Below are 144,179 nucleotides of genomic sequence, written 5' to 3' on the forward strand. Positions count from 1 at the left end.
TGGTGCCACTCTGCACACACAAGCTTGTTAGCTGGTCCAACATTTTGCCAATTATGCCAACATTATGCCAAAGACATTCAATGTCCCTTCATAGAAGCCCACTCCTGTGGGCCTAATTCAGATAATGCATGTCATAACAACAAGATGCCCAGTGCTTCAAGCCAAGCCTCCTGCTACACCCTCTCTCACTCTCTCCCCACCAGCAAAATTTCAGTCGCATCTCGCGCTCTACACTGTCCATTTCATTTAAATAACTTGCCCGCTCCATAGCTAGCTGCTGTATCTGCCCTGATTGGTGATGTTGGGCTAATTGTACAAAAGGTAAAGGTTTCAAAAGGAACAGAAAGGAACAATATATTCCGTTACTTTTTGGGGACTTTATTTTGTTGGTTGGAACGGAAAAAATAATGGTTCTGTTCAGAACAAAACGATTGGAAAATGATGTTGGTTCCAACCCCTGGTTGTTAGGGTATATAGAGGAAAGGAGACAACATTGTTCTGAGGGAGAAGGGGGTTACAAGACCGAGAGAAACCAAAAAAGAAAATAAAAACTCACACAATTGTGATTAATTAGCTGCCCATCACTAGAGCTGGAGATAGTGGGGATGGATGGATTGCCTATTAGGCCTGAATAGAGGAGATGGGGTTGCAGCCAGGTAGCTCGTCTGGAGTTGACACCTGAAGACAATTCACAGAGAGTGCATCCTTCCCCAGTCAGCCACGGCAGTGCAGAGGAGAGGCCCCGCTCCTATGTGTATCCTCCATCCGTCTTATCTTCACGACTCTCACCTGGCAGCCCATTATGTGAAGGAGAGTGAATGGAATGGGCCATGCCGCTCTGACTCCCTATCTCACATTCAGACTCACTGGAAGACTTAAATGGGAATTCTTCGATTTCCATTTTTTGACTTTTAAAATTAATGGCATACATTATACCCACTGATTCTTGAAAAAAATCTTTCAAATGTCTTATGAGCTTAGTTCAACTGTCGTACGCCTCCAGAACCCAAAATATACGCTTGTTTAACTCCACTGTTTTTAAACAATGTAAATGTTAACAAATACTAAATAGCCCCAAAACATGGTTCAAACTGACATTTTGATACCATGGATGGTCGGTCCTTGCTTCCAGAGCTCTGTCTTTGAATTTGAGAGTGGTTACATTTCTTCAGCCCCATCCCTCAGCTGGTTTAAGAGCATGGGCTTTCTCTATACTGGTCATGGCGCTGGTAGTGATGATGATTGTCATTGGTTCATTACTGCCTAATGTGCAATGCACATTGCTGAACTATTAATGGCAAAGTCATATTTTGTTTTGACTAATATGACTATTTTGTAGGGAGACAATAACACAGTCAAAACCGAAGGGATCCATCAATGTCAAGCTGTCAGAATCTAGGTGCCAAATAAAATAACACATCATATCTCTCTCTCTCTCTCTCTCTCTCTCTCTCTCTCTCTCTCTCTCTCTCTCTCTCTCTCTCTTAGGGTGTTGCTGTGAGGCCTTAATCAGGGACCCACTGGTGTTGCTCTTGTTTCTGTGCCAACACAGAAACAGGCTGTAAGTTCCTCTAAGTAAGTTCCTCCTGTAAGTCTCCAGATCAATCTGATTATTCCCCAGGTTCCTCTCCCTGGCAAGACAGCCCATCCACACCCACATACACACTTACTGATTTCCCCCCCAACGTGAACAGAACAATTACACAGCCAAAGTCATTCAGTTAAAGCAGAGGTCCTTTGGGGAAGTTAGGCAGAGATTTAAGCAAATCGGGGGAAATAAGTAAATCAAATGTAGTGTTTCTTTTCCAGCCACAGGCATTGACTGGGTTTTTCTTAGTCAGTAAATACAAATCATAAAGCACTCACACTTGGCCCAATCAAAGGCATGTTCCCATTTCAATCAATTTTATATTGATAAATGTTATTGTTTCTCTCCAGAATGTCAAGAGATTCCTTTGATGCTACTTAATATGGCTGGATCAATCAATCATCTAATTTAGACACAACAGTAACTGTATCCTTATGGTTTGGGTGATATTTTTAGCTCAGTGGTGATGACCGCTTCAACAGAATGAAACCATCTTCCCTCTCTTGGCCTTTCAGTATAGTCACAGCTATTTTCTCAAAGCCAGACTGAATGTGACTTTGGCTGGGTCATCAAACTGCTTCTGTGTGTAGCTAGATCCAGCCAGATCTATTATTATCCTCAGCTGACCCATCACTAACCACAAAGCCTTAATGGTCTTTGTGTCTCCCACCATCCATATCTCGTCCTCACAATCTCCCACCATCTCTCTTTCTCTCTGGAAAGAACAATCATCCATGATCCACATATCCTAAAATGTTTCTGTATGCTGCATGGAAATTATGAAGGATCTCCTTAACAAACTGTCATTTTTTATAACACCCTTACTCTTCTTCTCTTGAAGTTCAGTTATCAGAAAGAGGCTAATTTGCCTCTAACTTCCCAACGCCTTCCCTTTCTCAGAGAATTCCCTTGAAAGACAACTGTCATCTGTCTCTTAATTGCTGGCTGTTTATTCACTGCTTCTCTCTCTCTCTCTCTCTTGCACTCTCTTTCTTTCTCTCTCTCTCTGTCTCTCTCTCACTCAGTCACTCTGTCTTTCTCTCTCCCTCTCCAGAGCAATTCTCTCACTGTCTCTGTGTGCCGTTAGGTCACAGTACTAATGAAAAAGAATGCTTGAAGAGTTAAGAGACTATGTTAAGATCAATAGTCTGGTATCCTCTGGGCTAAAGAGCGGGCTGATTATTGCTGATTGGGAGCCTTAGTGGATCAATGCTCCTGATTGGTCCTGTTGTTGTCTGATGGATGCTTTGTCCCCCCGCGATTGGTCGATCAAGCCAATAAAGAAGGGAAACCGATGTTGTCCAACATTGAGTGTTCATGTAATCTAACATTCATATTACATGCTAGAGCTTCAGGTTCCTCTGTGTCCACACACACTGATGCAGCCGTGAAGAGGGCACAACAACGCCTATTCCCCCTCAGGAGGCTGAAAAGATTTGGTGCCTCAGATCCTCAGAAAGTCCTCAGATGCACCACTGAGAGCATCTTGACTGGCTGCATCACCACTTGGTATGGCAACTGCTTGGCAAGGCGCGACAGAGGGTAGTACGTACAGCCTAACACTGTACATCACGATCTCTATGCCAGGCAGTGTCAGAGGAAGGCCCTACAAATTGTCAAAGACTTCAGCCACTCAAGTCATAGACCGTTCTGTCTGCTGCCGCACGGCAAGCGGAACCAATGGACCAAGTCTGGAACCAACAGGCATCTGAACAGCTTCTACCCCTAAGCCATAAGACTGCTAAATAGTTAGTTGAATAGTGAACCAAATACTGTAGCTACCCGGATTATCTGCATCAACCCTTTTTGCTCTAACGTTTTTGGACTCATCACATAAACTGCTGCTACTGTTATCATCTGTCACTTTATTCCTGTATCTACCTCAATTATCTTGTACTCCTGCACATGGAATCAGTACTGGTACCCTATGTACATAGGCAAGTTATCTTTACTCATTGTGTATTTATTATTACTTGTATTATTACGTGTTTTACTTTTCTATTATTTCTCTATTTTCTTTCTCTCTGCGTTGTTGGCAAGGGCCCACAAGGAAGAGTTTCACTGTTAGTCTGCTCCTGTTGTTTACGAAGCATGCGACGAATGAGTAAAATGACATTTGATTTTAGTAGGGTATGCCAGTGTGACGGCTGTGACCACATCACATTGTCACTCAGACAGACAAATGACTCAGACAAACCCCAGACTTTATTGAGTCACTAGCTACATATCGAGAAGCTCCACCAGGGATAGAGCCAGGATCTAACCGACAAATGCTTGAAAGAGGAAATAAACAATGGAATTAAATGGCTCCGTGGATGAACACACATGAAAGAAGCACTCAAGGGTCTCTCTGTGTCTCTGAGCAGGTTGAGTGTCATTGCGCTCTCTCAACGCAGCATGTTTGGAGCACGCTTGACATTCTGTGAACTGGCAAGCTGAGCTAGGGAGCTACAGAGAGACAGAGGAGCTCAGTGCACCCGCCTGCCTCTGTGTCTCTGTTGGGCCAATGTCTGGCTCTGATGTTTACACCAACTAATTTGGTTCTACCTCATCCTCCTCCAATGGAGAGTGAGAGAGAGAGAGAGAGAGAGAGAGAGAGAGAGAGAGAGAGAGAGAGAGAGAGAGAGAGAGAGAGAGAGATATAGAGAGAGCTATATTATGGTCAAATCATGGGAGAACATCATTATTTTTCATTGTCTCCCTTTGTTGTATAAAACCCACCTTAATGAATCAGGTACTCAAGTGTCCTCTCCAAGTATCTCAATCGCCACGGATGGCAATCATGGCAGGCAGCTCTGCAAACGTTTTAACACCCACACTACAATGTTCACAGGCTGCCTCAAATGAGCTTGTTTCTGTTGGAGTGGGATCATACACATCCCTTTTTGCTCAAGTTCTTGAGTGGAGAGATTTTTTTTTCTTTCTAGAAATATGCACCTGGTGCACCTGGCATTTTTTTTTGTTTAATGGGGGCGAGCAGTCTTCAATGAAGCTGAGCAGCTGTGTCAATATTGATGATGGATTTCTCAAGTTTTTTAAGGGGTCGTTGGCGAGAAGGAGAAGGCAGGAACTTTGACCTTCAGCCTCTGTGGATGCCAGGTCATCAGCAATCAAAAAACAATAGATGGTGTTAGTGGTTGTGGTAGAGAATGATTCAATGTCCCTGTCTTCAGATATACTCTGGTACATTTCTCTTACCATCTCAATCACGTCTACAATTTCACACAACTGATACTTGTGCAATTACTATAAGTTATAAACAAGAATAGACACACTGTGGCAACTATAGAGAGCAGTGTCTTAAAACAAATGTTCATTTCCCTCGATAAATGATAATTAGGCAAGTGAATTAGTTATTAAACTGTATTCGAAAAGTGATATTATTTCCCCTTACTGACGGGTAACCAAGAACGCATTGACGGAATGATCACCACTCGCCAGTCCCAGTTACATGAAAATCACCTTTATATCAAATGATAGCAGTTTGCATAGCCCATGAAGGTTACTGTGCTCTATTAAATTAGATTTGACAGATTTATTACTGAATGGGCCTAGAACTTCAACATGCCTTAAAGGTTTGCCATTTGAATGTGCACAGGCTCGTACTGTATATATCTTCTGTGCTCATATTCCAAAGTATGACATTTAAATATCATTGAAACGTTTGTTAGAATAATTATGCCATTAACCTCTCCTTCTGGTGATTCAAAAAAAGAACGTCTTGAGAGTTGAGGACCATTTATACTTCAGTGTGAAGCAAAGTTTAAAGGAGAAGTTTATCCAAAATCAAGAAACTCCCAAGTGGTTCCATAAATTGAAACTCGTTCAGTGGAGTTTGCCCTCTCCCCTTCTCGCTCCCTGGATTGCAGAACCGAGACAGCTACAAAAACGGGTCATATGATACTTGACATTGTCGGATCCAGGCCTCGCTCTTCTCCGTTGTTAGTGAATGCATGATTCACAAATCTGCAAACTTGACAAATTCATTATTTTATTGAAAGCGGACAAAATAGCTATTTTTTGTCAAAAGTAAAACGCGCACTTTCCCACCTAAAACATTTGTGATAATTTGATATACTTATTTTATGTAACAGATTGCCACAGCAGTGGAGATGGGTGACACCCTACACACGATATGCCCTTACATGAAGCTTGATGTCACAATTTTACTTGGTAGGAGAAGGAGCTGTTGCGAAAGTTTGTAGAGTTAGCCTTACGACAAGTAATGTTAGTTATGCAAAGTGGAAAATTGATGGTAGCAAGAGCAGGCTGTTGTTTGCTCCCTGGCTGCACTTTATACAGGAAATAAAGGGCAGAAGACACAAAATGTCACAGATTTCCAGTAGAAGATACATGGAGATGCAGCAGATGGTTAGCAGCAATTAGTAGTAGTAAATACGACGTACAAACTCCCGCAGCCAACTGTACATCGCTGTGTGTGTGTGTGTAGCAAGCACTTCAGCGACGATGAAAATGAACGAGATGTGCAATCTGAAATGATGGGGTCAGAAAACTGAAGGATACTAAAAGATACAGCTGTTTCTACTGTATTTCCATGGACTGGATCTGGCACTGTGCCAAAATACAAAGGTTGTGTTTGAGAAGAGAAAGCAAGCGTTTGGGTGTATGTAGCCTGATCCTTGACGTTTGAGGTGTTCTTATTGTGCTATTACCATTACACCATATCATGTAGATGTACCATACCCTGTTCAACGGCACTTAAACCTCTTGTCTTTGTGCATTCACTTAAACCTCTTGTCTTTGTGCATTCACTTAAACCTCTTGTCTTTGTGCATTCACTTAAACCTCTTGTCTTGTGCATTCACTTAAACCTCTTGTCTTTGTGCATTCACTTAAACCTCTTGTCTTTGTGCATTCACTTAAACCTCTTGTCTTGTGCATTCACTTAAACCTCTTGTCTTTGTGCATTCACTTAAACCTCTTGTCTTGTGCATTCAACCACCAGACTGTGTTGATCCTGGGGAAGGGTTTCTAAAACGGTGGCTGCCATCTGAAGTTCAGTTTGCCTACATTTTTAGTCAGAATAGGCTACTCTGGCTCAACTAAATAAGGTTTGACAACGTCAACGTCCCTCTAGTAGGCTACTCTTCCTCCTGACGTAGAAATAGTGCACAATATGCCGCTTCTTAGACTTGTTTTCAATGAGAACGACAGATCATAGAACCTTCATTTATTACATTTTTCCGGTCACCTTTAACAGTTACATACTGCGTCTTTCAATATCCTCACTAGTTCTACCCCCCAAAAAACATGTGAGGGTTCATTGGATCAGTCTAACACTTTGCACAAACACTGCTGCCTTCTAGTGGCCAAAATCAAAATTGTGCCTGGGCTGGATGAATACATTATGGCCTTTCTCTTGCATTTCAAGGATGATGGTACAAAAAAAAAATCTTTGTATAAATCTTTTACCAGATCTAATGTGTTATATTCGTCTACATTAATTTAACATTTCCACAAACGTCAAAGTGTTTCCTTTCAAATGGTATCAAGAATATGCATATCCTTGCTTCAGGTCCTGAGCTACAGGCAGTTAGATTTGGGTATGTCATTTCAGGCAAAAATTGGTGGAAAAAGGGGCGGATCCTTAAGATTAAGGGCACCTAAGGAGAGGGTTGAGACTGACTGTGAGCAAACATTAATTATTAGATTATTAAAGTGTTTGTTAGTGTTTGGGTGACACAAAAATACTATTTTTAGGGCCCACAGCCTTCATGCTGTCCTGGGGTGATTCAAGGAGGAGAGAGATACTCAACAACAAAAAACACACCCTTTTGAGAAACAGTGACACATACTCTGTCCACCAAATACACAAACAGGTTCAAAACACATAGCCCAGCTTATCGAGTGGGGAAAATAACATGGAGACATAAAAAAAAAACTTCCATTGCATCGTGCCCTTTTAAACTGTCAACTCATGATTTAGGATGAGTCTAAGGCACATGTCGCCCTTTCTTAAAGCCAGGTCCCATCACTTCAGAGAGCGGGAGTGAGGAAAGTGGAGCAGTGTGGGAACGCAGGGAAAATAAATCCATATTTACGCCTGGACACATCCGTCCGTTCCGTTGCTCCGAATTCATCTGCAGTCAAAAGCAAAATGTCACACCTTTCATCTGCCCGCCCTCTGCCTCCGCTTAATTGCACAGGAGGAACCTGGAGTGATCGAAGGGAACGTGGCATAGGAACAGGGGTCACGGGTGCAGGAAGGGGCAGTGGGGGTTGGCCAGGGATGGTGGCAGATAGCAACAAGACAGTAAAGCAATAAAACTGATAAATGATGCCAAACTACTCAGATGCTAGATGTCCCCCCACCCACACTTATCCCGCCCCCCTCCACGACCTCCATCAGAAACGCACCAATCCACTACAGCAGTCGTTCTCTTCCTGGGGTGCTCAGCGCCTCCTATTGAGCATCAGTCTGTTTATAGAGCAACGCTTCTCAGCGGCTTTTGGGTCAATTGGATCATATTTTTTATAAAGCAGGATGGAGGACTGAGCGAAGTGGAGGTGGAAGGTTTGGAAGGAGGAGACGGCATGTGTTTGTAGAGAGGACGGAGTGGCAGGGCATGGGTTGGGTTGGGTTGGGGGGTTTAAGAGAAGAGAAGGAAAAGCCAATGCACAGAACAGAGATGGGATGGGCAGTTGTGTGTATTGATCTCCTGTCTGTCTTGCTCTTTCAGGATCAGTCCCAGACAGAGAGCTGGCGTTCATCATTTAGCCAATGTGAGGATGAGAGAGCACAGTCTGAGGATATGGAAATGCACGGCAACTATTCAATAGAACTATTTCACTTACATGCAGATCGTGTGTCAATGTTTGAAGGTAATTCAGTAAATGGCCTTCGCAAGCCACTAATTACTAAGTTTATAATGTTGTGTATTGGTCTTGCAACAAGGAAGAGGAGCGGAGAGACAGAGAGAGAAAGAGACAGAGAGAGAGATGTTGAGTCCTTTTACATGGACTATGGAAAAACAAAGACACTCCCAGCAGAGCCGGAGTGTACAGTATATTTGAGAGAGAGAGAGAGAGAGAGAGAGAGAGAGAGAGAAAGAGAGTGTTTGTGTGTGTGTGCATTTTTGTTTTTGTTTTGGAATAGTTGACATAATAATTAAGCAGAAATGATCTGTGCCCAATTGAAAAAGATTAGCCATTACTCAAATGAGGGTGAAAAACACATATGGGAGGGGGTGATGAAAAAGGGGATGTTTGCCAAACATTAGTTGGAATATGCTTACTTGAAAAAATGCTTGTTGAATATATTTGCATATTTAGACAAATGCAGGAGCTTCAAAAGTTACTGATTCCTAAACTTTGAATTTTCTCTTACTGAGTTGTAACAGATTGAAATCACATTGGGAGGGATGTGTACGTGAAATAGAGCTGTTAGTATTCCATTTGGATTACGTTATGTCTTGTCATGCCTGTCACTAAATGGACTGAAGATGGTTGGGCCTATGATTTTAAATTCCATATTGAACTGGTTTTGCTCCCAATGCCTTCTTAGTTGCTCAGGCTTTCCTCCCTGGATCAGCACTGATCGTTTGGCATTTGTGGGTTTTCGTCATTTTGATGTGTGTTGTCTAAACCCATTTCCTGAGCAAGGTTTCCTCTCCTTGTCCCCTCGGCAGGCAGTGACACAAATGTATTCATACAGCACAGCGCTATTGATTTCTCTTTGGAGGGGGAATTATTCCATGCTGAGCACAAATAATCTTTAAACCAGGCGTTTATTCACACTCTCACTCCAAGTGCACCACCGCGGATGCTTTTAATCGCTCCGTAATTTGAGAAGGGGGATGCACTGGCATGCTCTGTCAAGTTAAAGCCTCCCTATCTTTAGTCCTCCTCTTTTCGCCCTCTTGAAAACACACACAGGTTTGCAAACACACACACACACACACACACAGAATAAATGAGATTAATGTCAAGGACTTTTCGCCGCTGCTGAGAATTCTAACATTTGTTAGAGGAGAATTACAAACACACAGGCAGCCATGCACCTGCACTGTTCAGGGTTATTTTCTCCCTCTACCCCCCCCCCCCCCCCTCCCGCCCTGTCCTTTCATTATCCCTTTTCAAAGTGGCACCAAGTGTAATCCCCCTTAATGGACGTTTAATATTTATACTTATAGCATAACCGCTTAAACATTCATTTACGGGGCCATATTTGGTTGTTCGCGGGCCCTGACAGCCTATTCATCAAAAAGGTAACGTGCAGAACCTTGCTTCCCCCTGCGGCAATCAATCAGCACGCTCCTCTCTCCTCTCTCTTCTCTCCCCGCTTTACCGCCTTCACCAGAGATAGGTCTCAGGCCAAAATGAATCAAACGCTGAAGTTTACATAATCCCCCTCTCCTCCAGCCTCCCCCTCCACCCATTACCCCATGTTTGAGAACCTTTACCTTTTACAGACTATTCCGATGGCTCGAAGGATTCATCAAAATAGTTCATTCACCGAGACCTATGCATTTATACCACTTCTGCACAGCCATAATGTGATATGTAAATGGTGAATTTGCATACAATCATTGGATCACAATCCTTGTTGATTGGACAATTTAGCATTTCTTCTATACTAGAATGCAAGTCAAGCATTCAATGTGTAACTGGCGAACCATTAAACATGTAGGCCCACTAATTGACTGGAAAGTTACATTAAAGGGTAGTATGGATAGATAGGGTCTAGACACAGGAAAGACTGAATGTTTCCTCAAAATAGTCCTTGGTAAGGGCCAGGTAATGCCAGGCTGACTGAAACTGTTCGCGCTAAGTTGAAGTTCACAGGCAAAACAAAATGCATGTTGTTTTTAAACTCTTGTTTCACATGAACTACATGTTCACTCATTACATGGTTCTCCAATAGAACATGTTCCCGCAAATGAATACTTAGGCTTTTTGGATTGATACGGATTTGACGTTTAAAAACATATAGATGAGCCGGTTTAGAAGCTAAGATTTAAAGTGGTCTTTTTCTACAGAAACAGATTGTGCCTTTCTGTAAGCAGTAGGAAGCAGATTATTCAGTCGACCTTCTTATCTGTTCTTGATTATGTGATGTTGTTCATCAAAGTGCAGCTGCTAATCGTCTTAAACCTTTGGATTCTCACCACCAAAGTGCCCTTCGTTTTGTTACAGGTGACAGGTTTGATACTCATCACTGCATCCTGTGTCAAAAGGTTGTCTGGACTTCGTTAAAGACTCATAGATCTCTGTATTACTCCCTTTTGTGGGCCCTACATCATGAACTTCCATCTTATCTAACTTTGCTGTTGAAGTGTAGACACTTGAGTTGCCTAACCCATTCACTGGATTGATTGACTCTTGAGGTTCCGAGGGTATTTTAGTTTTAATGCGGCACCATATTGCTTGAACAAAATTCCAAAAACATTCAATCTTGATGTTCTGGTGCTTTTCTGGCAATTTAAATTATTGACTGGAGACTTATTTGTCGAGGAATGTAAATGTTCTTCTGGGTGATGTTTTATTTGTGCGTCCCATGAATGTGTTTTTGTATTTTAATATACTGTATGTGTGTACAGTGGGGAGAACAAGTATTTGATACACTGCCGATTTTGCAGGTTTTCCTACTTACAAAGCATGTAGAGGTCTGTAATTTGTATCATAGGTACACTTCAACTGTGAGAAACAGAATCTTAAAAAAAATCCAGAAAATCACATTGTATGATTTTTAAGTAATTAATTTGCATTTTATTGCATGACATACTGTAAGTATTTGATCAACCAGAAGTTGGTAGGAAGAAGAATTCCAGCTCTCACAGACCTGTTAGTTTTTCTTTAAGAAGCCCTCCTGTTCTCCACTCATTACCTGTATTAACTGCACCTGTTTGAACTCGTTACCTGTATAAAAAACACCTGTCCACACACTCAATCAAACAGACCTCTCCACAATGGCCAAGACCAGAGAGCTGTGTAAGGACATCAGGGATAAAATTGTAGACCTGCACAAGGCTGGGATGGGCTACAGGACAATAGGCAAGCAGCTTGGTGAGAAGACAGCAACTGTTGGCGCAATTATTAGAAAATAGAAGAAGTTCAACATGACGGTCAATCACCCTCAGTCTGGGGCTCCATGCAGGATCTCACCTCGTGGTGCATCAATGATCCTGAGGAAGATGAGGGATCAGCCCAGAACTACACGGCAGGACCTGGTCAATGGCCTGAAGAGAGCTGGGACCACAGTCTCAAAGAAAACCATTAGTAACACACTATGCCGTCATGGATTCAAATTCTGCAGCGCATGCAAGGTCCCCCTGCTCAAGCCAGCGCATGTCCAGGCCCGTCTGAAGTGTGCCAATCACCATCTGGATAATCCAGAGGAGGAATGGGAGAAGGTCATGTGGTCTGATGAGAAAAAAATATAGCTTTTTGGTCTAAACTCCACTCGTCGTGTTTAGAGGAAGAAGGATGAGTACAACCCTAAGGACACCATCCCAACCGTGAAGCATGGAGGTGGAAACATCATTCTTTGGGGATGCTTTTCTGCAAAGGGAGGATCTGAAGGATCTGGAGAAGGTCTGTATGGAGGAGTGGGCCAAAATCCATGCTGCAGTGTGTGCAAACCTGGTCAAGAACTACAGGAAACGTATGATCTCTGTAATTGCAAACAAAGGTTTCTGTACCAAATATAAAGTTCTGCTTTTCTGATGTATCAAATACTTATGTCATGCAATAAAATGCAAATGAATTACTTAAAAATCATACAATGTGATTTTCTGGATTTTTGTTTTAGATTCCGTATCTCACAGTTGAAGTGTACCTATGATAAACATTACAGACCTCTACATGCTTTGTAAGTAGGAAAACCTGCAAAATCGGCAGTGATTCAAATACTTGTTCTCCCACTATATACATACAGTACCAGTCAAAAGTTTGGACACACCTACTCATTCAAGGGGTTTTCTTTATTTTTACTATTTTCTACATTTTAGACTTCAAAACTGTGAAATAACAGATATGGAATCCTGTAGTAACCAAACAAGTGTTAAACAAATGAAAATATATTTGAGATACTTCAAAGTAGCCATCCTTTGCCTTGGTGACAGCTTTGCACACTCTCAACCAGCTTCCCCTGTAATGTTTTTCCAACAGTCTTGAAGGAGTTCCCACATATGCTGGGCACGTGTCGGCTGCTTTCCTTTATTCTGCGGTCCAACTCATCCCAAACCATTTCAACTGGGTTGAGGTCGGGTGATTGTGGAGGCCAGGTCATCTGATGCAGCACTCCATCACACTCCTTCTTGGTCAGATAGCCCTTACACATCCTGGAGGTGTGTTGGGTCATTGTCCTGTTGAAAAATAAATTATAGTCCCACTAAGTGCAATCCAGATGGGATGGCATATCACTACAGAATGTTGTGGTAGCCATGCTGGTTAAGTGTGCCTCGAATTCTAAATAAATCACTGACTGTGTCACCATCAAAGCACCCTCACACCATCACACCTCCTCCTCCATGCTTCACGGTGGGAACCACATATGCGGGGATCATCTCACAAAGACATCTGCGTCTCACAAAGACAGTGGTTGGAACCAACATTTTCAAATTTGGACTCAGACCAGGACAGATTATAGAAAAAGGAAACGCCTGACGCCTAACTAGTCTGACATTCCAGATATACTATAGATGGATGTGACTACTAGTATCAGTCTTGGATATGGTGCATCAGGGATGGGGCAAGATACAAGTTTGGCATAGACAGCAAACGACGTCTGGAAGCCAGCAGACAGTGAGTCAGGAGTTTGAGTGCCTCAGTCACCCTCTCTGTCTCCCTCTCTCTCTGTCTGCCTTGTTCTCTCTCTTTGTTCTTTATTTCACTATTATTATTTTTATTTATCCTGATGCCTAGTTACTTTACCATGCCTTCTAGTATATATCTACCTCAAATACCTCGTACCACTGCACATTGATCTGGTACTGGTACTCCCTGCATATAGCTCTGTTCTTGTGTACTTTATTTTATTCCTTTTCTGTTACTATTTTATTTTTCAACTCTGCATTGTTGGGAAAGGCTCATTAGCAGACATTTCACAGTAAAGTCTACACCAGTTGTATTCAGTGCATGTGATAAATCAAATGTGATTTGATCTTTTTCTCTCTCGCTCTCTCTCAAACTCAATCTATATTTTATTCCCAACATGTGTAATGTGCAATATGTAGAACATTCGATAGCAATTTGCCATCAACCAAGCAGAGCACATCAACGATTGATATACAGTAGGTGTGTTAGGTCAATAAGAAATGGTTCTATATACGGAACAATGATATTTCAGAAACGTTGAGCTCTATGCATGAGTAATAATAGTTTAATATGCAGTTCTTCAGTCACGGATAAACCCCAGCGACAAAGCTAAAAGACAATCAAGACATGTCTTCTGCTCTTATCCGGTTGTGGTTTTTAGTTTTGGGTGTGTAAGTTTAAAGAGGACTTTGAATGTAAACAGTGTGACTAATATGATCAGGTTGAGATTTTTTTTATAAACATATCCCACTTACACAAACACAATTACCAAGATGCATTTAATATTCTGACTCATTCATACAGAAAGAATGCCTTATTCTAGTCCTTATGGCTGAAGGTTCCTGTGTGTCTTATGTTCACAGCAGTGGAGGCTGCTGAGGGGAGGACGGATAGTAATAATGGCTGAAATGGAGCAAATGGAATGACATTAAACACATGGAAACCATGTGTTTGATGTATTTGATACCATTCCACCAACTCCACTTCAGCCTTTACCACGAGCCCATCCTCCCCAATTAAGATGCCACCAACCTCCTGTGATTCACGGTTATTTCACAGTACTCTATCAAATCTGTGCAGGACTAAATGTTAATTTCTGATATTGAAAGGTCAAACTACAACACAGAAGCATCAGTGCATTTCTGAAAGCATCGCGACCTTCGTAAAGCAAGTTCTATTTGTCCATAAGGCTGCCCATTCAAACTGTAAGTGCATGTTTGGCGCCATCTGGTGAAGTCTAAAACTGGCAACTCTATTACAGCAGTCAGCAATGGTCCAATTACACCAGCACATCTCACAGCATTTAGTGTATCCCAAATGGTACTTTATTCCATTTATAGTGCCCTACTTTTGACCAGGGCCCATAGGGATCACTATATCCGCTATAATTGAGAATTTCAATAAGATTTTTTCTACGGCTGGCCATGCTTTCCACCTGGCTAGCCCTACCCCGGTCAACAGCCCTGCACCCCTCACAGCAACTTTCCCAAGCCTCCCCCATTTCTCTTTCACCCAAATCCAGATAGTTGATGTTCTGAATGAGCTGCAAAATCTGGACCCCTACAAATCAGCCGGGCCAGACAATCTGGACTCTCTCTTTTTTTTAATTATCTACCGCAAATGTTGCAACCGTTATTACTAAGTTCAACCTCTTCTTCATATCTTCTGAGATCCCCAAAGATTGGAAATGTGGCGCGGTCAACCCCCTCTTCAAAGGGAGAGACAATCTAAACCCAAACTGCTACAGACCTACTGTATATCTATCCTACCTTGCCTTTCTAAGGTCTTCAAAGCCAAGTTAACAAACAGATCACCGACCATTTTGAATCCCACCGTACCTTCTCCACTATGCAATCCGGTTTCCCAGCTGGTCATGTGTGCACCTCAGGCATGCACAATGTCCTAAACAATATCATAACCGCCATCGATAAGAGACAATACTGTGCAGCTGTATTCATCGACCTGGCCAAGGCTTTCGACTCTGTCAATCACCACATTCTTATCGGCAGACTCAACAGCCTTGGTTTCTCAAATGACTGCCTCGCCTGGTTTACCAACTACTTCTCAGACAGAGTTCAGTGTGTCAAATTGGAAGGCCTGTTGTCCAGACCTCTGGCAGTCTATATGGGAGTGCCACAGGGTTCAATCCTCGGGACGACACTTTTCTCTGCACATATCAATGATGTTGCTCTTGATGCTGGTGATTCTCTGATCTACCCCTACGCAGACGACATCATTCTGTATACTTCTGGCCCTTCTTTGGACACTGTATTAACAAACCTCCACACGAGCTTCAATGCCATACAACTTTCCTTCCGTGGCCTCCAACTGCTCTTAAATGCAAGTAAAACTAATCGGCTCTTCAACCGATCGATGCCTATACCTGCCCGCCCGTCCAGCATCACTACTTTGGACAGTTCTGACGTAGAATATGTGGACAACTACAAATACCTAGGTGTCTGGTTAGACTGTAATCTCTCCTTCCAGACTCACATTAAGCATCTCCAATCCAAAATTAAATCTAGAATTGGCTTCCTATTTTGCAACAAAGCATCCTTCACTCATGCTGCCAAACATACCCTCGTAAAACTGACTATAATATCAATCCTTGACTTCGGCTATGTCATTTACAAAATATCCTCCAACACTCTACTCAGCAAATTGGATGCAGTCTATCACAGTGCCATCCGTTTTGTCACCAAAGCCCCATATACTAACTACCACTGCAACCTGTATGTTCTCGTTGGCTGGCCCTCGCTTCATATTTGCCAAACCCATTGGCTCCAGGCCATCTATAAGTCTTTGCTAGGTAAAGCCCCATCTTGTCTCAGCTCACTGGTCACCATAGCAGAACCCACCCATAGCACGCTCTCCAGCAGGTATATTTCACTGGTCACCCCCAAAGCCAATTCCTCCTTCGGCCGTCTTTCCTTCCAGTTCTCTGCTGCCAATGATTGGAACAAACTGCAAAAATCACTGAAGCTGGAGACTCATATCTCCCTCACTAACTTTAAGCACCAGCTGTCAGAGCAGCTCACAGATCACTGCACCTGTACATAACCCATCTATAAATAGCCCATCCAACTACCTCATCCCCATAGTTTTATTTATTTATTTATTTTGCTCCTTTGCACCCCAGTATCTCTATTGCTCACTCATCTTCTGCACATCTATCACTCCAGTGTTTAATTTCTATATTGAAATTATCTCGCCACTATGGCCTATTTATTGCCTTACCTCCCTTATCCTACCTCATTTGCAGACACTGTAAATATACTTTTTCTATTGTATTATTAACTGTATGTTTGTTTATTCCATGTGTAACTCTGTGTTGTTGTTTGTGTTGCACTGCTATGCTTTATCTTGGCCAGGTCGCAGTTGTAAATGAGAACTTGTTCTCTACTAACCTACCTGGTTAAATAAAGGTGAAATATATACATTTTTAACTATATAGGGAATAGGTTGCCATTTGGGATGCAACCTATGATAATTACATGGGTTTCCAAAGCACACATTTGTAGCTCTTGTTCATTCAGTTGTCATTCCCAGCCACCAATAACCAGCAGACGTTTTGGACATCCAGTATCCACTGGGTTTCTCAGTCGATGCTGAGTAATTATTGCCCCGCTCGGTTTTTACATTAAACGAAGGGTGTGTTTATTTTTCTATTGACAAGTGTGAGTGAGGGAGAGGTTTGTGAAGCTGGGGTGTGTCAAAGGCTGTGTCGCAATGCATTGTTGTGATAGGGTGGTACCTGGCTGTGAGGAATCTGTTACAGGTCGGTACGTGCACATGTACAGATGCAGAACCCACATCTTTCCCAGGCCTGCAGTGATACCAGCAACAATGTTTCATTTGATCTCCCTCATCATGTCAGAGCACAAAACACAGTACTATGGAATGTTCTGAGTATTGTAGAGCTGGCTGTATGGATAGCATTTGTTACAACAGTCTCATTGGCACAAATCTCTTACTTTTCAATCTAAAATATCTTCTCCCATAGTATTTGATGTAATAGAACTGGCAGCAGCCAGCATAACACCAATAAATACAGGAAAAGTCCAAACTATTACATTGGTATGCAGTATTTCCTGTTTTTCGTTCTTTTTTTGGCTGCTCTCGTTCAAAAGTATGCCTTGTTTTCTGTGTTCCGTGCCACACCTGTGTTTGTGCACGAACACGCAAAAGTGTAATCGGAGTAGGCGTGACTTCAGCCAATTCCTCCTCTCCTCCACCAGTCTGGGGAAACACAAATCTACTCTACTCTGCCTGACACAACTGGAGTTTTCTGAACTTAGAAGGTGAATATCTTTACATTGTCTTCATCATAATTCACGTCTTCTGCATGCTACAATATTTAGCAAGTGATGCATTGGGATCAGAACGGTTTGTTTGCTACCTTGCCTAGACTTTTAGAAACATGCATCTGCCTGCAAACCGTTCTGAGGTTCGAGTTTGAAGGGAAGATTAAAGAGATTTTTTATGAATGTTATTTTGATTGTGTTGGCAAAGCTACTCTCATGAGAGAAATATTATGTATTCAGCTGTCATTATCTTTACACTCCAGACGTACTCTGTTTCCACACATCTAAATACCACTATACAGCTTTTTCCCCCCTCTAACTCGCTCAGACCAGCCAAGATGCCAGAGAACGCAGAGGCCGTTTCAGCCACTCTAACCACCAACAGGAACTGTACTATAGAGCTCACCAATGTCACCACCGGTTACTGTCTCATCAACCCCAAGTATGTTGGCATTCAATACTCTAATACTCCTTACATTACATACAGTATACCACTATGGAAATTAAATTACTTAACCAAATAACAAACCAGCTGTCCATCCCCAGATTGTTATTTGTCTGTTACTTTTCAGTGGAATTTCTGAGAGTAAATATATTTTATGGCAGGCTTCTCTTGGATGGGTGGTTTTCATGTGTAACGTGGCTTTGCGTACATCCACCTATCCATCATGAAGTGACACAATGTGGCTCATTGCACACTGCACGCTGGCTCACTCTGTGTTGCTTACGAATCCATAGCAGCACTAACACTCCATCCATCAGCACAGAGTGGCTGGACAGGAAGAAAGGAAGAGTGAAATGACTAAAAGTAGAGAGACAGTGATCCTAAAAGTTAAAAAGTGTATTTTCACACAACTTTAAGTCCAGTTGTAAGGTTTTGCATTTTATCAGCAACATGAATGTTCAGATAATTAATTAGAAATTTAATGACACCCCATTCCCATTACTACCCCCCAGGGTGTACATGTCCAGTGGTTTCTGCTACCACCCACCCCAGCCCACCGTCCGCACCACCAAGACAGAGGTGTGTTCCTTCACCAAGGATGACGACACAGCCACGGGCGCCGTGGGGGTCCTGACCTACGACCTTTTCCACATGCAGAGCCGCGTGTGCTCAGAACGCATGGCCATCATGTTCTCCGTGCCCTACGACTACAACTTCTACAAGAACTGGCTAGGGGTGGGCGTCTTCGAGGTGGCACGCGCCTGCGACAAGCAACTGTACAACCACATGTACAAGGAAAAGGACTTCAGCAAGTTTGCCCGATCAGAGGCCAGTGGGTCAGGGGTGGAGTACAAGGCCCAACACGTAGACCTGAGGGCCACCATGTCCAATGTTGGGAAGTCAATCATTAAGGTGGAGCTCTATGATAAAATGGGGCACTAATAAGACAAGCTGGTAGCTGAGCCATTTTTCCAACTCACGGCAGGGAACAAGTTTATATTGATACATAATCACGTACTAAATATAAGAATGAATGAATCAACCAACGTAGGTGGTTAATGTTATCCAATTAATAAATCTTTATCAAATGGAAGATATTACTGTCTAATTGTTCACAATATTTGATTCTGTGTCTTTTTCTACACCTGTACATGTTTGTTTTAATAAAACGCTTAAAAATGAATTGGTGTAAGATGTTTTAGTGATAAGCTTTATTAACATGTACTTACACACCTGATCTATTGAACCGTTTCATGTATCATTAATATTTACCATTAAGAATAAAAGGTTATACATTGAACTCAGATTCCTAGAACTGTCAGTTTTCAATGAATCACAAAGAGACGTTATACTAGCCATAATCCAATAATCCAATGGGATTCAATGACTATTGGCTCAGAATTGATCATAATCCTGTCAGGGTTCATATGGTTCTTGGTCTCTTGCCTTGTCCAACGTCCTGTAGAACTGCAGCATATAAGAGATGACCGTAGCTTCAGGGGTGCATGTATTTACTTGTTCAGCTTTTTCAGTGCCTCTTGTTGCACAATGCCATTGCAATGAATCACCCAATTCCTCCAAGTCAGTCAAGCATGCAGTCACACATAATCTATCATGAGAAACGGAGTATACTGCAGAGTGACTGCTCCCTGCTTACATAATGGGCCTTTATCCACCAGGAACCATCTATTGTTCTGGTCTGCCAGCTCCAAACCCAGATGAGGGTGTGGTACGGACTCGTTCCCACAGAGCTAGGCAACATAATGTTGTTGGGGTGGGGTGGGGGGTGTTCTGAGAGTGTTTGACGGAGTAGTGAAACTGTTTCCTGGATTGAAAAAAGCTCCCTCCTTTCAGGTGCATTTTTACTAAACTAAACTCTAGAGCTGAGAGAACACGCTGAGAGAAGTCTTTAACAGGTAAGATGTTACTCCTATTACTTTTACAGGTAAGATGTTACTCCTATTACTTTTACAGGTAAGATATTACTCCTATTACTTTAACAGGTAAGATATTACTCCTATTACTTTAACAGGTAAGATGTTACTCCTATTACTTTAACAGGTAAGATGTTACTCCTATTACTTTAACAGGTAAGATGTTACTCCTATTACTTTTACAGGTAAGATGTTACTCCTATTACTTTAACAGGTAAGATGTTACTCCTATTACTTTAACAGGTAAGATGTTACTCCTATTACTTTAACAGGTAAGATGTTACTCCTATTACTTTAACAGGTAAGATGTTACTCCTATTACTTTAACAGGTAAGATGTTACTCCTATTACTTTAACAGGTAAGATGTTATTCCTATTACTTTAACAGGTAAGATGTTACTCCTGTTACTTTAACAGGTAAGATATTACTTCTGTTACTTTAACAGGTAAGATGTTACTCCTATTACTTTTACAGGTAAGATGTTACTCCTATTACTTTTACAGGTAAGATGTTACTCCTATTACTTTAACAGGTAAGATATTACTCCTATTACTTTAACAGGTAAGATGTTACTCCTATTACTTTTACAGGTAAGATGTTACTCCTATTACTTTTACAGGTAAGATGTTACTCCTATTACTTTTACAGGTAAGATATTACTCCTATTACTTTTACAGGTAAGATGTTACTCCTATTACTTTTACAGGTAAGATGTTACTCCTATTACTTTTACAGGTAAGATGTTACTCCTATTACTTTAACAGGTAAGATATTACTCCTATTACTTTAACAGGTAAGATGTTACTCCTATTACTTTTACAGGTAAGATGTTACTCCTATTACTTTTACAGGTAAGATGTTACTCCTATTACTTTTACAGGTAAGATGTTACTCCTATTACTTTAACAGGTAAGATATTACTCCTATTACTTTAACAGGTAAGATGTTACTCCTATTACTTTTACAGGTAAGATGTTACTCCTATTACTTTTACAGGTAAGATGTTACTCCTATTACTTTAACAGGTAAGATATTACTCCTATTACTTTAACAGGTAAGATGTTACTCCTATTACTTTTACAGGTAAGATGTTACTCCTATTACTTTTACAGGTAAGATATTACTCCTATTACTTTAACAGGTAAGATATTACTCCTATTACTTTTACAGGTAAGATGTTACTCCTATTACTTTAACAGGTAAGATGTTACTCCTATTACTTTAACAGGTAAGATATTACTCCTATTACTTTAACAGGTAAGATGTTACTCCTATTACTTTTACAGGTAAGATGTTACTCCTATTACTTTAACAGGTAAGATATTACTCCTATTACTTTAACAGGTAAGATATTACTCCTATTACTTTTACAGGTAAGATGTTACTCCTATTACTTTTACAGGTAAGATGTTACTCCTATTACTTTAACAGGTAAGATGTTACTCCTATTACTTTAACAGGTAAGATATTACTCCTATTACTTTAACAGGTAAGATATTACTCCTATTACTTTTACAGGTAAGATGTTACTCCTATTACTTTTACAGGTAAGATGTTACTCCTATTACTTTTACAGGTAAGATGTTACTCCTATTACTTTAACAGGTAAGATGTTACTCCTATTACTTTAACAGGTAAGATATTACTCCTATTACTTTAACAGGTAAGATATTACTCCTATTACTTTTACAGGTAAGATGTTACTCCTATTACTTTTACAGGTAAGATGTTACTCCTATTACTTTTACAGGTAAGATGTTACTCCTATTACTTTTACAGGTAAGATGTTACTCCTATTACTTTAACAGGTAAGATATTACTCCTATTACTTTAACAGGTAAGATATTACTCCTATTACTTTAACAGGTAAGATGTTACTCCTATTACTTTAACAGGTAAGATGTTACTCCTATTACTTTAACAGGTAAGATATTACTCCTATTACTTTTACAGGTAAGATGTTACTCCTATTACTTTTACAGGTAAGATGTTACTCCTATTACTTTTACAGGTAAGATGTTACTCCTATTACTTTAACAGGTAAGATGTTACTCCTATTACTTTAACAGGTAAGATATTACTCCTATTACTTTTACAGGTAAGATGTTACTCCTATTACTTTAACAGGTAAGATGTTACTCCTATTACTTTAACAGGTAAGATATTACTCCTATTACTTTAACAGGTAAGATATTACTCCTATTAATTTTACAGGTAAGATGTTACTCCTATTACTTTTACAGGTAAGATGTTACTCCTATTACTTTTACAGGTAAGATGTTACTCCTATTACTTTAACAGGTAAGATATTACTCCTATTACTTTAACAGGTAAGATGTTACTCCTATTACTTTTACAGGTAAGATGTTACTCCTATTACTTTAACAGGTAAGATATTACTCCTATTACTTTAACAGGTAAGATATTACTCCTATTACTTTTACAGGTAAGATGTTACTCCTATTACTTTAACAGGTAAGATATTACTCCTATTACTTTAACAGGTAAGATATTACTCCTATTACTTTAACAGGTAAGATGTTACTCCTATTACTTTAACAGGTAAGATATTACTCCTATTACTTTTACAGGTAAGATGTTACTCCTATTACTTTAACAGGTAAGATGTTACTCCTATTACTTTAACAGGTAAGATATTACTCCTATTACTTTTACAGGTAAGATGTTACTCCTATTACTTTAACAGGTAAGATATTACTCCTATTACTTTTACAGGTAAGATGTTACTCCTATTACTTTAACAGGTAAGATGTTACTCCTATTACTTTAACAGGTAAGATATTACTCCTATTACTTTAACAGGTAAGATATTACTCCTATTACTTTTACAGGTAAGATGTTACTCCTATTACTTTTACAGGTAAGATGTTACTCCTATTACTTTAACAGGTAAGATATTACTCCTATTACTTTAACAGGTAAGATGTTACTCCTATTACTTTTACAGGTAAGATATTACTCCTATTACTTTAACAGGTAAGATATTACTCCTATTACTTTAACAGGTAAGATATTACTCCTATTACTTTAACAGGTAAGATATTACTCCTATTACTTTAACAGGTAAGATATTACTCCTATTACTTTTACAGGTAAGATATTACTCCTATTACTTTTACAGGTAAGATATTACTCCTATTACTTTTACAGGTAAGATGTTACTCCTATTACTTTAACAGGTAAGATGTTACTCCTATTACTTTAACAGGTAAGATATTACTCCTATTACTTTAACAGGTAAGATATTACTCCTATTACTTTAACAGGTAAGATGTTACTCCTATTACTTTAACAGGTAAGATATTACTCCTATTACTTTTACAGGTAAGATGTTACTCCTATTACTTTAACAGGTAAGATGTTACTCCTATTACTTTAACAGGTAAGATATTACTCCTATTACTTTTACAGGTAAGATGTTACTCCTATTACTTTTACAGGTAAGATGTTACTCCTATTACTTTTACAGGTAAGATGTTACTCCTATTACTTTAACAGGTAAGATGTTACTCCTATTACTTTAACAGGTAAGATATTACTCCTATTACTTTAACAGGTAAGATATTACTCCTATTACTTTTACAGGTAAGATGTTACTCCTATTACTTTTACAGGTAAGATGTTACTCCTATTACTTTTACAGGTAAGATGTTACTCCTATTACTTTTACAGGTAAGATGTTACTCCTATTACTTTAACAGGTAAGATATTACTCCTATTACTTTAACAGGTAAGATATTACTCCTATTACTTTAACAGGTAAGATGTTACTCCTATTACTTTAACAGGTAAGATGTTACTCCTATTACTTTAACAGGTAAGATATTACTCCTATTACTTTTACAGGTAAGATGTTACTCCTATTACTTTTACAGGTAAGATGTTACTCCTATTACTTTTACAGGTAAGATGTTACTCCTATTACTTTAACAGGTAAGATGTTACTCCTATTACTTTAACAGGTAAGATATTACTCCTATTACTTTTACAGGTAAGATGTTACTCCTATTACTTTAACAGGTAAGATGTTACTCCTATTACTTTAACAGGTAAGATATTACTCCTATTACTTTAACAGGTAAGATATTACTCCTATTACTTTTACAGGTAAGATGTTACTCCTATTACTTTTACAGGTAAGATGTTACTCCTATTACTTTTACAGGTAAGATGTTACTCCTATTACTTTAACAGGTAAGATATTACTCCTATTACTTTAACAGGTAAGATGTTACTCCTATTACTTTTACAGGTAAGATATTACTCCTATTACTTTAACAGGTAAGATATTACTCCTATTACTTTAACAGGTAAGATATTACTCCTATTACTTTTACAGGTAAGATGTTACTCCTATTACTTTAACAGGTAAGATATTACTCCTATTACTTTAACAGGTAAGATGTTACTCCTATTACTTTAACAGGTAAGATATTACTCCTATTACTTTTACAGGTAAGATGTTACTCCTATTACTTTAACAGGTAAGATGTTACTCCTATTACTTTAACAGGTAAGATATTACTCCTATTACTTTTACATGTAAGATGTTACTCCTATTACTTTTACAGGTAAGATGTTACTCCTATTACTTTTACAGGTAAGATGTTACTCCTATTACTTTTACAGGTAAGATGTTACTCCTATTACTTTAACAGGTAAGATGTTACTCCTATTACTTTAACAGGTAAGATATTACTCCTATTACTTTTACAGGTAAGATGTTACTCCTATTACTTTAACAGGTAAGATGTTACTCCTATTACTTTAACAGGTAAGATATTACTCCTATTACTTTTACAGGTAAGATATTACTCCTATTACTTTAACAGGTAAGATGTTACTCCTATTACTTTAACAGGTAAGATATTACTCCTATTACTTTTACAGGTAAGATGTTACTCCTATTACTTTAACAGGTAAGATGTTACTCCTATTACTTTAACAGGTAAGATATTACTCCTATTACTTTTACAGGTAAGATATTACTCCTATTACTTTTACAGGTAAGATGTTACTCCTATTACTTTAACAGGTAAGATGTTACTCCTATTACTTTAACAGGTAAGATATTACTCCTATTACTTTAACAGGTAAGATATTACTCCTATTACTTTAACAGGTAAGATGTTACTCCTATTACTTTAACAGGTAAGATATTACTCCTATTACTTTTACAGGTAAGATGTTACTCCTATTACTTTAACAGGTAAGATGTTACTCCTATTACTTTAACAGGTAAGATATTACTCCTATTACTTTTACAGGTAAGATGTTACTCCTATTACTTTAACAGGTAAGATATTACTCCTATTACTTTAACAGGTAAGATATTACTCCTATTACTTTTACAGGTAAGATGTTACTCCTGTTACTTTAACAGGTAAGATGTTACTTCTTTTCATGACCACTATGAGTATTACTAGAATAAGTAGAACTAGAGGTTATATACTGTAGGAGTTGTAAGGGTGCCAGTATTCCACCTACATTTGATCCCTTCCCATGATACTTTTTAACACAAATCTTCTTTCCATTTGGTTCTCCCCCGATAACCATTGATATGATGACAATTTATAGATTCGCTATTGGGCATATGTGAATCTATTAGTACAGTTTACATGTGAGACATCTGTTTGACTTGTGTCCGTTTCCCTGCAAATGAAAGTGGAAAGGATTTTCTCCAGGTTTCCCCTCTCTAAACTGCTTATTGCACCGTTACTTAGTAATGTAATTAAAGAGCCAGGTTTCCTAATGAGCTGAGCAGAGTGAGCAGCCATCTTGTTATTGTTGAGAACAGCTTTGAAGTATTCCTTATTACACACAAGTTCTCAGGTTTTTTCTCGCACCTCCCATTCTAAACTGGCTGTTTAAAACCTGTGCGTGTCGTGAAGACGTTGCTTTTGAAATTTGAAAAGTTCTCTACTGTATTTGAGAAAAACCTCTTGACACTGAGCAAGGCATGTCGTAACAAAGAGTGAAGGGTTTCAGAGGGACACTTACAGTAACTGTATTCTACAGTACGTTTTTGGATGGAATTGGATCAGATATGAATACAGATCCCCTTGGCATTCCAGGGGGTCAACCACAAATGTATTTCTGCACAGCAGTCTAACTGAAAGGCTTAACCCTGCTAGTCTCTGTATTATAGAAATAAAGAGGCACATATCAGAACCACTCCAAAATGGCAGAGTCAGCCGAGGCCGTGGTCGCTAACCTGAGCAGCAAGAGGAATGTCACCATTGAGATCACCAATCTCACAAACAGCTACTGTCTCATAAACCCAAAGTGAGTACACACTTTACCAAACTATTGTTATTGTCACACTGTACATTCAAGGAAATGTTGAAAGCGTAACGTTGTGCGTGTGTCCTCACTAGGGTATTCCTGGAGAGTGGGGATACCTACAACCCTCCCCAGCCCACAGTGCGGCCCCTAAAGACCGAAGTCTGCACATTCAGCAAATCAAGCGCCAAGGCAACGGGCAGCTATGGCGTTCTGACCTATGACCTCTTTGAGAGGTCCCGGAACGACTACATCGAGACGGTGGCCCTCATGTTCGGTGTGCCCTGGGACTACAACATCTACAAAAACTGGTTCGCTGTGGGCATCTTCAACAAGGGCCGAGCCTGTGATGAGTCACTGTATAAAGAGATGTACTATGAAAAGAACCAGAAAGGTTTCATAAGAGAAGAAGCCAATGGCTCAGGGATCAGCTATGAAGGGAACTACCTGGACATCAAGGTCACCATGTCCCCCATGGGCAGGGCCATCATGAAGGTGGAGGTATGGGACAAGCTGTTCACTCCCAGCCAGCAGGCCCACTAAGGGGAACCTCCAGCCTCCACCCTCTCCACCAGCACTACAGTATACCTCTGCTGTGTTGTACCTCTCTAACCAATCCATCCACCAATAGATATTACTATCCTGCCGTACTGCTACTGTTTGTATGTTTTGTTGCTGACATGTCTCAATTTCCGGACATGACAGACAGACATTTAGTTTGTTTATGAATCCAGGCAGAAGTGATATCTGCTCTTTTCTGTAGAAGTCACTGTTCATCTGTTCATCTAGCATCCTCTTTCAACTGGCATCTTCTCTAGAAATGTAAATCAAACAATGACTCACCGGAGGACGAGGGTGCATAGCTTACTTAACAACACATGGCCAGGAGCTGTCTCTGTCTGTATCTACTTATGGCAATAATAGTCTTTGGAATAAATGTTGTTGGTTTGCTAAGGCTATTTGTGTATGATGAGTTTCTCTATTGATTGCGCCTGGAAATATTATGCAACACTGCCCATGAAGGAAAATTATTCTGGCCTTTAATGGATACACATAACCATGCAGGTTATGTGCAGTGGTGGAAAAAGTACTCAATTGTCATACTTGAGTAAAAGTAAAGATACCTTAATAGAAAATGACTTAAGTAAAAGTGAGTCATCCAGTAAAATACTAGAGTAAAAGTATTAAAGTGTTCGGTACATGGAATTGCTCAAATGTACTTAAGTATCGAAAGTAAAAGTATAAATCATTTCAAATTCCTTATTTTAAACAAACAATCTTCTTGTTTATTTATTGACGGACAGCCAGGGGCACACTCCAACACTCAGACATCATTTACTAACAAAGCACTTGTGTTTAGTGAGTCTGCCAGATCAGAGGCAGTAGGGATGACCAGGGATGTTCTCTTGATAAGGGTGTGAAATGGACCATTTGTGACCCGATTCAGGAAACTAGGCGTATGTCACAAGTCACGACTTCATAGGAGAGCCGTTTGAACTTAAAACATTTTTTAAAATCAAAATGCGTTTTTTTGGCAGAAATGCCTTCTGGAACATGTCAACTTTTATGTGCCTTAATAACAAACTTGTATGCCATCTGTAAATATACAATTGTTAAGTTACGAGCCTTGTTGGTTAAGCCACATAAATGTTTGCCTGTCTAAATGTAACGAGTACTTTTTGGTGTCAGGTAAAAAGTACATTATTTTCTTTAGGAATGTAGTGAAGTAAAAGTAAAAGTTGCCAAAAACATAAATAGTAAAGTACAGATACCCCAAAAAACGACATAAGCAGTACTTTAAAGCATGTTTTTACTTTGCACCACTGGTCAGGTGCAGTATGTAAGGCCATATTACATTTTCATCAAATCATTTTTTCATATATTTTTTTTATACTTCAAGGGGACTTAAAATTCTGTATCAAATAGGCAATTATCCTTGGTGTGACCTTCTTAAAACAATTCCATATATTGTAGCTTAGTAGAACCCCCCCTGCTTAAACAGGGCTTAGTCTGTAGAGGGTACCTGTGATCAGCTAAACTATAGTGTATCTGTAGCAAGAGTCAAGGGCCATGCAAGGCACACCCTATTCCACCCTTTTCCTAAAATGTTTCAAGGCACAGTTTGCATTATAGTAACCCTTGAGAAGCACAACCATGTCAATATTAAACCTCTATTGAAAGCAAATGTAGCATTTCAAAGGCTCTTCAGAGGAACAGTAGGCCTGCCGACTGCTTCGAGGGCCTGACGGAGGAGATGACAGCCAGTGAATAGGAAGTCTCTTCCCCCTAACAGCTATCATTCACTAAATACCAACACAGAGAAGAAACCCTTATCACTTCTACTTACAGTCTAATTCTAATTCCCGAGCCCTATAGGCTGAGGCATGGGTATTGCAGACTATCAACAATACTGCACCAGTCCCACAATGGGAGTGACTTACACACATGGAGTACACACTTATTATGCTAATAGTACTGCTACGATTGGAGGGATGTAATCATTAACCTTGTGAAAATGAGGGTACTGCTGGGAGAGAATGGTGCAGAAGCTCTTAAATCACATCCCAGCCAGATGTTATTGCGTTTCTAACAGCAAGTCCATTTACAATTCCAACTCTGCATTTCTAACTCTGTTTCCCCCACGCGGTAGATTCATTTCGCTTAAGCTGCGTTAACTGGTTACCGCCACAAAGAGGCCCTGATCAAAGGTTTCTCCTCCCGCTGTAGCATTTACATAATATAGAAGCATAAACTAGCTCTATTTAGGCTCAATCTCAGAAGCGTTGTTGAGTGGTGCATTGAAACAGAGACAGGCACAGCCGCCTATAACAGATGGGGCCATACCGCGCGCAAAGCAGGGCTTTTTGTCTGTTACATCTTTGAAAGGGGATAAACTCCCTCACTCCTTTCACATTCTCCCTCTTTCAATCTCCCACATGTATTCACTCATACACCTGCATATACTTAAGCATGCTTTCATGTATTGTGTTGTATGTGATTGTGTTTTGTGTGGGTGCGTGTGTGTGTGTGTGTGTGCGTGACTGCATTCGTGAGTCTGTTCGTTTGTGTGTGTGTGTGTGTGTGTGTGTGTGTGTGTGTGTGTGTGTGTGTGTGTGTGTGTGTGTGTGTGTGTGTGTGTGTGTGTGTGTGTGTGTGTGTGTGTGCGTGCGTGCGTATAGACTCATACAATAGTAAGCTTGGCATTTAGTATCTTTCCTCAAAAACAGCCAAGCACAACAACATACACATAAGCCAGTATCACAGCAGTCACTTGGTAGTCAGCTAGTTCCTGCTGATTTCCTGTACTTTTACTCTTTGATTTGAAGAGAAGCAGTTGATTAGAGCTGAACATTCTCCTGTGTCTGGTGTTAAACATAATGCTGGCAAGATAATAATGCACCTTCATCTGCTAAAACATTCCATAGTCTGAACTAAAGTTACCAATTTATTGTGTTTTCCCAGTGCTCTGTATTACTGTGAAGTGCTGAGAGCCATCTTTATCTGCTTTCAAAGACTGCCACCTAGAGGCTGTCCAAGGTAATGACTTACACTGCTCTACTGTACAACGGAACGTTAGGGAGCATTTATCTAACTAATACTGGGCACAATATATAGAGGTACATCTAACTTGATGGTTAGCTGCCATTGAACAAAAATGAGGAGAAAAGAGGAGGAGAAAGTTTTGAAAAATCCCAAATGTCAGCACAATGAACCAAAATCTCATGATAACAGATTTCAAAGGACACAATATCCTCCAGACAGCCTTCATCAGAGAGGAGGAGGACTGATGTCGTACTGAGAGTCAAGGGGTTAGAGTTGAGAGATCAGCTCACCCAATGTCTCCTCCCTTCAGCAGCCTGTGGTCTTGATGTCCAGCCGGGCCTGGTACTCCTGGGAGCTGCGCTCTGTGTCTGCCCTGATCTGGGTCAGCCGGCTCTCCAGACCTGTCACCGACGCCTGTAGGCTCATCATCATAGCTCCGTAGCAAGCTTCCATCTCCGCAAGGTTCCCCTCCATAGAGCCTTCTACAAGGGCAGGGCCACAGGCACACAGTGAGAACTGAGCTGAACTCTGATTCTTCAATCCTTTTTTGGTTAAGTCTGACTTGTACACTTTATTTCTGGAGGTCATTTAGCATTTTATTTTCCAAATAGATGTATGTCCAATCCCTACAGCAGACGAGTAAGGGGCAAGATTTGTGATGTCTTGAGCTGTTGTGATCCTTGGAACTGTAAAAAATAATTTGTGGCTTGTTTTGAAACTCTTTAGGCCTATTTGTTCTGAGCATCATGACGCATGTTGTAATAGTAAATCATAGGGTCCAAACGGAGAGTCTTATAATGTGACAGGTAAATGAGAAACTAAAGTGCTTCTATCCAAGAAGTTCTAAGTCTGCCTTGCTGGGTGTGCCACCAAATCATGGAACTCTCCATCGGTTGTGTTGGGAATGCCACCAAACCATGGAACTCTCCATCGGTTGTGTTGGGAATGCCACCAAACCATGGAACTCTACATCGGTTGTGTTGGGAATGCCACTTTACTGCAGCCCCAGTTCCAGGTCTCTGGCAGTGGACTGGCCGCTCTTCAGCTCTACACTGTTGGTCTGCAGGACCTCAGTACTGGAGCTCACCTCCCGCTGCACCACTTCAGCCTGAGGGAACCAACACACACAGGTCAAAATCATTAACTCATGAATAAACATTTCATCAGTATAAGACATATATAAAATATATGATATGAAAACATAATAATAAAAATCATCAATACTGTTATTTCTTGAACAGAAAAGAATCATCTTGAAATGTTATGTATTCAGGTCCCTGTAGTCAGTCATACACAATGGTAGCGTCCCAAATGCACACTATTCCCTACATCGTGCACTACATTTTTACCAGAGCTCTATGGTCCCTGGTCAAAAGTAGTGCACCCTACAGGAATAGGGTGCAATTTGGGATGTATCTATGTCTGTGTGTTTGTCCCCTTGCCTTGTTCTTGAACCAGGCCCCGGTCTCTCTACGGCTCTTTGGCACCAAGCCCTGGTTCTGATCTCAGTGATGACAGTGTTCAAGTCCTAGACCGGGGCTGCGTCCACCTCCACCTGCACCTGTCCACTCACCAGGCTAACCTGGTCCCAGATCAGGGTCTCCTTCAGGTCCTCCAGCTGCATCTCCAGGTTGCTCCTGGCCAAGGACATCTCCCTCAGCATTCTCTTCAGCCCCCACGATGTCAGCCTCAACAGATTGGCGTGAATGGAGAATGTGGCCATGATGACTTCAGAGAGCGCAAGAAGCATGGTCTCTGGTGGGAGATGCACTGCAAGTGGGGTGCAGTTGTGGTCTATCTGTGAAACACTGTTATTAATGGGCATGTGGACTGCTGACTGGGGTCTGCCTTGAGCCATCTCTCAATTTTCATGTTCACGATCACAGGGTCTCTCTCTCTCTGTCTCTCTGTCTCTCTGTCTCTCTCTCTCACACACACACACACGCACACACACACACACACACACACACACACACACACACACACACACACACACACACACACACACACACACACACACACACACACACACACACTCTCTCTCTCTCTCTCTCTCTCTCTCTCTCTCTATCAGACATACACTCTGACCCTGCTGGGAGTATCTTTGTTTTTCCAGAGTCCATCTATGAAATAAAAACAAATCTGTTTCCCTTTGGTTGCTATGTGTTCTGCTAACTTGTCATATTGGGGATGAATAACATCGCTCTCTCTCTCGGCTTTCCTCTGCCCTCCCTTATTGCAAGGCCAATACAATACAATTCACAATTACAAATTAGTGGCTTGTGTAGGCTATTTACTGAATTACATTTAAACATTGACACACGATCTGCATGTAACTAAGCAAAAAGGTTATATTCAATGGTTCGTATTTCCATAGCCCTCTCATCCTCACATTGGCTAAATGATGAACGCCAGCGCTCTGTCTGGGACTGATCCTCTGACAGCAAGACAGACCAATACACACCACTGCCCATCCCATCTCTGTTCTGTGCATTGGCTTTTCCTTCTCTTAACACCCCGACCTAACCCACCCACTGGGCACACACTGGTTGAATCAATGTTGTTTCCAGGTCATTTCAATGAAATTACGTTGAACCAACATGGAATAGATGTTGAATTGACGTCTGTGCCCAGTGGGCATGCTCTGCCACTCAGTCCTATCTGTCAGCTAGTCAGCCCATCTGCAGGATGTCCTCTAGCTCTTTCACTCACAAACATGCCACCCCCTCCCCTTCTCTCACCCCTTCCTCCAACTCTTGTATGTCCAGACGTGCAAACAAGAATGATAGGGTCATAGGTTTACACTACTTAGTGGAGGCTGCTGAGGGGAGGACGGCTCATAATAATGGCTGGAGTGGAGTCAATGGAATAGAATCAACCACATGGAAACCACATTGTTAATGTGTTTGGTACCATTCCATTGACACCATTCCAGCCATTATTATGAGCCGTCCTCCCATCAGCAGCCTCCAGTGACACTACTGTACAACTGCAAACTGCAGTAACTGCACATTTGGTCAAAATTGAGTTAAGACCGAAATCAGGTTCTGTAGTATCTGTTTTATCTTGTGTCCTGGTTCAATTATCTTTAGTTTCAGAGAAAATACTATGGAGTGTCAAATTTACAGTAACTACAAAATAAATAGTAAAGTAAAAACCAAGGCAAACAGCAGTAACTTAAGTTACGAAGTGAAGTTACTGCACTCTGGCTTTGTTCCACTGTGTTTTGACTGCAGTTACTGAAATTTGGCCATTCTATCGAGTTCAGGCCATCCCGAACATGACTCACACACACCATGAGACAACCAGTGATCCAGTTGTTACCAGAATAAACAGGGCACAATCACACAGACCAATTATGGCTGAATTCGCATTAAAATGCAAATACCCAGATAATGTATACATCGTTTGTGATCTTGTACCTACCTATTTAGTCACAGATTTAGTTCCCTAATGCAATTGGTAACCTTAATGTCATCACTTGCATATTGCATCAAGACACATTGTTGGATCTGTTTGGATATGTTTACAGACTAAGCTTCTTCTGCCTTTAGGTTATCCCACCAATGTGAAATTAAAGGATTTGAAAAGCATAAATGAATCCAAGTATATGTCAGAAATGACTGGTGTTACGTAAGTGAAAGGGTCCACAGAGGGGTGTGTACACCATATTGATGAGAAGACTAATGACAAGCCAGCTAGCTTGTCAAAATATTCGTAAGTAACTTCGTATTTTTTTTAGAAAGATGCGCTTCGAATGGGCATGGTCTAATTGAATCAACAATTAAAATATACCTATCTGAGTGGAGCTTTCTTACAGTAATGACACATCAAATCTATTGTTGTTTTGGGTTGTTTATCACAGTCAGCTGGCTAACTTATTGATCCTGCTTTGTAGCATAACCCTCTGGTCCTTTCCCAGGGAGGGAAGCAGGGAGAAGAGACGAGAACAGCTGCCAGCGACGTGTCAGCCTATGTCAGCAGTAGATCTAGGAAACGATGAGGCCGGGAGAGGTCTCTTCTATGTCACTTGACTTGAATCACTTCACTTTTTAATCTGCACGTTGAGACGTCTCACAACATTATTTGAACAATGTTGTCGATCTTCAAAACAATGTACACAAGGCACAGAACTTTGTGGTCTTTTGCATAACAGCAAATGTATTTTCAAAATGTAGATGCTTTCTCAAAACAGCAAATTACATTCATCAAAACTGGAATGATAATACATGATCAAAAGACCACGACTGCCTGCAAAAAGAATAACACAACCATGCCTCTTGGGTCAAGCTGAAAGAAACAGAATGACACATCATGATGATCAAAATAGGAAAAACAACTATTAAAAGGTGCATCTACTCTCCTTTATGCCTATTTCACCAAACAATTTAATGCACATCAAATCAAATATTGTTTCTGATCAAAAAGGAAATTAGCACATTGTGTGCATGGATTAATTCATTGGTATCATCAGAATCTAATTCCACTTATTCAATACGTAGGCTGGTCTGTTGACAGGTTTGTAGACTTTCCATCACCAAGCAGGAAAACAATCCCCAATTGAAATAAGGGCAATGTAATTAGTGGTGACCCACTGACTGGGCACACCAAGTAATTTCAAAGTGGACAATTGGGTAATATTTGATTCAGACGTTGATCAATGAGATTACAACCTACACTCACCGGACACCACTTCGCCTCCAGAACAGCCTGAATTCTTCGGGGCATAGATTCTACAATGTGTCGGAAACATTTGTTGCTAAATAGGTATCAAGGGACCTAATGTGTGCCAGAAAAACATTCCCCACACCAGTACACCACCGCCAGCAGGCAGGATGGGGCCATGGACTCATGTTGCTAACGCCAAATCCTGACTCTGCCATCAGCATGACGCAACAGGAACCGGGATTCATCAGACCAGGCAATGTTTTTCCACTTCCATTTGTCCAGTGTAGGTGATCGCCTGCCCACTCAAGTTGTTTCTTCTTGTTTTTAGCTGATAGGTGTGGAACTCGGTGTGGTCATCTGCTGCAGTAGCCCATCCGGGACAAGGATTGTCGAGTTGTATGTTCCGAGATGCCATTCTGCACACCACTGTTCTGTTGTACTGCCCCCTTATTTGTCTGTTTGTGGCCTGTTAGCTTGTATGATTATTGCCATTCTCCTTCAAACTCTCTCATCAGCGAGTTGTTTTGAGCCACAGGACTGCCGCTGACTAGATGTTTTGTCACGTTCTGACCTTAGTTCTTTTGTTATGTCTTTGTTTTAGTATGGTCAGGGCGTGAGTTGGGTGGGTAGTCTATGTTCTTTTTTTCTATGATTTGGTAGCTCTGTGTTTGGCCTGGTATGGTTCTCAATCAGAGGCAGCTGTCAATCGTTGTCCCTGATTGAGAACCGTACTTAGGCAGCCTGTTTTCACCCTTGAGTTGTGGGTGATTATTTTTCTGTTTAGTGCGGTTTGCACCTGACGGAGCGGTTTCGGTTGTGCTGTTTGTTTCTTTGTTTGATAGTGTTCAGTTTAAATACATAACATGAACAAGTACCACGCTGCGCTTTGGTCCTCACCTTCTTCCACCGAGGACCGTTACATGTCTTTTGTTTGTTGCACCATTCTCAGTAAATCCTTGACACTGTCATGCGTGAAAAGCCCAGGAGGGTGACCGTTTCTGACATACTGGATCCGGCGCACCTGACACCGACATCATACCACGCTCAAAGTCGCTTAGGTCACTCGTTTTTCCCATTATAACATTCAATCAAAATAAATGCCTGTCTGCCTGCTTTATATACTGTAGCTAGCCATGGCCACTTGACTCACTGTCTGTAGGAGCGATCCATTTGTGTGAACTCAAAAAGCCAGCGAAAAGCTTATTGAATTCCCAATGTGTTATCACAAAGCATAACCGAATTCCAATAGAAAAACCATGTCTGGTTTTTGGTTTAGCTGTCAGCTAAATGTGCTATTATCACTGCACTTTTAACCGTTTAAAACCAGAACAATGAATGGGAATACAATGTCAGATACTTTGTTTATTTCTACAACAGCTTAATGTGTTCTCAATGAGCTTCACCTAATAGCACAATCAAATGACCTGGATTGCAGTTAATATTATATTAAAAGTACATGGTGCAAGTGACCAATGGCGTTGGAGATTCTGGGCAGATTATTATCGCATCGTTTGATCTTGAACATACACACTTTCTATGATTACATTAGAAGACACTTTATAGTTGAAGTCGCTTAAAATGTGTCCATGGATGTGTTACTCATTTTAAGGTCGAATAAATATCGTCACATTAGTCTGTAAGCTAGCCTTAACTTTAGGCTATTTACTATATCGCAAAACTGATATTGAATTGTGGTTGGTTGTCGACACAACCAAATATCAACATAGAGATGTATCTTCTGCTTGGATAGTTCCACCTGTGCCGTTGACTTAGCCGGGCTTTCATTCCCGCTTGTCTACAAATTAAGAATTGATCGATTGGATTCACGTCTCCATCTCAACCCCCAAAAGACGCAGTTAAAGCAGACTCGAAATGCACTTGAAATAAAGTTTGATTTAATTTGGCCTTGTTAGATTTTTGGTGGAGATGGAGACGTGAATCCAACACTTACATGATTAAGTTGTAGATCAAATGTGATTGAAACCATCTATTTAAAGTGTACATTTTTAGATGAACCGCGGATTGAATTGAAATTGAATTGATGTTATGAGATGTTATGAGTGATAAAGTATGGTCACATTTTATTTGCTATGTTAAACCTACCCTTTGGAATGACTTCAATAGCAACGGTGAATATATTCAGTCTTTAAAGTGGAGATCTCTCAAGAATCATTCTAAAGATACTACAACGGTAATAGTCAGTGGCGAATATCAAAGCTTAGAAGGGTTGGGCTTGGTGAAAAACCTGGATGGGAGACTGAAGGTATAGATGTATATCATGGCAGACCAAACTGGGGACCGTGGGCCAGCCCGTGACAATGCTTTGTTTGGCCTGTCAGGACCACTAGGGGTCCCCTACCAAAAAAAGTATATATATACTGTATATATATATATATATATATATATATATATATATATATATATATATATATATATATATATATATATACAGTACCAGTCAAACATTTGGACACACCAACTCATTCAAGTGTTTTTCCTTATTTTTACTATTTTCTACATTGTAGAATAACAGTGAAGACATCAAAACTATGAAATAACACATATGAATCATGCAGTAACCAAAAAAGTGTTAAACAAATCTAAATATATTTTACAGTGCCTTGCGAAAGTATTCGGCCCCTTTGAACTTTGCGACCTTTTGCCACATTTCAGGCTTGAAACATAAAGATATAAAACTGTATTTTTTTGTGAAGAATCAACAACAAGTGGGACACAATCATGAAGTGGAACGACATTTATTGGATATATCAAACTTTTTTAACAGATCAAAAACTGAAAAATTGGGCATGCAAAATTATTCAGCCCCCTTAAGTTAATACTTTGTAGCGCCACTTTTTGCTGCGATGACAGCTGTAAGTCGCTTGGGGTATGTCTCTATCAGTTTTGCACATCGAGAGACTGACATTTTTTCCCATTCCTCCTTGCAAAACAGCTCGAGCTCAGTGAGGTTGGATGGAGAGCATTTGTGAACAGCAGTTTTCAGTTCTTTCCACAGATTCTCGATTGGATTCAGGTCTGGACTTTGACTTGGCCATTCTAACACCTGGATATGTTTATTTTTGAACCATTCCATTGTAGATTTTGCTTTATGTTTTGGATCATTGTCTTGTTGGAAGACAAATCTCCGTCCCAGTCTCAGGTCTTTTGCAGACTCCATCAGGTTTTCTTCCAGAATGGTCCTGTATTTGGCTCCATCCATCTTCCCATCAATTTTAACCATCTTCCCTGTCCCTGCTGAAGAAAAGCAGGCCCAAACCATGATGCTGCCACCACCATGTTTGACAGTGGGGATGGTGTGTTCAGGGTGATGAGCTGTGTTGCTTTTACGCCAAACATAACGTTTTGCATTATTGCCAAAAAGTTCAATTTTGGTTTCATCTGACCAGAGCACCTTCTTCCACATGTTTGGTGTGTCTCCCAGGTGGCTTGTGGCAAACTTTAAACAACACTTTTTATGGATATCTTTAAGAAATGGCTATCTTCTTGCCACTCTTCCATAAAGGCCAGATTTGTGCAATATACGACTGATTGTTGTCCTATGGACAGAGTCTCCCATCTCAGCTGTAGATCTCTGCAGTTCATCCAGAGTGATCATGGGCCTCTTGGCTGCATCTCTGATCAGTCTTCTCCTTGTATGAGCTGAAAGTTTAGAGGGACGGCCAGGTCTTGGTAGATTTGCAGTGGTCTGATACTCCTTCCATTTCAATATTATCGCTTGCACAGTGCTCCCTGGGATGTTTAAAGCTTGGGAAATCTTTTTGTATCCAAATCCGGCTTTAAACTTCTTCACAACAGTATCTCGACCTGCCTGGTGTGTTCCTTGTTCTTCATGATGCTCTCTGCGCTTTTAACGGACCTCTGAGACTATCACAGTGCAGGTGCATTTATACGGAGACTTGATTACACACAGGTGGATTGTATTTATCATCATTAGTCATTTAGGTCAACATTGGATCATTCAGAGATCCTCACTGAACTTCTGGAGAGAGTTTGCTGCACTGAAAGTAAAGGGGCTGAATAATTTTGCACACCCAATTTTTCAGTTTTTGATTTGTTAAAAACGTTTGAAATATCCAATAAATGTCGTTCCACTTCATGATTGTGTCCCACTTGTTGTTGATTCTTCACAAAAAAATACAGTTTTATATCTTTATGTTTCAAGCCTGAAATGTGGCAAAAGGTCGCAAAGTTCAAGGGGGCCGAATACTTTCGCAAGGCACTGTATATTTGAGATTCTTCAAAGTAGCCACCCTTTGCTTTGATGACAGCTTTGCACACTCTTGGCATTCTCTCAACCAGCTTCACCTGGAAGGCTTTTCCAACTGTGTTGAAGGAGTTCCAACATATGCTGAGCACTTGTTGTCTGCGTTTCCTTCACTCTGCGGTCCAACTCATCCCACACCTTCTCAATTGGGTTGAGTTTGCGTGATTGCGGAGGCCAGGTCATCTGATGCAGCACTCCATCACTGTCCTTCTTGGTCAAATAGCCCTTACGCAGCCTAGAGGTGTGTTGGGTCATTGTCCTGTTAAAAAAAACAAATGATTGTCCCACTAAGAGCAAACCAGATGTGATGGCGTATCGCTGCAGAATGCTGTGGTAGCCATGCTATTTAAGAGTGCCTTGAATTCTAAATAAATCACAGACAGTGTCACCAGCAAATCACCCCCACACCATCACACCTCCTCCTCCATGCTTCACGATGGGAACCACATATGCAGAGATCATCCGCTCACCTACTCTGTGTCTCACAAAGACGCAGCGGTTGGAAACAAAAATCTCACATTTGGAATCAATAGACTAACGTTTCATGGACCAAGCAAGTCTCTTCTTATTATTGGTGTCCTTTAGTAGTGGTTTCTTTGCAGTAATTTTACCGTGAAGGCCTGATTCACACAGTCTCCTCTGAACAGTTGATGTTGAGATGTTACTTGAACTCTGTGAAGATTTTATTTGGGCTGCAAAAATTGTCCGGATTGACTGACCTTCATGTCTTAAAGTAATGATGGACTGTTATTTCTCTATGTTTATTCGAGCTGTTCTTGCAATAATATGGACTTGGTCTTTAGCCAAATTGGGCTATCTTCTCTATTTCATCCATACCTTGTCATAACACAACTGATTGGCTCAAACACATTAAGAAGGAAAGAAATTCCACAAATTAACTTTTAACAAGGCACACCTGTTAATTGAAATGCATTCCAGGTGACTACTTCATGAAGCTTCCTGTGGCTTCCGCAAAGTGGTAGTGGGCTGGCCCACTTTTCGGGACCACCGAGTGCTGTCTGTCCTCTGTTGCAACACTCACTACCAAGTTCCAAACTGCCTCTGGAAGCAACATCAGCACATTAAATGGGTTTCCATGGCCAAGCAGCCGCACACAAGCCTAAGATCACCATGCTCAATTCCAAGCGGTGGCTGGTGGGGTGTAATACTCGCCCCCATTGGACTCTGGAGCAGTGGAAACGCGTTCTCTGGAGTGATGAATCACACTTCACCATCTGACAGTCTGACGGACGCATCTGGGTTTTGCGGATACCAGGACAACACTACCTGCCTAAATGCATAGCGCCAACTGTAACATTTGGTGGAGGAGGAACAATGGTCTGGGACTGTTTTTCATGGTTCGGGCTAGGCTCCTTAGTTCCAGTGAAGCATACAATAACATTCTAGACGATTCTGTGCTTCCAACTTTGTGGCAACAGTTTGGAGTAGGCCATTTCCTGTTTCAGCATGACAATGCCCCTGTGCACAAAGCGAGGTCCAGAAATGGTTTGTTTTGAGATTGGTGTGGAAGAACTTGACTGGTTTGCACAGAGGCCTGACCTCAAACCCATCGAACACCTTTGGGATGTCCTCGCAGCAATGTTTCAACATCTAGTGGAAAGTCTTCCCCCTTTGCTGTTCTAGCAGCAAAGGGAGGACAACTCTATATTCATGCCCATGATTTTGGAAGGAGGTGTTCGACAAGCAGGTGTCCACATACATTTGGTCATGTAGTGTATGTAGACACCGTTTCAGTGCTGGAGATGATGATAATGAGTAATGAGTAATTGCCCTTTAACACCATGCTGTTATTGTTTATGCATGTAGATTCATCTCATATCAAGTGCTTGGTTTTGCTGTTATATGATCAAAAAATACACAATAAGATATCTATATGAAGAGCACTGTGTTAAAGGTACAGTTGGTTTGATTATGTGGTTTTGAAGAATAAAGAAACAAAAGGTTTTGGAAAATGTTGTCCTGACTCCCTCTAGCAGATGAGTTGCTCCCAGAGTCTCTAGAATCCACAAATGCAAGCTCTGTTATGATATAAGACATCTTCACTGGAGTGTTGGCAACTCAGCGGTTTGGATTGGTTATTCTGGAGTGTTGACAACTCAGCGGTTTGGATTGGTTATTCTGGAGTGTTGACAACTCAGCGGTTTGGATTGGTTATTCTGGAGTGTTGACAACTCAGCGGTTTGGATTGGTTATTCTGGAGTGTTGACAACTCAGCGGTTTGGATTGGTTATTCTGGAGTGTTGGCAACTCAGCGGTTTGGATTGGTTATTCTGGAGTGTTGACAACTCATCGGTTTGGATTGGTTATTCTGGAGTGTTGACAACTCAGCGGTTTGGATTGGTTATTCTGGAGTGTTGACAACTCAGCGGTTTGGATTGGTTATTCTGGAGTGTTGGCAACTCAGCGGTTTGGATTGGTTATTCTGGAGTGTTGGCAACTCAGCGGTTTGGATTGGTTATTCTGGAGTGTTGACAACTCAGCGGTTTGGATTGGTTATTCTGGAGTGTTGACAACTCAGCGGTTTGGATTGGTTATTCTGGAGTGTTGACAACTCAGCGGTTTGGATTGGTTATTCTGGAGTGTTGACAACTCATCGGTTTGGATTGGTTATTCTGGAGTGTTGACAACTCAGCGGTTTGGATTGGTTATTCTGGAGTGTTGACAACTCAGCGGTTTGGATTGGTTATTCTGGAGTGTTGACAACTCAGCGGTTTGGATTGGTTATTCTGGCGTGTTGACAACTCAGCGGTTTGGATTGGTTATTCTGGAGTGTTGACAACTCAGCGGTTTGGATTGGTTATTCTGGAGTGTTGACAACTCAGCGGTTTGGATTGGTTATTCTGGAGTGTTGACAACTCAGCGGTTTGGATTGGTTATTCTGGAGTGTTGACAACTCAGCGGTTTGGATTGGTTATTCTGGAGTGTTGACAACTCAGCGGTTTGGATTGGTTATTCTGGAGTGTTGACAACTCAGCGGTTTGGATTGGTTATTCTGGAGTGTTGACAACTCAGCGGTTTGGATTGGTTATTCTGGAGTGTTGACAACTCAGCGGTTTAGATTGGTTATTCTGGAGTGTTGACAACTCATCGGTTTGGATTGGTTATTCTGGAGTGTTGACAACTCAGCGGTTTGGATTGGTTATTCTGGAGTGTTGACAACTCAGCGGTTTGGATTGGTTATTCTGGAGTGTTGACAACTCAGCGGTTTGGATTGGTTATTCTGGAGTGTTGACAACTCATCGGTTTGGATTGGTTATTCTGGAGTGTTGGCAACTCAGCGGTTTGGATTGGTTATTCTGGAGTGTTGACAACTCAGCGGTTTGGATTGGTTATTCTGGAGTGTTGACAACTCAGCGGTTTGGATTGGTTATTCTGGAGTGTTGACAACTCAGCGGTTTGGATTGGTTATTCTGGAGTGTTGACAACTCAGCGGTTTGGATTGGTTATTCTGGAGTGTTGACAACTCAGCGGTTTGGATTGGTTATTCTGGAGTGTTGACAACTCAGCGGTTTGGATTGGTTATTCTGGAGTGTTGACAACTCAGCGGTTTGGATTGGTTATTCTGGAGTGTTGACAACTCAGCGGTTTGGATTGGTTATTCTGGAGTGTTGACAACTCAGCGGTTTGGATTGGTTATTCTGGAGTGTTGGCAACTCAGCGGTTTGGATTGGTTATTCTGGAGTGTTGACAACTCAGCGGTTTGGATTGGTTATTCTGGAGTGTTGACAACTCAGCGGTTTGGATTGGTTATTCTGGAGTGTTGACAACTCATCGGTTTGGATTGGTTATTCTGGAGTGTTGACAACTCAGCGGTTTGGATTGGTTATTCTGGAGTGTTGACAACTCAGCGGTTTGGATTGGTTATTCTGGAGTGTTGACAACTCAGCGGTTTGGATTGGTTATTCTGGAGTGTTGACAACTCAGCGGTTTGGATTGGTTATTCTGGAGTGTTGACAACTCATCGGTTTGGATTGGTTATTCTGGAGTGTTGACAACTCAGCGGTTTGGATTGGTTATTCTGGAGTGTTGACAACTCAGCGGTTTGGATTGGTTATTCTGGAGTGTTGACAACTCAGCGGTTTGGATTGGTTATTCTGGAGTGTTGACAACTCAGCGGTTTGGATTGGTTATTCTGGAGTGTTGACAACTCAGCGGTTTGGATTGGTTATTCTGGAGTGTTGACAACTCAGCGGTTTGGATTGGTTATTCTGGAGTGTTGACAACTCAGCGGTTTGGATTGGTTATTCTGGAGTGTTGACAACTCAGTGGTTTGGATTGGTTATTCTGGAGTGTTGACAACTCAGCGGTTTGGATTGGTTATTCTGGAGTGTTGACAACTCAGCGGTTTGGATTGGTTATTCTGGAGTGTTGTTATTGATTGATCTGTGATGCCATGATGGAGCAGGTAAAATGTATTTGGGTTTCTGGGCTGCTGGAAGTGCAGCGATAGGGGCCATCCAGAAGATCTCCCCCATGCTTGTGGCAGCATCCACATTAGGGGTTAATGCATTTCAAAGGGTTTCAGTCTTTGATGTTAAATGACATTTGTAACTTATTTTTTTTACATGATTTCTTTTTTAAGAAATGTGCAAATTAAAACTAAATCAGTTGAATGTAAGTGTCAATATGTCTCAATCATGTCGAACATCTGGATGGAATTGCTTTGAAATGTTATTTGAGAGACTCACCTCTAGAGGGCAATGTTTTGCAAGAAGAAATAATTCACTTTTTCAAGTAGTCTAGCCAAGCAAGCCTCTTAAATGACTCCTTACTTACATTGCTTAAGGTAGTCCATCGCATTTGATGATGACATCTACTACTGCTTGTTGGTTTGCTGATGACTGTATAATCTGATGTGGTATGCACTGTCTGCCACAGTCAGAGCACACAATGGCCCGTTCAGTCCTTTTTTTCCACAGCCAACTGCACACCTTGTTGGCAGAGCCCACGCCATATGGAATGGTCCGTGGCAACAGTCTCGAGGAAGGCAGGGTTTACCCCACACTTCTTTAGTGAGGTCTTCAAGGGATCCTTTAGAGTGCTTTTTCTGCCCGGAAGGCGATTCTCTAGCATCCGAATGGCGAGGCCGAGTTATCATAGCTGCTGGTGGGTGATGGACGCCTCAATGCTCCTGCTCCGGTCCTGCCAGGTCAAACGCGTTGGAGGCATTTTATGTGAAAGGTTTCACATCCATAAAGGACTGTAGATACACACACTGCCTGGTAGACTGCAACATCGGTGTCTAGGTGCAGGTTGCTGTTGTTAAAAACGGCTTCCGAGGTATTTAAAGTGTGGTACGATGGCAAGTGAGGAGTCTGAGATGGAGAATGCTTGTGGTTCAGGTGGAGGATCAGATGACCTGACAATGGACCCCTGTTTTGGGGATGTTAACAGACAGCCCCATTCTGCTGTATTCTCTCACAGCTGCTGTGAGGGTGGCTTGTAGAGCTTCTAGGCTATGAGCGCAATCGTTCTCCAAAGCTGAAGCTCGTGTCTCTTTAATGACCCCTACATCCACTGACACAACCACACACCTCACAATGGCTTGGTGTTGGAGCAAAAACCTGAGCAAAGACAAAAGGAGGAGAGGTAGGAAGCCAGCCGCTGAAGTATATATCTGCATGTATTATGAGATCTCTGCATATTGGGTCCTTGCAGAAACATGGGAAGCTCTAACTGGCTGGTCCTGCATGGTAAGGTGTGCTATGACCATACGCATATAGTTCACAGAATGGACATACAGTCTGACCATGGGAGTGTCCATTCTAGGAATTCAAATTCTATGATTCGAACCCACTGGGACCTGAAGAGTAACACTGGAGGTGGGTGAGGTCACTAGGAGGGCTGGGGTGAGGATGACCTGACTTCTAGAGAGGAAGAGGGCCATCAAACACACTTTCCCACCCCACCCAGCCTGACTTGTCTATGCCAGATAAGGGTGGGGATTACACAGCTGCTGTCACTTCTTGCTTAGAGAGGAGACCTCACACCGAAACACAGCAGCTATGTTATGTGAGTAAAACAGCTCCAATGGACTCTTGTAGGACTGCAATAAAGAATGGTGAAAATCCCACCCATGCAGTCACAAGACAGGGTAAATACTTTTTATTTGTTTTATCTACAAGAGTGCCCTATATGGTGAAGGGCAAAGGGTCTATTTAGATTTCACAATAACACCCCATCTCTGCACTGGGTCTAAATGAGTAAAAACTTGATGGATCATCCATGGCGTTATCAGCTGTGCATTCCATTAAGGCAGGGGGTTTAAACCAATTAGATCCAGTTAGGAGACTTCACAAAAATACAATATCTATTTCTACAATCCATTTCCGTAGCGTTCAAAACAAAGTCAAGTGATTAGGCCTTTGGCTTTAATATATTTAATTGCAAAATAAAATTATATACAGTACATTGTGTAAGGAAAGAGGCTATGCTTTGACTAAGACCCACACCCCTCTCACAGACAGTACAAAGTCCAGGACGTCTTATGTCCAGAGTAAGAGCAGAAATACAATACATAAGCATACATATTTCTTTGTTTCTAAACCTGAATGCAACTCAATGCTTTCAGTGTCATTCGCGACAACATAATAAAAAATGAAACAAACAGTTCTTACACAGTTTAAGTAGAGGAGAGATAGACATTAGTTTTTCCTTCTGTCTTCAGTCAGTGCTCACTGCTACGCTGAGCCGAGGGGGGGAGACTAAATGTTTGTCGTCTTTTGATCTAATGCTTGATTCAACTCTCAGGCATGCATCGACTGGCTCATCATGGGCGACAGTGGGGGCCGTCATTGTCAAGAGGGAGAGAGAGAGAGAGGTTGAGGCGCGGGGCCCTTAATGCTGGGAAATAGACAATTCCTGGAAACAGATCTCATAGACTACATGTTGGGCATAGGCTACCCACCCATTGTGTCTAGTTCCTGACCCCAACACAGACTGATGCTTGGCCAACCCTCTTCATCATGGCCTTCCTACACCCACCCCATACCGCATACATTCTTAACCCTGCACTCGGGGGCAAAGAGGGCTCTCCAATATACACAAAACACATTCAAGGACAGGAAAGCTATCAGGTGAGAGGGTACATCACGTTTTGTTCTGTAGTTAAATACAGAAATAAACATGATGGAGATCCTATATGGATAACTACACTCTAAGAAAAAACATTTTGGTTCTAGGCACCATTATTTTGGGTTCCATGTAGAGCCCTCTTTGGAAAGGGTTCTACTCTGAACCCAAAGGGGTTCTATTAAAATGATTCTACCTGGAACCAGAAAGGGTTCTTCAATGGGTTCTATGAGGACAGCCGAATAACCCTTTTAGGTTCTAGTTAGCACCTTTTTATCTGAGTGTACAGTAAATGGAGAGTGGGGATTCCTCAAACAGAAAGCCTTTGTCATTGGTTATCAACTCAATTGGAATGTCCAGCAATGCGAGACTCACGTTTTCCCAGCCAGAGGGTAGGAATTCCACTATATAATATCAAAATATTGTAAAGAATGTAACTATTCTAGCATAGTCAGTGTTAGGGTTCACATCTGGGACAAGATGGAGATGGTCATGGAATGGATTGTCAAGAATGACATAAGTCCATGAACCCTACTATCTTAAATACTTTCCTAAGGTGTGTAGGAAGTCAAAACATTTACATGGCTGTCGCCACTTTTGGTTAGAGTAGCATCGAGGAATGAGATGAGTTTTCAAGAAGCAACCCTGAGGATGTTGACCTGACACTCTACACAACACCGACGGACCCTTTCTTGAACCCCTGTGTCCTTGACGATGCTCATGTGGTACTACTCATTCTGTATCAGTGCATCCAAAAAGGTCATGTGTCAGGTGTTTGGGCTGTGAGATTGTTTTGGTAGGACTCCACAGAGCTAAGCCAATCATCAGTGGGTGGAAGATGCTAAGCAGTTCTCTGTAAAATAGTTGAGTCAATGGTCCCAGTCTTGAATCCTCATGGGATGGAGAGAGTGAGTCTGAACATGGAGGTGAGGCAGGGTGGATGAGGACGGATCCAGGACGTCCTATCAGGAGCTGCCATCTCCGTTCTTGGTCTTGAGCACCACCAGGACCACCATGATGGGGATGAGGCAGATGGGGGTCATCACCAGGGCAAACACGATGCTGGGCGGGGGGTCGCTCAGCCCCTCGTTGGGACAGTCCGGGAAGAACCTGGAGTGGATGTTTACAAACTCATTCTCCACCATCCTGTTGGGCCAGGGGATCAGCAGACACTCTGCTATCTCCTCCGTGCACATGGTGAAGGTGTTATACATCCTACAGGGAGGAATACGAGGGGTACTATTAGTACAAGAGAGGGCAACATTATGTGCTCTGAAAGACATTATTAAGAGTTTCATGGTATGGATTGATCATTAATGAGTGAGTTAACTCTGATTTCACTTGACTGTGTGTTGGGTTTCTCAAAACTACTGTTTGAACTAAGCATGTGATAATGCAAGACCAATGGCATGATAAGTTGGATCAGAAACAAATTAAACAGAACAATAAGTGGATTAAAATAAGCATTTAGGCCTACCTCTTCACATTGTTCCAGTTGCACCAGTCTGTGTTGTTTAATAACTCCATGCCACCTACAAAAGGACTGTAGCAGGTTTCCTTAAATAAGGTCGCGTAGCACTCCGTCCTTGTGTGAAAATACACACAAATCTCACAGTATTCTTCACAATTAACATACTTATTCCCACAACCTGTACAATAAGAGAGAGAATACTGTAAATTAGAAAATCAGTTCTTTAAAATTATGCAATCGTCAAAAAGGAATCCTTAAAATGAGGGATTAGAAGAATGTCTAGAAGATTCATGGTTACACATTATTACTAACAAGTCCCAGTCTGACCTTATGTTGATTTAACAGCAAGCAGAAACAGCAGTGTCACCTCTGATTCAACACTATTAAATAGCCTACATGTAGAGTCAGAAAGGTAATAATGGCCCACCTAATCCACTGGAGAATCCTCTGTCTTCGAGGCTAACGCCTGAGAAGAGAAAAGGACAATACATTTGTAGACATTTGACTGGCCAATGGTTGTAATCACAAGAGAAATGTCTGTTGAAAACGGCCTCTCAAACAGACAGGCTGAACAGCTGTGTCATTCAACATCTTTTTTAAAAGAATGATCAAATCTTCTAGAAAAGTTTTTCAAATGACTAATGTAACATTTAAGATCCCAATCAAAACGAAGCATGCAATGAATGTTATCTTTACTGCCGCACATCGTGTCAGCAACTCATTCTGACTGTCCAGCAACGCGAGACGTGCGTTCGCTGCCGCCGGGCCGAGCCCACACACTCACCAGAGAGAACAGAGAGGAGCACCGCAAAGAAAACAAGCGCTCCCTTCATGTCAGAGAAAGTGAACATAGGAGAGTTTCCCCTACTGACTGACGACCATCTAGACTGAGCCTGAACTTCTAACACCGAGCCCTGCAAGGCATAACAGGAAACTAGATAGGGGTGGAAGCAGCTAGACACGGCATTACCCTCGGTTACCAGATGTCAGATCGGTGTTACCCGCGGTTAGGTTACCAGATGTTCCTCGGGGATCTGTCTGTCTGCCCTGCGCCTTGGCAGCAAGCTCTTACCCTCTCCAGTGCATTTCTTTAGGACTGTCTTGCCTTTTAAAGGGGTGGAGGCTCAAAAGACTGTCCTCTCTCTCTCTCTCTCTCAAATAAAAGGGAGCACACCCAAGTTGGGCTGGACTCACATCTGAAAACCCTTTACTCTTTAACTCTAGTTCGGCTTTTTAGTCTCCATTTCTCACAGTCAAAGGCCTGGCTGACTTGCAGCTTGTGATTTATTTGCCTTGAGGGCTGCCTCTGCCAAATCGGAAACATAAGTAAACATTTAGGACCAGGGCGTTTAGGGTGGATGTAATCATGACTACGCACCGTGTGCTGTGCAGACGGCTGTGGATTCATATCTGGGTTAATGTGATTGTATCTGGAAGACGTTATTAGAGTCAGCCAGCTGTTTGCAAAGACCTACTCTCTATCTGCCCCACAGCCACAGCAAGTAATGCAAATCTCGAACTCAATAGGACTTTCAGCGTTCACACAATAGGATAAGCCTGGGAATATGGGTGGACTCCTCCTGGATCTTTATTTAGTACCTTGAGCCATGTGGAGCTGCATGACTGTTACCTCAGCAGACTACTGTCTCTGTTTCATACTGCTCTTCAAAGACAACGCATTAGACCACTTCTTCATCATCACTAAAATGATTATTCATACCTCAAGCTCCTTATCAAAAAGGAAGTTTTTCAAAATAAGTCTTTGTCGATTACTGGGATGAACTAATAACATTTAAAGTGACTTTAAAAAGATTTAGAAGATGTATTCTCAGGACAATCTATGCTACACAATGTGGTTGGGCCCCTGAAACACCATCTGTTCGCTGAGCAACGGTTTTGATTTAGTAATGACATCAGGAAATGTGTCTTTTCAGCAGAGGAGGAGCTCAGAGTTGGGTGAGTTGGAGGGGAGCGGAGAGAGAGAAAAGGGAAATCGTAGGGTGAGGAACAGTGAAGGGGGACTAGCTGCTCCAAAGTTCCAGTTGTTTCACAACTCTAGAGTTCTTGTTTATAACACAGCCATCACATGGGGCGAATGGTTAACAAATACAGGAAGTGCAGACCAGGTGGGGGGGGCTGCCTGTAACTAGGCTTCAGTTAACCTTTGACCCCAGACAATTACGGGCCTTATGTCAGCTGCTGCTAACCCCACAACGGTGGGGACCTCCCCACAGGTTTGTCTTGGCTCCACGGTATGCTAGAAGCCTAGGACTCTTGGCAGAGAGATGCATCTCAGTTGTCTTTTTTATTTTTTTAAGAGGTTGGCCAGTTATGTTCTGAACCCATGTGTTTACAGTGCTTGTCCAACAGAGTCCCCCATGGATTCAAATATAATCTCACATCAAAGCGTTGCGCGATAGAGATGACGAAGGACAAACCTCTGCGGTAATGTTTGTTTCGAACGTTAATGGGGTGCTACACCATTACAAACATTTCCAACATAATCCATCTGTGATCATTAGGTTGTGTAATACCAATATTGTGAAATAGGTGTTAAATTGTTGCCTAAAAAGTGTTCAATTAATCTGGTAACTTACCGTGGTGTTGGTAGTTTGCATATGTTGTTGAGTCATGCCGTGAAGTGAAACCTAATTGATGAGAATAACATACTGTTTAATCAAAGTATTGCTGTAAATGTATTCATCAGTACATTTACATTATAGTCATTTAGCAGACACTCTTCTCCAGAGCGACTTACAGTAGTGAGTGCATACATTTTCATGCTTTTTTGTACAGGTCCCCTGTTGAAATAAAACCAACAACCCTGGCGTTGCAAGAGCCATGCTCTACAAACTGAGCCACACGGGACCCCAATGGGACCCCCATCAAAGTGAAGACAGTCTAACAAAAAAACATTTGTTGTTGTTCCCTTGGTCTTGAACACTAGTTGACATAGATGAGTTGTGTTAGTTGACGTAGAGACCACGAGAAGAGGACAACAGTTAGTTACCTGGTGTGGTAGCTTGTGGCGCCTCATAATGTCCTATCAGGCCAGCTGCTGTAGAGCTCAGTGCTACAGGGACAGACACAAAACAGGGACAATGTCACCGGAGAGTTCTTGACAGAAAAGTGTGCACTCACATTCTCACACGTGCACAGTCAGCGAAATAAACAAAGACAAACACAAGCAAGTAGAAATACAGAAATTAGTAGACAGATGTGTATTATTTTTTTTTACATATAGAAGACTGATGAACTTATAGGAGAGACAGAAAGAGAGGAGTGGGAAAGAGAAACAAATGAAGAGAGAGAGCTGGTCAGTGGCAGGGAGTGTATCATCCCTTTGTTCTCTGAATAAAGTCTGAAACAGTTCAGCCATTTCCTCAAACACAAACTATTTAATTTAGTCTTTGAATCATTTTTTAAAAGTTTTTTTTGTAGAGTGATCTGGTCTGGGAAATTTAGTCTAAAGCTGAGGTGTTCCTTATTAAACCGTTATTGTGACATTGTGTTCTGTGAAGACCGTGATTATCTCAATCACATATCTTGTGTATTTGTTGGTAAAAAAAACAGATCATATCAATTAGAACAACAATCTGCTTATAATCGTCAAGAAAGACACCAGATCCATAACATCATCATACCTATATTTAACCTCTGCTTCTTCAACATTGGAGCATGAAAATGTTTTTAACAAATCAAAATCACTTAGTTTAGGCAACTTAAAACAATAATCTAATATTAGATCTGCCAAGCTCTTACTACAATCCCTTACTTCACCGTGAGCTTCTAAGCATTCCACTTACTGTAAGAGGTGAAATCTAGGGCAATATTTTACATACTTTTTTTCTCAGTAGTTCAACATACTTCTCCCTACCTCTGGCCGTCTTTACATACATATAGTACTCTGTAAATCATCTACTTACCCCAGAGAAGAAGAGGCAGAAAGGAGAAAGAAGAAGAAGACATGGGAGACGGATTAGGGGCTTTCATTTCTGCCTGACACTGCTCTGTTCCTCTTCCCTGGTGGACCCAGATTACATATCTCAACCTTTCTGCAGGAAAGCTCTATAAAACAACAGGAAGCTCTCGTTTCCTAGGATGGGCGGCTTGGGCGGGTTCCCACAATGGGACAGACAGCCCCAGACAAGGGGAGAGCTACTGTAGCCCACTACCACTTACAATACAATCCATCTCTCTCCTATTCTCTTTCTCTCCTTCTCACTCAACTGCTCTCTCTCTCTTTCTTTCTTTCTCTCGCTCTCTCCCTCTCCCTCACACTCCTTTTCCTAGTTTCTCTCTCTCTGTCTCTCTACTTCAATGCTTCCTCATACTCTATTAGACGTTCAGTTTGGAAGGAACAGACATCTGTACCAGTAGTCACTGAAGGTCTTCGTTTTGAAAATAGACTGCTGACTAGCTGATGACCCTGTAGCCTTTCTCACTTGCTCAAATCCTGTGAGTAAACTGATTTTCAGACTAATATGAGTTCCAATACACTATAAAAACGTTTTTATTCTATATGTGTTGATTCAACTTAAAATCACAGCAACCAGCTGCAATACAATTTCCAGTTTGCTCAACATTTGGGCATATTATCGACGACGTTGAAATGTCGGTTGGAGCATAATTAGAGTGTGCGACTTTCTTTATTTTTACATGTTAGCCAAACCAACATCAATTCTTAAGTTGAATTGTATGTTCACTCAACTTTCGATTTTAGGTTGAGGGAACATACAATTCAACTTGAGAATTAATTTAGGTTCAGCTACAATAATATGTCCAAATGTTGAGCAAACTAGAAATCACATTGCAGCTGAACTATTTAAGCTGAACCAGCGTAGCGAATTCGGGCATAGCACCAACCAGGACACAACCTTGGTCCAACAACTGTCAAACCAACACCGTAGCAGTTACACCAAGATATCCGAAGTTGGGTGAACTATAATATAGATGATTGTTAAACTATGGAAAAGGGTTTTGTTATTGGCAGATGACAGTTTTATTTCTTGTTTTGGTTGAGTAAAGTATGTTAATGATATAGAGCCCCCTTTGACTCCTTTCCAGTTTCAGTCATGTTTCAATTAATGGACCAGAACAGTCGAGTATTTTAAATCACCACAGACCAGATAAACAGGCAAAATATTTTCAATAATAGTTTGAGCAAATTGACTAACTTTTTTTGTTGCTATATGTGGTTTAAAGCATCATATTTCAGCCTCTGAAGTAAATGGTTTAGTTGTAAACTGGTCCCTCAAATTCATCTGACATTGTCCTAAAATCATTGGGTTAGAGTAGTATCATGTCAGCTCAACAATTTACCAATTCCAAGTCCAGCCAGAATGGATATGTACGCTCCAGGGACATTTTTCTGAGTTGCATTCTTTACACAAATATCTTTCTTTGAAACACAAAAATACAACCTAATAGACTTCAGCTGTCAAAAAGGTGTGGGTGTCTATTCATATAGACTGGATATACTACAACGCTGCTGGGTTTTTCATGCTCAATAGTTTCCTGTGTGCATCAAGAACGGTCCCCCAAAGAAGAACATCCAGCCAACTTCACACAACTGTGGGAAGCATTGGAGTCAACATGGGCCAGCATCCCTGTGGAACACTTTCAACAACTTGCAGAGTCCATGCCTCAACAAATTGAGGCTGTTGTGAGGGCAAAAGGGGGTGCAACTCATTATTAGGAAGGTGTTCCTAATGTTTTGTGCACTCAGTGTAGCTTGCTTGAAGTGGAAAACTATAAACTTTTCAAAGGCTGAAATGGATAGCTTCAACATGCTCTTTGACAACACAAACTGTCAATAATTGTTTTTATGCTATTCTGTTATGTCTCAAGGCTAGAGCTCCTTGTGAGAAACAGACCGAGCTGAATCAAGTCTGTAAGGAAACTTACATCAACTTCACTTTGTTTGTAGGGAAACGTTTATTAACTTAACACTAACAGTGCATAAGTCAAATATGGTTTGGGTTTTCTGTCACTGTCAGCACAAGGTGTGTGGGGGATGTCCCAGCTGGTGATGAGAGGAGATATGTTTTTGTGTTTCTGTATTTATTATGTGAAGTAATGGCTGATGACAAATCTCTCCCCCCAGCAGTAGTTCTGTGGAATGTCTCACCCCCTGCAAGGCTGTCATTGGCATATCCACAGAGCTGCAGTAGTACATTGAGACACTTCTGGGCCCTCCAGTACACACAAAGAATGACGCATTCATGATGCATTCATCCACGTCACTGATGTACTGTCTGCCTCAGCTGGGACTGAGCTTGCTAAGACTCTGGGCCAAAATGACTTCCACATTTCAACACCGATCAATGATTTGTTTTTCTCTTTACAGCTGATTGAATAAACCTCCAACGTTTAAGGACTTGAGTACATTAGCTAATCTGAATCTGCACAGAGCCATCAAGGGATAATGCAACACATATCATCTGTACTATTGGTGCTATCATAGAATTTCCACCATAAACTCAGCTACACTTCCTCTCGCTCTAGCTGATCAGCTTCCACCAAACGATTCCATTGGGAGGCTCAAATCAATGTTCAATGGGCCACAAGACACAAGCATATTTTGAGGAATGTCGAAAAACGCTTAGCTCAGCACCTCAATCAGATAATTATTTGAGATGATTAATAACCGTGTAGTGTATTTCGCCATCTGCACCGATAGGCCTCTGAACTGATCCATCTCCACTCGCACATCTGACCACATAAAACCCTCTTTCCAGGTGCCAGGAGTTACACACACCGTTTACATAGAGCACAATTAAGAACTTTCCGCTGATAAGGGCCTCGCTCTCAAGCATATCTTCCTGCTTTCTCATGTTGGCTATTGTTTCACAGTCTAGGATAAACTCGTTATGGCCCAGATCAAGCACCAATGTGGATGTGCCAGGAAAGAGAGAGAGCGGGCAAAGAAAAACGCGCCGTAAGAAGAGCACTGTAGGTGACACACTGAAACAGCCTTACTGTCTGCAGTGTCAGAGTTACAGATCAGGGGCTGTAAGTATCAAGCATCTCAGAGTAGGAGTGCTGATCTAGGATCTAAAAGGCAAGTCAGCGCTCCTACTCTGAGATGCTTAATGGCCCCAGGAATACACCACCAGTAACTATGAGTGAGAATCAGAACTAATTGTACACAAATATTATTCCATTGTAGGTGGCCTGGACATACTGTGCTAAATGTGAATCAATGATCAATGAAGGATCAATTATGCCCGATGATACACAGTAAAGACCGAGCATATGGTTTACGTCAAAAGACAGCAACTAGACGCGTTTTGAAGATTATTTCATTACTTAATCACTCTTTTATTCTGGTTGGGCCTGGTGTTTTGAAGATGATTTCATTACTTAATCACTATTTTATTCTGGTTGGGCCTGGTGTTTTGAAGATGATTTCATTACTTAATCACTCTTTTATTCTGGTTGGGCCTGGTGTTTTGAAGATGATTTCATTACTTAATCACTATTTTATTCTGGTTGGGCCTGGTGTTTTGAAGATGATTTCATTACTTAATCACTATTTTATTCTGGTTGGGCCTGGTGTTTTGAAGATTATTTCATTACTTAATCACTCTTTTATTCTGGTTGGGCCTGGTGTTTTGAAGATGATTTCATTACTTAATCACTCTTTTATTCTGGTTGGGCCTGGTGTTTTGAAGATGATTTCATTACTTAATCACTATTTTATTCTGGTTGGGCCTGGTGTTTTGAAGTGGATTATGTTATCTTTTTCCATCCTGTTGCATCCATTCGGCCCACCCGTTTTATCACTTACACTATCACCCAATGGCCTGATCATAAACTCGCCGTAGACTTGTCATTCTACACCCTGGAAGAAATGTAGGCCTAATGTAGTGATATTGGTACAACTAATATAATGGAGAACTTTAATAAAAGTAGCCCTACAGTGCCATCTTGTGTATGGGGAAAAAAAGAGCAGGGTTCACATTCACCAGCAGTTTTGTTAGTTTTCACTCCTACCTCCACAGTACTTAATTTATAAAGCATCATGATGTAATATGTATCTATTAACTGTTTCTATGGTATTTATGAACACTCTATAATATATTATGCTTTGCATAGAGTATTTTCTGTCTCTCCTCCAGACAGTTATTTGCCATTGAATATAAACAGACATAATGTATCATAAAAAGCAGTACGTCTCTAATGGTAGGCCAGGCTACTGTTCAATGAGCACTGACTGTTGAACACAGCTAACATTGGCCTGGCCGGGCCGCTGGGTTGTCTGTGTTACTGGATCAGGCGAGTTCTCCTTCCTCTGAGAATCACGTGACTATGAGTAGTGTGCCACAGCCCCAGCTCGCACTGCACACCCGCCCCCGGAGAGAAGGAAAACAACATGCGCTAGACTAGAGGCTGGAGGCTTCCTCTTCCATGAATGACTGAGGAACAATACTCATTGATAACATATGTTTACTCTTACCCCTGTATAAATGTGTATGACATGTATACATGAATTATGGAAAAATACAACAAGGTACCTTACCAATATACAGTATGAGAGCAAAGGTTATTGGTGATGAACGAATGATGTTACTACACCCTTCCCAAATACCATCACCTGACACTCATATTAAAATGCATTACATCCATATAGGTATAGGCATTTGTTCTATTGAACTTAAAAACAAAATCTATCTCATTATATGAACAAATAATAAACATATTAAACATCATCATTATGACTACCTATCAACTGTACCATTTTCATAAATTAGTATTATCCACTAGTTATTAGTAGCCTATTGTAGTTCAGTCGCCTATGTAATAGTTGACTAATAGTAATATTTTTATGATAGTAGTAATAACGTTAGTAGTAGCCTTATAGCAGGCGTGTAGCCCTTGTGAGTTATATCATTCATAAGCTACATGTGGGCTATCCAAATGTCCATATACTTTCAAGTCGCACGCTTTTTACCCCAGTCCAGCTACCAAGCACAGAGTGATCATAATAAAGACGTCACTCTCTAACTGAGCCAGTTAAGTGCGCAGCTTTTAACTGTACAACTTCAATTTCAGCATGCTTGCGGACGACATAGGAATCTTCGGATCCCATCGGCGTGTGAACCCAAATACACGGACCCTATTATTTACTCCGCGTCCGTAGCGAAGAAATCCGTATTTTATGGTGGATTTCAAACGGGGAGTTCAACGCTGTAGTGGCGAGCTCAAGTCGCTACAAATAAGAGGACACGAGGACCCTTAAAGGTATTTCTAACTGCGACACTGTATCAAAACTGAACATGTGTGCGCGCATCCCAGAGAAGCGCATTAGAAATATCACATTAAAATGTTATTGGTTGGGCGTGAAAGCTGTCCATTGCGTAAAACGAACATAATTGAAATGGATAGGCGATGCATCAACGTCTGTGACTTCTGTTATCGACTGTTGGTGTAGGATTCTAATGGTGTAGGATTCTAAGGAAAGCTAATGCCTGGTACGGTTGTATACGACTCATTTGCCCTGAAAACGAAAAGCCTTTACGCAGCGCGACATTTATTTTCCTTCTCACCAATCCCACAACATTTTTGTGGGATAGGGTTATAGAATTCTGCAGAAGAGGTTATGAAATCCTAGAAAAGTGTACTACGCACTTAGCTGCTCTGTTTTCATATTGGTTTTCAGAAGAGAAACGCCCACTTTTACTAATGTTGTATGTGTAGGGGAGAACGTGTTTTTCAGACTGCCATTTGGTCTAGGTATATGACAAGTTTGACGTGCTTGAGGTTTCACTTTATTATAGGCCCGTTATTTTATGATTCCGTTGTTCTAGTCCCACATGATAAGATTACGAATGGCACATTATAGCGCTGACCAGGATGCACTGGAAGGTGTTTTTTTAAGCCTTTTTTAATGCAGTCCTTGGTGCTTTTGCTAACAGAAGGGGGCGGTGGTTCGCTCACGCACAAGCATGCAGAAGTTTGAGTCATGCGTTTCGTTTGGCTGTGTGAGTCTGTGTGTGTTTGTGTGTGTGTGTGTGTGTGTGTGTGTGTGTGAATGTGTGTGTGTGTGTGTGTGGGGGGCTGAATCACTTCTCTTACGGGAAGCTCTTGGAAAATTACTTTTCCAATTGCCATTGATGTTATCACATCCCAGATCCAAGTAAAATGTGTTTTTGGAGTTAGGCACAACCAATTCACACACCACACTCACACCAACAGCGATATCCTCCTTTAATACTACTTCTAACAACACAAAAACTGACCCTGGAGAATTGGTGAAATAGAAAAGTGTTCTTTAGCATGATTGACCAGGGCACTTCCATGTGTTTTGTATTTGTGTCAGTGCCAGTAACTCCATTCATGTATATCATTGTGCAGGACCATGGAGGAGGCCCCTGTCTCAGACCCAGTCCCGGCCCTGATCCCAACCCCAACACCTTGTCCTGCCTCCAACATACCCTCCTGTAGCCTGTTGGAGTGGAGGAAGAGGGTGAAGTCTGAGTACATGCGACTCCGTCAGCTGAAACGCTTTAAAAATGCAGAGGAGGTCAAGGTAAGGATAATGAGAGAGAGAGAGATTGTGTGTATAGGTATTACAAACTCTTCTTACATTTCCTGTCTTTTCCAGGCCTTGTTCATGTCCAACCGGCAGAAGATAGAGGAACGTACCAACCTTCTGAACGAGGAGTGGTCCAAGCTGAGGATCCAGTCAGTTCCCCTGTCTACCCCAGGTGGAGCGCTACCCGGCAAAAAGGTGAGCGAGACAAAAGGATAGAGAGACATACAGTAGGAGGCGACGCATCACATTTTCTGGCCTATCCAGACAAAGCAACGATTTCCTGTGCCAGTGAACCTCGTAGCTGCGCTTGCAATAGCTCTTATGAAACGGGAGAGTCTAGCAGATGCAACAATAGCAGTTTCATCTCGCATTGATGTTCTCAGATGGATTTATAGCTCTCAACAGGAATAAATCCAAAATCATTTCAGAGAATTGAAACCATACCACTTTCTCTTAGTCACAGATGGACAGAATCACTTAGTGTTTAAATATGAGGTTGTAACGAGTCTGCACCAAATACATAAATACATGTAATTTTGTCTTTGAAACATTTAATTGAAATACCTTAGAATTCCTTTCATTCCTATGGAGGACTGCTCCTACTGCGGAGTACCAATATGGCCGACCGGTGGCTTCGATGCCTCTCATTGGCCAATACATAGCACCAGCAATCCAGGAGTTGTAGACATTGTTGGTCTGCACACATTTGAATGGTGTCTCTGGATTGCCCAGAGAATGTTTGTATGATCACATTTATTTTACAGTTATAAGAAAGGTGAAATCTTACAGTAAGTCGTTTATAATTTGATTGTTACTATATTTAGAAAGTATTTCAGTAATTTCAAGCCCTATTGTGCCACTTTTGTTGAATAGGACAAAAATAATATCAGATTTTTCACAATGTTTGTGCAATGTACTTGAGTTTGTACACCTTTATAAGGTTAGTACACCTTTATAAGGTTAGTTCTAGACCTTTCAACATTTTTGCAGCACTACCAGTTATTATTTATGGCCATCTCATGAAGAAGATTTACTTTTGTGTATGTGTATTTAAGGGGAAATCTACATTTTGGCCATTAACTAGCCCTTTAAAGCCCATTCTGACTCCTGCCTCATTAACCAGGCCAGGGTCTGCTCTCCCATCAGGCCGACAGAGGACTGTGATGTTTCATCCCTTTTCAGGGAGATGCTGAGCTGCCAAAAAGGGTTCATGAGGCGGCCTTACTGAGGTCAATAACTAAACTCTCTCAGAACCTATGATGAAAACAGCCTGGAGGCAGACAGAGCAGCATCTTGTGTTCCTGAAATTCTCACTATGCTCTTCTCTATTGTCTTGGTATTTGTTTCCTAGTTCATTTCAGAGTAGTGTCAGTGGATATAGCATTGTCTTTATCCATTTGGGTAATAGTAGCCTACCTGTTCGTTATAATCCAGTGTTGGTCTGTCCTCCTTTGTCATACTCCCCCATCTGTCTCTGGTCCAATCACAGTTGTGCATGGTGGAGTTTGGCTTCCCAGCGTTTAAAGCTCAGGCGGTTGCCATGCGGCCCCTGACGACCGTGGCAGGAATCCCCTTCATGTACTCCTGGTCCCCTCTGCAGCAGAACTTTATGGTATGGGGATTTCCCGACAACACACACACATTCAGTATATACTACCGGTCAAAAGTTTTAGAGCACCTACTCATTCAAGGGTTTTTCTTTATTTTTACTATTTTCTACATTGTAGAATAATAGTGATGACATCAAAATGATGAAATAACACATATGTAATCATATTGTAACCAAAAAAGTGTTAAACAAATCAAAATAGATTTTGTATTTGAGATTCTTCAAATACCCACCATTTGCCTTGATAACAGCTTTGCACACTCTTGGCATTCTCTCAACCAGCTTCATGAGGTAGTTACCTGGAATGCATTTTAATTAATAGGCGTGCCTTCTTAAAAGTTATTTTTTTGAATTTCTTTGAGCCAATCAGTTGTGTTGTGACAAGTTAGGGGGGTATACAGAAGATAGCTCTATTTGGTAAAAGACCAAGTCCATATTATGGTAAGAACAGCTCAAATAAGCAAAGAGAAACGACAGTCCATCATTACTTTAAGACATGAAGGTCAGTCAATACGGAACATCTTCAAGAACTATGAACGATCCTTCAAGTGCAGTCGCAAAAACCATCAAGCGCTATGATGAAACTGGCTCTCACAAGGACCGCCACAGGAAAGGAAGACCCAAAGTTATCTCTGCTACAGAGGATACGTTCATTAGAGTTACCAGCCTCAGAAATTTCTGCCGAAATAAATTATTCACGGAGTCGAGCAACAGGCACATCTCAACATCAACTGTTCAGAGGTGACTGAGTGAATCAGGCCTTCATGGTCACATTTCTGCAAAGAAACCACTACTAAAGGACACCAATAAGAAAAAGAGACTTGCTTGAGCCAAGAAAGAGGAACAATGGACATTAGACCGGTGGAAATGGAGAGCAAATTGGAGATTTTTGGTTCCAACCGCCGTGTTAAAGGTGTCTTTGTGAGACGCGGTGTGGGTGAACGGATGATTTCCGCAAGTGTATTTCCCACCGTAAAGCATTGAGGAGGAGGTGTTTTGGTGTGGGGGGGTGCTTTGCTGGTGACACTGTCTGTGATCTATCTAGAATTCAAGGCACATTTAACCAGCATGTCTACCACAGCATTCTGTAGTGTTATGCCATCCCATCTGGTTTGGGCTTAGTGGGACTATCATTTGTTTTTCAACTGGACAATGACCCAACACACCTCCAGGCTGTGTAAGGGCTATTTGACCAATAAGGAGAGTGATGGAGTGCTGCATCAGATGACCTGGCCTCCACAATCACCCGACCTCAACCAAATTGAGATGGTTCGGGGTGAGTCGGACCGCAGAGTGAAGGAAAAGCAGCCAACAAGTGCTCAGCATATGTGGGAACTTCTTCAAGACTGTTGGAAAAGCTTTCCAGTTTAAGCTGTTTGAGCGAATGCCAAGAGTGTGCAAATCTGTCATCAAGGCAAAGGGTGGCTACTTGAAGAATATAAAATATATTTGGATTTGTTTAACACTTTTGTTGGATACTATATTATTCTGTATGTGTTTATTTCATAGTTTTGATGCCTTCACTATTATTCTACATTGTAGAAAATAGTACAAATACAGAAAAACCTGCATCACATCCAGCCGTGATTTGGAGTCCCATAGGGTGGCGCACGATTGGCCCAGCGTTGTCCGGGTTTGGCCGGGGTAGGCCGCCATTGTAAATAAGAATTTGTTCTTAACTGACTTGCCTAGTTAAATAAAAAAATAAAAAATAAAAATGGTTTCCTAGGTGGAGGATGAGACGTTCCTCCATAACATCCCCTACATGGGAGACGAGGTGTTGGAGCAGGACGAGGCCTTCCTGGAGGAGCTCATCGACAACTATGACGGTGTCCATGGAGACAGAGGTGACCTGCCTACCTATCTAGACTAGGGATATCATCCTTTCTGTCCTGTTTCGATTACGCACAATGTCAGTCTGATCTATCACAGAGTTATATTATTGGAGACGTGGGGGTTAGGCGGGCTCCAGGAGGTCATCGGTACAGTACGTGCGTTGCTGTGTGCTGCTGGGGAAATCTTAATTGTTTAGGGGACATGTGCTGACGTATATTGCATGATGTCATCAGTAGGTGCTGACATGTTTGACTCCTGTGGTTTGTCTCCCAGAGGGAGGGTTCATCAATGACGAGATCTTTAAAGAGTTGGTGGAGGCCTTGAGCCAGTACTCAGACCAGGAGGAGGAAGAGGAGGAGGCGAAGGAGAAAGGGGGGAAAGAGGAGGAGGAGAAAGGGGTGAGGAAGAGCGCTGGGGAAGGGACTGAAGAGGCAAAGGTGGGGCCCACAGTCTTCTTCAGGAGGAAGAGGAGGAGTGTCATAGAGGGTAAGTGTCCTCCAGAGTCTTTTGACTGAAAGATGTAACCAATCTAACACAGTTGTTCATGTCTCCTAGATGTGATTGGATGCTTATCTAACAAAAGGCAATACGTGCTGTTTTCTATATGAGAGTCACTGGTTTTACTATGCTGGACTATCTTATTTGTATTTGCTATAGACTTGTCCTCTTACTCTTATCAGTGGCATGAGAGAAGATCGGCTACAGGTCAGGTTGATCACTGTGACTGTACTACACCCCATGTTGTACAGGAGCCAGCAGGTCGCTCTGTCCCAGCACGATGGCACTGCTTGGCATTGTTTACATAGAGACTGTCCCAGTCCCAGGGATAGACAGGGTGGATGGGGGAACATGTTTGATCATAACACCAATACAATACCACCAGGTTGGGGGGGGGGGGGGTGTAACACTCACATTGAAAGATACTGTGGCATCAGACACTGTCACTCAGTGTCAGAACACATCAGTATGACAAACACTCATTGGTACTCTCTCAATACACAGAGCACATGGACAAACAGTCCTTGTCAATAGGCTCGGGACTTTGCTATCGTTCCAATATGATTGCTTACATGGCAAAAAGTACAAATACAATTACATCTCAATGGGAAATTGGAACTAGAAAAGGGGTGGTTGAGTTGCTAATTATCTGCTCTTTGCTTTTCTTCTCACTACCTTCCTTAGTGAGGGATTTGGCTGCCAAAAAGAAGATCCCGCATGATAAGATATTCACGGCTATCGCCTCGATGTTCCCCTACAAGGGTACGACGGAGGAGCTGAAGGAAAAGTAAGAAAAGTGCCCATCAACTGTGCTGTGCTTAGCCGAGCGTTGCTTAGTGTTCACCATGGAGATGGGAGCTCTCAGGGAGATGCTAATAATGCTCTCTGCCCTCTCTTCTCACGCTCAATAGAAAAGTTGTTGCATCCCCGTCTGAAAGGCCTTTTTCTTATAAAATACCGCAAACTAAACACTCTCATCCAAATCCACCTGCAAATGAGCATAGGCCAGGGGTCGGCAACAGGGCCCCCCAAAGTTTTTAGTAAAACAAAGAATGATGTTTTGTTTTTCGTAAAAAAGAGAAGGACTGTAAAATCACCAGGAATTCAGCAAAATATTTGTTTCATTTAGGAAATTTGTTCCCAAGTATTTCCACAAAAAAAATAGTTTTTGACTTGATCATGTCTCAATGTAATCAAGGTATGACACTATTGTTATTTCCTAATGCAATTTCGTTTTGGGCTTAGTTGTGGTCTATTTGCAACGTACAAATGATTATAATTATGTTCCGGCCCCCCAACCATCCGCTCTGACAAAAAAAAGCGGCTGAATCTAGTTGCCTACTCCTGGCATAGGCCTACTTGAGTCAGAATGCAGCTACTTACTGTAGTTTCCCACTTCTACTGTATATCATGCCATATACCATGCTCATACAAAATACAATCCTAATACAAAGTTATGTTATGCATGGTAAGGCTATGTTTTGTTTTATCCCCTTCTTCCCCAAATGACACCTCCCTAGGTACAAGGACCTCCTGGAGCCCCCCAGCCCGGTAAAGCTGCCCCCCCTCTGCACCCCTAATATAGACGGGCCGTTCGCCAAGTCTGTCCAGCGGGAGCAGTCTCTGCACTCCTTCCATACGCTGTTCTGCAGGCGCTGCTTCAAATACGACTGCTTCCTCCACCGTAATGTGTCCTATGGGTTTACTCTTTTCTCTCACTTTCTGTATCTCTCTCTAACTCTCTCTCTCTCTCTAACTCTCTCTCTAACTCTCTCTCTCTCTCTAACTCTCTCTCTCTAACTCTCTCTCTCTCTAACTCTCTCTCTCTAACTCTCTCTCTCTCTCTCTCTCTAACTTTCTCTCTCTCTAACTCTCTCTCTCTCTCTAACTCTCTCTCTCTCTAACTCTCTCTCTCTCTCTAACTCTGTCTCTCTCTCTCTAACTCTCTCTCTCTCTCTAACTCTCTCTCTCTCTCTAACTCTCTCTATCTCTAACTCTCTCTCTCTCTCTCTAACTCTCTCTCTCTCACTCTCTCTCTCTCTCTCTCTCTCTAACTCTCTCTCTCTCTCTAACTCTCCCTCTCTCTCTCTCTAACTCTGTGTTTTTAACCTATTGACATCTGTCAACATGTGGCTTTTCCTCTGGATTTCTGTTTTTATTTTTTCTCTCTGTCTCACTCAGACTCTCTTGGAATCAACACATCTCTAGTGTTATAATAAATGCATTATTACTAGCCAGGACAAACATATTTTTACGATTTCACTAATATCATCAAAATCAATTAATCGTAGCACGTTTTTGGGCTCATTCAGTAGTTTTTACCTGATAAAGTAGAATTCAGTTTAAAAATAATTTTCAAAGTACCGTTTGTATTCCCTACTAAGAAAAAGATTGAAAATGACACTGTTGCTGCTTCCTGTTGTCATGGCTTATTGATTTATGGCTGAGTGTTAAAACACCGGTTTTAAATGTCCACATTCATAATCAATATGCTGAAATACAGTGCCTTGCGAAAGTATTCGGCCCCCTTGAACTTTGCGACCTTTTGCCACATTTCAGGCTTCAAACATAAAGATATAAAACTGTATTTTTTTGTGAAGAATCAACAACAAGTGGGACACAATCATGAAGTGGAACGACATTTATTGGATATTTCAAACTTTTTTAACAAATCAAAAACTGAAAAATTGGGTGTGCAAAATTATTCAGCCCCCTTAAGTTATTACTTTGTAGCGCCACCTTTTGCTGTGATTACAGCTGTAAGTCGCTTGGGGTATGTCTCTATCAGTTTTGCACATCGAGAGACTGACATTTTTTCCCATTCCTCCTTGCAAAACAGCTCGAGCTCAGTGAGGTTGGATGGAGAGCATTTGTGAACAGCAGTTTTCAGTTCTTTCCACAGATTCTCGATTGGATTCAGGTCTGGACTTTGACTTGGCCATTCTAACACCTGGATATGTTTATTCTGCCCCTGAGCAAGGCAGTTAACCCACTGTTCCCCGGGCACTGAATGATGTCGTTCAAGGCAGCCCCCCGCAACTCTGTGACTCAGAGGGGTTGGGTTAAATGCGGAAGACACATTCCAGTTGAAAACATTCAGTTGAAAACTGACTAGGTATCCCCCTTTCCCTTTCCCTAAATTAGCACCTTACAAACTGCACACGTACTAATATTTACCGAGCGGTCACTCAAGAATGGAATTGATGAGCTTGTACTACTGTAATCAAAAGTGCACGCATATTAATCACTCACACCGATATCGTATTGAAATCAATAGAACTGGGACAATTACCGTGGCGATATGTACCATTAGCACTCTTCTACCAGACAAACCTCAATGAACTTGGGTATACAACATATATATGTCGAATGATGACAACCTGTCGTAGCCATTTATCAACTTATTTCTCTGTGAGAAAAGGATTTTGATAGATGACCAATACGGATTTTTTTTTTTTTTTTTGGACTGGATAATTTCAACAAATCACCACCTCATCATCGGTTTCTAATAGCAATAGGGGTTGGTTTTCATTTGAATGATAGCTTAACCCTCAAATCCATGAATTCATGTAATGCCAGAGCGCCCAATTTTTTTCTAGCCACCGTGGTCTGAAAATGACAGCTGCGTTCTAAGTCCCACAAAGGACTGGTATGACAAAAACAGTGGCAGTGTCCAAAATATCTGATTATCAGCTGTTGTCAAACACACGTCGGTCTCAAAATGATTCTCTTCCTCAATAGTGGAATACTAGATGAAAACCCCAAATTAGTATGACATCCTGGCATTTAAAGCATACAACATTTTCAACATTTAAAATACTATAAAACGTTCTATTTTTGCACACCCCAAATGGCCACTATTTAGAACAAGTATGGGTATTGATCTGTTTTAAGCAATCGATTTTATGAGATCATGATGACTATAAACTGTAATACTAACATCACCCATCTGAGGTAAAAAAAGATGTGTATTTCCTGCAATTATTGTGTGGTAAAAACATTAGTATGTGTAATGTAGTAACACATTCTGTCCACCATTGGAAATTAGCATAATGTAACCTAATTAAATATGTCAAAGTAATTCAATATCTTAATATATGATAATAGTAAATGTAGCAGACTCACACATTGTTACAACAATGACATATATTTATTCCTACTTTAACCATGGAGAGAATTTATATGCTCCTAAGGTCAATTTAACCAGACACTCTAGACTAGAGTGGCCATAGGGTCTGTGCAGCAGGCAAAATGTTTTACGTCCCTACTATTACTGTACTTCTAACATACAGTATATTGTTACTATCAGTATACTAATAGTATGTGTCTTTCCAGCTTTTCACGCTACCCCCAATGTTTACAAGAGGAAGAGCAAGGAGATTCGCATGGAGACAGAGCCCTGTGGTCTGGACTGCTTTCTGCTACAGGTGTGCTCAGATCCTCTACATGTCCTCTGTCTTTAACTGCCCGACAACAGACAGACCAGCCAATGATGAAGCTCCGATCCATTCATCCCTTCTTTAACACTCTTCTATCTCTTCATTTCTGTCCCTCTCTTCCTCTCTCCCTCCTCTAAAGAAAGGGGCCAAAGAGTTTGCGGATCAGGAGATGCTGCGCTCCCAGAGGTCCCGGCGGCGGCGGCGACAGCCACGCCCTCCCAGCTCCAGCTGCCCTGGCCCGTCAGGCACCACTGAGGAGGCCAAGGAGGTGGATAGTGACCACGAGACCACCAGCTCCTCAGGTAGCTTGGGGAAACACAAGCATTATAAGGGACAGACCAACACAAACGTCAGGGGTGCACAGTAGAGCACCTGCTGGGTGTCGACAAACAGGGGCGGTTCAACATGTAGAATCGTTGGGAAATGAACAGAAAATGGCGACCGATGTTCTGTGGTCAGAGGCGATAGGACGGCCACCCACTGCGCATGGCCGATGTTCATGTTAGTCTGTCTGGTCCGTAAGTACTTTAAGAGACTATTATGGGAAAGACGAGCTTCTAAAGTACTATTCATAGGTTGCACCTGCGTCACTCGGTCACGTCATGCATCTAAAGTCAATCTGGCGACATCAAAATGATGACAAAAGGTTTTGATTTATTTGCCTTCTTCTTTAGTTGCATTGTATTTCTAAGCCACTGTAATTCCCCAGCTAGCAGTGAGGAATCTGCCCAGAAGCGGTCCTCTTCCGGGCGTCCGGAACTGATTGAATTGGCCCGGAATCGGGTGTCGGATTCGGCCCGGAATCAAAATGAATGACTGCCCAGAATCGGCCCAAGTACATCAGGTCTTTTCCATCTACCAGAATTCAGCTGACTTTGCCGGCACCTTACCAGAATCCCCACAGAAGCGGCCCGATGCAAATGTAAATAAATGTATACAAAATTACCCGATTTCAGTCATTTGAAATATTACTATTATGCATTTTGTACATTAAATTTAAAAAAATACATTTTGTGTCAGAGGAACACCATACACCTGGTGCCCGTGTCAGCGTGCATGCGCCTGGTCTGCCACGGGAGTCACTACACAAGGACATCCCGGACAGCCAAACCCTCCCCTAACTTTGATGATGCTGGGCAAATTATGCGTTGCCTCATGGGTCTCCCGGTTGCGGCCTGTAGTAACGCAGTTTTCACTACGATGCAGTGTCTTAGACCGCTGCGCCACACGGGAAGCTCCCTCCACAAAGTTTTTAATGTTCAATTGCCTTGCACAAAGTATCAAGATACTACAACGGGCTCTTAAATAATTTAATTTAAATGTTAATTGTATTTTTTGATCACAGAAACAAGGAGAAAATAATGAAATGTTAATTATATAAAGCAGCCCGTGTAATCATCTGCCAGAGAGTAGCCTCAATCGGCCCAAGGCCCCAAGTAATACATTTGGGCCAGATAACTCTCACCGGAATCGGCCTGAGCTCCAAGTAAACATTTGGGCCAGATAACTCTCACCGGAATCGGCCTGAACCCCAAGTAATACATTTGGCCCAGATAACTCTCACCGGAATCGGCCTGAGCCCCAAGTAAACATTTGGGCCAGATAACTCTCACCGGAATCGGCCTGAGCCCCAAGTAATACATTTGGGCCAAATAACTCTCACCGGAATTGGCCTGAGCCCCAAGTAATACATTTGGGCCAGATAACTCACACCGGAATCGGCCTGAGCCCCAAGTAATACATTTGGGCCAGATAACTCACACCGGAATCGGCCCGAGCCCCAAGTAATACATTTGGGCCAGATAACTCACACTGGAATCGGCCCGAGCTCAATCCCCGCATCCTAGCCATAAGCAATACTGCCGAAGGCGGACTCTCAGCCGGAATCGGCCGAGAACCACTGTGCTAGCTGGGGCACTTTTGATTACATTTTCGTCAGCGCTCATTGACAATCGAGTAGGATGCTCAGTTGGGCATCAGTCCAAAACGAACGTTCAAAACAATATTGTGACGAAACATGCAACCCATGAATAGGAGACAGCCAGCTTCCTATCTTCTAAGGTAGGAGAACACTAATGCCTCAGCTGCTACGGTACTACAGTATATCTGTCATACCTCAGTGTATTAATGACAGAATGGATCGACTAAGTTCCCCATAACGCTCATCTGCCAGAATGGTTAATGTGTGCTGAATGCAGTTCATCAGAAAAGAGAACATTGGCTGAAGAAGTTTTTTTTTTTTAAACCATTCACTCTCACTCGCTCTCCAAACACAAGAATCCAACCATGGGTTTCAGCTCCAAAACCAATAGATTCTTCACTCAGCCTCTCCCCCTGGTTTCCTCTTTCTGTTGACAGACTCATGTGGAGAACAGTGGGAGGGAGAAAGAGCAATCTACTCAGGCTCTCGTTTTCTCTGTCTTAATCATTCACTCAGTGTCTCTACTGTCTCTCTCTTGCATTCAGTTTGGAAGGAACTAATATCTGTACTGTGATGTCACTGCAGCTCTTCATTTTGAAGATAGACTACTGACTTAAGCTGGTGGCCCAGCGGCCGTCCCCTCTAGCTCAAATCATGTGTAAAAACAGATTGATGAGCGGACTAATAAGCATTCCCCAGTCATAGCATGTGGTCACAATAACACAGCCTTGAACCTGTTGCCAAGCAACATGTTGCTCTCTGCCTTTGGCAGTGGGTCTGTGTGCATGGCAGTGGGTGTATGTGCATAAGTCTCAAATGCCCTTCCCCTCCCCTGTGTGTGTGTCTGTGTGCGTGCGCATGTGTGTGTTTTTGGGTACGGTCAGAGAGCAACTCTCGCTGTCAGACCCCCACCAAGCTGTGCCCGGGGGAGGAGCACGGGGAGCAGGTGGGACCTCCTGTCCAGTGGAGTGGGGCTGAGGAGTCTCTGTTCAGAGTGCTGCACGGAACCTACTACAACAACTTCTGCTCCATCGCTCGCCTCATCAGCACCAAGACCTGCAAACAGGTGAACCACCAAGAACCTACACCCACCAGATGTTCATATACTCTATTGATACACCAATTAAAGCAAGTCTCCTGGCCAACACGCTAATGACCAAAACACATTACAGACTAGTACAGACTGACAAGATAACAAAGTGGTGCTGTGACTGTGTTGTAGTGTGTTGGCATTGATACAAGTGTCGTAACACATAATACTGTGTGGAAAATTGGGATGATTACAAATGGAATGTAAACAACATGCGGAGTCATAAATTAGGACTTTTACGACATGTACATGACAGCTTTGTTATTCTCTGAGACGCTGTCACGGTCTCCGGGCTCAGACGGCTTATAGCGAACGGATCCCTTCTGGGCTGAGGTATTGTGGGGATGTTGTGTGTCTCTAATATGGGGGAGTTATGGGAGTATTGTATGGGGAACATATTAGGCCTTCTGATCAGATTTGCAAAGCTATTGAGAGACACGTTCCAATCCTCCAAAACCAAAACAGAGAGACAAAGACCGAGAAACAAAGAGGGCGAAGCGCGACGACAGAGATCCGCCACAGACGTTGCAAAGTAGCTTTGCCCCCTGCAGCAGCATCCCGGCCCCCAACACAACGCCAGTGTGACTCTATAGCATGGCCTTGTTATCCCTCAGAGAGCCTGTGGTTTGGCTGGATGGAAACACCGCTGCTACGAGCTTCCCAGTCCCTCCCTCTGCGTAATGTGTGTCTGTCTGTTTTAGGGAGGAAGCCAAATCTGTTTTTTTGGCAGGCAGAAGTGGTTTGGGGCTTTGCGGGTGTGTGTGAGGAGTGGGATGGCGGGGAGGTGTGTGTGTGTGCATTACGCTGAGATGGTGGTGGGTTCTGATAGGGGAGGAGAGGGCCGCGTGTTTTATGGAGTAATCACATGCAGCGATGCGCTTCCCAGCTTAATTTGAGAGGCACTCAACTACACAATGGGACCAATTCCAAAACCACACAACATTCTGCACCGTTGTGGATAGTTGCCTCATATCTGTGTGTATGCGTGTCGTGTATGCGCGGACAAATATGCCTGCCTGTGTGTGTTTAATGTGTGTGTTCCCTCTCTTCTTCAGGTGTATGAGTTTGCTGTGAAAGAGGTCCTGATCCATCGTGTTCCGTTGGAGGATGGTGGCAACTCCCCTCAGAAGAAGAAGAGGAAGCACAGGCAAGATGGCCGCCGACTTTTACACTCACTCCCTCCCCGTCCCTGTTGCAGCATGACCTCATAGGAATGTAGTGAGAATGGACCCTGATACACAGATCAGTGGGAGAAAAAGATTAAACCGTGCAGAAAATGAAAGGAACTGCTCTTTTTCAAATACCTTTGTACAGAAATAGACATGATTATTGAAAGTGTTTTTCATTTCTTTCTGTAGGTTATGGGCGAAGATACAGCTCAAGAAAGGTGAGTTCTTCACTTGACTGAAGTATTGAAATAGTCAAATTAACGTTGTCAAATGCATTTCTTATACACTAATTCAGAATGATGTATCTGCTCATTGTATAATTAAAGCCTTTGTCCTCTCTAGATAACTCATCCAATCAGGTGTACAACTACCAGCCATGTGACCACCCGGACCACCCATGTGACAGCTCCTGTCCCTGTGTGATGACCCAGAATTTCTGTGAGAAGTTCTGCCAGTGTGAGCACGAGTGTGAGTGTCACCTTACCCAAACACACATCCACTGTTACCACCATGTCCTAACACACACACACACACACCACTTCCCAACCCGGACAGACCATTTGCAAAACTCCAAAACATATCAGTGTGAAAACAGACATATTTCAACACATACTGAACATTCCTTCCACTAAACTGGCTGGGGTAAATGTGTACTACAATTACCTGTACTGACAGCGAGAGGTTTCACAGCTCAACTCTGTAATGGGAAAAGGAATGTGTTCACAGGACAATTCTGCTGAAGACTAGCTCTCTTTCACTCGGTGGATAAAAAGGCCCTTTTGACAGGCCAGAATAGACAGTGGAACAGTGTGTAAGACGATCCTCCTCCTCGCTGTGTGTTCGCAGGATAAGCTGTCCTCTGGCAGGCAGGGTTTGGTTAGCTGCATGGGCATCTGTTCAGCATGGGGCCGTGTTCACAATGCTCTGACACATTCATCCCAGGAGAAATGAGCCTGAACCGCTGGGCCCACGCACTTCCACAAATGGCCACAGGGCGGAAGGAAGGAATGTTGAGAGAGAGAGAGAGAGAGAGAGAGAGCTTGGCTCTGAATTCACAGCTTTGGCTCATTTTGTGTTCTAATAGAAATACAGTTCTCCCTCCCCCTCCCTGGTTCTGACAGGAAGAAGCGTATGGAGGGTTTAATGTGTGAGCTCCACAGCCCTGGAGAGGAATCAAAGAGATGTGACAGGCACAGTGCCTGAGCTACAACATCCATCCCTACATTTATACGAGACCGACCGCTACGACTGAACACTGCACGGTGATGCGCACACACACACAGCCACACAGCCACACAAACTGTTGGGAAGAAGACTTAGGAAGGAGGAGAGACAAGATTAATGTTACTGCTCTACTTATGGAGTATTGTCCTCCAGCTAAACCTGTTGGAGAGGAGAGGGACATTTTAAGTTGTCTGCTGCTCGTTTTCCTACTTCCTCTGCCCGGAAGGCTTTCCATTACTCTCTGCACAGCTGTATTTCAGCATAGCTGCCAGCAGAGGTCAGTGATTGATGAGTTACATTACAGAGCAGCAGCTTTTTTACCGTTGAGGCAGCGTTCATTAATGAAAATGCGGTTGCCGTTCGCCACACAGCCACAGAGAATTCTGTTACAAAATAGTTCTCTAGTCCACTGAGGCATATAACTCAGACTGCCTCTCTGTTACCGCGGTATGTTTCTATGCTGTTTCTAAAAGTGACTATAAACCTCTCCGCTGAACGTTCCCCTGTCTGACTCTGAACACTACCCTGGGGTGTTACATTGTTCTCCAGGCCAGAACCGTTTCCCAGGCTGCCGCTGTAAGACCCAGTGCAACACCAAGCAATGTCCCTGCTACCTGGCGGTGAGGGAATGTGACCCAGATCTGTGTATGACCTGTGGAGCCGCGGACCACTGGGACAGCAAGGTAGTCTCCTGCAAGAACTGCAGCATCCAAAGGGGGCTCAAGAAGGTAGGCCAGTGGGTCATGTTCCAGTCCAAAGGAATAGAAAATAGCCAATGATGTGCTGTATCTGAATTCAGGTCGGAGTCAGAACCCATATTAACATGCTTATGACTTGCTGAGGAATAAAAGGCACAGTTGTATTATTCCGGTGTTGTCTTGTCATTTTGCGTAAATGTCAGCCAACTTTAACCTCTGACCTCTGACCTCTCCCAGCACCTCCTGCTTGCCCCCTCAAACGTGGCAGGGTGGGGCACCTTCATCAAAGAGTCCGTTCAGAAGAATGAGTTCATCTCAGAGTACTGTGGAGAGGTGAGGCTACATAAAACTGTTGAACGTAGCTTTCTTTATCATGTAATGGGGTATAGTTGGGTGTGGGGTTTATACGGTATCATTATGCGTTTGTATGAATGCCTTTGTGTTAATGTATAAAACATTTAGTCTAACCATCACGCTCTGAAACTGTCTGTGTCTGCAGCTAATCTCGCAGGATGAGGCGGACCGACGCGGGAGGATCTACGACAAATACATGTCCAGCTTCCTCTTCAACCTGAACAATGGTAATAATGACTCCTCAACACGCTGATGATGCACAGTTAACCCTTTAAAGGACATCACCGTCGCTGTGTTCTGTGATCGCTGAGCTGACACTGTTCCTGTAATGTCTCAACAGACTTTGTCGTGGACGCCACAAGGAAAGGGAATAAAATCAGATTTGCGAATCACTCGGTGAACCCAAACTGCTACGCTAAGGGTAGGATCACATAGAAAAATACAAAGCCTGTTTTGTGGAATGATTTGGTTTGGTGACGTGCACAAATCAATGATGTGATGGCTGTTGTTGCAGTGGTCATGGTGAATGGAGACCACCGCATCGGGATCTTTGCCAAACGGGCTATCCTACAGGGGGAGGAGCTCTTCTTCGACTATAGGTAGAGCCTTGTGGCCATGGGAACACTGGAGTCTTCGATACAATACGGTATCGCAGTCCTTCTTTGGTTGTCTCTGATATTTGTGGGATGACATGCATTTTTTTTTTTACACTGATGCTTCACACTGTCCTGACTCTCTCTCTCCTGCCCCTTACAGGTACAGCCAGGATGATGCCCTGAAGTATGTGGGCATAGAGAGAGAAGTCGACATGGCCTAGCATTAACCTGCTGCATTTCAGCCACCTGCACTGACCCCTTGCTGACTGACCCCCCCTCCCCCCCACCACCTGGTAATGCTTCTGCTCCCCCCCACATTGCCACAATAAACACAAGCTCTATTGGCCTCTGTGAAACATTCACCGTAATGGCGGAGAATTAAAATCCCTGATCTATGTTACTGACTAGTCCCCCATTGACAACAGTGCTGAACGGTTTTCTTCTCCCTTGGTGACAGTTTCCTCCTGCTACCACATCAGTGACATCACTTCCTCTCTGTATGAAGCACTTCCCCACTGCTTTATCACTCACCTAGCGAAAACTGTGTACGTGAAGCTTCTGGAACGAAACAAGCAATTAGAATGGCAACAAAAACCTACTATCTACAGTATATACTCAATGTATCGCTTGTACTGTACCACCAGCCTCACGGCATTGTTGTTATTTTCAACATGAACACATGCTGTGTGTTATTCTCTCTGTATTTCTGTTACTGTACTCACATCTATTAACTATGGCTTGTCCTCTCAATGAGCAACGCTAGCTTTTAGCCTACAGTGTATCTATTAACAGTGCAAGACAGCGCACGTGGTGTCTTTTGGTTTAAAATGAACTCTAAGCTCATTAGCAAGATAATTAGCTTTTATTTTCAAACGCAGCTCTATGGAGGAACTCAGTATCCTGTCATGCTAACTTTCCTGTTACTCAGAAAAAGCCTCTTCCCGGTAGCTTTTGGAGGCAATGCTAAACTCATGATAATGCTAAAGCTCTGTATCTGACCTGTCTCTGTGGCTATAGCATCAACACCACCCCCTTCATACATAGTGAAATAACTTACTGTGCATTTATATCAATGTTCTTAAAAAATATATATATGCCGTACCGTACGAGAAACCGACTAACTGAATGTGAACTCTGAAGTGTTGGTTGATGGGAGATCTCATTCCTCCTTTAGTTTGACAACTAGTCACCTGTGCCATTGGTACTCAGTGATACGTGTACTTTATGAAGCATTTTCCATTCAGTTTACATGAGCGTTAGCTCTTCTAACTCAAAAAGACTATATTCGTGTATAAGAACCATGAACACTATAGTCTCCCCTGAAAAAGCTGTAAGTGCCAAATGAATCTAAACTGAAAGAGGAGGGTTGTCATTATGATGTTTGTACTGTATATAATGGACAGGACTGTGTTACAGGTAACCATTTTACGGTTCTACTCGTCACGGGAAAATAAGATAGGAAAAATAACATTTTTTGACAATTTCAATTTTCAAGTGCCCCACTTGGATGTTGTGTACATACAACCATCCATCTGATCATGTTGTCACACTATATAAAAGTGAATTGTGGAACTGACATCCAGGTCTGATATTCAAAAACATTTACACCCATGACAAGATGAGATCTTACTGCACGGAGGTGACTGAAACTATGTGGAATTTATCGTTATGTACAACTTATGCCTATGAAAATAAAACTTTTAACTTTATACATTATTACAATATGCATCTTGTCGTTGAGTACCATTTTCAGTCAAGAGATAATTCTGGTTTCCTCCAGTGTTTAAATGTGGAAGTGGGGGAGCGCTATTTGGGGGGTGGGGGGCTAGGATGAGTCAGGGTTGAACATACCCTAGCCTCAACCACAACCCTAAATTTAGCCTCAACCACTGCCCTAACCTTAGCTTCTTGTCCACATCCCGGTTCAACACTAATCCTCAACCCTAACCCTAGCTTCTTGTCCACATCCCGGTTCAACAGTAATCCTCAACCACAACCCTAAATTTAGCCTCAACCACTGCCCTAACCCTAGCTTCTTGTCCACATCCTGGTTCAACACTAATCCTCAACCCTAACCCTAGCTTCTTGTCCACATCCCGGTTCAACACTACCCCCAGCCTCAACCACAACCTTAACCCTAGCTATTATATCCTACTTTACTCTTTGAATACCATGAGGTACTGGAGCTTAGCTTCAGGTAACACCAACTTAATTTACCCACTGGTTTCATCTTAGGTGTTCCAATTTTTCCCATACCAACATGTATTTATTAGGACTGTACACGAGACAGACACATTGTGCCTTTGTCAACAGGTAAAGGGAAAATACACCGTTTTAATTTCCTTCAGGATTCTTTATTGAAGTGTCAGTTTGGTTTTGCTTTGATTAACATAGTTATGGTCATTTACAGTGAACTTATTACAAAACAAAACCAACATAACAGAAAGGGAGAAAAAAAAACTCCACGATTTCAATGTGGTCACAAACACAAAGTCCTGCAGTCGGTCACCTTCAGCAGGGTTTTATAGAAACCTGAGACATCCGGTTTTCAGGGATACAGTATCTTCAACCTAGCTTCTTTTCCCTCTGAAAGCCAAATGTGGGGCTTTTACACATGCTACATTAGGTCATACAGTCACTAACTGTCTGGTGCTTCCTCTTGCAAGATTTTATAGGGTAGCGACCCACAGAGGGGTCTGGCCCTCTTAGACTCCCCTGCCTGCTCCTCCCTCTAGCCTGGCCCTAGCTCTGTCTGTAGGCCACTCCTCCACTGTAGGGAACAACACTAGTCTGTCATATGATGACACCATGCATTTAGGATGGACAGAATCCTCGTCTCCTTCACCCTTGTGCTCACTCCCTCAACCCCTTATTAAATTTGAGTCTCCTTTACACAGAGAACCTTAGCTGCTCACCCTGGCGGCCACCCTATAGGGATGGCTAAGTTTATCCGCGGCTAAGTTGATATTCCACTATTTAAAAACAAAGTGCTATATAGCACCAGAAATTGTTATTTGGCTGTCCCCATAGGAGAACCCTTTGAAGAACCCTTTTTGGTTACAGGAAAGGGTTCTCATATGGGGACAGCTGAAGAACCATTTTTGGTTACAGGAAAGGGTTCTCATATGGGGACAGCTGAAGAACCCTTTTTTCTAAGAGTGGAAGATAGGGAACTTGCTATAGACTGCCAATCAGCTCAGATCTAAGAGCTGAGGCTGTCATACAGTGTAGTCAAGTTTGTGGTCATACACATATCCTTAAAAATACTGATATTTTGACCTGATGAAGATGTTCTGGCTTTACCTGATTACCAAGAGCTGTAGAGCAACATCCGGATAGCGAGGAGCCTGCCTGGACAGCACCCAATCACTATCGGCTCACTGTTCTGCTATTGGTGGACGACAACAAGTGAGTTGGCTCATTCACATCATCAGTGCAGAGACTATCCTCATCATCAGTAGGGAGGGTTAGGTGACAAACAGAACTGTGAACACACAAACCAGCACGTCTACTGTACATTCAATCACACACACTTCAGGGACTACGCATGGATGGACTAGCTAAGGTGTGGCATCGCAGTGAGGCTAGGCAGGATGCACATGTACTGTAGTCCATTTCAAATAAACGCATCGCAGCGTAGACATTTACATAATATATCAATAAGTCGACTGTTTCCCTAAAAGGCTTCAAAGCACATTTGACCCAGGTTGTTGACTGGTCTACTATGAGCTCTGTAAGAGGTCATTGTCCATCTCTGTACAAAAACACATCCTTCCTATTTCTCCAGAGGTGGAACATGTTACTACTCTAATTGCCCAATGCTAACATTAATACTATTTCAAATGGTACATTCTGACAAATATGGCTTAACAGGCTAAAAACCAAAGATGTTGAAATATGTTCTGTGATGTTTTCTACTGAAACATCGGGAGGGTACTGTGTTGTCCACATCCTGAACATGTGAGAAAGCTATGCTGAATAGTTTTCAGTGTAATGAGTGGTACATATCATACAGAGCACACACAGAGAGGAGCAGAGCAGGTCTTGCTGCAGAGCCTGTCCACATTACAGGGTCATGATTAGGATTTTACATTCACACCTCTCAGCCTCCACTCATTTTCAACGGTTTCATACAAACCATAGGAATAAAAAAAAAGTCAATAAACACCTTATTCATATATTCACGTAATACATATTATGTCTAGGATCCTAACTGCTGCAAGTTGCTGCGAACGGAACAGACACAAAAAATATATTTAGGTGACCTGCGCTGGGAGCGGCTGATTTTATTGCATTTCATTGCAAGGTGCGATCATCATGCTCTATATATGCATAGCTTATGATTTTCAAAATGCTCTTATGTTTTCTCTCTTTTTTTCTGTGATGTATTACTGCTTGAGCTTCAAAGGGCGCTGGGTGATGATGTCAGAGACCTAAGCTTTGGCTACCACGCCACACATTACATGGGTCCAATGACGTTTCACCTACTGGGAACATCTTCCCTGACCGTAACCTCACCCACCGTCTAACCTGAAATCGTGACTTTCCAGACAGGGAAATATCATTGGACCTAAAGAAAGAGAAGCACCATAAGAAGCACCCACCCACTGGGCACAGACGTCACTTCAACGTCTATTCCACGTTGGTTCAACGTAACTTCATTGAAATAATGTGGAAACAGCGTTGATTCAGCCAGTGCCCAGTGGGTAAGAAGCAACAGCGGCGGGCGGCGGCACAGCACAGCACTGTCCTACAGAGCAGTCAGATGCAAAAAATAGTCTAGTGTGGTGAGAAGAAGTACAAGACTGGCATTGACATTGTTGTGGTCCTCTACACAATATGCCAGTGTGTGTGTGTGTTTGCATGTCCGGATGTTCATGTGGAGCAGCTCTTTTCCTGAAAGACATTTGTAATGATTCCTGACCAGGCTGGTCGACAGGGCTGCTGTTGGTTAGGGGCCCCTCCACGCCGGGGCCTCTGAATCTGAAATAGCACCCAGATTTCAGCCGCATGTTCACTCGCTACTGGAAGTCAAACAGAAAACGAAGCGTGGAATGAGGATTACTAGCAATAAGGTTGTCCTGTCCCTGGTACAACATCTCCATTACCTTTTCTGCAGTGCACCAACGGCCAGTCTCACACCAACACGAATAGCACTACCGCTGGGAAACGTCAAACTACCACGGCTTCTTAGCGCTACCCAGCCATTTCACATGTTACTCTGAGGATTCTGAACAAGAATATGGCGATCGTCTTATATTCCCGAGCCAAATGTCACATCTATTCGGTATGTTTTGTTGATCGTACATGACTGCTTCATTGATTGGTTTGGGAATCGGGTTAGGAATCGCAGAGCATACTGTAATTGGCCAAGCTGCTATCTAATGAAACTAACCATTAATACATGTTCCTCTTTTGTATAGATATGCAATTTCATAGGCTGAAATACAACAAATATATGTTTATATGCCTTCCATTATTCTTTAGATATGTCATGTCAAAGCTTAGAGCTCCATGCTTTTTATAGCTTCTTCAATTGGTGTTAAGCAGGACAGGCTGTTTGCAGATGCCAGATTGTGCGTGTTGTTGTTGTTGTTGCTGCGGTTGTTGTTGCTGCACCGTTGCAGCATCTCTCTGTGGTGGATCCTGGCTCACTAGTCAAAGGATGGGGCGAGTGGGATAGTTTGGATGGCTTTATCGAAACGGCTGCAAGAGTGGATGGTCGGAAAGAGTTACACAGTAGATGGCATTGATCTATCAAGTGATCTCAATAACAGACCGGCAAACCAGAAGAGGCTGCTGAATACGTGTTACTGCATGTGAAATCTAATTCCCTCAGTTTAAGTCTCAAATCCTCAATGAACTCATGGGGTTATTTCTGATCTCGTTTTACTCTGTCGAGGCACTTCAGTTTGTCAACCCTTCAATGCAGTGTGAGCCTGGTCGGTCGTCACTCACGCAATCCGGGCTTGATTTGATCTCCGAAGCCTGCAAAACTATGAACACGTTAGAAAAACAACACTACGTCGAGCACCAGGCTTAAGATAACACATACCTGGGGAAAGGAAAACAAAACCGAAAAGTAAATCAAAAAGTTAAAGGAATTATAAAACATAAACAGGTATTGTGGTTGTTGTAAGCCCCAAAACCGCCCCAGTTCAATCCCTCCCACCCCCTCCTCCCTCCCGCCGTTCCCCAGCCTGAGGCTAGTCACTCCGAAAGTCTTCCTCTATTGCTGGATATCGCTTCTTCTCCAGGGTCCCTGTCAGGGGCCTGGAGCTGCTGCCTCCAGGGGACTCCAGGAAGTTCTTGGGCTCGTTGGTGTGGTAGCTGCCCTTGTACCGGTACAGATAGATGTAGATGCTGTACAGACCTATGAACAGCAATATCACGGCCGCGGCGACGACAACTAGAGGGAGAAACGCACACAGTCAAGGTGTGGTTAAAACAACAGTGTGTAGCAAACAGCTGAAAACCCATTGTTCCTCACAGTAGGGTTCTATGACTCACGTTGGAATTGCCACTGTGAAAAGATGTACCTGTATCTCAGTGGATGATACAAATATCCCTTTCAATCAATACCATTGTGACTCAGCTGGTTCTCTGCCAAACTCACTTAACTTCCCTTTAGAGACAAGCCGTATCCTTTCTTATACAGCCACATATTGTTATGAGGAATCCATCCATCTCAAAGGATGTCCAGTAACTGGAGGAGGTCGGCAAGGGGACAGCAGGACCGGCCCAGACATCAGAAGTCAAACTCACATGTTCTGCGTTACCATAACAACCCTGTACAGATGTATCCAGTACATTAAGCTGAAGCATATATCTGTGATGAATAGTGGAGGGAGGGGCAGCTCTAAATATAGTTGATCCGGGTGAGGATCTCAGACAGGGATAGAGTGCAGACTACAGACTCTCTGAGCTGCTGTCCAATCCCATTTTCTTCGCCTCTCATGTTCAACAGATACAAGAAAATATCCTTCTTTACATTCCAGCATTTGTTCTGGTACATGTCACATTTTTTGCTTTTTTGCTTTACGTGAGGACGTAAAGCCTATTCTGGAATCTGATGGTCTCAGATTTTAGGATTAGGGGATTTTAGGAAAATGAAAATGAGAATTTCAACTACTGCTGATCTGTGTCAGTAGGGGAGAGAGAGGGGTAGCAAGAGGAAGAGAGAGAGAGAGAGAGAGGGGTAGCAAGAGGAAGAGAGAGAGAGAGGTAGCAAGAGGAAGAGAGAGAGAGGTAGCAAGAGGAAGAGAGAGAGAGGTAGCAAGAGGAAGAGAGAGAGAGAGAGGTAGCAAGAGGAAGAGAGAGAGTGGGAGAGAGAGAGAGAGAGAGGGGTAGCAAGAGGAAGAGAGAGAGAGAGAGAGAGAGAGAGGTAGCAAGAGGAAGAGAGATAGAGAGAGAGAGGTAGCAAGAGGGAGAGAGAGAGAGAGAGAGAGAGAGAGAGAGGGAGGTAGCAAGAGGAAGAGAGAGAGAGAGAGAGAGAGAGAGAGAGAGAGAGAGAGGGAGAGGTAGCAAGAGGAAGAGAGAGAGGGACAGAGAGAGAGTGAGAGGAGGCTTAATCTGAATCTTGAGGTAAACTAAGGTCAGGACTCACAGATGGCAGATGACAGATGAACACTTACATTAATAGATTTCACAAAAATCATCAAAGTATAGTTTCATGAGAAATTAGACATTATTGTGAATCGTAAGCAGTAAAAACGTACCTGTCAACCAAAACAGGCCTAGGTCATCGTGGATATATATGTATTCTGAAATTTTAAAAATACATAAATTATGTTATTATGGGGAATTTACATACTATCATCACTAGGTCATAATTGCTGATGGGATATGTAGACCCATGTAAAGTAGATCTACTGATGGATCTGGGATATGTCGTCTCACCTATAGAAGTGAACCAGTGGTCCGCCTCCCAGGGGACATATCCATGGACAGGAGGGAAGGCCCCACAGTTAGACTCGGAGACGAAGCCCTGCACGGTGACCGGCGGTTCCGTCTCGTTCGGCCGGAAGAGGGTCTTAAGAGGGGCGTAGATGTTGTACCTCACCCCAGATATACAGCCTACCAGACCAGGACTGTTATGCCTCTGGATCTCATAGTCAATGTCACCCACCTCTGAGGGGGTTAGAGAGAGGGACAGAGGAGTTACAATGTGCACATCCACCTCAACTAATTCCCAAACTTACAGTGGGACAACTGATGCCTTACTTCCACGGGTAACAGTTTATTTGGATAGTCCATCTGTAGATGCTCCACAGACTATCAGTAATATTTCAACTATCTACTAACCCTAGTTCTAACCCTAACCCTAATCCTAATCCTAACCCTAAACTTAACCCTAACCCTAACCTTAACTCTTACCCTAACCATTATTCTAACCCTAACCGTAACCATAACCTCAGCAAGCAGTTGCTTATCAACAGATAGTTTGTTGATAGTATGACCATCTGCAGAGCACCTACAGATGGACTCTCCGGAATATCCAAATAAAGTGTGACCAAATCAATTCTCAATAGGAAAGCAGAAATGTTTCAGCTGGGGTTTAAAGTTTATCCAGAACTCAGATTGGAAGGCGTGGGCTTACTAGAGAAATCTTGTTGTAATAAATATATAAGACAAATGCTTCATTCACAAAACCAATTTACACTGAGAGGAAAGTTTTTCTGGAACATGCTTATTCCTGACATTGTCTGGAAAAATGCATGGTTAAGACCTTACAAATACTGTATACCAAACAAAGTTAAGGAAGTGCACTTGAACATTTTACATAAGATATATCCATGTAATTCTATGGTTTCCAAATTTGTGGCTATTGATGATATCTGCGTTTTCTGTAAAAAAAGAAGGTGAGCATCTGTCTCACTTGTTCTTTGAATGTAAATTTGTGTCAGAATTTTGGGAAAACCTTGCAAAGTACCTATTTACCGTTATGAACACTGCCTATAATTTTAACATGAAATATATAATATGTTACTATTGCAATGATAACAAAACCACTGAAATTATTGTTTTTTTTTTTTATTCTTGTTGCCAAATACTTTATACACAAACAAAGATTCTATACCAAAATTACAATTTTTTCTGATTTAATTTAATTATCTTATTAAAACACTAACCCTAGTGAATAACAACAAGAATAACATCTTCATGAATCATTATAATAAGATACAGTATTTTCAGAGTGAATATAATTGCACTTAAATTGTTTCTTTTTTGTATTTTATTTAGATTTGTTGTATGTTTGAGCATTGTTAATACCTTTGTTTGGTTTGCTAGACATGTTGGATGTAGCAATGTAAGTTGATTTTTGTATTATGAATAAAATACATTTATAATAAAAAATAATATTAATAAAATAAAAAAATAAACAAATGTTTCAGCTGGGGGGGGTGAAGTGTAATCTTACCCATCACTCTCCCCAGGAAGATGTTCTTGGGTGAGTCAAACCTGCCGTCCTCCACTAGGGTGATCTTCTCCACTATCGGCTCCATGTAGTCCACCTAGGAGTTACACACATCAACACAAACACAACCATAAACCTGTCAACACAAACAAATAAATTAAAGACTGAAAATACACAAATGCACACAACTCACAAACCAAGTAAAGTGGTACCAGAGCATCCTGGTTTGTGATTGACTGTTAAACGGTGGTGAAGGAGGAAGGTAGTGTTAACAGGTGTATACATTGGGGCGGAGGGTCAGCGTACCTGTGTCCTGATGGTCCTGTTGTGTCTGGTTATGTTGACGTAGTGGGGGTATCCATCTGCCAGGTTCCTGAAGGACAACTGGTACTTGTGGGTAATCAACCCCAACCTATACCTCATGTCTAAGGTTCCTGTGGAGGGACGGTGCAACAATACAGTTCATAATGTAGGGCATTAAAACATTATATTTCCATTAACTATTGTGAGGAGTATGGCTTGTGGCTGCTTTGTGTATTGTCGTCTCTAACTTCTTGCCCTTTGTGGTGTTGTCTGTGCCCAGGAAATGTTTGTACCATGTTTTGTGCTGCTACCATGTTGTGCTGCTGCCATGTTGTGTTGCTATCATGTTGTTGTCATGTTGTGTTGCTACCATGCTGTGTTGTCATGTGTTGCTGCCTTGCTATGTTGTTGTCTTAGGTCTCTCTTTATGTAGTGTTGTGGTGTCTCTTGTCGTGATGTGTGTTTTGTCCTATACATATATATTTTTTTAAATCCCGGCCCTCTCCCCGCAGGAGGCCTTTTGCCTTTTGGTAGGCCATCAAATACGAATTTGTTCTTAACTGACTTGCCTAGTTAAAGAAAAAAAGTATAAAACATATTGTAAAGTACAGTGATATATTTTTGTCCAAGTCCTATCTTGCTTTGTGTTTCCACTCAAATAAATTGGATGACTGAAGAGCATACCACAGGAGGTTGGTGGCACCTTAATTGGGGAGGACAGGCTCGTGGTAATGGCTAGAGCGAAATCAGTGGAATGCCATTCCATTTGCAACCTTCCAGTCATCATTATGAGCCATCCTCCCCTCAGCAACCTCCTGTGGAACATACAGTAATCCAACTTCAATCAGTGACAGTAAAATCTTCATTCAAAAGCCAGTTCAATTTGAACACTCTCTGCCTTGAACCATAATCACCCATAATGTTAAAGCGCTCCTCCCTGCCGAGCGTTCCTACCATCTTTCTTCAGGATGACAGCCATGTAGTCCTGGACGAAAGAGCTGATGTAGAGCAGTACAGCCGGTGTCTGGAAGGTACTGAAGCTGAACTCTATCTCATCACTGGTGTCGTTGTAGCCCAGGCTGAAGTTGTGGTAGTGGGGGTCCAGCCAGTTAGCCCACCACTCCTCATTGGTCGTAGGCTTCTTTCTGATGTTGTAGCGCAACCACGAGCCTATCTCAAAGTAGGCCCCGATGTCTAAGTGGGTACAAACAGGATCAAGTTGAGCTAAATGCCCATATTTGGTTATCGCCAACACTGTCAAAATAAATCAAGGTTTTTGTTACTGTAACCCAGTATGCTTAAGGCTGTCGTAGTGATTCTGGGGCTCCATGAAAAACCGAGGTAACCCAACCTGTGTGGAGCTCACCTTTGTGGCAGTAGAATCCGTCGAAGGCAGTGTTGCCGCAGTCACAGGTGTAGGCTGCATAGCCCTCGATACACTGGGCGGCGTTTCGACACGGTATGGTCGCGTTCAGACACTGGCCCGTACAGTTCCGCCGTATACCCTGTTCCTCATTCGCTTTGCCTTCCAAGTCAAGGGTTACACCGTTCATTCGTAACCCTCGGAGGCAGCCCAGGAATGGCCACAGCGTGCGATTGGCTGCGCCTGGATATATTGGGACACCGTCAGTAAATCATCACATTGCAAAGTTGAGCATTTTGGATTAAGAAGAATAAATACGTGTTCGTTATAAGAAAATAAAAAAAACATCTGTTTCCCGTGCTGTAGTGCTGTTTAAACTCATAGGAATGGACTACATCAACCAATGGGAGAAGTCCAAAGTCCTTGTCGACCACCACACTGCCCTCCCCAGCCCCAGCGGCCAGGTGACGTACCCACGAGGAGAGGGTGGGTGAACTCCATGGTGACAAAGGTCTGGCCAGGGAAGCGTCTCACAGCCCATGGCTGATAGTCCACTTTGATCCTGGCTAACTTCACGTTGAGCTCTGCCTGGACAAAGTGCCACTCGTTGTCGTTTAGAGGAACTGGCGAGCGTAGCGTCACGTTGAGGATGCCGTCTCCCACCATGAATATGAAGACCAGGTTCTGGGTGGCTGGGAGAAGAAGAGACAAAACAGAATGAGGGATGAAATATATTATAGAAATAAATGCCGGAAAATATTGATAATATAATTTCTAAACTTTTTCATTCATCAAGTTTCACAGCAACAAAACTTTTTGAAAATTGTAATTCGGAAATTATGTTTCCTGCCTTGGTCCTATGTGGCTTAGTCGGTAGAGCATGGCACTTACCATGCCAAAGGTTGTGGGTTTGATTCCTGCTTGGGCCACCCGTATGTACATTTTATACACGCATGACTGTAAGTCACGTTGGAGAAAATCGTATTTTAAATAGTGTATATTATATGAGTAATTTCATGTGATTCACACTAGATAATCTGTGGTAATTTACTGTTGAGCTCAATGCGTATGAAGTTACGCAGCCAGTCGTCTGAGTTCTCCAGGAAGACTCCGTGGGGGCGGTAGGTTTTAAAGTGGAAGGAGATGTCGACAGTGCTGCCTGGCCTGAAGGTGGGGAACTCGATGTAGGTGGGCTTGGTGAACGATATGGTATTCCAGATGCTCCCTGTGAGTACAAAGAGGCCATGAGATCCAAACCAGAACCACGATAAACAATCATTTGACTAATTATATACCGCAGAATGGTTTAACTACAACTCACTGTCGCCGTGGCAACGTAGGGGCCCGAGGCTGATGTGGGCCTTTGACCCCGTCCTGTTGGTGTCCCCCACCACCACCTTCCTCACTGGGAGGTGGTCCTTCCACATCAGATAGCCCTTGTCTGAGTACCTGCACAATAGGTTCCATTTGTACAGTAATGTATATCAATCTATGGAAACACTTTTCTAAAAGTTATAGAAAATAGTCTTTCAAATCCTTTCTCTCTCACCATTGGCGGTAGTCAGCGTCACAGTTACAGTGAAACCTGGCATCTGTGCAGGTCTGGTTGATAGCACAGCCACACTTCCCACTCTCAGGGAAAGCCCCGCCCCAGTACTCGTGACTCTCGTTATTTCGACCAATCCAGAAACTGTACGGTCTCCCATCTGAATGACATGACAATAGAGCAATGGAATATGATTATTATGATTTCATCATTGAAATGTCCTATGAGATACAAATAGGTACAGATTCAGGTGCTTTCAATAGCTACCTTTGCCCATAGGCCCTAACCACTCCTACTCACTGGGCGTGTTGAGGATGCGTGACTTGTAGCAGGAGTAGTCGATCCACTGTTCACAGTACATGGAGGTGTTGGCCAGTGCTGTGACATCGTCCCAGGAGGCATTCCAGTAGTTGACATCTCCTATGTAAGGACGGTCCACCGTGCTACCGGTCACCTTGATACCGTTGATACGGTCATGCATCACTATCGTCCATGCCTTGTCGGCTTTGTCAAGAGACAAGGAAGGGGTTGACATTAAAGGGTAAAAATGTATGATTGTGTAAGTGAGAAAGAGAGAGAAAACTAGCGAGAGACAAAGTGAAAGAAAGCACATCAACTACTGAGGAATCTGTTTTTGTGCCATGCTGTATCCAGAGAACTGATATTATCACAGACAGCTCTAATGCAGTAGACCCTGACTAATCTAAGGGATTTACATAGAACCTACAGTAATAGATGCTGGTTAATTGGATAGGATTGGATGGAGAATACTCTGTCCCCACAACCAATTACTGATCTGGCCCCAAACTGGTTCTCCATTGTCCTTGTTGGAGTTCATTATTCCATGATCAACATCCAACAGATGTGGCCCTGCTGTCTCCTCTGCTGCTGCTGTTGCCTTGTCATTCCTCATGGAACACACAGTCAACATTCACCTCAACCTGAACACAGTTTAATATCAGGGTCTCTGCCTCAACATGTTCAATAACGGTCCATTTCTGAAAGGTACTGTAAGCACTGACTACCGTTATGTTCGATATGCACCATGGAATCATGTTGGTCGGATGGTATAATATAATTGTATACTAGTACATGTTATGAATGCATAAAAATGCATTTGACAAGCCAGTTACTCACATTTCATCGTGCAGTACACCTCGAATGGTTTCAAGGGTCCGCTCAGGTCCGGGTCTATGGTATAATTCCCTGACCAGGATTTGCCAGTAAGTCTGTAGGCCTCACACGACTCTTTGTAGACCGCTGTTGGGGAAGAGAGAAGCAGAAGTCGTATTTTAACTTACACCAGCAAGGTTTTAATGATGACATGGGTCTGTCTCACACTACCGCAGGATATAGGCCTCAACAAACTGCTTGTTACACTGGCGAGGTTACGACAACATGCTGTCATTAGTACTCGCAAACAACATTAGGCTCTCTCAGGAAATACTCACACATATGGCACACCTCCCCTTTGTAGCCTGTGTTCTCACAAAGACATATGAAGTCATCCCAGGACTGGATGCATCTGCCCTCGTGTTCACAGGGGTTTGGAGTACATCTAGAGAGCACACCATGCAGGAGTGTCGGTAAAAGTGAAATGGGGCATGTACAGTGCATTCGGAAAGTATTCAGACCCCTTGACTTTTTCCACATTTTGTTACGTTACAGCCTTTTCTAAAATGGATTACATTATTGTTTTCCCTCAACAATCTACACACAATACCCCATAATGAGAAAGCGAGAAAAAAAATGTTGACATTTTTGCAAATTTATTACAAATACAAAACAGAAATACCTTATTTACATAAATATTCAGACCATTTGCTATGAAACTCAAAATTAAGCTCTGGTGCTTCCTGTTTCCATTTATCATCCTTAAGATGTTTCTACAACTTGATTGGAGTCCACCTGTGGTAAATTCAATTGATTGGAAATTATTTGGAAAGGCACACACCTGTCTATATAAGGTCCCACAGCTGACAGTACATGTCAGTTCAAAAACCAAGCTGTAAGGTCAAAGGAATTGTGCGTAGAGCTCCAAGACAGGATTGTGTCGAAGCACAGATCTGGGGAAGGGTACCAAAACATTTCTGCAGCATTGAAGGTTCTCAAGAACACAGTGTCCGCCATCATGCTTAAATGGAAGAAGTTTGGAACCACCAAGACTCTTCCTAGAGCTGGCCGCCCGGCCAAACTGAGCAATTGGGGGAGAAGGGCCTTGGTCAGGGAGATGACCAAGAATCTGATGGTCACTCTGACAGAGCTCCAGAGTTCCTCTGCGGAGATGGGAGAACCTTCCAGAAGAACAACCATCTCTGCAGCACACCAACAATCAGGCCTTTATGGTAGAGTTGCCAGACGGAAGCCACTCCTCAGTAAAAGGCACATGACAGCCCGCTAGGAGTTTGCCAAAAGGCACCTAAAAGACTCTGAGACCACTAGAAACAAGATTCTCTGGTCCGATGAAACCAAGATTGAACTCTTTGGCCTGAATGCCAAGAGTCACGTCTGGAGAAAACCTGGCACCATCCCTACGGTGAAGCATGGTGGTGGCAGCATCATGCTGTGGGGATGTTCAGTGACGCTCCCATTCCAACATGACAGAGCTTGAGAGGATCTGCAGAGAAGAATGGGAGTAACTCCCCAAATACAGGTGTGCCAAGCTTGTAGCGTCATACCCAAGAAGACTCAAGGCTGTAATCGCTGCCAAAGGTGCTTCAACAAAGTTGGGTCTGAATACTTATGTAAATGTGATATTTAATTTATTTATCTTTTGCTAATTATTCCAAAATTATTATGGGGTATTGTGTGTAGATTGATGAAGAGAAAAAAATATTTAATACATTTTTTGAATAAGTCTGTGATATAACAAAATGTGGAAAAAGTCAAGGGGTCTGAATACTTTCTGAATGCTCTGTACACTAGTACACAAAACATCTCTTTCCATGACATAGACTGACCAGGTGAATCCATGTGAAAGCTATAATCCCTTATTGATGTCACTTGTTAAATGCACTTCAATCAGTGTAGATGAAGGGGAGGAGACAGGTTATCAAAGGATTTTTACGTCTTGAGACAATTGAGAGATATGGATTGTGTGTGCCATTCAGAGGTTGTGTAGTATTCACACAAGTCCAAATGCACACAGCATCATAACTTGAGATATTTGAAACATTCTGTGAATACCAGTGCATTTATGAGCGCATTCGATGCAGATCAGGGGAGAGGGGGACTATAACGGGGATATACAGTAGGATACTGAACACTATTGCGCTGTTTCCTGTTGTTGGAAGACCAAAGCGAAAAATAATATGACGATTGGGGCACACAAGTGATGTTTGATGATAATCATAGATGCATTTTTGTCCAATAAATAAATGGCTTACATGGACACGTGGTTTTGGTTAGGAATTTTAGTTTGTTTGATATTTGGCAATGTTAAACCAACCGAACCAAATGAAAAAAAAATACAATGTAACAAATAATTGAACTATAGATCAAAAACTGTGTGTGAAAACACTCGGAAACACCAGGACACCAGGAAGACTCTGAACCACCAAGGTTGACTGCTCCACAGACATAGTCATGCTGATACCCTCGTGAAACAGAGCAGGCATCGAGAAAGTATCATACATCATAAAGCAGATAAATATGTAACATACTGATGTAAGCATGTGACACCAATACAAACTAGAACACAATGGTTTCGAAGACAATGGTCTTTGCACATGATTTTGGAGAGAAACTAGCGCTCGCCCCGAACCTTTTTCATATAAAAGGAGGGGAGAAATGGAGGAGGAGAAAGGAGTGATTGTAGAAAACGGTGGACTGAAGTTTAGTGTTACATGGGATGGTCTTACATTGACATTTTTCTAAAATGTTGATCTCGCAAACGTTTTGCAGTAAGAGAGGTTACATGTGGCGTGTCCGTCAAAATACTTTATATCGTAACATGGATCCTACTCTGATGTAAATAATCCTCCCAGTCCAGACAGGTGCATTCAACTGAGAATAGCCCCTGTCATCAACCGGTACTACATCTCCTGGAGGTGTCTGAGTGTTATATGTCCCATGTCTGCCATAGGGGCTGAGATGAGAGGCCTTCTCAGAATGATTCATCCCTATAGCAATGAGCCTTGACTCCTATAGCAATGAGCCTTGACTGTCTGTCACATTGGTCCATCAGGAATCAGGATGGAACATTCCAACACTATCTCTGTACTCCACTGATATTACAAGTCTGAGTATAGTGTTCAGAAAGCATCCAACCAGTTTACCCATGGATTCATCATGGATACTGTATGTAACCTTTGCCCTTGTGCTACTATTGTCTAGCCCAGGCCTGGGCAACGGCCAGCCCACGACCTGATTCAATACGGCCCGCAGAATCATGCTCAGATAACGTAAAGAATTTGGGATAGTAAAGTTTTGAAAAACGTATTTGTTTTTCAAATTAAAAGCCCAATGAATACTCACCTTTTGTGTAATGATTTAACTCCTACCGCTTGTGGGACTTTTATTTTGAAGGCACGTATAAATAACAACTGCAAGAGGACAGACGGTGACTGACGGGCTGACACACGTCACAGTTACAAATAGTAGCTAGCTAGAAATTGTGAAAAAATGAGTTTTTCAAAGATTTCAAAGAAAAGGAAAGTTGACAATGAATGTAGGGTGTTCCAGCAAGAGTGGACATCGACATATTTCTTTATTGAGGTATCAGGGAAAGCTGTGCGCTTAGTGTGCAAAGAGAGCATCGCTGTCTTGAAAGACTACAACTTGTCCCGACACTTCCAGACAAAGCATGCAGAGAAATATAGGAATATGTTTTCTGAGCAGAGGGCAGGTGCATTTTGCTTTCTCCGTTGCAAAAGCAGCAAGGACTTGTCACAAAACTGCACTCAGCAAACGACAGAATTGCGAGAGCTAGCTATGAACTGTCCTACAAAATTGCTAAACATAGCAAGCCATTCGCTGAGGGTGAATTCATTAAAGAATGTTTAATTGACTCTGCAGCAATACTTTGCCCCGACAATAAAGAGCTGCTTGAAAATGTTTCCCTGTCAAGAGGAACAGTGACACGGCGTGTTGAGAATATGAAAAGCAGTTGAAAGGCAAGGTAAAGGATTTCACCTATTTCTCCTTGGCCCTGGACGAGAGCAGTGATGCACGTGACACGACGCTGCGTGTTGATTTGTTGATATTCTTACCAGGCATAAGCCCAGACCTTGAAATTACAGACGAGTTTGCTTCAGCGCAGTCAATGAAGAGCACAACCACAAGGAAAGGTTTATTGGAGGAGGTTAATAAGTATGTGGCAAAGCTGGGACTGAGTTTTGAAAAGTTATCCTGTGTGACCACTGATGGGTGCTCAAACATGACAGGAAAAAACATTGGCCTTTTGAAAAGGATACAAGATCAAGTAGCTGAGCTGAGCTGAACCCAGATCAGAAAGTGATTGCATTATTCATCTGGAAGTGCTCTGTAAATGTTTATGAAAATAAACCATGTTGTGGATACAGTCACTAAAGTGGTAAACTTCATAAGAGCAACATCTTTAAACCACAGGAAGTTTGTCTCACTGTTGGCAGAGACAGAGTTGGGTCATGCAGATCTCCCCTACCACACAAACGTGAGATGGCTGAGTTTGGGGAAGGTGTTGAAAAGGGAGTGGGACCTGAAGTCAGAGATGGATTAAGAATAATTGGCTGATAAAGAATAATTGGCTGATTTTGCCTTTACTGTGGACATCATGGCCCTCATGAATGAACTGAATTCCAAACTACAAGGGAAGGGCCTTTTTGCACATCAGATGTACAGCCTTGTCAAAGCCTTCTAGGGAGAATTATTCCTCCTGACCCGCCCAGTAGAAGCCAACAATCTCACCCACCTTCCCACACTACTAGTCTGTTCCCTATTAGATGACCAGCAGGAGAAGTATACTTCCCTGCTGCCTGCTTTGAACGGGGAGTTCAAGTTATTGTCGTTTTGAGGATTTCAAAGTGTTGGAAAATGACATGCTGTTGGTTTCCTCTCCTTTCACCTTCAATGTGGATCAAGCTCCCACTGACCTGCAACTTGAGCTTATCGATCTTCAGTCTGATGCAGTGATTGGAGAACTACTCAAAACAATGTCACTGACGAGGTTCTATCTAGTTTTGATGAACAAAACTTTCCAAAGATTAGGAGTCATACTCAGAAGACGTTTGTAGTGTTTGGGTCAACCTATGTATGTGAACAGACATTTTCAGTGATGAATTATAGCAAGTCAAGGCACAGATCATCTCCTACTGACTCACCTCATAGCGACAGAAACTATACCTGACTTCACTGCTCTAGTCAATGCCCATCAGAGACTTCACTCCTCACACTGATTGAGTAGTGTAAATGTAATGTTGAGCTCTCTCTCTGTCTTGTATTTTGGACATACTCGTTAACAAGAGTTCTGTCCGTGGTGCTGAAAGCACAGTGTACTTTTCCCTCCATGTAGATCATTGTCTGTTTAATAAAGAAAATACCTACCAAAAGGAGAACATGGATGTGGTTTATTTCTGTGCATAAAATAAGTACGTGGACGTGATTTACAGTAGATATATCTGTCAACACAGTCATACACATGATGTATAATCCTGTAATATGGTTCTGGCCCGCGATGGCAAAAATCTATTCTAATGTGGCCCTCCATGGAAAATAATTGCCCAGGCCTGTCCTAGCACGTTGCAAACAAACCATTTCACCATAGTATCTTAGTCTGTGCCCCTCCCCCTCTGCCAACCTCCTCCTCCCTATATATGTCTCTGATAACCCCTCCCTCTGCTCTATCTGTCACTGATGCCCCCTACCTGTCAGTGATACCACAGGTGCCCAACAACAGTTCAGCGTAGCGTCCCCAGCGTCGCTGCAGGATGATGTCGATGTCCACCGGCTCGTTGTCGATAAAGATCTGCTGCATGCAGCCGTGGAAGTGGTTCAGCTTGGTCTCACACTTCCTGATCGTGTTGTTAGTCTTCGGACACCCTGAGGATCAAAGCACAGAGGGAGGTGTGAAGATATGTTCCTATTGGGTTGTCATTTTGAGAGTGAGAACATCAAAATGGTGGCTAGCGGTTAAGAGCGTTGGGCCAGTAACGGAATGGTCACTGGTTGAAATCTCCAAGCTGACTAGGTGATAAATCTGCTGATGTGCCCTTGAGCAAGGCACTTCACCCTAATTGCTCCTGTAAGTCTCTCTGGATAAGAGTGTCTGCTAAATGACAAAAAAAGTCCAAAAATAAATAATTAAATATAAAACAAATGATGTAGATGAACAGTGTTCTGATATATAAGAGCAAAAGTAGTGCACTATAAAGGGAATTGGGTGCCATTTGGGACGTAGCCCAGGTCTGGCCAACAGCTCACTTCCAGTGGTTGCTATTGTAATGTATGTTGATGTTGGGAACAGTAAAGTGAAGGGCCAGAACAGGTGTGGTGAACAGCTCACCTCCAAAGAAGTAGCGGTCCCCTGTGCGGACAGTGAAGGGGTTGGTGATTTTCAGCGGAGAGCCCTCCTCCTCATCTATGGTGATGGACAGTAGGTTGTCCCTGGCTGCTACGTCTACCGTGTGCCAGAAACCGTCATTCAAACGGTAACCTGAAGAGGAGAACAAACAGAAACAATATTAGAACATCTTTAGATGTAATGAATGAGCAATCAGTATGAATGCAACATAATCCAGTATTCATTTGACAAAGCTGCATCTTCTACCGTCTCAACAAACGTTCTGCACATTATTTCGAATTTGTAGAAGAGTAAGAATTTATTAACGAGGCAGGGTGAGTTCAGTTCCACATTTTGGCTCACCTGCTGCGAACTGTAGTTTCTTCTTGCCTGGCTGAAAGAGCGTGACATTGACCTGTCCCTCACTCAGGCCCAGCTCCAAGGCTCCCAGGTCGTCAGCGAAGCGTGTAAACATCAGCAGGCCTGTGTAGTCCCAGGAACGGAACTTAAACTTCACAAACATCCGAGGCTTCCTGAAGAACCCAGGCACCTGCAGGTAGTTGTTGGGCCCGGCGAAGGTCATGGGCTTCCACAGGATGTCACGGCACGCGTAGTGCATCTTTTTCTGAGAGAAAAGAATCATTGCATTTACAACAAACTACGAATAAAGATTAGCTACATCACTGTAGGTCACATGTAAATTGTGTGTGTGTGTGTGTAGGTAAACGAGTACGTGATGCAGAGGTGAAGTCGGATGAGAAGCTACACCTGCCGAGGGATGCGTATCTCAGGCTCCTGGTCCTGGGCCATGTTGATGACGTTGATCCCGTTGATGAAGACGTTCTCCAGGCAGCCACGGAAGTTAGGAACCTCTGGGAGGTGGGGCACATTGGGCTCAATCACTCCGCCCACATACATCTAGGAGAGTACCAGCAGAGGAATAAATTAGATAAATGTACCCATATGATCAATGGAATATTATACTCAAAGGCATACATGTATTTGCTGGTTGTTTTTTTTAAACTTTATTTAACTAGGCAGGTCAGTTAAGAACAAATTCTTATTTTCAATGACGGCCTAGAAACAGATCATGTGTATATCAACAAAGTACACCCTGAATGACTAGCAGGCGCCAGGTACAGTAAATAGTAGGCTGATCTCTGTCTATGACCATTGACCCCTTCAATGACCACTTCCTTCCTGTCCCTATGGACCACTGTCACAAGCCTGGCTCCAAACTCTCCAGGCCCACTACCTTCTAATGTTCAGCAACAGAAAAAATGTCCAGACACACCTTAGCGTCTAGTTCTACGACCAACCTGAGTGTCCAGGTCTATGTAGGTGAAATCTCCTTTGCTAATGGCCGTCTCAGTGTGGGCGTCCACTGTGAAGTTGACCTGTCGACCGTAGCGCTTGATGGTGACGTAATGCCAGTGCTGGTCATCTAGTATGTTGCCAACGGTCATTGTGGTCCGACCGTCCACCTGGTTGACCGTACTGCTTCCTTTAATAGGAGAACGGAAATGAATGACGTAAGAATTTGATGGGATGATGGGAGTACTGCTATGTGAAACTCATTCAATAATCAAGTTCGCTATAGTTCGCTATAGTTCGCTATAGTTCAAGCTATAGCTATACTGTATGGCGTTTAGCAGATGCTTTCATCCAAAGCGACTTACAGTTACAGCGTGTATACATGTTTCTATAAATGTTTCCTTTAGAGAAGGTGGAGCTGAAGTAATGGCTATACCAACCTGAGTTCTCCTCACAGATACAGAAACCTAATGTCTGCTTCAGCAGTAATGGAGGATTGACAGGGATATTCAAGCCCTGTTTTTCATCCAGTAAAGAGACCTAGATCTAATCTAGGACACTGAAGCCTTAAGTCATATCCCAGCCTATCAGATTGTATAATCATCCCACAACACGAATATTTATGTTCCATTAAGCATTTCATCTTGTGTTTATGACAATGAACAGATTGAATTTCCTTTGACTTCCATTTTATTTGATTTGACCCTTCACAGACCAACAGGTCAGAGTGCTTCTTATCTGTCCTCCATCTATGGCATACCGCACTCTGACCAGTTTAGAGTCTCTGCCCAGCCGTACCCCACGCATTCCAGCTGATCCTACCTAGGCCGATGGTGAGGACGAGGCGTCCTTTCCTCAGCTCCAGGGTCAAGATGTCTCCCTGGACTCCCTCACTGTGTAGCAGCAGCCCGTCCTGCTCCAGGGTCTTAAAGTTCACGGCAAAATGGTCCTGCAGGGTCCGGAACCTCTTCCCTGGGAACATGAAGGCCACCGAGTCGTCCCCGTTCATCTGCATCACGTAGGAGTCTGGCCGAGAGAGAAGGGGAAAGTGGTTAGATGTTAGAGGTCGAATGGCACATTTGTGATCCTATGAAGATTCAAATGGTTGAGAGGCTCAAAAGTGTTCCTGTGATATGGTGTAGATAGATGTTTGATAGATACTGTTTGACGTTGGTGTCATTGAGTTGTGAGGGTTAACTCAATTGACTGTTGAGGTTAGTTACTGACTGTTAACTGTGTTAGTTGCATCACTTTTGAGTGTGCTATCTTGAGATTTCGAAGAAGACTCCTACAGCAAATTATAGTTACAATGATTCTGAAAGATGTCCTTACCGTAAGCACAGCCAAACACCTCCAGCCTGACGCCAATCTTGCCTCCATTCTCTGTGTTCCACCCCAGGGGCAGGAGGCGGATGTGTTTGGCTGTGAAGGCATAGTGGAACACATTCCTCTTCACCTGGTGGTAGTTCCAGTTCCCAGGCATCGTCTGTGCACAGCAGGGGGGGGGGGAGAGAGAGAGAGAGAGAGAGAGAGAGAGAGAGAGAGAGAGAGAGAGAGAAATAGAGAGAGAGAGAGAGAGAAATAGAGAGAGAGAGAGAGAGAGAGAGAGAGAGAGAGAGAGAGAGAGAGAGAGAGAGAGAGAGAAATAGAGAGAGAGAGAGAGAGAGAAATAGAGAGAGAGAGAGAGAGAGAGAGAGAGAGAGAGAGAGAGAGAGAGAGAATAGTTATTCATTCAGTAATAAACAGATAAAAACAGATTCGTGTTTTCAAACTCTCTCACTGAGGGATAATGTGGTAATGTTGTCTCTATTAACTGTTACTCTGTGGTGAACATTTCTAGAATGAACATGAAATCAAACAACCCACTGGGAACACACTGGTTGAATCAACGTTGTTTCCATGTTATTTCAATGAATTTCAATGAAATGACATTGAAACAACGTGGAATAGACATTGATTTGAAGTCTGTGCCCAGTGTGAACAGACTGCCAAGGATTACATTTGAATGACTGTTTTTTGACCTGACAACCTGACCCCAACCTAAATGGATAGTTCACTCAAATGTCATCATTTCATAACAGTCACTCCGAGCCTGAAGACATCTTTCAAGCTGAGAACAAAAAAAATAATAATTTGAGTAGATTATCCCTTTAACCCCCCCCCCCTCTCCCCTCCCTACCGAGTTCCCTCCTTTCATAACGTAGGGCGTCCAGGAGTCAGGGCGGTCACCATAGAGTAGTGTGTACTTTGTGACCCAGTCATAGGAATTGAAGGTGCCCTGGGTGGCGATGGCCTGGATGCGGTACTTCCTCTTCAGATCAATCTGCAGCCAGGGCTGTCTGTCCCGGGGGGACGGGGACCAGCCACTGCTCCCTGGAGGAGGAACGCAACACACACACACGTCATCAACCAGAACTCACACTCTGACTTCATTACACACAAAACACACACATAGATATAGCCAAGAAAACTAACCATACAATTTGGCAAAGTTGGCCGAGTACAAAAAGTTATATCTGGAAGAGGCCAAGAAGGAGTTGGCATAGAGCGAAGATACCAAGGGATCAACACATTCATCTAGAACAAAAGATGAGAGAGAAGAGGCGGTTAAACACAGAGATTACAGTAATACTCAGACTACACATGACATCATTCTCCAAAACAGTTCAAATCAGACGATAACATCAGGGATTTCAGCTGAACAGAACCCAACATGTCTAGTGGTGCCTCTCCTCACACAGATAAGGGACAGACGTTGGATTGCAACTAATTAAGCACTGCATAATCTGTCCTGTAGCTGGGCCACAAGCTATGAACAGTCAACAAGTCTGATTACATTCAGAGGCAGGAAAATAAAATCACAGACTAATTAGGCCTCTGTGTGGTGTGCAGTAATAACCCTTCCACAGTATGACCTCCCATCTGCACAGTGCACGGTGCAGTCATCTGTAATGCTACAGTGTAAAACGGCTCCTTAAGAACAGGTGGAGCTGTACTGATGAATCTAACCATCAATCCTCCCAGATAAAGATGCAGAGACCTAACTAATGTCTTTATTTCAGCAGTAATGGATGGTGGATGGAGTCAGGCATGAAACCAGAAGCCAGTAAGTATTTTTCCACTGTGCCTGTGAGATGAATGATCGTTATCAAGAAGAGAACCTCCACACATCCCCTTTTTATTGAGCTAAAGAAATAAATGGAATATACAGAGGGCTTTCAGCTTTGCAAACACATTTTGAAATGAACAGTGCGAGTGTGTGTGTGTGTGTGTGTGTGTGTGTGTGTGTGTGTGTGTGTGTGTGTGAGAGAGCGCGTGTGCGTGTGTGCGCACGTGTGCGTGTGTGTGTGTGCGTACGTGAGTGATCATATACATCTGTTTTGCATGAACTACTATGCAGTTAATGAACAGCGTTACTGACTGAGGCCTTGTCTGTCTCTCAGGGAGATGGGAGATAGCGGGTGTTATTCTACGGGTGCCTAGTGGACAGATAGCAGCAAAATAAATCAGAGACGTTCCCTCATCGTCTCATCAACCGTCTGTCTCAACCGCCGTCCCCCCCTCCTCGATAAATACCCTCAGCAATTAGGAATCACTATAATTCTGCCTAATCTTGTCACTGGCACAGATAAACCCACTATGTCCTCACCACGGTCACTAGAAAACACTGCCTTATCTTCTGCAATGTCCTGACATGTCTGTTACACCTCCGCACAGCTCAGAGCCATGTAGATAGGTGAGAAAGGAATAGATAGAGGGATAGTTGGACATAAAGGCTGAGAAGATGGAGAGAGAGAAAAAGACAAAGGGGGGAAAGAAAGAGAAACCCAAATCTCACAGTACAAAACCTGGGGAAGCTAAAACAATACTCCCCCCCCCCCCACCCTCATGTCTTGGGGTAATCCTCTCTGTTACACGGTTGTTGTTTAAAACTAGTTTCACCGTTGTGGCTTCTATTAATACAGCCGTCTCTGAGGTCAAACCGATGAGGGAGGGAGGGAGGGAGGGAGACGGAGCGACAGAGAGAGGTCGAAACCAAACCAAGGGAGACGTTTGCAGAATTAGTATTCAGCCTGCAGAGGGAGGGAGGGAGGGAGGGAGGGAGGGAGGGAGGGAGGGAGGGAGGGAGGGAGATTGTAGACTCATCTTTTAGAACACCTCTTGAAGAGGGAGAAAATAAATGGAGACAGGAGCTCAAACAGGAACAACTATCAGGGGATAACCTCTGCTGAAGAATTGAACCTTATCTCTGTACTCTCCATACTGCCCCACAGTATAGACAGCATCATTGAACTGGTCAGGAAGTTACAACAGTCAGTAGTACACTTTGCCACTCACTCTGAGCCTAAACGCCTTCTATTTCATTTCCCACCGTCAAAACAGCTCAATCTGTTTAATTTATCCTTTATTTTACCAGGTAAGTTGACTGAGAACACATTCTCATGTGCAGCAACAACCTGGGGAATAGTTACAGGGGAGAGGAGGGGGATTGAAGAGACAATTATAAACTGGGGATTATTAGGTGACCGTGCTGGTTTGATGGCCAGATTGGGAATTTAGCCAGGACACCGGGGTTAACACCCCTACTCTTACGATAAGTGCCATGGGATCTTTAATGACCACAGAGAGTCAGGACATCCGTTTAATGTCCCATCCGAAAGACGGCACCCTACACAGGGCAGTGTCCCCAATCACTGCCCTCGGGAATTGGGATATTTTTTAGACCAGAGGAAAGAGTGCCTCCTACTGGCCCTCCAACACCACTTCCAGCAGCATCTGGTCTCCCATCCAGGGACTGACCAGGACCAACCCTGCATAGCTTCAGAAGCAAGCCAGCAGTGGTATGCAGGGTGGTATGCTGCTGTCACGGGACCTTGAATGCTGTCCTCCAAGGACAAGTCCATTCAGGTGGAAAGAAATCAGCTGAGCCAGAGACATGTGCTGCCTTTGACCTTGAGTGTTATAGAATACTGTCTCTGTCTGGGTATCTGAGTCTCGACTGGGTGACCTTTCTGGCCATGTCCCCTGATCCTCTCCTGCAGACATTACAGAATGAGAACTCACTGTTAATGAGGTATGTCAAGAAGTACAATACTCTGCTGCCTATAGTTTGTTAGTCAAGTCAATAATTATTCAGCTAACTCCAACAACAAAGCCTATAACTAACCCTACACTAATAGAAGTTCAAGTTTACTTCCAGTTGAAGGAACATAGAGTTGTGTTAATTTCTGTGGTGAGCAGTGTAGAGGGTTGTAGAGGGTGGAGAAGAACTACAGGTAGTAAAGGCATAGAGAAAGCAGAGAGCCAATAGGACTGCTGTAGGTTAACCCAGGTCTTGCCACTCAACGCCCACCCCCTACTGACAGGATGCTCTTCTCTCTTCCTCTCCCCCCTCCATCCGACTCCAAACCTCCCTCCACCCTCTTCTCTCTCCTCACATCACCTATCCCTCCATCTCACTCAGCATGCCTCTTCTCTCTCTCTCTCTCCCTCTCTCTCTCTCTCTCTCTCTCTCTCTCTCTCTCTCTCTCTCTCTCTCTCTCTCCCTCTCTCTCTCTCTCTCTCCTGAGCCATAATCATGAAGGAGCGCCTTACCTAACACCTTCCCTCTCTCTTCCTCTCATTTGATCTCAAATACCTCTCGAGTGGGTGTCGCTGTGTCGCAGTTACTAAAAGATGTACCCAGAGCTTATCCAGAACATTCCACCCCTCGCTCTCTCTTCCTCTTCTTCTTTCTCTCTCTCTCTCTCTTTCTCCTCTCTATCTCTCCCTCTCCATCTCTTTCACTCTCACCCCCTCTCTCGATCATGCTACTTCTCTCTCTCACCCGCTCTCTCCCTCTCTCCTACCCCTCTCCCTCTAACTCCCTATATCTATCTCGCCTTCTCGCTCTCTCTCTCTCTCTCTCCTCTCTCTCTCGCTCTCATAAATTGTATTTAAGGTCTTTATTGGCATGGGAAACATATGTTAAAATTGCCAAAGCAAGTGAAGTAGATAATAAACAAAAGTGACATAAACAATACAAATTAACAGTAAACATTACACTCACAAAAGTTCCTTCAGAATAAAGGCATTTCAAATGTCATACTATGTGCAAATAGTTCAAGTACAAAAGGGAAAATAAATAAACATAAAAATGGGTTGAATTTGTTCTTCATTGGTTGCCCTTTTCTTGTGGCAACAGGTCACAAATCTTTCTGATGTGATGGCACACTGTGGTATTTCACCCAATAGATGTAGGAGTTTATCAAAATTGGGTTTGTTTTTTCGAATTCTTTGAGGGTCTGTGTAATCTGAGGGAAATACGTGTCACTTATATGGTCATACGTTTGGCAGGTTAGGAAGTGCATCTCAGTTTCCACCTAATTTTGTGGGCAGTGTGCACAAAGCCTGTCTTTTCTTGAAATCCAAGTCTGTCTATAGCTGCCTTTCTCAATAGCAAGGCTATGCTCACTGAGTCTGTACATCTCTCTCTCTCCCGCTCCCGCCCTCTCTCTCTCCCTCGCTCTCTCTCTCTCTCTCTCCCTCTCTCTCTCTCTCTCTCTCTCACTCGCTCTCTCTCTCTACACCACCACCAGGGGTTCTCTCAATCCATCTATCATTAAGGGAATGGCTTGGCTCAGTCGGCTATAAGTGTGAAGAGCTGCTGCCGGCTTATCAGAAATGCTGACGCATCAGTCTAGTGTTACTGTAGGGTGGAGAGGCTGCAAGGGGCTGGGGCTGTCTGGGCTGACACATCACAATTGCTGTGCATATTGAAACAGCCTCCTCCGGACACATCATGCAGTGGCCCATGATACATGATGTACAGTGTGATGAATATCTCTGCTTTGTCATGTATGGTTAGGAGCCAAGAATCCTAATGTTAAATGCCATAATGTTTTGGTATTTGGGTTGTGTGGCACACAGAGTGGAAGGCAGGCTGGTGCGTGTTAGAGTGCAGGCTGAATTATTCATAGCCAAAGTCAGGCCTCACAGTGGGGAGTGTCTGCCTGGCGACACGGAGGACTGAGGGAAAGTTTTAAAAAAATATGTATTTTAAAAAGAGCTAAATATGAAAGACATCAAAGCCCCAAAACATCTCATATACAGGACCATCATCCCACAGCATCCTGCATCTATCTAAGAATAGAACAGTTTCCACACTGGTGAACCTCTATCCTCCATATCAATTCCCCTCACTCACACTCACACACACACACAGCCACACACACCACAACACACAACTAGTCTCTGTGAGGACTGGAGATGCATGGGCAGCACACCAAGATGGAACAACACACATCAGTGCACACCCAAGACCTTTATGTACACATTTTCACAGTAATAAACACATACATGCACAAACACCACAGGAGGCTGCTGAGGGGAGGACGGCTCATAATAATGGCTGGAACGGCGCACATGGAATGGAATCAAACACATGGAAATCATGTGGTATTTAATACCATTCCACTGATTCCGCTCCAGTCATTACCACGAGCCCGTCCTCCCCAATTAAGGTGCCACCAACCTCCTGTGACACACACACACACACACTCACACACACACACACACACACACACACACACACACTCACACACACACACACACACACACACACACACACACACTCACACACACACACACACACACACACACACACACACACACACACACACACACACACACACACTCACACACACACACACACACACACACACACTCACACACACACACACACACACACACTCACACACACACACACACACACACACACACACACACACACACACAGCAGGGCAGCTGCACAGACAGTAGCATAGTAGGAGTGCTCCTGCAATGCTGTGTGTTAGCCCCACCCAAGATGAGCATGTCCCAGGAATGGAGTCTCCGTTCTAATCTGTAGTGTTTGCCTGCCTGCCTGACACAGCCTGAGTCGTGGGCACTGCCTCATATGCCTGCCAGCACCCAGATACACAGGCCGGCAGGCCAAACTACAGGGGGTAAATCACCACAACACCATCCCAGAAAACCATTCAGGTTCCAAACACCATAGTGTGATACTACACCCCTAATAGCCAGTACTTACAACCAACTTCCCTCAATACTGAAGGCATACAGTAGTAACACAATAGACCACTGAACAAAATGCCACATCTAGAAAAACTGACCAGTGTGGTTACCCCCAACACACACATGGATTCCGTAACACCAACTAGTTACCCAAAATGGGAACCATGTGAGACCACAACAAAAAATAGGCGTCGCACCACATGACCATAACAAGTGTTCACAACGTATTTACACAACCAAATGTACCATACATGGACATACAGTCCAACTCACCACAATATCACACCCAAATGCCCCAGATATTTAACTCCCACCTTAATCATCACTCTATCTGATAGTCCAGCAGCGCAGGATAGCCTGCCTGTGTGATCCTCTTACACTAACACCGCCACAGCACCAAGAGGGCACTGGGGCACTAAGTATTCACTAGTAATTCCTAATATAGCCTAGAGAGAACAAAACAAACTACCTGCCCTGTACTATATGCAGTGATATGAAGTGAAGTAACAATGTTTTTCAGAAGTTTAGACCTTTACGTGGTACATTCATATATGATGGTGTCAGGTGGTCCTAGCCCCCCCCCCCCCCCTCTGTCCCTCCACCCTACCTCCCTTTCCCTCCCCCTCCACCCCACCCTATCTATTAAAAACTGCTTGGTGAATCACACTGCTGCAGCCTTTAATTCACATCTTCTGAGGTAATTGTTTCGACAGTGATTTATGGAAAAACACGCCACCAAGTTTTTCTCCACATGCATCTCAAATCCATCTCCCTACGGCCTTGCATGTTATAATACCCTGCTGTACAACCACATCCGAAGCGACTATTAAAAACGATATACATCATTGATCACGGAATTCCTGTTTGGAATGTTTGCCGCGTGATGCGTGTTCCTAGATGAAGGGGACGTTTTTGCTCGAGTACAGGTGATGAGCACACACTCTGCGAAAGTACTGCAGTGGGGTGGTCCCGCACGCAGCAGGCAGGTTAGGACACGGCTCAAATTATTCCATCATCCCACAGCATCCTGTAGCTTTTACAGATAATAAACCACATTTTCAGTGCCATCATTATCATACAGTTTGGGATATTCTCTGGCATGACCGTTACAGAGTGCTGGAGAGGTGGGCGGGAAATGAACCATGCGATGCAGAAACTTGCACGCTGGCGCGAGACAGCACTGCAATGCAGAAAGCCCAGTACGAGACTGTAACCGCCGCGCGCCCTCAGCCCGCAGGAAACATGCCACTTGACTTTCCTCAGAATTCAAAGCAAAAAATATAGAGATTATGCAACTGCGTAAAACATAACAGCCATCGTTAACCCTTATACAATGTTTTGATGATTATTGGTCATTTTAAATCAGATGTTCTGCCCTTCAAAGACTAGATGCACCTATTGCCCAGAGGTTTTTGCCGCTTCTTTCTTGATTCACATTTTTACAATGAATCCCCTTTTTTGTCAATATTGTTATCAATATGCTGCATATACAGGCTTAGGCTATTTCATTAATATGATAGCAATAGGCTAACAAAGGACAAGACACTGACATAAATGACCGTTACTGTTTCACAAGACTTACGTGATGAGCATTCTTGAACACCCCAAAATAAAAGGATTATGCTCAATATTTTGCAAATCATCCTTTACAGAGGACACGCGTTTCCGCACATGCTATGTTAATTAGATCGTAGATTGTGTTCTCATATCCACAGGGCACGGTAGCATCCTTTCACCCCCCCTTTTCCCAACTTTAACTAGCGCAGTTTCAACTCCTCTTCCCGGGATCTCGGGTAGCCTCTGCCGGGGCGGGGACGCGCATCAGTTACTGGTGCTGATGCTGCGCTTCACCGAGAGCGCGCACTGCTATGCTATATTTTATGTAAATTGTTTATAATTAAGGTCACATATAGGGGACACATTTCCAAGTGATCATTGTGATCACTTTGTGGATGTGAAATACTAGCAACGCGTGTGCTTTGACACTGTGACTTCAGTGGATCCACCAGAACTCCGCGTAGTTTTGGTCCAGAAGAAGGAAGGTAGGAAGGAAGGGGTGGGAGAGAAAAAAACTTTTTGGTCCAGCAAGCTACTTCTGTTTCCCAATAGGTAATTTTAACGCTATACGTTTGACGTTGTTGTCAATAGTTCCGCAAATATACCTAGTCAGTAGTTTAGTAACCCAGGCTTTATGCGATTCGTTTTACCGTTGTAGAATAAGGTTGTTCCTTTCCCGCATCGTTACACTCGTATACTGCTTTGGTTTGGCATCTCCCATATTATATCAGTGGGCTTGGCATGCGGTACTTCTCACGGCCTCGCGCTGGTCATAGGAGCACTGAGCCTATCAGAGAGCATCATCAATTTGGTCAAAAGCCTCTTACTCCCCTGAGGCCAAAAGTCTGACAACGATTCTGACGTTTATAATGTCTGCCGTTGCTCCCTAGTTATGTGTTCGAGAATAATACTGTGCTGTACAAGAGAGAGTAGCCTACAGTCGGCTACACCACAACCACTTATGTGGAGGACTGACCTTCACCTACAATAGGGCCCTGAATAGGTACCAACAAAATTACAAGAGACTGATAATGTGTGGCCCAGGTTACTGACTGCCAGTTTGTGGCAGAGGCAGAGAGGATAGGGTGGGGGCGGGTTGGTAAGATTGACTGAGGGATTTATCTATGAAATGCGTGGCACACTGGCCATAAACTAAAAAGGCTTTGGGATTAAGAAGTGGGTTTATGGGTCAGCGGGCAGCGGCAGTGTCAGTGCCGAGATGGGGTGAGATTGGACGTCGAGGCCAGTGTGGGATTTGCGTTTTCAATCAAATCAGATTGGCATTTTGTAATCTCCCTGCCTCCACCTCCCCCAGCAATATCAAAACATACTATATACCTTTGGAAATGGAATATATGAAGCCTGTACTCTAAAAAGATGAGGAGGAGGGGGAGGAGTAATAGTCTAGAGTTGTTTTTCTTCCCACTAATTGCTTCTATTAAAGAATAATCATTGTGGTTTTAAAATGCATGTCACATTGATTGGATTGGTTCTCTCAGCAAAGCACTGATTGGTCAACAACAGTGAGAAAAATAGAGTTATGGGCCATACGGCCAAGGTAGATTAGAAAAAAACTAAAAGTCATCAATGAAAAAAAATAGCACACACACAAACACACACTTACGTATCGCGTAAAAATCGTCTGTCCTCCAAACGTCAGCACAATAGTCTGGAGCTTCATGAAATGGGTTTCCATGGCCGTGCAGCCGTATACAAGCCTAAGATCACCATGCGCAATGCCAAACATTGGCTGGAGTGGTGTAAAGCTCGCCACCATTGTGGAAATGCATTCTCTTCACCATCTGGCAGTCCAATGGATGAATATGGGTTTGGCTGATACCAGGAAAATGCTACCTGCCCGAATGCATAGTGCCAACTGTAAAGTTTGGTGGAGGAGGAATAATGGTCTGGGGCAGTTTTTCATGGTTCGGGCTAGGCCCCTTACTTCCAATGAAGGGAAATCTTAACGCTATAGCATACAATGACATTCTAGACGATTTTGTGCTTCCAACTTTGTGGCAAAAGTTTGGGGAAGGCCCTTTCCTGTTTCAGCATGACAATGCCCCCATGCACAAAGCGAGGTCCATACGGAAATGGTTTGTCAAGATTGGTGTAGAAGAACTTTACTGGCCTGCACTGAGCCCTGACCTGACCTGACCTGACCTCGCCCAACATCTGTGCCCAACCTCACAAATGTTATTGTGGCTGAATGGAAGCAAGTCATTGCAGCAATGTTCCAGCATCTAGTGGAAAGCCTTTCCAAAAATGTGGAGGCTGTTATAGCAGCAAAGGGGGGACCAACTCCATATTAATGCCCATGATTTTGGACTGAGATGTTCAACATGGAGGTGTCCACATACTTTTGGTCATGTAGTGTACCTTAAAAAAAGGTAGGGGCGTGGATCAGACAACCAGTCAGTATCTGGTGGGACCACCATTTGCCTCATGCAGCACGACACATCTCCTACACATAGTGTTGATCAGGCTGTTGATTGTGGCCTGTGGAATGTTGTCCCACTCCTCTTCTATTGCTGGACATTGGCGGGAACTGGAACATGCTGTCATACACGTCGATCCAGAGCATCCCAAACATGCTCAATGCGTGACATGTCTGGTGAATATGCAGGTCATGGAAGAACTGGGACATTTTCAGCTTCCAGGAATTGTGTACAGATCCTTACGACATGGGGCCATGCATTATCATGCTGAAACATGAGGTGATGGTGGTGGATGAATGGTATGACAATGGGCCTCATGTCGTAAGCAATTTGAATGCACGGTATCTCTGTGCATTAAAATTGCCATCGATAAAATGCAATTGTGTTCGTTGTCCGTAGCTTATGCCTGCCCATACCACCATGGGACACTCTGTTCACAACGTTGATATCAGGAAACCGCTCGCCAAACGAAGCCATACACATTGTCTGTGGTTGTGAGGCCGGTTGGATGTGCTGCCAAATTCTCTAAAATGACGTTGGAGGCGGCTTATGGTAGAGAAATTAACATTAAATTATTTGGCAACAGCTCTGGTGGACATTCCTGCATTCACCATGCCAATTGCACACTCCCTCACAACTTGAGACATCTGTGGCATTGTGTTGTGTGATAAAACTGCACATTTGAGAGTGGTCCCCAGCACAATGTGCACCTGTGTAATGATCATTAATCAGCTTCTTGATGTGCCACACCTGTCAGGTGGATGGATTCTTTTAGCAAAGGAGAAATGCTCACGAAATGGGATGTAAACAAATTTGTGCCCAAAATCTGAGACAAATACGCTTTTTGAACATATGGGTCTTTTATTCCAGGTCATGAAACGTAGGACCAACAGTTTATATGTTGCGTTTATATTTTTGTTCAGTGTAGTATACTGGTCTATGACTGGCCCAGTGGATATTAATTAAACCATAGGGACTTTACACTCTAGTCTATGTTACATGACAGGCCTTAATAGTAATGGATCAACAGCTACAACAACAACATCAACCGTTTCATAGAACCTCATCACACCGAAATGTCCCACAGACATCATACCTAAATGTCCCACAGACATCATAACTAAATGTCCCACAGACATCATAACTAAATGTCCCACAGACATCATACCTAAATGTTGCTCCAAGGACATCATATGAAAAAATCAACATTCCAAAATGCATTTTGAAGGCAATGATTCTGCCCAGTGAAATTGACTACAATTTACTTGATCAATGCATTCATTTGTATTCATTTGTGTGTGTAGCATTAATGAGTTGAATATATTATGTGTTAAAAATAATGTCTGTCTAGGATTTGTTGCATTCTTGTGTTATACATCAACTGACCACCAGATGGCACCTGAGGCTCAATGTTAAAGCTCAGTCCCTGAAGGACGCAGGCTGTGACTGGTGCTGTCGACATCTCACCCTGTCTATTCATCACTAGACTTTATTTTCCCCCTCGAAAAATACTGACACTAGGAAATGTATGAAAACTGAACACACTGGATGAATAATGTGCAAATAGCTACTGGGTCAATATGCTCCTTCAAAATCCCAAATGACCTTTCTCATAAGTATTACATATTGGACACTCTTTGCTTTTGCTGCCACTGTCTTGGTCTGTGGCCTTGTCCTCTACCACATTCCCCCACACCTCTCAAATGAGGCCCACGACCACCTCTCAGAAGGGGTGCTTGTCCCCTGCCATTCCTTTGACCACTGCGTATTCCTTGTCTTCCTCCTCCCACTGCTTGACCTCTATTGTGACCTGGATCACCTGCCGGCTCCATGTTATCGCTATATTGTTGTACGTGGATACGATTCATTTCACTATATACTGGTACCACAATGTGAAATCATTCATCACTAACGAGTTGGCAGTATTGGAAAAGCAATTACAAGGGGCTGCATACATACACTCACCGGCCACTTTATTAGGTGCACCTGCGTGTTAACGCAAATAGCCTGCTCCTTCGAACAGCGAATCATGTGGCTGCCTGCAACTCAATTTACAGAGTATATAGAGTAGAGAGCTTTAGTTGTTGTTCGACCAAACATTAGAAGGGGCAAGATGCACAATCTAAGCAACTTTGACCGTGGTATGATTGTTGGTGCCACACGTGGTGGTTCCAGCATCTCAGAAACAGCTGCCCTCCTGGGATTTTAACACACTACAGTCTCTAGAGTTTACAGCGATAAACAAAACACATTCAGTGAGAGGCAGTTCTGTGGGAAAAAACACCTTGTTAATGAGAGAGGTCAGAGGAGAATGTCCAGACTCATTCAAGCTAACAGTAAGGCCACAAATGCTCAAATAACAGCTGTTTAAAACAGTGGTGTGCAGAAGGGCATCTCTTAACGTATAACACTGTGAATAATTCAGGCTGTTGTGGAGGCAAAAGGGGGTCCTACCCAGTACTAGTTAGGTGTACCTAATAAAGTGGCCGGTGAGTGTACAGTAATGTCAAATCTGAAAACATGGTCTGGAAAGTGGTACATGGGACCATAGAAACAGTGTCTGACAAAGAATGATGATGAAATATTACATCCATGGATAATGTCGTCCAATCATTATTTGATCATCGGTTGTGAGTTTTGTGTCTAGAGTTTAGAAAAATTACATCAAGGTTCTGAAATTAGTGCCGAAGTCATTGCTAAAAAACTGTAATGAGACTCAAAGCAGAAAGGCTTGAGGTGATCCAGGGGTTCACCAAACATATTTACTTGGAATCTCCCACACCAACCCCCTCAAACCACCCTAGACACACTCACTCACTCACCCACGCACATACACATACACACACGCACACACACACACACACACACACACACGCACGCACACGCACACGCACACGCACACACACACACACACACACACACTATGTCTGCTTTCTCACAGGGAATTTTTGAGCAGATTGTACTTTGGCCAGCCCCCATTGGAGAGTGTGTATTTTCCATAAGGGTGCCATTGTACAAGGCAAGGGACACAAGCTGTACACACACACACGCACGCACGCACGCGCACACACACACACACACACACACACACACACACACACACACACACACACACATGGTCCGGTGCTGCAAAGAAGGACCTAGAAAAACTGTAGCTGGTCCAATACTATGCATGCCAGTCTCTCTCGTAAGTATCGCTTCTTGTTTTTATAGGAAACATTAATGTGTTGACACACACACTTACCCCACCTTAAATTTCTTTTCACAGCCCCCAAATCAAGTGAACCGAAAACGTGGCTTTAAAAAACAGATAGAGAAACACCTCACAGCACAGCGCCTCTCGCTTGTTTTACCTAAATATTTTGTGTGTACGTACTGATATGTATGTACCAGTGGAGGCTGTTGAGGGGAGGACTGCTCACAATAATGGCTGGAACGGAGCGAATGGAATGGCATCAAATGTGTTTGATGTTGTTGATACCTTTCACTGATTCCACAGCCATTACTCTGTGCCCGTCCTCCCCAATTAAGGTGCCACCAACCTCCTGTGGTATGTACTAATATGTATTGTACTGATAGATATGTACTGGTATGTATTGTACTGATATGTATCATACTGATATGAATTGTACTGATATGTATCATACTGATATGAATTGTACTGATATGTATGTACTGATATGTACTGTACTTATATGTATTGTACTGATATGTACTGTACTGATATGTATTGTACTGATATGTATTGTACTGATATGAATTGTACTGATATGAATTTTACTGATATGTATTGTACTGATATGAATTGTACTGATATGAATTGTACTGATATGTATTGTACTGATATGTATTGTACTGATATGTATGTGTCACTGATAGCCTACGGTAGATGGTACTGAATGCAAATGTCATATATCCAAATGTAAATCCTAAATGTTTGACTATTCATGTGCTGTATTATGTAAATCATAAATGTAGGCCTCGAATATTACAGTTTTTTCCAACTGCTTACACACAAAATCTTTTCATGTCACACGATTTTTGAAACCTCTCACTCAAAGTGCAAAACTGCACACCAAATATCCAAAACCATAAGCTATTTCTCAGCCTTTGACTCAGTTGTCAATTGCATAAAACACTTTTTTCAAAACACTACACACAATTCTCTACCTAAAACACAAAAATCGAACAGGAAGTGACTTGCTTTCCTTTTCCAAACACAACCAATCAAAATGCTACACTTATTCACCAGGTCACACACACACTCCTCACATGTGCAAACACTAATAGCTTAACTGATCACTAACCAATCACTGCTTTACTGTAGTATAGGCCTATAAATAGGTCAAAGGTCAGATTACCTGTTTTGAACAATGGATGCCAACAATGGACAGAGAGCAAGAGGAGTAGGAGGGAGAGGAAGAGGACGAGGGCAAAGAAGAGAAGGAAGGAAAGCCATCTCTGATGAGATTAGGGCAAAACTTGTTGATCATGTGATCAACCACGGTTTGACCATGAGAGAGGCTGGACTGAGAGTCCAGCCCAACTTGAGTCGATTTACAGTGGCGTCCATAATTCAAAGAAATGAGAACAGGTATGCAACTATCTAATGTCTATTTTAGCATTACAGCAATGTACTGTAAATTACGTACTACTGCATAGTATTGCATAAACATTTGTAACTCTAAGCCATCCATTTACTGCACTGCATTGAATGAATGAGGTTGGTTATCATGCTGTACTACATTTTTTTGTACATTGTTTACAGTTCCTATGCTGAACACATACTGTGTTTGAATTCTGTACAGAGTGGAAAGGCAAAGACATCATGGAGGACGAGGACGCTTGTTTACAGATGTACAAGAGACTACAATTATAAATATGGTCTATGTGGGGACATAGAGGTTGCCTCTGTCCAAGGTTGGATACGCCATGCTAGGAGATACTTCCCTCGATGTTTGGCAAGAGAAAACGTATCCTGTGATGTGGACGAAGATTCCCCCCCCCTACCAATTCCTGGACTGACCCCCCCGGGACCCCAAACACACAAATTGTGTTCTTTACTGTATTCTAAAGAATATACTTTTGGTTTACATATGTTTATGGTTTTGTTGTATGCTACTGTATACAACAGTAATGTTTGGCCTAATAAATATTTTCTGTTTCTACATTGCATTGGTGTTTACAGTGTACTTGTTACCCCTCTCAGCAGATGACTTTCACTGTAGAACATTGTATTGGTGTTTACAGTGTACTTGTTACCCCTCTCAGCAGATGACTTTCACTGTAGAACATTGTATTGGTGTTTACAGTGTACTTGTTACCCCTCTCAGCCGATTACTTTCACTGTAGAACATTGTATTGAAATGTAGATATAAGCCTATGAAAGACCAAAGAGCTTTAGATTTAGAACAACAGTGTTCACATGGTATATCCAAAAATGTACTATTATGAAAGCAGTGTTTGCCTTTTGATGCAAATGCTTCATTCTGACATGTGTTTGTGGCATTTTGAATGCAGTGTTACACTTTGAAGGAGATGTGAGGCATTTTGCATTTTGTGTGTGCAGTTTTGGGAATTGTGTGTAGAGTTTTGAAAAAAAGGAGACAGTTTTGAAAACTTGTGTAAGCAGTTGGAAAAAACTGTAATGTTCTGTATTATGTAAATCATAAATGTAGGCCTCGGGTGGACCCCAGGTATAGTAGCTGCTGCTATCGTAACAGCTAATGGGGATCCTAATAAAATACCAAAAATACCAAATACACACACAAAAACATACACAATACACAACCGGGGATTCAGAGTCTTGACGCACATCCAAAGTTTTCCTAGAGATACTTTCACTGATCATGGATGAGTGCTAGATGTCATGAAGATGGATGGAAGGAAAAACATGGTATGATGAGCACGTTCTTCATTTATATGTGTATACTGTGTAACAAACAAACAATGAAGTTACAGTAAATTGAAGAGGACCTCTGTGTGTGTGTGTGTGTGTGTGTGTGTGTGTGTGTGTGTGTGTGTGTGTGTGTGTGTGTGTGTTTGTGAGTGGTGAGCAAGTGTGTTTCCATCAGAGAAAACTGAATGTCTCTTTATGATGTTGAAGTGTACTACACATGATAGCTGGGTGCTTTTTGTAGACAGGCATTTCTCCGGCCCCCACCCATGGGAGTCACGAGGACCCCACACACTGGTGGCCTGTTGTCCATCCACCTGTGTGACCTCCACCAGGATGACTCAGTCCCAGCTGAGAGCATGCCCAGCAGGGGGCATCCAGACTGGGATCCCACCTGGTGTCAGCCCCCCTCCTGGTCCAGCCACACTGTTAGCTCAACAGGTGCCTCCTGGACAGCTGCTAAAACGAGCAGAGCCCGCTAAAACACTCAGGACTTAGAGAGGACATAGACAAACAAAATAAGCAAGAAAACAGGCTTAAAAGAGTGATTTCCCAGCCATCCTAAAAATGCTTTTGTAATAGATTTCTTTGCAATTCATGAAGTGTGTACAATGCAACAGATATCTCACAAGTGCATATCCAGCAACTTCCTGAAAATGCTTTGTGAAGTTCCTCTTAGGTGAAATAACTTCCCCCTAAGTAAAGTTTCCCCAATGGCACTGAGAGGAACTAATCCTTTTTTGTCTTTTCAGCCAGAGCAGTAGAGGTAGGGTTATAATAAGTCTTGGCCAGTATTCACTGCTCTATCATCACATTCCACTTTACTATGTTGAAGTGCCATGACAGCAGCATGGTGCGGTTCACTCAGGTCACGTGACTGGGGAGTGTGAACACTGTCTGGGTGTCACTGGGCCTCCACCAACACGCTGCTAATGAAGGACCACTTCATCATCTTTCTCTTACACACTTGCACGTGCGCACACACAGACAAACACACGCACACACAGACACACACACACACACACTCGCTCTGTTCATTTCCAAATGTGTTCGCAAAGCTGAAAGTCCTCTGCATATTCCATTTATTTCTTTAGCTCAATATTAACCGTTCACACACACATCTCCAACAAACACTCAAACACAAGGAGACGATGGAGACACGCACTGGTAGCTTCACAAAGACGGCAACACCTGCACTGAGTGTAAATACCAACAGCTGTGGCCTACTGGAGCAAGAGCTGAGGCTCTTTTGTTCCCACTGTTTGCTGCCAATCCCACACACATGCACGCTTGCACGCACGCACGCACACACACACACACACACACACACACACACACACACACACACACACACACACACACAGACTTCCCCCTGCCTGGTCCTATATTTCCCCACACGCCAGACAAGCCATGCATGTTTAGTCTGTCTGCCAGTTTGTTTGCCCACTGTCTTCTCTTTTTGTTTGATGTTGATTGCTGACTGTAGCACTTGACAATTGCAGCTGGGACGAGAGGGTAAAGGAAAACAGATGGGATCAGGTGACCGAATGTGAGAAAGGACTGGTTTGAGTGATGGGAATTCAACTTAGCACAACACAAACAATGAGTCTGAGTATACAGTACGAGACTGTTTCCACTGGAGTTTGTCCACAAAGGACACCTTGTGCCTGTGGAACAAGATCTTAGATAACAGACACAATGAGGTAGGGAAACCCAGTGATTCACTTGGTTTGGTCTCACTCACACTGTGTGTTCATCCTCAATGTAACTTCAGTTTTTTACAATCACTTTGGCACTAATTTCAGAACCTTGTAGTCATTTTTCAAATCTAACTCAAACTGGTCATCACTTGTAACACAGGCTGTGTTGTTAACATTGCATTGTGCATGCATATCTTTAAAGAAACCTTGCACTTGCAGAATCATTGGTTCAAATAACTCACTTATCATGAAATACCATAGGAACATTCATTTAGATCACCCGCACACAAGATATTGATAGTTTCACTGTGTAGCTGTTCGTACAATCATTAAATATTGTAGTACAAAATGTGTGATACATGTTTCATTGTGGTACTACATGTAAATACATCATTGTAAAAGGACTAGTAGAGAGAATACTACAGACAGTGGAATCATTGAAGAAAATCTGAAATGTATTGATGAAATACAATAAAATCACAACATAGGTTTCTTTGAGTCAAGCAAAAATAATTAGCTACAAGAAAGAAAACAATGACAGTAAAATGTGAACTGCAGTGTTCCTCACCTGGCTTACTGTAAAAAGCAAAACAAATAATTGATTACTGTACTTCTGTATTTCCATCAACCCTGTCTTGTGGATTTGGCCAGAGGTTCTCATCCACATCACATGTTTTCATTAGCCAAACATCTTGGGAAGAATCTTCGGGCGAATCCAGGCCTGACACTGGTCTGCCGTGATGTCATATCATGCACCATTCATGGTCTGGAGAAGGGTGGCTTGCTCGTGGGGGCGCCTATCATATACCTTCCACCTCCACGTGGAGAAAAATTCCTCAATCGGGTTAAGGAAAGGAGAGTGTGGGGGTAAGTACAGGGTGGTAAATTGTGGATGGGCCTGAAACCATGCTTGCACCATTTGAGCATGGTGGAACCTGACATTATCCCACACAATGACATAGGTCACACCATCAGCTCTAAAGACCTGATTTAGCTCATCAAGGAAGGTTACAAGGAGACCTGCATTATATGATCCAATACGAGGTCTGCATCCCACCACACCATCTTCCGAAATAGCCGCACACATGGTGATGTTGGCCCCACGTTGTCCAGGTACTTGGATGGTTGCCCGCTGGCCAATGAAATTCCTACCTCTCCTCCTTGACTTGGCCAGCTTGAAGCCTGCCTCATCCAAAAATAGGAATTTGTGATGGTTTTCGTCAGCATCCAGCTCCATCACCCTCTAAAAATACATTTTGGATACATCATTGATTACAATGATGCAGAATTTTGGGGGAATTTTACACAACAGGCATCTTGAAACTGAACATACCTGAACATACTCAGTCCTCAGTTGCTTCACTCTGCCTGCATTTCTTTCAAAAGGCACACGGTTGAGCTGTTTTAGAGACACCTGGTGCCTTTTCAGCATGCATGCAATAGTCAGCAAACTTATGGCTTCCACATTGTTGAACATGTTGTCATTGTCCAAGATGTGCAGCTGAATTTCTGAATGGCGAATATCATTTCTGGCCCGAACCAATTTGACCAGCCCGCTCTTGTTGGTCAGTCAGAATTTTTCCTCTGCCTCCCCTATTTGGCCTAGTCTCGATTCTGCAGGGAAAATGACCGTGAGAACACATTTAGTCACATCACCTACTCTGTGGTACACATTGGCATGCAATATACAGTCATTTGATAGTTGAGAGTAGCCTAATGTTTAGTGCATGCTGAAGACTTACCGGTTCTCATTGCGGAAAGTTCTGATGATTGAGGCCACGGTTGATCATCTGAGGTTTGGTTGAATCCTTGCCTCAGCTGCCTCAGTCATTGTCGTGCCATGATTTACGACATGGTCTACAACTATTGCTCGGATTTAATTGGACACTCTTTGCTTTTTGCTGCCACTGTCTTGGTCTGTGGCCTTGTCCTCTACCACATTCCCCCACACCTCTCAAATGAGGCCCACGACCACCTCTCAGAAGGGGTGCTTGTCCCCTGCCATTCCTTTGACCACTGCGTATTCCTTGTCTTCCTCCTCCCACTGCTTGACCTCTATTGTGACCTGGATCACCTGCCGGCTCCATGTTATCGCTATATTGTTGTACGTGGATACGATTCATTTCACGATATTCTCGTACCACAATGTGAAATCATTCATCACTAACGAGTTGGCCGTATTGGAAAAGCAATTACAAGGGGCTGCATACATACACTCACCGGCCACTTTACTAGGTGCACCTGCGTGTTAACGCAAATAGCCTGCTCCTTCGAACAGCGAATCATGTGGCTGCCTGCAACTCAATTTACAGAGTATATAGAGTAGAGAGCTTTAGTTGTTGTTCGACCAAACATTAGAAGGGGCAAGATGCACAATCTAAGCAACTTTGACCGTGGTATGATTGTTGAAGCCACACGTGGTGGTTCCAGCATCTCAGAAACAGCTGCCCTCCTGGGATTTTAACACACTACAGTCTCTAGAGTTTACAGCGATAAACAAAACACATTCAGTGAGAGGCAGTTCTGTGGGAAAAAACACCTTGTTAATGAGAGAGGTCAGAGGAGAATGTCCAGACTCATTCAAGCTAACAGTAAGGCCACAAATGCTCAAATAACAGCTGTTTAAAACAGTGGTGTGCAGAAGGGCATATCTTAACGTACAACACTGTGAATAATTCAGGCTGTTGTGGAGGCAAAAGGGGGTCCTACCCAGTACTAGTTAGGTGTACCTAATAAAGTGACCGGTGAGTGTACAGTAATGTCAAATCTGAAAACATGGTCTGGAAAGTGGTACATGGGACCATAGAAACAGTGTCTGACAAAGAATGATGATGAAATATTACATCCATAGATAATGTAGTCTAATTGGTTCATGTTCCACAGTAATTGGTGTCAATGGATCTCGTTATCCTGAAACTTTCATGATCTAAACATGAACTATAGTTTCCATAAAGCTATGCTTTAAGAGTAATGCAACATTGTGAATTGCATTTTGAAATGCTAATACTTGGATGTTAAATTGTGTCCTTTTGAACAGGAGATTTTAGTTCATTGAACAAATGATATTAGCTTTATGTGTATTGTATCCAAGATATTGGAAAAAGTGTTAAGAGTTTTGAAAAATGTGCATTTTGATCATCGGTTGTGAGTTTTCTGTCTAGAGTTTATAAAATGACATCAAGGTTCTGAAATTAGTGCCAAAGTCTGTAATGAGACTCAAAGCAGAAAGGCTTGAGGTGATCCAGGGGTTCACCAAACCAGGTCGCCAGGTCGCAATTGTAAATGAGAACTTGTTCTCAACTTGCCTACCTGGTTAAATAAAGGTGAAATAAAAAAATAAAAAAATAAACATATTTACTTGGAATCTCCCACACCAACCACCTCAAACCACCCTAGACACACACACACACACACACACACACACACACACACACACACACACACACACACACACACACACTGAGACACACTCCCTGAGACACACACACAGAGTTGGCCAGACAGTCCTACAGGCCTTTTCTCCTTCACCCTGGGCCAGTGCTGATTCCTTTTCCTTGAAGCAGAGAACTGAGCTCCAGTAAAGTACCTCTGGCAGTACGGCCTGTCCTCTCAGCGCTGCAGATGGCCCCCACTCAGCCCAGAGCACACGGGTGTGTGTGTGTGTGTGTGTGTGTGTGTGTGGGGAGGGGGGAGTGCTTCTCTGGATTGGCTGCTTTTACTCTCTCAGGCCTAGCAGAGCAGGCAGACTAGTGGCATAATATGATTTTAAATGGAAAGTAATCATGTGATGTTTCTTTAATCCAAGCAGGCTTGGTTGCACCAGTTGTGTGGAGGTCAAACCCATATTGAGTCTGTGTTAAATGTCTGACACAGCAGTCTGTGTTCCTGCATATGATGAGAGAGAGAGAGACCTCACAGTGAACAGTGGCCTTTCTGAATCTTCTGGTCAGCCAAAGAAAAATAAGGCCATCAGCATTGATTGGTGGGGACGCTAAGAGATGGATGTTGCTCCTAGCATTTACAGAATTAACCCATGAGCGGTTCCTGAAGGAGACGGCAGTGGTGTGTGGTATGTGGTGTGTTTGGAGGAGGGTGCAGTAATGAAATACTGCCCTGCACATAGCAGGGTTCACCCTCCGCCCAGGAAACTGTTGCTTTTGGAGGTCACGGCGCCTAGCAACAGTCTTGAGCTGAGCCTCAGCAGAACCTGAGACAACACACACACACACACACACACACACACACACACACACACACACACACTTACAGTATATACATGGAAGACATGCTGATGTGCTTTTCAACCTTACTACCTTACATTGAGCTAAACACTCCCACAGGCAGAGCCAAATCAAAGGAGCAGAAGTTTGCAAAGGTCCTCTGTGAAGGTTCATTGCTAAGTTCGAGGTACAGCAGTGGTCACTTGTTTTCCCATATTCAATAATTATACTGCTTGTATTGCTAAGAGCCCTTCTCAAGGCTGATATCTACACACGGGAAACTAGGGCAAAACCAACTACAGATACACAGGCATCGTATTAGTCGCGCAGGGCAAAGGGTTTCCACTGAATCTGCCAATGTTTCTGACTTGTCCATCATTCAGCCCTGTTGTGACTGCCAGTCAACACATTCCCCCAGCATGTATACATGCAGACACAAATACACACACACACACACACACACACACACACACACACACACACACACACACACACACACACACACACACACACACACACACACACATATGCATGCTCACACACACACATGCACACGCACCCACACAAACACACACAAACACACACACACAGGTCGGTCCAGAGTTTTATTTTGGCAAAGTACCACACATTCTGTTTTCTGAATACTGAGCACACAGTCGAAGAGCCAAAAATAGTTCAAGGACCCTGGCCATCTGCCCAGTCCCTTAACTCTCAATAAGTTACCCTCTCTCCTCTCTCCCAAACACTGAGCCTTTTACCCTCCCTTGATTCTCAACGAACCTCAGTTTTACTGCCTCCTTCTACCTCTCCAATGTCCACCACGCACGGAAGAGTGGCAATGCACGCACACTAACTCCAGAAAACGATTCAAAATGCTGTTTGGGCTTTTGAGCAGTGAGCCTTGCCCGAGGACTGAATAGACGGAGTGTAACTGTATTGAACTGCGCAGTGTGCATTCCATCAAGCCTTATCTCTGCAGCCTTTTCCCTTTAATGTGAAAATACCAGGCAATATGAGGGCGTCTGGCCTCTGTCTCTCCTCACTGTTTGCTTGGCTTTTTCCTTGTTTTGTCTTCTACCTCTTCATCGCAAGCCCAGCATCTGTTCTATCCCGTTATCCCTCCTTCCCTATCTCCTATCGACTATCTCCCTGTTTTTTCTCCCTCGTTTTGTCTCAAGGCTGTGAAGTTCTTTCCTGCCTGTTGTTTGGTTGAAAGATTAAAGTCGATGATAAGGGAGCTTAAGCTTTTGTTTCTTGTCTTGTTTTACATTTTGTGGTCAGTTGAGGAATTAGTGCCTATGGAATATTCATCTATCTATGAGTAACGGGGAGTAATGGTGTAAAGTCCTGTTATGTAATTCTACTGAGGGCACGCATGTCTTCGTGTCCTTGGTATAACCTTATGCTTAATCCAAAATACTTACAGCACTGTATACGCCTACTGTAACTCAGCTCAGAGAAAGATAACATGTTTTGTAAACTCAGATTAGCTTTTTTATTTTGTAGGAGAATATTGTTTAAAAGGAGATAAATCAATGTCTCCAGACTCCTAAAAGAGTTCAACAGAACCCAGGGAAAAGTATTAAATGTTCCCTACTCTGACTGAAGTGGCGGAGGTTGGGGCCAGAGATTTCTATTGTATGTTCTGAACTGTCCCTTGTTTTATTGTCCAGAGGTTGAGGTAGCAAAACGCTCGGTTAGTTTGTGTATGCTCAGTCAATACGCACACAGCCAGTCAATCCAGCTCCTGACCTCCTGTGGACATACACCACAGTGGCCTGCTTAAACAGAAGAGGCTCTTTAAAGCAAAACATTCCTCACGCAGTAAACTCCCATCTCTCAACACAACGCTAGCAGTGTACCAGTAACACAGTATAACACAAAGTCTCTTCCAGTCCAGATTGAGGGGCGTACTGGTGTGAAAGGCAGGTGTGATCAGTGTAACAGGATGGTAGTGCTAGGGGTATTAATACTGTACTGGAGCCAGGGAGGGGTTGTGGGTTAACTCGGGCGCGGGGTTCAGAAGTTTAAACTGGGAAGGTTTCCCCTTCTCGCCCTGGCCCTGACACCGGTCCCTCTGCTCCGCCACTGGCTCCCTCTCTCTCTGGGAACAGATGTGCCCGCGGCGACGGTTCAAAACCCCATGATCCTCCACTGCTAGTTAACATGACCCCTCAGGCTGACCAGGGAGACCTGCTGTAAACACACACACGCACAAGCATGCGTTGCACATACACACACAACATACACTGATTATACTCACAGTCCACATCGTCACTCCTTTAATTCTCTTGTTTTCCATTACATGGCCTTTCTGTCACATAGTATTGGGTGGCGCAGCGGTCTAAGGCACTACATCTCAGTGCTTGAGGCGTCACTACAGACACTTTGGTTCAAATCCAGGCTGTATCACAACCCAGCCGTGATTGGGAGTCCCATAGGGCAGCATGCAATTGGCCCAGCGTCTTCCGGGTTTGGCCGGTGTAGGCCGTCATTCTAAATAATAATTGGTTCTTAACTGACTTGCCTAGTTAAATAAAGGTTAAATATATATATTTATATATCTATATATATACAGCAGGATATTCCTCAGAGGGAATTTCCGGTCAGGTACTGTAGTTAAAGGGCTCCACTATCCAGTACATATGGGCCAATAGCGCAACATTCCTCTATTCACCAACGAACTGTAGCCTCAGCGTAAACCTCCACCATACCTAACAGAAGTAGGGTGAGGGGTGGAGAGATGAGTTGGGGGGTTAAGTTCAACGCTTGACCCAGTGGGGTCTCAGGAAATCCTGTAGGAGACTGGGTTGAGGGGTCAATAGGGTAAAGTAGATAGTCTAAATCCCTATTTCAGAGGAATGAGATGACCCCTGACCTTTGAACACTGGGACTGCATCTGTAAGATGGTGGTTGTAGCCAGCTCTTCAAAGACAGATCTCCTTCCAAAGGAACCCCCTTCCCTCCTTTCACAGCGTCGACCAGTCGTAGCTTCAGTTATTGGCCATGTATTGTTTGCAGTTGAAAATCTAGATGGATCCAACTTTATTCAACTTCTGCACCTTTAAGTAAATACCACAATTTTGCATCAATAAATAAGTAGGTCTACCCCTCTCCAATCCAAACCTATCAACTGCTCCAATCCCTGACAAGACCGTAGGGTCCACTAATTTACACTGACTTTTAAAGCTTCACGGAAACGTTGATGTTAATAATCAGTCAAGTACACCCCCATAAGACGTGTGCAGTAATCCTACATGTAACTGGATGGTGCACAGGGAGACTGTGAACAACAGGGCCTGCTCTGCTCTGTCTCCCATCAGTCTGACATCTGTGACTTGGGTCTATCCTACAAAACGTCTCCCTTGGAAACACCAAACCACCAATGTCAACAAACGGGCTGGGGCGGCCGTGGAGAGGAGACGAGAGGAGCGGAGCGGTAGGAAGACAGGAAATGGGTGCGATCAGCCAACAGAAAGGCTTGGGGGAAATATTTGATTAATACCCCACCAGGAGAGAGAGAGTTAGTGAGTGGGTGGAAGAAGGAGTGGAAACAAGAGTAAGTGATATGTTTATGGCTTTAGTCCGTCTCCCTGTGTGGACCTCCTCCCCAACAATGACTGCAAATACTAGAGCAATCTCTCCTACACACCTGTGGTATTTTTCCAGGGATAACAGTGTCTATCCCAATCCCATACATACCAACCAAGCAGGACCACCACCCCATCATAACAGAGCCCCCCCCCCCCCCCCCCCCCGTATCAGGTTAGCCTGCCTGGGTGAGTGGGTGTGTGCATGCGTTAATGGAGCATCATATCTCAACTGAGGGAAACTGAGAGGCAAGAGAGAGGAGGGCCTGAAGGAGGAGAGCAGGGGGAGAGGAAGACAGAAGGGGGAAGGGGAGAGATGGGGGAAGCGAGAGAAAGAAAGAGGGGGGCTGGGTGAGAGTGTTGGCGCACAGTGATGCAAACAGAGAAAGAGGAATATTGAATATTTTGGGTCCTCCTTCCTTCAGCAAACAAAGTAAAACTAATCTGACACGCTGACTATGAATTCTCTTGATCTATGACGGTAATCATAATAACAGCCATTCACTTTCTGTGAAACTTCAACTCTTAGAAACCGTATGGAGGGAGAGGCCTTTCTTTTTTTCCGTTTTACTGTGTTGGCGTGGGCTGAGCGTGCTCTAAAAATAAAACATATGTTACTGCAGGTCTGTGGGAGCTGGGCCTCTGGGTATTGTTTTGGGAGATGGGGGAGGATCTGGCCCAGAGAGAGAGAGCGAGAGAGAACTTAGAATGGATACAGATAGAGGGGAGGTGGGGGAGGGCCGTTCACTCAAGACAAGGGGAGAATTACTGAGGAGAGCTGCTGGGGAAACTCTCCATACTCAGATAAAAACACATCCATACACTCACATACATACTCACTATAAACAGAACAAAAACTTCACACCCGCACCTCAGGCACTATGGGGCACAGAAGAGGTGGGGGGTTCACAGAGCATGGGGGGAGACAGTAGTATGCGTGTGTGTGTGTCTGTTCGCGCGCACGTGTGTGTGTGTGCGTGTGTGCGTGCGCTTGTGTGTGTATACATGCAGACATGTGCACGCATGTGCTTTGGAAATGCTAAAGGGATTGAGCCAAGAGCGGCACGTACACAACCAATAGGGAATGATCCTCAGACAAACTAGTAGTCTGCAGAACACAGTGATCCCTACTGAATGTCCCTACAGTCAAGAATGAGTTAAGGCCGGCTGAGCATGAATGCACGGGGGAGTTTACTCCAAGCAGCGCAGGGGAAATGAAGGGATATTAAGGGAGAAATGAGAGTGAGCGCCGAGGGGTCTAGAGAGATATCACGTGTCTGGATTTAGTACCAGTCACTCTGCCTTCTACCACGGCATCTTTACATAGTGCTCAGCAAAGTGGAAGAGGGGAAGGTGGGGGGGGGGGATTGGGGAGTGTGTGTGTGTGTGCTTGTGCTTGTGCTTGTGCGTGTGTGTGTGTGTGTGTGTGTGTGTGTGTGTGTGTGTGTGTGTGTGTGTGTGTGTGTGTGTGTGTGCTTGTGCTTGTGCGTGTGCGTGTGCGTGTGCGTGTGTGTGTGTGTGTGTGTGTGTGTGTGTTTGAGGGAGTCAAAAGGACAGTATAAGAGTTAGAGTTTGGGTTGGACAGCGGTGGAGTGTTGTAGTGTAGAAAGAGTTTTATTGACACAAATACAGTGAAATGCCTTTCTTACAACCTCTTTCCCAGCAACGCAGTAATCAATATGTCCCTAATACTATCAATTGAAGAAAAGTAGGACATAAACACATGAGAAATATAAATAAGAATAACAGGAAAAAGTAAGTAAGCTATATACAGGGTCAGTTCCTGGGTCAGTAGCTATAGACAGGGTCAGTTCCAGGGTCAGTAGCTATAGACAGGGTCAGTTCCAAGGTCAATAGCTATATACAGGGTCAGTAGCTATATACAGGGTCAGTAGCTATAGACAGTGTCAGTTCCAGGGTCAGTAGCTATATACAGGGTCAGTTCCAGGGTCAGTAGCTATAGACAGGGTCAGTTCCAGGGTCAGTAGCTATATACAGGATCACTTCCAGGGTCAGTAGCTATATACGGGGTCAGTTCCAGGGTCAGTAGCTATATACAGGGTCAGTTCCTGGGTCAGTAGCTATAGACAGGGTCAGTTCCAGGGTCAGTAGCTATATACAGGATCACTTCCAGGGTCAGTAGCTATATACGGGGTCAGTTCCAGGGTCAGTAGCTATATACAGGGTCAGTTCAAGGGTCAGTAGCTATATACAGGGTCAGTAGCTATATACAGGGTCAGTAGCTATAGACAGGGTCAGTAGCTATATACAGGGTCAGTTCCAGGATCAGTAGCTATAGACAGGGTCAGTAGCTATATACAGGGTCAGTTCCTGGGTCAGTAGCTATAGACAGGGTCAGTAGCTATATACAGGGTCAGTTCCTGGGTCAGTAGCTATATACAGGGTCAGTTCCTGGGTCAGTAGCTATATACAGGGTCAGTTACGGGGTCAGTAGCTATATACAGGGTCAGTTCCGGGGTCAGTAGCTATATACAGCGTCAGTTCCAGGGTCAGTAGGCTGTATACAGGGTCAGTTCCAGGGTCAGTAGGCTGTATACAGGGTCAGTTCCAGGGTCAGTAGGCTGTATACAGGGTCAGTTCCAGGGTCAGTAATTATATACTGGGTCAGTTCCAGGGTCAGTAGCTATATACAGGGTCAGTTCCAGGGTCAGTAGCTATATACAGGGTCAGTTCCAGGGTCAGTAGCTATATACAGGGTCAGTTCCAGGGTCAGTAGTTATATAGAGGGTCAGTTCCTGGGTCAGTGCCAATACCATATTTTCAGTGTGCAGGGATACTGGAGTGGTAGAGGTAGATATGTATAGGGGTAAGGTGACTAGGCATCAGGATATATGATAAACAGAGTAGCAACAGCGTATTTAATGCTTGTATGTGAGTGTGTGTGCATGTGTGTAGAGTTAATATGAATGTGTGTGCGTGTTATGTGTGTGTTTGTGTGTGTGTGTGTGTGTGTCTCAGTGTGAGTGGGTGTGAGTGAGTGTATAGAGTCCTGTGAGTGTGCATAGAGTCTGTGCAAAAATAAAAATTAAAGTGTCAATGCAGAAAGTCTGTGTAGCCATTTTGTTAGCTATTTTGCAGTCTTATAGCTATTTTGCAGTCTTATAGCTATTTTGCAGTCTTACACCTTGGGGATAGAAGCTGTTCAGGAGCCTGTTGGTGTCAGAATTGTTTCTCTGGAACTGCTTGCCGTGCGGAAGCAGAGAAAACAGTCTATGGTTTGGGTGGCTGGGGTCTTTAACAATTCTCCTTCCTTTCACACCGCCTGATATAGAGGTCCTGAATGGCAGGGAGTGATATACTCGGCTCTCCACACCAGCCTCTCTTGCACCATGCGATCGAGGGCGATGCAGTTGCCATACCAAGCAATGATGCAGCCAGTCAAGATGCTCTTTTTGAGGATTTGAGGTCCCGTGTCAAATATTTTCAACCTCCTGAGGGGGAAGGGGTAATGTTGTGCCTTCTTTGCGACATTGTGTGCGTGTGGACTATTTTAAGAGGTTGTAGGCCTATGTAAGTCAGGGGAATGTGGATAGAAGTTTTGAGGTGTTGGTTATTTTCTAGTTCTCCTGAATTGCTCTCAAAGCAAATTTCATACACTAGTCTAGTCTAGTGTCAAAGCTATATTGTATGGTAATTACTTATCAATATTCACTCTGGAACAGAACAACAAATATAATTTGCTAAATTTATATTGGCTAAAAACACATCTAGATATACTCTGATCAAATCTGGTGGTCATTATTAAGAAGTTCCAACCACAAAGTAATACACTCATGAGTTCAATCTGATATCACAAGTAGAGAAAAATGCTTTCTTGTGGTGCAAACCCAAACAAAGTCACAGACAGGCTTTTCTCTGTTAACATTTGGGAAGAAGAGCTCTGTCTATTAGTGATCAGTGATCACCATAACTGCCCGTGAAGTCATTGAAGGGAGTTTACTGGAATAGAGAATAAAGGGAGAGAGTCCATCTGCTTCCTATTGAGGCATTTCTTGTGTTTCTGAGGGCAAATGCCTGTATTAACATCACCATTAGGCATGCACACGCACTCACACACTCACAAGCACAACACACATGCACACATGCTAAATCAACCAGAAAAAACAGCATGTAAATACACATTTACACAAGTACTGGCTTAGGCCTACCAACACAGTATTTACAGTAGCCTTCACACAAACATGAAGTAGACATGTGGTAAGAAAACATATTTTCTCAAGAATGATGGGCAAGGATGCTAAAGTCGTAGGTCATCAAAGAGGCATGTGACGCAATAGTCCGTTGGAAGAGGGGGAGAGGCGTGCCTTTTCTGGTCGTGTTATAGTCCAAGCCAGTTATATTTCGCATTCGACATGAGGGGACGGCTCGACCCGCCCATTCAAGGCTGGCTGATCTCTGGCACGCTTTTGTTCAAACTCAAGTCAAGTAAGTCATAATCGCCTGCCTACCCTTTAGTTTAGCTACAACACTGTAGTATGTGAATAGTAGCAGGCAACACGAATTTCGCTCCTCATATTGATTTCTTTATATGTCTTTTATTTACAATATTCATGGTTTTGTCAGCCAGTAGTGGTATTTAAGCTTCAAAGTAGATACATTGGTATTTTAGTTAGCTTGTGATAATTTGCGCAACGACTTCAGATACGAGCAAAGTCTCGGGACAAGGCAACAACTAGACTTTTGGAAGGACAGATTTGACATAACTTTCAGACTCATTTTCACCAGGTTGAACTCTTCGATAGCTTCTATGTTCCTTCTATAGGCTAGTGTTGGACAGTTCTTTTGGCGTATGTGTCTGTTTGTCATATTCCCTCTGGAAGTCTATGGAGAGAAGCTGTTCAACTTGGATGTTATTCTCACGCGATTCTGGATTTAGTTACGTACTGTGAGACGTACACGCGTAACCCCAGAGGCCAGACGTTGAATGTTGACTTTACGACAAGAATAGTCGAAAACACCTGACTTGACCCGATTTGAATGCCTGTGCAAGGATTTTGTTGGTTTCTGTGCTGCAGGCAGGGTTTCAATTTGCTCGGACGGGACTATGGGGAGAAAGAGGAGGAAGAATCTTTTGAGTTGCGCAACAAGGAGGATCTGACTTGCAACGGACGTGTAAGTAACCTTATCTGCATGCATTATTAGTATTCCCATGTTAATATGATTTGTCTGCCCCCTCCTCCCCTATGATGCAGTTATACGTCGTTGTTAAGACCTGTCATACGCATCTATGCACAGCCTATGTATTAATCTCATCTTCATGACTACTAAAGAACAGATGGGATTGTGCTACATAGGGGGACATACCAATTTATAATAACACACCACAATGGCTGACGCTACATGTTTAAAAAAGTATTTCACCTGTATGGAACACGTTTGAGAGTACACAAAGTAGAAATTGTATTTGAATCTGATAGCTTACTATGACACATCTACATGTTATAACATAGTTCTCTTTTTATTTAATTTTTATTTCACCTTTATTTAACCAGGTAGGCCAGTTGAGAACAAGTTCTCATTTACAACTGAGACCTGGCCAAGATAAAGCAAAGCAGTGTGACGAAAAACAACAACACAGAGTTACACGTGGGATTAACAAAGTACAGTCAATAGCAATAGAAACATCTATATACAGTGTGTGCAAATGGAGTAAGGAGGTAAGGCAATAAATAGGCCATGGTAGCGAAGTAATTACAATTTAGCAAATTAACACTGGAGTGATAGATGTACAGATGATGATGTACAAGTAGAAATACTGGTGTGCAAAAGAGCAAAAAAAAGTTAATAAAAACAATATCAGGATGAGATAGGTAGTTGGTTGGGCTATTTACAGATGGGCTGTGTAGAGCTGCAGCGATCTGTGAGCTGCTCTGACAGCTTATGCTTAAAGTTAGTGAGGGAAATATGTCTCCAACTTCAGCGATTTTTGCAATTCGTTCCAGTCATTGGCAGTAGAGAACTGGAAAGAAAGGCGGCCAAAGGTGGTGTTGGATTTGGGGATGACCAGTGAGATATACCTGCTGGAGCGCGTGCTACGGTTGGGTGTTGTTATTGTGACCAGTGAGCTGAGTTATAACATAGTTATAACTAAGCATAACCTACATAGCCAGCATAAATAATGGTGCAGCTTGCTTTGAAGGGCAACACACAAGTGGCAGCTATAAGTCGATTAACCAATTTCATTCCTCACCACAGAGAGGTATAGCTGGCTACACAACTCCTTGTCACCCTAGTTACCCACCTTCCTGATTTTTGCCCTGAACACCAGCTCATGAATACACTCACGGCTGGCTATGGATTCAGCAGCAGGAAAATGATGTGGAGTTGGGCCGGGGCAAGGTCTATCCATGCAAAGAAAAGAACCATGTTCCCCTTTAGAATCCTATCCAATATGGATGAAAATGTTGACATGCAGACATAGGCAGGAATGAGCAGGCCTATGTGCACAAAGATAGGCCTAGACTAGAGGTTGTGTTAGATCAGCTTTGTTACAGAGCCCATATTTACAGTTTTGAAGTGATACTACTACCATCATGCTGACCTGACTGATTCATTTTCCAGGATACAGGGAGTGTGTCAGGTCATTCATGTGACCTGCTCCCTCCATCACAATAAAATACAGTTCCACTGTCATGGATACAGGGCACGCAGACAGACAGAATGTGTGTTTGGCCTGTTCTTTGAAGCCTGGGCAACATTGAGTAATCTCACACAGTGTGATGCAACCAAAAAGCCTACTGTTGAATGGAATCGATCCTGTGGCCTCCGTCCACTGTATGGCAAACAAGACTGTGGCCTTGTCTTCTCCGTAATGTCAGTCTTCTAATCGGGCACAGAGAGTTCAGCATTGTCCGCCCACTTGTGAGGGGTCATTGTTACCCTGTATTGAGGTAACCTCTTCACGTCAATCTAGTACACAACGTACTGTACCCTCCTCACATGTCCATTAAAAAGAAGCTTTACCTAGAATTCATTGTCAAAGTCAGTATTACTGACCGCAGCATAACAAGCCCTCTAGTTGTAGGCCTAATTAAATATTTCTTCATGTTAAGCTTTCAGTCATATTTTCTGTATTGCTTGCAGTGCTTAGCTTGACTTGGGCAGCATGTCTTCCTCCACAACGAGAACATGAAACACCCATCCAGACGAAATAGTCCACTCGCCCCTCCTGTTCACCTCTGAAGATAGATAGTCTATATCCATTCCTATCATCTGTCCTGTCTGCCAGCTGTTACACACGTATGCTTTAGAAACTGGAGGGAGATACTTTTTTATGGAAATGGTCTTGAGTTGCGATGGATAAGCAGGTCTCTTCCCATCAGTCCAACGGCACTAACAGACTGGTCTGGTCCGGAGATAAGAGGAACATCTGGTGCTCAGGGGGATCCAGAGAGGTGTCCGTATTGGAGAGTTGTTCTTGGCAAACATCCCATGTCTTGATCATTATGCACCATCTGTCTGGCAGTGATAGCTAAAAAAAAACTCCATCCATGGTCCATTTCCTCAATCAATGCAGGGTTATTGTAGTGTGTCTCGGTTAAGGACGCTTGATGGGTTTAAAGTAAGACCCACTCCACCCCAGTGGAGGCTGCTGAGGAGAAGACGGCCCACAATAACGGCTGGAAAGGAGCTAATGGAATGGCATTAATCACATGGAACCCATGTTCGATGTGTTTGATACCATTCCACTTATTCCGCTCCAGTCATTACCACAACCCTGTCCTCCCCAATTAAGGTGCCTCCAACCTCCTGTGCTCAACCTCCCACCATATAGCATAACCTCCCCATCAAACCTAGCCATGCATATCCAGGCCAAAAACTTGTCTCCACCCCTCTTAGCCCCTCAATCATGTCTTCTCTCTGTCATTACCCCTTTGTGACTTACAGTGGGTTAAATCCATTTGAGTTCAATCACTTTTTGACAGCACCCATTTTGATTTGAACTAAACCTTCCATACACATTTGCCCGTTGCTCAGAAAGGGACTTTTTGGACCTGGATACCAAAACCTTCAAGAGATAAAGGTGCTCAAAGTTGACCTATTTTTGCATACCCCACCGTACCATGAGACATGTCTTCATCACTGGAAAAGATAAACGGTGGAGATTGATATCATTTAGAAGCTTACGAACAGGGTTGTCAAACTGTTTTATAATTATTTCTTTTTTTATTACATATTTGCGTATGTTGTAGCTTATACCCTATTTTTACATCATCTAAGGTTTTGGTGTTGTGCCCGTCATCGGTTGAGACACAACATGCTCTTGAATACAGGTGGGTGTCATGTTTTGTCTGATAATGTACTAAAATGGGAATCAAATAGACATTTAGACTTTCAAATAATGCCACAAAGATAGTTGGAGGTCCACATATCAGAGAATGTTGACTTGAATGGGATATGTTGTTTTACATTTTAGGCTACTGTCAATCCTCCATAGGAAATCTATTGAAATCATTGAAGGATAGATAATATTATAGACATGACCACTTGACATTCGACGGTGGGTTGACCGGCGGCCATCTTTGAGGTAGTAATTAAAACTTAAAATTGACATTGAATTGACATTTTAATGGTGTACCAGCTACAGCTAATCTGAAGGGATAGGTCCATTCTCAGATTTGTTTTCTATGATTGAAATGACAACGACGAGACAGACTATAGGGAGGAGGTCAGAGACCTGGCCGGGTGGTGCCATAATAACAACCTATCCCTCAACGTAACCAAGACTAAGGAGATGATTTGTGGACTACAGGAAAAGGAGCACCGAGCACGTCCCCATTCTCATCGACGGGGCTGTAGTGGAGCAGGTTGAGAGCTTCAAGTTCCTTGGTGTCCGCATCAACAACAAACTAGATTGGTCCAAACACACCAAGACAGTCGTGAAGAGGGCACGACAAAGCCTATTCCCCCTCAGGAAACGAAAAATATTTGGCATGGGTCCTGAGATCCTCAAAAGGTTCTACAGCTGCAACATCGAGAGCATCCTGACCGGTTGCATCACTGCCTGGTACGGCAATTGCTCGGCCTCCGACCGCAAGGCGCTTCAGAGGGTAGTGCGTACGGCCCAGTACATCACTGGGGCAAAGCTGCCTGCCATCCAGGACCTCTACACCAGGCGGTGTCAGAGGACGGCCCTAAAAATTGTCAAAGACCCCAGCCACCCCAGTCATAGACTGTTCTCTCTACTACCGCATGGCAAGCGGTGCCGGAGTGTCAAGTCGAGGACAAAAAGGCTTCTCAATAGCTTTTACCCCCAAGCCATAAGACCCCTGAACAGGTAATCAAATGGCTACCTGGACTATTTGCATTGTGTGCCCCCCCCCAACCCCTCTTTTACGCTGCTGCTACTCTCTGTTTATCTTATATGCTTAGTCACTTTAACTATGCATTCATGTACATACTACCTCAATTGGCCCGACCAACCAGTGCTCCCTCACATTGGCTAACCGGACTATCTGCATTGTGTCCCACCACCCACCAACCCCTCCTTTTACGCTAATGCTACTCTCTGTTCATCATATATGAATAGTCACTTTAACGATACCTTCATGTACATACTACCTCAATAAGTCTGACTAACAGGTATATAGCCTTGCTACTCTTTTTTTCAAATGTCTTTTTACTGTTGTTTTATTTCTTTACTTACCTACACACACACACACATACCTTTTTTTTCACACCATTGGTTAGAGCCTGTAAGTAAGCATTTCACTGTACGGTTGTATTCGGCGCATGTGACAAATACACTTTGATTTGATTTGACCCACCCAGTATTCAACAGCATGTTGTGTCTCAACCGAAGGCGGCACAACACAAACACCTCAGAGGATCTGAAGTAGGGTCTAAGCTACAACGTATGAACAAAATCAGAGTTGACACGTTTTCAGATCATTGACGTTAAAGATTTTAAAAAATCTACATTTCTATTCAAAACATTTTTGTGCAGGAAATTATGAAATAGTTTTTGAAATGAGTTCATATGGATTTACCCAATAGTGTGCTGCACACTTCCTTTCTCAAAAGAGAACAAAGAGAGTAACCTCTAAAGAACATCCCTGTCAATAATGATCTGATTTCACATTCATTGTGTGGCCGTCCATGTTTTATCATCTGGACTACAGTGAGCATAGGCTATGTGAATGAGTGGTGATGAGGGTTTGGCCTATTGTTCAAACCACTGGCTTTGGTTTGCTTCCAGTGACTTAGGTTATTGTGTGTTCATACCCTTTTCTACAAACATTAGGCCTCACCTCCCACTTGAGATTGTATCAGCTCCTTAACTACAACCGGACACAACTCCCTAGAAAATATTGATTATTGATTTCTTGTCTACTGCTAATCCTGTTTCCTCCCGGCCTGACCCTTCTCACTGATGTGTGCTGGATATAGATACGACCAGTCAATACTACTTGCTGAGCCAACCATTAGACCTCAGCTGACCCAGACTAAGATTTTATTTTATTATTATAATTTTTTTATCCGTTATTTTACCAGGTAAGTTGACTGAGAACACTTTCTCATTTGCAGCAACGACCTGGGGAATAGTTACAGGGGAGAGGAGGGGGATGAATGAGCCAATTGTAAACTGGGGATTATTAGGTGACCGTGATGGTTTGAGGGTCAGATTGGGAATTTAGCCAGGACACCGGGGTTAACACCCCTACTCTTACGATAAGTGCCATGGGATCTTTAATGACCTCAGAGAGCCAGGACACCCATTTAACGTCCCATCCGAAAGACAGCACCCTACACAGGGCAATGTCCCCAATCACTGCCCTGGGGCATTGGGATATATTTTTTTAGACCAGAGGAAAGAGTGCCTCCTACTGGCCCTCCAACACCACTTCCAGCAGCATCTGGTCTCCCATCCAGGGACTGACCAGGACCAACCCTGCTTAGTTTCAGAAGCAAGCTAGCAGTGGTATGCAGGGTGGTATGCACCATTACAGCACAGACTCCGAAGGCCGTCCATCCCAAGGAAAATCTAAAGATTTGTGAACTGTAATATTTAGCTTTCCATGGTGTCAATGGTGGTTTTGGGGGTGGGGTCGGAAGGTGGGTGTCGTAGATGAGTCCTGGTCCTGGGAAAGCCCTACAGGGAAGTTCCACTGTTTACACAGTGGCCTCAGTTACGTCCAGCGTTTGACAAGCCGCACTTTGAGGCAGTAGGTCAGACCTCCCAGCCCTCCCTGTGCGTGTGTGTTGGAACATTTTCTCTCTAAAAGCTTGTTAGCTAAATGGTCCCTGCTGCTGCCAGGGGTGACCACAGCTACCCACAGGCCTGGTGGAGGAGTGACGAGTCTCCCCTCTTCTCCAGATACATCCACCCAACATCTTCACCACCACCACCATCTACTACGTCAACGGTTTCCTCTGCGGTGCCAAGAAAGGGTTGTGAAGCGTAACAGCCATAATACTGAAACTATGGAGTGATGCTCTGTGCCTGGCCTGTGCTCCAGCTGAGGTTGGATGCATGACTCAGTTGTGACGCTTGTGCAGGCTTGGCTGGCAGAGTGGTCCCTGCCTAGGCCAGTTCAGAACCTTTCCCATGCATGTTTACAATCTGGATTCAAAGAAATTGCTCTCCCAACAGCTGCCCAAACAGTCAGGCAGGCTGAGATGAATGCCTCCAGTGTTGAGATAGCCAGGGCACTAATTTTAGGAGAGGACATCAGTCATTCTCTCTCCCTTCAATGTTTCCACTTAAATCTCAGCATTCTGCTAGATGCAATATGAAGTTAGGCCTAGCTATGTTTGCCACCGGGCATTGTGCCCGTCTACGACAGCTGCCAGCATTACCGGGAAGAAGCAGGTCCAGTCCTGGCTTGCCTGAAAGTGGGTCCGTTAACCGGCTAACGGCGATGCCTCTGCCCTCCCCTCCTCCCTCTTTATTAGAAAAGAGTCTTCAGAGGTGTTACGGTACACTGGTTTATATTTGGTTTCCGTTGCGTCGCGGCCTCACCACCTTCAGGCCACACATCTGGTCCTCAGGCTGACGTTGGCAGAGCCCGAGCATTTCATCCTGGTTACTCAGCCTCCCCGGAGAGCTGCAGGGCCAGGCAGGGGGAGGAGGGAGGAGGGTGTGGTGGTGGTGCCAGAGGAGAGCGGAAGTGAGCCACGGAACGAATACATCACGGCATCTCTCTCTCCCTCCTTCTCTAGCCCCGGCTCCAGTCCGGATGAATCATCCCCTGCCTGCGCTTTCTTCCACTCTGTCTACTCTCTCCATTCGAGATCGACTCCTCCAGACTTCTGAAAAGCACGCCGTTCCCTCCTTCTTTTCTCCTTCTATCATCTTTGGGACTATGCATTTAAAGAGGTAGCTTAGATCAGTGGTTCCCAAACTGGGGGCGAGGGATCGGCAGAGGCTTTCAACATACTCTTGAAAGTTGTAATAGTGGAATGCACAAAGTGCGATTTTGAAATTGGGTAGTGCATCATCAGTTTTCCTCTTGTCATATCAGTCATTGTATATTTATCACTTGTCCAGATCAACTAGCCCATAGATTTTATTGTAATGTTTGAGTCATTCAAATGTCACATGAATACACATTAGACAAGGCAAAATGTACAGAATTGCAAGAAAATTAGCTTTAAAACTGCAACATTTTCTCTGCACCCCATGACAAAATGTGTAGAATTGCAGGAAATAAGTGTGAGTGAAAAAGTTTGGGAATCTCTGGTCTAGATAAACAGACAGGGGAGATAATGTTCAGTGACAGTGTTCTTTTCGTAGAGAGTACCTACTCACAATAAGACTGGGGGGGGGGGGGGGGTTTATTTATTGGATTTATAAGCAGACTTCCCATATGCCAATTGGCAATCATTTCCATCACCAGTTTTCTCTCAGTCAGACATGGCAGGCTCAGGCTGTGTCTGGTGTGAGCAGAATGTCTAGGGAACGGGACTTGGCCAGTTGGTTGAGGGTCGACGAGGGCCAAGCAGAGCCAGGAGCAGGGGAGGGCCACAGCCCGCCCGAGCCTCATTCACAAAATGCTTTTCGACACCATTCAGTCATTCCTATCGGGCTCATCTGACGTTTGCAGTACCTCTCCCTGGTTTAAACTTGAACTCAATCACATTACTCATACCTTCTTCTTATCCTTTCATTTGACCTTCGGCCCTCCGCCCGGCGTCTACCCTCATACAGAGCGCGTACTGTACATTAGTAGTTGAATTTTTATTTTCACTTAAAAAAATAAAAACTTTCTGAAGCACTTTGCAGAGGCAGAGTCCTAAACTTAGCAGACCCAGCAGTAACATGTGGTGTTTGAACAGCGAGGGGCCCAGAGCTGACCTGGATAGTGTTTCAGGTAGGCCGGAACCCCGGGCCGGGCCGCTGCAGGGCCTCCCTCAAGGCTGTGACTCCTCAGAGACAACATCACAGGCCACAGAAACACACAGCGCACCACGGACACGGGCCGACTGGATCACAGGCTAGCTCTGATGAGGTTTTCCAAGGTCCCATAAGCAGTAAAAGGTAAATCTCCTTTCCAGCCCCTGGCTGCAGGGCGTCCAGAATAAAAAGTTCACTGTTCCAACTTGACTGCTAGCAGGGGCTCCGTGTATTCAGTTGACACATCTCTCAGTGTGCAGCAGAGAGAGGGGTGGGGATAGATGGCTGTTTAAGAGGAAAAGTACTGTACAGGGAAATGATGTTGGCCCCTCGTTGTGATTTTCCAGGAAATAAAAAAAAGCCCTCTGCTTAATCATCAGTGCAGTTAAAGTAGAAACAGGAGTCTGTCTCTACACCCTCATTTATGGGCCTAGTCTGTTTGTCTCCCTGGTCTGGCCTCTCTCTCTCTCTCTCTCTCTCTCTCTCTCTCTCTCTCTCTCTCTCTCTCTCTCTCTCACTCTCTCTCTCTCACTCTCTGTCTCTCTGTCTCTCTCTGAAAGAGGAGTGCCAGCAGTATGTGAGGGTAGGCTATACTGTGTTACAGCCTTGGTTGGTCTAGTGACCTAAAGGTTCAAGTGCTCTGGCTAGAAGTGTTTGCTAAGAAAAAAAGTGATTTCTGTTGGTTTATTTTGACACTGTACCAACATTAGTCTTATGGGACTTGAATATATCATTTTCTCATTTGTGTGTTTATATAACAGTAATACACCAATAAAGACACAGACAGCTATGTGAGATAGGAGTGCGACCAACCACAAATATTTGATGTTAGTTGCCTTTTTCACAGAAACGACTGGATGTGAATAAAAGGGCGTGGGGGTGTGTGTTGAGCTAAAGCACAAAATAATCCTCTGTTCCTGGTTCTTGTGTTAAATGAGCCTGTATTGAATGCCATATTTCTCCCAGCCACCTCACCCTTGCATGTGAAAGCCAACCATTACAAGAACAGAGCAGCTATGTGCCTGGTGTGGTTGCCAGGAAAGGCAGGCAGAATGCTATACTTTAACACACAGGGTTGGCTGGGGGGCAAACCTTCAGGGGTGAAATCACCCCATCTAGACTGCCTGGGAACCTACCTGGGAACCTACCATGCTAAGGGTTATCTACCTTGAACTGATGGGCCCATAGCTCTCTCAGATCACCCCTCATTACACATGTATGTTGTAATCAGGATGCAGACTCTTCCCAGCTAGCACATAACGTTATGAGAACCATACGTTTATTAGATCTTGGTGAGAGGGTGTTGGTCCTATGGTTATTTTACATACTACCTTCCCAAAACCTTTTGGGAATGGTGCAGGATAGTTGTTTGGCTTTGGAACATTCTAAGCTCATTTACACAACTTGAACAGAACGTTTCCTAAAAGTTCAAACATGGTTACATTTAATAAAAATGTTGGTAATATTCTAGGAACGTTCTCCAACTGGTTTAACAATTGAGAATATTCTCAAATAGTTCAGAGAACATTAAGAAACAACGTTCTTCTGTGAGAATTTCAGTACTTCAGCATAACATTTCCTATAGGTTTCCTCATGATTCTATTTAAAGTCATGTGCTTACATTGTTCTGCGTATGTTAAGAAACAACATTCTTCTCTGGGATTTTCAGTAGTTTCAGCATAACGTTTCCTACATGAGGAATCATGGTTCTATTTAAAGTCATGTTCTCAAATAGATCAGAGAACATACAAATAAGATCCATAAAAACCACAAGACATTTTTTTGTAACGTCCAGAGAACTTTCTAAGAATGTTATTTAAAAAAGACTAATGTTCTGTAGCATCAACAAAACTATCTCTATCCTCTGTCTTGTTAAGCTTGTTCAGCTGTGTGGGTTGCGCCTACTAATTGGCCACACCGGATCTTAATCAGTGCTTGTTTCCTTTGAAATGGAGTCTGTTTGAATAGACTAAACTTAACAGCTTTGAATGAGTTAAAATACATGGCATGCTAGCTCCGTCCTGGTGGCCCAGTGGACTAATTCCATGGATACAGAACAGAACAGTCATATATTCAAATCTCACTGATGTGCCACAATAAAATAATACATGTGTTTACATGATTAATGCCTAAGCAAATACATTTTGATTTGTGCTTGGAGTTCAAAACAGTTCAACTAAGCTAACAGTGTTATTAAAAGTCTTGTTGAAACATGTTCACAGAACCTTATTTTTATTGCCTTCAAATAACCTATAATTTCCATTCTCAGAACATTAATAAAAACCTCTCAGGAAACGTTCAGGGAACCATAGTAAAACGTTCTCAGAACCTCTCTTCAACCAAAATATGAATGTTCCCAGAACAGGGGAAATGTTCAATTTCGTTCTCAGAATGTTTTACCGGTCAGGAAACGTATGGCTTCATTCCCAGAACCAATGGGAAACCAAAAACGTACGTGTCCACGGCATTCAAGGAACCAAATGTGCTAGCTGGGTTAAGTGTTTTTTTTGTTGTTGCTTTTTTCACAGGGTCCACTTGAGGTGACTCTCTCTCAGCCGACTCGCACAGCCAATGGGACAAACGGGTAAGTTGTTTGTGTGTGTGTTCGTGGATGTGTGTGTGTGTGTGAGTGAGTGAACACACATTGTGCTGCTTTTAGGAAGTCAGTTCCTCTATAGCTCTTGATGTTCATGTATGATTCTGTGTACGTGATGTGTCACCAAGCACGGACATCATTAGTACTCAATCTTTTTATCTTTTACTTCCCTCTACAGAGCTTGGGTCATGGGGTTTCTCACCACAAGACTCATAGTATGCCTGACCACACATGCACACACACACATGCAGAAGTACACGTAGGATCTTAATTTGAGCCAATTTGTTACAACATAAAAGTTATCCTGCAGCGACAAGAAATGTGAATTAATGGTCATTTTTGTAGGGTTTGCTACATTTTTTGTAAGGGAAAATCACAAACTTCAGAAGCCTTTTAAACCTCAAATACACTACAAGTTCTCCTACAACAGGGTTATCAAATTAAGATTCTATATCTGTAGGACGCGCCAATACCACTACCAGATTCGCAGGCCATGTGTCAGCGGGACTCTCACACCGGGGTGCAAGATCTCACACACACACACACACACACACACACACACACACACACATACACACACACACACACACACACACACACACACACACACACACACACACACACAATTTCTTATTTATTTAACAAGGCATGTCAGTTAAGAACAAATTCCTATTTACAATGACGGACTACTCCAGCCATATCCTAACTCGGACAACGCTGGGCCAATTGTGCACCGCTCTATGGGACTCCCAATCACAGCCGGTTATGATACAGCCTGATGATGCCTCTAGCACTGTGATGCAGTGCCTTAGACCCCTTGTGCCACTCGGGAGCCAAGACATGACGTGAGTGTGGGATGGTGGTGGTTGAGGGGGAGATGAGTGATCTCAGGCCTGCATCACACTATCAGTCAGGCATCATATCCTTATCTACCCCCTCCTCTCTCCCACCTCACTCCCAGGCAATCTCAGTCTCAGTCCTCTCAGAGCACAGACGGCGTGGTGAAAAGTCCTAGAATTATATAACGTAGCTGATGAACAGTATACATGTCTGATAATGTCACAACTCGCTACAAGAGGACAACTCAAACAGGAAAGGGAGGAGGGCTGAGGGTGGGGGCGTTGAGGGAGCGGTGAGCTGAGGCTCTCTGAAGCCTCAAGTCAGACGGGACATGCAGCCTCCTGAGGGAGCGAGGGAGGGAGGGAGGACAGGGTGAGCGAGGTGACTCAATCTCACTTCAGGAACACACCCTAGAGGGGCGAGGCTGGCACAAGCGTGTGTGTGTGTGTGTGTGTGTGTGTGTGTGTGTGTGTGTGTGTGTGTGTGTGTGTGTGTGTGTGTGTGTGTGTGCGTGCGTGCGTGCGTGCGTGCGTGCGTGCGTGCGTGCGTGCGTGCGTGCGTGTGTGTGCTGCCACCTCCACAGAGCAGAGAAGAGCGATAGGCCTCAGAGCTGTCACACAGGTGATTTACTGCTGGTGCTAGAGGGAGTGTGTCAAATAACTGACTGACTATAATCATCACACTAAGAATTAGATGCTGTGCTACACAACCATTACATGGCCACTGGCCACACCTTTCTAATGGCCCATTACAAAGCAGGGAGGAGACACTGACGTATAGTCACATTTATCTCAGATATATTGGCATAGATTAGACCAGTTTAATTCATTTTTTAGGGGCCCATTTAGAGTCAAGTTAGACAATTCAAGGCATGAATTTCAGTCACAAGTGAATGCAGGCTAAGCAGAGTAGATCTGTATTGAAAAGCACTGCAATATTGAAGGGATGTTGAGAGTTTGTGCTATTCTGAAAGTGAGCTTCGTAGATTTCTGTCCATCCGGAATAGGAGAGTATAGGTTCCAGCAGGTCATCCCACACCTCCGTCTGTGTGCACTAACCTTTTTAGCACCTTCATTTGAACATGATTAGTCATGTCATGTAGTCGTTATTGCTCATTATGAGCCCTGCAGGCTTCACGTTCTGTTCTGCGGATAGAGAGCTTCTCCTGAGCAGCTCAGTGGGCGTAGTTACATGTGTATTCACGTCCACAGTGTCTAGTGTGAAGTGAACAAAAGCCTCTGGTTAGCTAGGTTGATTGAGATGTGATACTGCAGAGAGAGAGAGAGAGAGAGAGGAGACAGGTGTGGGATCGGATGGGAGGGCTGGCATATGCCCATATGGGCAACATATGTCCATTTTAGGTTAGGTGTTGCGTGTTAGTTTCCCATTGCGTTGACCTACTAACCCAGAGTGGCAGCTCACCCATGGTGCCTGTCTGGTACAGAGTAGACCGACAATAGACAGACAGTAGACCGACAGTAGACAGTCAGTAGACCGACAGTAGACCGACAGTAGGCAGTCAGTAGACAGTCAGTAGACCGAGAGTAGACTGACAGTAGGCAGTCAGCAGACCGACAGTAGGCAGTCAGTAGACAGTCAGTAGACAGTCAGTAGACCGACAGTAGACAGTCAGAAGACCGACAGTAGACCGACAGTAGACCGACAGCAGACCGACAGTAGACAGTCAGTAGACAGTCAGAAGACCGTCAGTAGACCGTCAGCAGACCGACAGTAGGCAGTCAGTAGACAGTCAGTAGACAGACAGTAGACAGTCAGTAGACAGTCAGTAGGCAGTCAGAAGACCGACAGTAGACCGTCAGTAGACCGTCAGCAGACCGACAGTAGGCAGTCAGTAGGCAGTCAGTAGACAGACCGTAGTCGCCCCCTCATCCCAGCATGTGGTGCCAAGCTCAGTGTCAGCAGCAGTCAGGCCCATGATGTCTAACAGAGGCCTGTCATACATCCCCAACCCATACAGTCTGGCTGGTGCCTTTATGAAATGCCTTCGTGACCTACTGCCTGCCCCTCAAACAGGACAGGAGCCTCTCGCTCCCATGCATCCATATCTGTCTCACATAATCTCTATTTTCTCCCAACTCCTTCCCTCTCCCGCCTCAACCGAGCCCCTCGTTGGCAGGCCAGGGACAGACAGAGGAGTGGGAGGCTAGGAGACACACAGGAGGCAGAACACAGTGGGACCACTGAGGGAAGCTCTCGCTAGCTTTTTTCCCCCCTCTCTCTCGGTTTCTTTCTCTCTGTCCCTCTCTTTATTCTCCATTCTATGAAACACACTCTCTCTGTCAAGAGCATGACTCTTGGTGTGGGATGCCAGACAATGATGGCTGGAAGAGACTGAAAGAGACGGTCTTTGGAAGTGTATGTATGTGTGTGTGTGTGTGTGTGTGTGTGTGTATCTGTGTGTGTACCTGTGTGTTCCAAGAAGTCCTTGGATGTGATCTGTGTGGTAATTGCCTGTGTGTGTGTCAGTGCTCCTGAAATGCATTGTTTTCCTCCTTTCAAGACATCCCTTCCTTCACACGCACATTGTCAAAGTCACATACACGCATGCAAGCCCCCCCCCCCCCCCACACACACACACGCCCTCACACATGCACACATGCCCTAACACACACGCATGCCCTCACACACACACACATGCCCTCACACACAGACACACTTCCTGTCCTCTCTCTCCGGTTCCCCCCCAAAACACATTTATGCACTCCCCTCTGCCTAGTCCAGAATTCCTTGGCAGTGGTCTTGAGTAAACAGTGTATTTTTAGAGCTGGGAGGTCATATAGGCCCACTCTTAATCACCACATTCCCATTTTCCCACCAGCCCCCTCCGTCTCAGCTCAGACAGAGGCCCAGCCAGGCACACTGGAGACGGAGAGGGGGATGGGAGGAGGATAGGATGGGGACTTGAGAGAAATATGGGCCTCTTCCCTCCCTCCACAGATTCCACAATGAGACTGTGGTCTGTGATTGCTCATTACCTACCTACAGTATGTGTTGTATTTGAAGGTTTCCCCAGAGACCGGTGTTTGTTTAAGAAGCCTCTGTGTTATATGACAGTTGCTCGTGTGTTTGTTCAGATGTCTAATAAAGTCTGGGTAACTTACATAGCTTTCACCTCTGTATATGAGCCATGGTTTAAAGCTGGACGTTGACCTCCTGGTTGACCTCATCATAGCCGCGTGTGTTGTGCGATGAAGCTGTTTTCACGCCCCCAGTTAGCCGTATCTGGACGTTTGACCCCTCGGATCACAAATCTCAACTCCCATGTCATTTCCTGGGCTGGTTACTCAGCGACTGATGTAACATAACCCTGCATGAGAGGGCTTTGATCGGGCAACCATGGCTATATCCCAAATGGCACCGTATTCCCTATATACAGTGCCTTGCGAAAGTATTCGGCCCCCTTGAACTTTGCGACCTTTTGCCACATTTCAGGCTTCAAACATAAAGATATAAAACTGTATTTTTTTGTGAAGAATCAACAACAACACAATCATGAAGTGGAACGACATTTATTGGATATTTCAAACTTTTTTAACAAATCAAAAACTGAAAAATTGGGCGTGCAAAATTATTCAGCCCCCTTAAGTTAATACTTTGTAGCGCCACCTTTTGCTGCGATTACAGCTGTAAGTCGCTTGGGGTATGTCTATCAGTTTTGCACATCGAGAGACTGACATTTTTCCCCATTCCTCCTTGCAAAACAGCTCGAGCTCAGTGAGGTTGGATGGAGAGCATTTGTGAACAACAGTTTTCAGTTCTTTCCACAGATTCTCGATTGGATTCAGGTCTGGACTTTGACTTGGCCATTCTAACACCTGGATATGTTTATTTTTGAACCATTCCATTGTAGATTTTGCTTTATGTTTTGGATCATTGTCTTGTTGGAAGACAAATCTCCGTCCCAGTCTCAGGTCTTTTGCAGACTCCATCAGGTTTTCTTCCAGAATGGTCCTGTATTTGGCTCCATCCATCTTCCCATCAATTTTAACCATCTTCCCTGTCCTTGCTGAAGAAAAGCAGGCCCAAACCATGATGCTGCCACCACCATGTTTGACAGTGGGATGGTGTGTTCAGCTGTGTTGCTTTTACGCCAAACATAACGTTTTGCATTGTTGCCAAAAAGTTCAATTTTGGTTTCATCTGACCAGAGCACCTTCTTCCACATGTTTGGTGTGTCTCCCAGGTGGCTTGTGGCAAACTTTAAACAACACTTTTTATGGATATCTTTAAGAAATGGCTTTCTTCTTGCCACTCTTCCATAAAGGCCAGATTTGTGCAATATACGACTGATTGTTGTCCTATGGACAGAGTCTCCCACCTCAGCTGTAGATCTCTGCAGTTCATCCAGAGTGATCATGGGCCTCTTGGCTGCATCTCTGATCAGTCTTCTCCTTGTATGAGCTGAAAGTTTAGAGGGACGGCCAGGTCTTGGTAGATTTGCAGTGGTCTGATACTCCTTCCATTTCAATATTATCGCTTGCACAGTGCTCCTTGGGATGTTTAAAGCTTGGGAAATCTTTTTGTATCCAAATCCGGCTTTAAACTTCTTCACAACAGTATCTCGGACCTGCCTGGTGTGTTCCTTGTTCTTCATGATGCTCTCTGCGCTTTTAACGGACCTTTGAGACTATCACAGTGCAGGTGCATTTATACGGAGACTTGATTACACACAGGTGGATTGTATTTATCATCATTAGTCATTTAGGTCAACATTGGATCATTCAGAGATCCTCACTGAACTTCTGGAGAGAGTTTGCTGCACTGAAAGTAAAGGGGCTGAATAATTTTGCACGCCCAATGTTTCAGTTTTTGATTTGTTAAAAAAGTTTGAAATATCCAATAAATGTCGTTCCACTTCATGATTGTGTCCCACTTGTTGTTGATTCTTCACAAAAAAATACAGTTTTATATATTTATGTTTGAAGCCTGAAATGTGGCAAAAGGTCGCAAAGTTCAAGGGGGCCGAATACTTTCGCAAGGCACTGTAGTGCACTACTTTTCAACAAAGTCCTATGGGCCATTGTCAAAAGCGGTGCACTACATAAAGAATAAAGTGCCATTTGGGATGCAAGCCATGTTCAGGAGGGCGTACTTTGTATTCT

General features: G+C 43.2%; 6 protein-coding genes across 14 annotated transcripts in view; 4 read left to right on the top strand and 2 right to left on the bottom strand.

Moving 5' to 3' along the window:
- The first annotated feature begins 17,277 nt into the window (after positions 1–17,277).
- On the top strand, positions 17,278–19,298 carry LOC110538209 (uncharacterized). 2 transcript variants are annotated; one of them, XM_021624866.3, is made up of 3 exons: positions 17,278–17,667; positions 17,973–18,112; positions 18,628–19,298. In XM_021624866.3, exons 2-3 carry the CDS (start codon positions 18,009–18,011, stop codon positions 19,055–19,057), a joined length of 534 nt encoding a protein of 177 aa, XP_021480541.3. In that variant the 5' UTR covers positions 17,278–17,667; positions 17,973–18,008; the 3' UTR covers positions 19,058–19,298. The 2 variants fall into 2 exon arrangements, with proteins under 2 accessions (XP_021480541.3, XP_021480540.3); XM_021624865.3 differs by having other exon boundaries at positions 17,334–17,667; positions 17,999–18,112.
- Positions 19,299–19,711: 413 nt separating this feature from the next.
- On the top strand, positions 19,712–27,312 carry LOC110538210 (DELTA-stichotoxin-Hcr4a). Of its 2 annotated transcripts, none has more exons than XM_090193255.1 (3): positions 19,712–19,844; positions 26,220–26,356; positions 26,449–27,312. In XM_090193255.1, exons 2-3 carry the CDS (start codon positions 26,253–26,255, stop codon positions 26,894–26,896), a joined length of 552 nt encoding a protein of 183 aa, XP_090049381.1. In that variant the 5' UTR covers positions 19,712–19,844; positions 26,220–26,252; the 3' UTR covers positions 26,897–27,312. The 2 variants fall into 2 exon arrangements, with proteins under 2 accessions (XP_090049381.1, XP_036794159.1); XM_036938264.2 differs by having other exon boundaries at positions 19,767–20,031.
- A 17,922-nt stretch (positions 27,313–45,234) lies between these two features.
- Positions 45,235–51,823, bottom strand: LOC110538211 (receptor activity-modifying protein 1). Of its 3 annotated transcripts, XM_021624868.3 has the most exons (6): positions 51,339–51,823; positions 50,423–50,485; positions 50,010–50,060; positions 47,840–47,878; positions 47,419–47,590; positions 45,235–47,156 (listed from the first exon to the last, which is right to left on the bottom strand). In XM_021624868.3, exons 1-6 carry the CDS (start codon positions 51,403–51,405, stop codon positions 46,907–46,909), a joined length of 642 nt encoding a protein of 213 aa, XP_021480543.2. In that variant the 5' UTR covers positions 51,406–51,823; the 3' UTR covers positions 45,235–46,906. The 3 variants fall into 3 exon arrangements, with proteins under 3 accessions (XP_021480543.2, XP_090049382.1, XP_021480545.2); XM_090193256.1 differs by lacking the exons at positions 50,010–50,060; positions 50,423–50,485; positions 51,339–51,823 and adding an exon at positions 48,383–48,693; XM_021624870.3 differs by lacking the exons at positions 50,010–50,060; positions 50,423–50,485; positions 51,339–51,823 and adding an exon at positions 48,197–48,693.
- Positions 51,824–56,323: 4,500 nt separating this feature from the next.
- Positions 56,324–75,102, top strand: LOC110538212 (histone-lysine N-methyltransferase EZH1). Of its 4 annotated transcripts, none has more exons than XR_016485243.1 (21): positions 56,329–56,658; positions 57,772–57,946; positions 58,022–58,147; positions 59,442–59,564; positions 61,291–61,408; positions 61,671–61,883; positions 62,580–62,682; positions 63,416–63,579; positions 66,231–66,322; positions 66,474–66,636; positions 69,140–69,321; positions 70,401–70,492; positions 70,704–70,732; positions 70,857–70,982; positions 72,288–72,466; positions 72,674–72,769; positions 72,936–73,017; positions 73,131–73,211; positions 73,305–73,436; positions 73,547–73,679; positions 73,844–75,102. XR_016485243.1 is itself a non-coding variant. In XM_036938265.2 (20 exons), exons 2-20 carry the CDS (start codon positions 57,776–57,778, stop codon positions 73,605–73,607), a joined length of 2,286 nt encoding a protein of 761 aa, XP_036794160.1. In that variant the 5' UTR covers positions 56,324–56,658; positions 57,772–57,775; the 3' UTR covers positions 73,608–75,102. The 4 variants fall into 4 exon arrangements, 2 of the variants coding, with proteins under 2 accessions (XP_036794160.1, XP_036794161.1); XR_016485242.1 differs by having other exon boundaries at positions 73,305–73,389; XM_036938265.2 differs by having other exon boundaries at positions 56,324–56,658; positions 73,305–73,389; positions 73,547–75,102.
- A 616-nt stretch (positions 75,103–75,718) lies between these two features.
- On the bottom strand, positions 75,719–105,151 carry LOC110538957 (contactin-associated protein 1). Its single transcript, XM_036938267.2, has 24 exons — positions 104,445–105,151; positions 97,283–97,384; positions 96,987–97,180; positions 96,140–96,293; positions 95,630–95,833; positions 94,813–94,997; positions 94,262–94,411; positions 93,857–94,118; positions 93,497–93,646; positions 92,859–93,033; positions 87,468–87,574; positions 87,154–87,276; positions 86,317–86,520; positions 86,020–86,176; positions 85,792–85,919; positions 85,522–85,695; positions 84,944–85,162; positions 84,474–84,713; positions 84,062–84,301; positions 83,111–83,238; positions 82,808–82,901; positions 81,286–81,516; positions 81,105–81,149; positions 75,719–79,795 (listed from the first exon to the last, which is right to left on the bottom strand). Exons 1-24 carry the CDS (start codon positions 104,503–104,505, stop codon positions 79,593–79,595), a joined length of 3,930 nt encoding a protein of 1,309 aa, XP_036794162.2. The 5' UTR covers positions 104,506–105,151; the 3' UTR covers positions 75,719–79,592.
- A 21,513-nt stretch (positions 105,152–126,664) lies between these two features.
- Positions 126,665–144,179, top strand: part of LOC110538213 (unconventional myosin-X) — a 58,354-nt gene continuing 40,839 nt past the window's right edge. The window contains exons 1-2 of one of the 2 annotated variants that reach the window (XM_036938269.2): positions 126,665–127,396; positions 138,149–138,204. In XM_036938269.2, the coding sequence (XP_036794164.2) occupies positions 127,262–127,396; positions 138,149–138,204 (191 nt within the window). In that variant the 5' untranslated portion in view covers positions 126,665–127,261. The remainder of the gene's footprint in view (positions 127,397–138,148; positions 138,205–144,179) is intronic. The other variant, XM_036938268.2, reaches the window with a different exon arrangement.

This window comes from Oncorhynchus mykiss, chromosome 12, assembly GCF_057628025.1.
Source record: "Oncorhynchus mykiss isolate SJ-2025 chromosome 12, ASM5762802v1, whole genome shotgun sequence".
Classification (NCBI taxonomy): domain Eukaryota; kingdom Metazoa; phylum Chordata; class Actinopteri; order Salmoniformes; family Salmonidae; genus Oncorhynchus; species Oncorhynchus mykiss.

Coding starts and splice junctions, on each gene's coding strand:
- LOC110538209 (XM_021624865.3), top strand. CDS start 17,498: ATGCCTTGTTTTCTGTGTTCCGTGCCACACCTGTGTTTGTGCACGAAC. Junction 17,668..17,998: donor GAGTTTTCTGAACTTAGAAG/GTGAATATCTTT, acceptor TAACTCGCTCAG/ACCAGCCAAGATGCCAGAGA. Junction 18,113..18,627: donor TACTGTCTCATCAACCCCAA/GTATGTTGGCAT, acceptor ACTACCCCCCAG/GGTGTACATGTCCAGTGGTT.
- LOC110538210 (XM_090193255.1), top strand. CDS start 26,253: ATGGCAGAGTCAGCCGAGGCCGTGGTCGCTAACCTGAGCAGCAAGAGG. Junction 26,357..26,448: donor TACTGTCTCATAAACCCAAA/GTGAGTACACAC, acceptor TGTCCTCACTAG/GGTATTCCTGGAGAGTGGGG.
- LOC110538211 (XM_021624868.3), bottom strand. CDS start 51,405: ATGAAAGCCCCTAATCCGTCTCCCATGTCTTCTTCTTCTTTCTCCTTT. Junction 50,486..51,338: donor TCTGCCTCTTCTTCTCTGGG/GTAAGTAGATGA, acceptor CTGTCCCTGTAG/CACTGAGCTCTACAGCAGCT. Junction 47,879..50,009: donor TGCAAACTACCAACACCACG/GTAAGTTACCAG, acceptor TTCTCTTCTCAG/GCGTTAGCCTCGAAGACAGA.
- LOC110538212 (XM_036938265.2), top strand. CDS start 57,776: ATGGAGGAGGCCCCTGTCTCAGACCCAGTCCCGGCCCTGATCCCAACC. Junction 57,947..58,021: donor AAAATGCAGAGGAGGTCAAG/GTAAGGATAATG, acceptor TGTCTTTTCCAG/GCCTTGTTCATGTCCAACCG. Junction 66,637..69,139: donor CGAGACCACCAGCTCCTCAG/GTAGCTTGGGGA, acceptor GGGTACGGTCAG/AGAGCAACTCTCGCTGTCAG.
- LOC110538957 (XM_036938267.2), bottom strand. CDS start 104,505: ATGATTTGCAAAATATTGAGCATAATCCTTTTATTTTGGGGTGTTCAA. Junction 86,521..87,153: donor GGTGTACTGCACGATGAAAT/GTGAGTAACTGG, acceptor CTCTTGACAAAG/CCGACAAGGCATGGACGATA. Junction 82,902..83,110: donor ACAGGACCATCAGGACACAG/GTACGCTGACCC, acceptor TGTAACTCCTAG/GTGGACTACATGGAGCCGAT.